Source organism: Nothobranchius furzeri, chromosome 1, assembly GCF_043380555.1.
Source record: "Nothobranchius furzeri strain GRZ-AD chromosome 1, NfurGRZ-RIMD1, whole genome shotgun sequence".
In the NCBI taxonomy this organism is placed as follows: domain Eukaryota; kingdom Metazoa; phylum Chordata; class Actinopteri; order Cyprinodontiformes; family Nothobranchiidae; genus Nothobranchius; species Nothobranchius furzeri.
The window spans coordinates 73,195,698-73,339,876 of NC_091741.1; the positions used below are offsets into that span (position 1 = coordinate 73,195,698).

The 144,179-nt window shown below is 42.4% G+C and overlaps 1 protein-coding gene across 2 annotated transcripts; it reads right to left on the reverse strand.

The window, feature by feature from the left end:
• Positions 1–56,879: 56,879 nt before the first annotated feature.
• Positions 56,880–112,066, reverse strand: adad1 (adenosine deaminase domain containing 1 (testis-specific)). Of its 2 annotated transcripts, XM_015975687.2 has the most exons (13): positions 111,934–112,066; positions 111,138–111,295; positions 110,330–110,470; positions 98,671–98,841; positions 94,004–94,075; positions 81,774–81,899; positions 80,736–80,859; positions 74,620–74,793; positions 72,943–73,018; positions 72,675–72,831; positions 67,764–67,998; positions 64,149–64,281; positions 56,880–57,016 (listed from the first exon to the last, which is right to left on the reverse strand). In XM_015975687.2, exons 2-13 carry the CDS (start codon positions 111,292–111,294, stop codon positions 56,903–56,905), a joined length of 1,680 nt encoding a protein of 559 aa, XP_015831173.1. In that variant the 5' UTR covers position 111,295; positions 111,934–112,066; the 3' UTR covers positions 56,880–56,902. The 2 variants fall into 2 exon arrangements, with proteins under 2 accessions (XP_015831173.1, XP_015831175.1); XM_015975689.2 differs by lacking the exon at positions 98,671–98,841.
• Between the last annotated feature and the right edge of the window lie 32,113 nt (positions 112,067–144,179).

Consider the following 144,179-nt stretch of genomic DNA (forward strand, 5'->3'; position numbering starts at 1 on the left):
CCTATTTTTGTTTTGTTTTGTTGATTGTGAATAATGTGTGAGCAAGTGGGGGTGTTAACAGATTCAGTGACTGATGATGGTGCTCCCAATTATTGTTCATTCCTTACAGGTGTTTGTCATGTGATCATGTCATGTGCTCTCCTATTTAAGCTGCACCTGTACCAATAAACGAGTGATTGAGTGTCCTCATTGCATCCAGACTCCAGTCATGTTTGTTGTCTCCGGACACAAGCAAGTTTATGCCAGTATATTTGGGCTCTGTTTAACAGGCTCAGTGCAGCGAAAAAAGGAAGTGATTACTGGTAGTGATGATGATGTGAAGCCTTTTGAACCAACAAAGCTTTACAATCCAATTGTATTGAAAAAAGGTTCAAGGTTCGATGCTTCAAAACTCTGTGAGGACATCTGCTGGTAAATGTTTGTATTTCATTGTATTGTCAGCCAATTCTACTGAAAATGAATGGTGTATTGAACTTTATGGACAAATAAAGCATTAAAAAGCTTCCTCAGGATCATATAATAAAAGTATCTTGAATTTGAACATTACATTAAATATACTAAAATTGCTTTTCTTGGTGTGAATACTTGAAATGAAACAATGTTTATTTTTATGGAATACGTGATGAAATATATCTAATTTACACATATTAACATTCTCTACATATTCAAATATTTTACTTTTCACATTTCTATTGGATTATTAGGCAGGAATAATTAGCTCAATTTTATGTATCTTTTTTTTAGAAAGAAAGTAACAAAATGAAGATTAGAAAATTCACATAAGGATAAGACATACTAAATTCCATTACACGTACAACCAAACTGAAAAGCTCATCAACTATTATATATATTACCAATAAAAGAAGAAAAATCATCCCAAACTAGATTTTAATTTAATTAAAGGAAAATGACAAACGGTCTAAAAGATATAGCCCTACAATATGCACCAAGTATTACTACTATAAAGGTAATTTACTAGACTAGACCAAAGACATTTTCAAACCTTATTTGGAGAGATTAAATTGAAACATTCCCACATCTCAGAACGCCCTCTTTTTGCTACAGGAACCATTTTTGCGACTCGGTGTTTAATCACTGAATACTGAATCCTGAACCGTCAATCTCAGGTCATACAAACCAGTATGGCAAGCCAAATGAGCATTTATTCTGATATCAGGACATCAGACAGAATTGTCATGAACATGTAAGCCATTTCTGTCCACTAGTTAACTAGTTAGCCATGTTTGTGTCAACTAGTTAAATATCGAGGGTGAAAATGTGCCCACTAGTTAACTAGTGACGGCAGAAATGCGCACTAGTTAACTAGTGAACACATTTAGGCTTCAGTAGTTAACTAGTTGACACAAAAACTGCTCACTAGTTAACTAGTAAAAGCATAAATGCATACCAGTCAGCTACTTAAAGGCATTTGTCTCACTAGTTGTGAGGGTCAAAATGTGCACACTAGTTAACTTGTGGTAGACATAAATGCGCACTAGTTAACTAGTGAACACACTGAGCAATACTAGTTAACTAGTAAGATATGAAACATTTTAACTAGTTAACTAGAGAGAATTTAGGCCGTACTAGTTAACTAGTTGACATTTAGGCTGCCACTATTTAACTAGTTGACACAAACATGGCTAACTAGTTAACTAGTGGACAGAAATGGCTTACATGTTCATGACAATTCTGGCTGACATCCTGATATCAGAATAAATGCTCATTTGGCTTGCCATAAACCTGCGCCTCTCGGTTTGCGTTGCTTTAAATGTTTGAAACAACGTGTGAAGCGGTCACGTGGGTGGAAGGGTGAATCGAAGCGTCATTGCTCATTGGTCATGTGACTTTCAGTAAACAAATCAAGCTCCGACAGTGCTTTGCTCTGCGGTGGTTCTTTTGGTGATACAAGCTTCGAATCCTGCGTGTCACAGGTAACATCACTAATTACTGGTATACTGTATTTTTTTCCAGGTGCAAAGCCCTATATAGAAGACACAACATGAACATATCTCCTAAACCCCATCTACATATCTAAAAGGTATCTAAAAGATATGTAGAAGCTTAATCTGGAAGACATGCGAAAAGCTGAAGGATGGCCTTATCAGAATGTTTTGCTTACACTACTCTGATGGTTTTTGAAAGTTCATAAAGAGTTACAAAAACAGAGTATTACAAATACTTAGTTATCCATTTTCAGTTAAAATGTGTTGCCTTGAGCTGATTACTTATAGGCATGCCAAACACAAGCTAGGCAGCTCTGATCTGTTCCCTTTAGAGATATTGACCATTACTAGAATGTCCTATTTGTTTAAATCTAACTGGTGTTCAAAAAATAATTACTCTAAAGCTTAACAGATTCACAAATAGATTTTACCCAAAACATATTCAAAAAGTACATAATGGATTTCTCTAAATTACAGCAGAAACCACACTGTACATAATGCAGTAAAACCAAGCAGGTTTGATCAGACACAGCAAATCAGAAATTGAGATTTCCATTTAAAGAGGTCCATTACTGAGAAACCATTTTTTTTTTTTACAAATTATTTAAAAAAACTATTGGCCACTATGAATTAAACATGAACTTTAAAATTGTGTCCAACACCTATTTCCTACATTAGACTCTGATAGAAAACAGACGGTGAAACTCTAGGATTTAAAGGTCTGACAGATCTATGTCACACTGCCACTTAACATTCATGGACTCACCCATCGTGACTTGACGAGAAAGGCTGTTGTTGGTATAGCATCCAGGAAACAGCAGAGAACGCCTTGACTAGTAGAAGCTAACTGTTGGCATTTGCAGCGCTGCCACATAGCAGAACTCCTTCAGGTTTGTTTTTTGTGGAGATAAAACATCAATGTTGCAATGCAAACAGAGGTGCTAGAGGTGGTACAGTTGCATTGCTGCCAAAGCAAGATGTCCAAATATCAGGAAATAAGACTAGAAATACTGTCGTCTGAAGCTACTTTCTTCTCAAACTGATTTCTCCATGCATAAACAGGCACGTCAGAGCTTTCCCCCCCAGAGTAAGAATAACAAGTGATTCGTTCCTAATATGTTCTAATAAACTGCCAGTTTATTATAAATTCTGAATGAAAGACCTTTTAACACGAACACAGACAGCCAAAAAAAATTGTTTTACAGTGTTTTAAAACACGACTTATTTAAAGTTTACTGTAAGTTGTGAATACACGTAAAAGGATGAAATGTCAGAAATAAGTTCTAACAAAAGAACAATGCTATTAGACATATTACATACGAAATACGGTGAGTCTTGGTTTACAAGATCCCAGCTATTTGCAAAGATTACATTAATAACCATAAAACAAAAGTCAGACAGTAATAAATGACTTAGATATACACCTGTATAGTATGTTATCATTGCCATCTTCGACTCAAGCTAAAGACTTTGGGTGGAAAGCAGTGTATCTTAGAAATTAGAACACATTGTTTTATCAGATTTCAGCTCAAGACGAAGCTTCTAAAGCCGGGCGTACACTGTGCGACTTTTTCACTTGCAGCGTTCAGCTTCAGCTCAAACTGTACGACTTCCTCGCAGGGCAGATCTCACAAGTCATGCGCTCACACTGCACGACCCAGTTCTCGGATGCGACCTGACTGCTCACACTGTACGTCTGGTAGCAACACGTCGGCCCTAAAAATATGCTAAAAATAGCAGTTTTTACTCAACACGTCAGATTTTTTTTGTCTTGTTTTGCCTGTTGTCCTTCGGGAGTGTTGCAGGAGGACACACAGGGATTTATGGGGATTGGATGAGTAAAACGAAATAAAGAAAGTAAATCTGTGTTTTGTGATCAGTTTAATTTGACATGGACACGACAAACACGCTTTCTTGACAATCTTTGTGAGTAAAAAAAAAACGTGTAGAAATTAAAATGAACAGCGTGTGTTATTAGGGAAATAGCGAGCGAGCGGCGTTGATGCAGGATTGCGCATGCGCCGTGAGCGGTTCTGATACTTTTTGTGTTGCAGCTGCTCGCAGCGCTGCTTCAACAGTGCGATACCCTCACAAGGGACGAGCAAAATTTTAAACATGCCAGAAGTACGTGCGACCTCACGACTGCTGATCGGCAGCTGGACACGTGGTGTTAATCGCCTCTCGTAACCCCCTGTACACTACACGACCGCTCGGCGCAAACTCGCCCCGATGTCGTGGATTCTCGCACGACTGGAAAATCGGCTCAAAAAAGTGAAAAAGTCGCACAGTGTACGCCCGGCTTAAGAGAATCCCTCAGAATGTGAAATGAGTAAATTCAATTCAATTCAATTGAAAAATACTTTATTAATCCCAGAGGGAAATTGATTGCTGTAGTAGCTCAGAATAATAATAATAATAATAATCAATTTGTCAAAGAGTTATTGTATATGACAATGGCTGTTGGCAGGAAGGATCTCCAGTAGCGGTCAGTGTTGCAGCGAAACTGAAGAAGCCTCTGACTGAAGACACTCTTCCGTTGTTGGACATTGTGAAGAGAATGCTCAAGGTTGTCCATAATTTTCTTGATTCTCTGGAGAATCCTTGATAAATGATAATTGACCCGCACTTGTATAGCGCCTCTCAGAGTAAGGACTCCAAAGAGCTTTACACTACAGTGTATCATTCATCCATTCACACACTGGAGGGGATGAGCTATGATGTAGCCACAGCTGCCCTGGGGCGCACTGACAGAGGAACAATATCAGAGATGTCTGGTCAGGGAGGAAGATGACTTCTTTGCATTATCTCCTCCAGTGGTTCCACAGTCGTCCCCAGAACAGAACCAGCCTTTTTTATTAGGCTGCTGAGCCTTTTCAGGTCACTGCTTCTGATGCTACTACCCCAACAGACGATGGCTGAAGAGATTACACTCTCAACAACATACTTGTAGAAGATCTGCAGCATCTTGCGACAGACACTGAAGGGCCTAAGCATCCTCAAGAAGTGCAGTCTGCTGAGTCCCTTCTTGTAAATGCTTCACTGTTCTTTCTCCAGACCAGTCTGTTGTCCAGGTGAACTGTATTCCTCAACCACCTCCACTTCTTCTCCCATGATGGGAACAGTGTTTGACTCCACCTTGTTTCTTCTGAAGTCTAAAATCATCTCCTTTGTTTTGTTCATGTTCATGGTCAGATGATTGTTTCCACACCATGCCACAAAGCGCTCCACCAGCTCTCTGTACTCAGCTTCCTGTCCATCTCTGATACACCCGACAATTGCAGAGTCATCTGAGTATTTCTGTAGATGACAGGTCTCTGATTTGTACTGGAAGTCTGAGGTGTACAGGGTGAAAAGGAATGGTGAGAGTACAGCCCCCTGTGGTGCTACAATGTTACTGATCGCCTGGTTTGATGTGCAGTTCTTCAGCCTCACAAACTGTGGTCTGTTTGTCAGGTAGTCTTTAATCCAGGCAATAGTTGAGGCCCCCACCTGTGTCTTCTGGAGTTTCTGGCAAAGTACATCAGGCTAAATTGTGTTAAATGCACTGGAGAAATCGAAGAGCATGACTCCTCTCAGTGTTGCCTTCTTTGTCCAAATGACAGTGGGTTGGTTGAAGCAGCTGGATGATGGCATCTTCAACTCCAACTCCATGGTGATAAGCAAACTGCAGCGGGTCCTGATACGTCCAAGTTTGCTTATTCAGGTGGACCAACAGGAGTCTCTCCAGAATCTTTATGTGGGATGTCAGGGCAACCAGTCTGTAGTCGTCATTGACTGATGGGCAAGTTTTCTTTGGAACTGGAAAAAGGCAGGATGTCTTCCACAGGACTGAAACCTTCTCCTGGGCCAGGCTGAGGTTGAAGAGGTGCTGCAGAATCCCAGAGCTGCTCTGCACAAGCCTTCAGTACTCTGGGGCTGACACCATCTGGACCTGCAGCCTTGTTCCTGTTCAGTCTCTCCAGCTGCCTCTTCACCCGACTTCTAGAGACAGATAGGTGGCAGGGGGAAGTAAATGGGGCAGCAGCATCTCCTGACTTGGTTGAAGACAGATTTACAGAATCAGAAGTGTCCATGACTGTGTTAGAGGACAAAAGAGCTGGTGTATGATAGGAAAATGTTGGATCAGAGGAGGATGGGATGTCTGATTGGCTGGGGACAGGCGAGGAGGATGCTGGGTTTGTTCCTGAACTGAACCTATTGAAGAACTTGTTCAGTTCATTGGCTGTGTCCAGGCTGCCATCCGTGCAATCCTTCCTCTGCTTGAAGCCTGTGATCTTCTTCATCCCTGACCAGACATCTCTGATATTGTTCCTCTGTAGTTTGTTCTCCAGCTTCTTCCTGCATGCCTCCTTGCCGTCTCTGATCTTGATCTTCCGTTGCTTCTGTATACTCCTCAATAATTCCCTGTCTCCCTCCTTGAAGGCTCTTTTTTTCCAATTTAACAGATTCTTAAGTTCACTGGTGATCCAGGGTATATTAGCGAAGCATCTCACTGTTCTGGTGGATATGATGTTGTCCACACAAAAGTTTATAGAGTCAGTGACACATCCAGTCATTGCATTGATGTCCTCTTTATATCCTTGGCAGAGGGTCATCCAATCTGTGGTCTCAAAACAACCATGCAGGGCTTCTTCAGCGTCCTGTGACCATTTTCTCACAGTTCTTGTCACAGGTTGCCTCTGAACAAGTGGTTTGTATTCTGAGCAGAGAAAATCAAGATTGTGAAAATTATGCCTGCTAGATGTAGGTTAAACAATATTTGCGGTGTACATAACTTTTCAAAAGCGTATTACAAATGTGCAGTGTCCTGGATCCAGCAGTTGAATATTTTTTACATTGCACGCACATATATTTGCATAAAGGTTCTGTCATTGTCTGCTGACAATACTCTTGTAAAAATAACCCAACTGTTGACAGGAATAATCCAATGTTTCCATTAAGTTATGTAAACAGTCTTGTTTACTGCAATAGGAGGCCTCTTTATATAACAAGTTAAGAAGTGGTAGAAGTGGAATTTGTCCAGACTAATAATGGTGGGTGTGTGTTTCTAGACCCCTGAATTCAATTACTCTCTTTTAGCTAAAAAAGTTAAACGTTGGAGGCAGTGTAGCTACAGAAGATGTAAGATCTTCTAATCCTGGCTGCTGTTTTCAGAGACCATCTCCTATGTAGGTTTACAACCTCTGATTGCTTTGCTTCCTTTGAACTGCAGCTGATTAAAGTTGGGCGTAAGGACCCGTTCTACTGTGCTGTGGTCTATCGTCAACCTTGTCCAAACAGTTCTTTTCTTCAGGAGTTTAGTAACTTTGTATCCTCCACTGTGAAACTGTCCAGACTGGTGATCGTTGGTGATTTTAACATTCACATAGATGAGCCCTCAGACCTCTTCAGAATCAGAATCAGAATAGGTTTATTGCCATTGTCAGTGAACAAACCATTCACAAACTAGAAACTTGCTTCGGTACTAATGTGCTACATATAACATGAATAATAAGATTAAAAATAGAATAGAATAGAATAAAATATAATAAAAAAACTAGAATAAAACTTTCAGTGATAAAAAATGGCAGGTAATGGTAACATGGCCGATAACGTGACGTTATGTCGAGTACAGAAGATGAGCATGGTTGTGTGTTTATAATCTATTCAAAAGTCTAACGGCAGATGGAAAGAAGCTGTTCTTATGGCGGGAGGTTCTGGTCCGGATGGACCGTAACCTCCTTCCTGAGGGAAGCGGCTCAAAAAGTCTGTGACCCGGGTGCGAAGGGTCAGCTGCTATCCGACCTGCATGCCCCCGAGTTCTGGAGACGTACAGGTCCTGGAGAGATGGAAGGCTGCAGCCAATCACCTTCTCAGCAGAGCGCACAATGCGCTGCAGTCTATGTTTGTCCCTCATCGTGGCTCCAGAATACCACACAGCGATGGAGGAGGTGAGGATGGACTCAATGATGGTCGTGTAAAACTGCATCATCATCTGGGCCGGCAGCTTGGCCTTTTTCAACTGCCGCAGAAAGTACATCCTCTGCTGGGCCTTTTTGATCAGGGAGCTGATGTATGGCTCCCACCTAAGGTCATGTGTGATGGTGGTTCCGAGGAAGCGGAAGGAGTCCACAGTGGTGATGGGGGTGTCCGTCAGGACGAGGGGGAGAGAAGGGGCTGTGACTTTCCTGAAGTCCACAATCATCTCCACTATCTTCTGAGCATTGAGCTCCAGGTTGTTGCTGCTGCACCAGTACACCAGCCGTTCCACCTCCCTCCTGTAGGCGGACTCATCACCGTCAGAGATGAGCCCGATGAGGGTGGTGTCGTCCGCAAACTTGATCAGTTTAACGGAGTCATGGCTTGAGGTGCAGCAGTTTGTGTACAGGGAGAAGAGCAGAGGAGAAAGTACACAGCCCTGTGGAGATCCTGTGCTAATTGTCTTAGTGGTGGAAACATTCTTCCCCAGCCACACGCACTGCCTACGATCTGTCAGGAAGTCAGTGATCCACCTGCAGGTGGAGTTGGGTATGTTGAGCATGGAGAGCTTGTCCTGGAGCAGAGCAGGGAGGATGGTGTTGAACACAGAGCTGAAGTCCACAAACAGGATCCTAGCGTAGGTTCCCAGGGAGTCCAGGTGCTGCAGGATGAAGTGGAGGGCCAGGTTGATGGCGTCGTCTACAGACCTATTAGCTCTGTATGTGAACTGCAGAGGGTCCAGGAGGGGGGAGGTGAAGGACTTGAGATGAGGGAGGACCAGGCGCTCAAAAGACTTCATGACTACACACGTCAGCGCCACAGGCCTGTAATCATTCAGTCCAGTGATACAGGGTTTCTTAGGGACAGGGACAATGGTGGACAGTTTAAAGCAGGCTGGAACAATGCAGGACTCCAAGGAGATGTTAAAGATGTCCGTGAAGATTGGGCACAATACCTCTGCACAGTGTCTCAGGGTAGCGGGGGAGACACCGTCCGGGCCCGGGGATTTCCGTGGGTTTTGCTTACGGAAAACCCTAAGCACATCCTCTTCTGTCACTGAGAAGGCAGTGGAGGGGGAGGGGTGGTCAGCGGGGACTGTACTATTCACAGTGGTGAAGGTGGTGGGGGAGGCATGTGACACCAGAGTGGCTGAAGAAACCTGTGCAGTAGGGGGTGTGGGGGATGGGTGTTGCATTTCAAACCTTGCATAAAAGGAGTTAAGTTGTTCAGCCAGTTGTAGGTCGTCAGCAGCATGTTGGGCCCTAGGCTTGTAGTTAGTGATTTGCCTGAGCCCTCTCCAGACAGAGGCGGTGTCATTGTCAGAGAACTGCTCCTTTAGACGCATATTGTACCGGGATCTCGCCTTTTTCAACTCTTTTGAGAACTGGTACTTAGCGCCCTTGTAGCTTTCTCTGTCCTTGGCTCTGTGGGCTGCTTCTTTCTCCCTCCTCAGCTGTCTCAGTTTGGGTGTGAACCAGGGCTTATCGTTGTTAAAAGTGACCCTGGTTTTTGTTGGAATAATGCTGTCCTCACAGAATTTTACGTATGACGTCACAGTGTCTGTATATTCATCCAAGTTGTCTGTGGCAGATCCAAACATGTTCCAGTCTGTTGTGTACAGACACATGCGAAGCTCCTCCACAGCCTCGCAGGTCCACTTCTTAGAAGTTCTCACTGCAGGTTTGGAGAGCTTCAGCATCTGCCTATATGAGGGGATGAGGTGAATCATGGCATGGTTTGAGAAGCCGAGAGCAGCTCGCTGCACGGCTCGATAAGCTCCACTGACTGTGGTGTAGCAGTGGTCCAGCGTGTTCTGCTCTCTTGTCGGGCATTTAACAAACTGTATGTACTTAGGCAATTCCTGGCTCAGATTGTTAAAGTCACCGAGGATAAGAACTAGAGTCCGGAAAGGTCTGTTCCACACTTAGGATCTGCTCCGCGAGCGCACGTTGAGCCTCATGCACATCCGTGCCAGGCGGGCTGTAAACAGCGGCCAGAATGAATGAAGCAAACTCACGTGGGGAGTAGAATGGCTTACAGTTTATGAAGAGGAATTTCAGGGCAGGAGAGCAGTACTGGGAGATCGCAGTCACATCCGAACACCAGGAATTGTTGATGTAGAAGCAGACACCTCCACCTTTTGTCTTTCCTCCGGATAAGACCCGCTGTCTGTCTGCGCGGAGGAGCTGGAATCCCTCCAAATGGAGCGCGCAATCCGGGGTCTGCTCGTTGAGCCACGTCTCCGTGAAGCATAAGACAGAAGAGGAAGAAAAGTCTGTTTCGTCTCATCAGCAACGCCAGTTCATCCGTCTTGTTGCTAAGTGAGCGGAAATTGGAGAGGAAGATCCCAGGTAAGGGCGTACGTGAGCCGCGTCTTCGTAGACGCACGAGCACTCCCACACGTTTCCCTCTCCTACGGCGTCTCATTTTCTTAATTAAAAAGTGGACCAAATCCGCCAAACCCACTAAAAAAACTGGAAGTAGGTCCGTCGGCGTTGATGACTTTGCCATGACTTTCCAGCCTCATGGACTCCTTCAGCTTTACCCAGCATTTTTCTGGTCCCCACACACCAGGGGACTCACTCTGGACCTGGTTTTTGCCCTGGGTCTAAATGCTGACAGTTGTAAGGTTATGAAGTTCATGGTTTTCAACTCCATACAGCTGGCCCCTGGGCACAATAACACCGTGTAGAAAAACCAAGGTCGGGTTGTTCCTCAGACTGTTTACATTCCAGGAGAAGAGTCCGAAGGAGAAGAAGAAGCTTTACCTAATCAAAGTACTTTATTTGTGATTAAAATTATTAAGCAAAACAGATGTTGATCAACAATAATCAAGTGAATGATCTGTGAAATAAATATGTCATGAATTATGTTTAATGAAACCAGGACTACGGTGCAGACATACTGATCCTCATCTACATAGAAATGCATGACACATTGTTCCAACCAATCAGAGCTTTCGGCTGCCGCAGGAGAATCTGGTGTTGACTTCAAGTGTCCAATCTACTTTACTGAAACTTATCAACAATTCAGAGATATAAAACAAGGCAACGCCATTTTAAGTCAGTTCCATCTTGACTTCAGTTCTGTTCACCATCATCCTAAAGACAAGCGCAGCCTGGCCGGATGCGTTTTCTTTAAACTAAGAACTGTGAAACGGGAGATTTTCGTCGTTTAACAACCAGACGACGTCCTTTCAAAATAAGAGCACCTGCTGACGCCGCTGAACGGTACCGGGGTCAACCCTCCAGACGGGCTTTGAAACGTTGTGATCGCTGCACCGACAGCTCCACCGTACATCCGAGGTTTCCAGACCTGGCAATTCCTGATCTACTTGGGAGACCCCACTGGGTACGTACACGGCAAAATAGCGGCTCATGTCATCACTTTATAAGCCTCGTGATACCTAGTCATAACAAAGACGACCAGATTCGATTAAGTCATCCTAGAGAATCTGAACCAGACACACGCACTCACACACACGCACCAACACAACATCCGAATCCATTCTCATCCATCACAGAGTAGTCCTGGTAGATTGTTTAGAATTTATAATTCAGAAATTAAAGATTCTCAAACGATCCCATCTCTCTCTCTTTTATTGTCTCAAAGTCAATACAGAGTGTTTAATTAAACTCCCTGATGATAAAAACAGCCTATTCTTCTGTTTATAAAAAGTGAACTACTAACACTGTATTAAAATACAACTTTGGTTAGTTACATCACTTTGATTCCGTTACATATGGCGAGCCTAGCTTGATATCTGCACAGTTTGTTACATTTTGTGCCGACTTTGAGACATTTTGGGATTATCTGTGTCTGTGTGTTAGAGAATAAGAAAAAGGCGAGCGCTTCCTCAGTCAGCTCTTAGAAAGGGGGGTGCACATTCATCACCCTCCAACGGGAGGCGCTGTTTCATCAAAACACCTTAAGTGCTGACGTGTGCTGGTGGCCATTTTGAGGCCTACATCTAAGGGTAAACATTTCTCCTGTTTAATTGCATTGGAACCGTCTGTTTATTGTTTGTCGTGGTGTTTGTGACACTGTGTGCGTCCATTTGTGTAATCGGAGACAGAAGACTCCGTCGGAAATTTATTTCCGTTCGATGAGCGCAGGATTCGCGCTGTTCTTAGTCGGAATTCTCGTTAGCACCTGCCGTTGCTTGACTGCTCGGTAAACGCTGTCAGCCGAGAACACCCGCAGAGCGGTACTGAATCCAGATTGCGTACACTATTAAGACCCTTTCAATCACGGAGCGAGAGGCACGTTGGTTGATCGAGGCAATTTTGAGACCCTGATCGCTACAGGGCGTTTGCTAGCATTAGCCGACGAGCTAACTAGCCACTCTCGGTGTGAAGGCTCGGGAACGCATCCCGCGGAGCTTTCTAGCCGTTCCGACGCAGCGGAACTGCATCCTTTATTCCGCAAAACCTTCCGGTACGGAGTACTTTAAGGTAACCTTAGCGGCGGTTCTGAAACACGCTCCAGTGTTCAGAATCGTGTGATTGCTACGGGGATCCAGGCCGGGTGTCGGACGACGCATGCGCGGCGGTCCGCCATCTTAGGTGCCCGACACGTAGCTCGACCCGCCATCTTGGGCAGGTCAAATGACAATGATATTTTTTGGCATTATTGAACAATTTTGCCCAAAATATTCATTCACCAGCCAAGCTTCCCTGTAACTAATTCTTTAAAAAATCTACAGGTAAGGTTTTTTTTTTCTAAGTAAACATCTATTTAGAAGGGTAAATTAGTAAATAAAACAGGAAAAGACTATTTACTATTTTGGAAAATGGACTCAGAGGTAGCGATGCAATTTCAAGCCCAACTTCAGGCGGCGATTCAAAACACTTTCCTTCCCATGATGACTAACATGATGAACATGATTTGCGCTCTTCAGAAAGACGGCGAGGACGTCAAACAATTCATGCGTGATTCTCAGGCGACACGGGCTGCAGGTCCGGGTTTGCCTGAGAAGCCACAAAATGAGACTGAAATGCTGCAGGTTGATGTTTTCACAGGTTCTGATTCACAGGAAAACAACAACACCTCTAAGGAAAGCGACGACACCTCACCGGTCGTTCCATCCGTGGCGATATTAGGCGATGAACCCGCAGATGCCGACCGCAGTACCACTACTACCACCGCCGTCACTGAGAAAATTTTGCTTGCACCTCTGTTCGTGAGAAAGGGATCTAATAGGCCCGCAGTGGAGGTCACTGTTAATCAGAGACATCGCTGTGTCGCATTATTAGACACAGGAGCGGACATCTCGCTCATCAGCGGAACTCTTTACAGCAGCATGTGCGAACAAAGGGGGGAGGACATCTCACCCCCCACACTCATTTCGGGCCCAAAGGATTTTGACGAGTTCTATGGCGCTCCCTCGCCCGCGGCTGCGACAACTGAGGTCAACATCTCGATAGGAGGCATGTCCTTTAAACACCTCGTGTACATCGCCGAGGAGATGCCGATGCCCATGCTCTTAGGGTTGGACTGTCTTCAACGCCTTGACGCTAGAATCAGCGGTGCGTCCGGACGACTGTTTGCACGTGTGCGGGAGCCAAAGCCGTACAAACCGTGGCCTGACACAGGCGGACGCCCTTCGGTGGCATGTCTTTCGCGGGGGGACGCGATTTCGACCTCACCACCACTCTCGAAGCCACCGGGTAGACCCCCGGAACTTCTGTTACAGATTGAGAAGGTCATAGACCACTTCTACGACCAGAACCTGCGAACTCACCTGCTTGCAGCATTCTCGTTCGCACAGGCATCTCTGGGAAAGTCAGCTGAAGGCAGAAAAACTTATTACGATAAGAAAGCCTCACATTCCGAACTCGATGTAGGTGACCAGGCCTGGTACTACATTTTCGCTCCCGAATCGGGTAACAATAATGCGACCTCGGGGAAGCTGGCTAAGAAACTTTGGCCCAGATTGTCTGGTCCATACCTGGTTACAGATAAGATCTCTCCGGTCGTGTATCAGATCATGATCGCCAACAAAAACATGGCGCCCGTCTACAAATGGGTACACAGGGACCATATCAAACTGCACAAGGGTCCCACAGATTTGGCCGATACCAACAACAACAATCCACCAACTTCAAAAGGGGGGTGATAAATACGTCCCGTTGGTTCCACAGATTTCTATCTCTGATTACACAAATTTGTTTGTTTGTGAGTGTACATGGTTGTCTTTCCTGTTATACGTCACGTGCAGACTTAAGGTGTGTTGGGACGGACATGCTGTGGGCTCCTGGAGTCAGGTAAAAGGCCAGGTAACAGTGAGTGGGTTAGGCCACATAGTACTGTTGTCCAAAATTTTGTTTTTTTTTAATCTTTACTAATCACCATTCCTTAGAGGTACATTAACATGAACATGATTACTAACCACTGATTTACATTTTAGTGCTGATTTACATTTCCGTTTTTTTTATAGTACCTTTGACCAGTTGATTTTAACAGTGAAAATTATGTTTGTGATTATCAATTCTTTAATTTATCCTACTGGGCTGTAACCAATTTTGCCCCTGTCCTGACACGAGTATTTACAGTGAGGATTCACTGATACCGGTTAGGGTTTCTTTCATTTTTCTGCTTCTCGCATCATCCCTTTTTGCATCTTACACAGTCAGGGCTGCATCCATTTCTTCACTTAATGGGTAATTACACTTAAAACTAACACATAGTACAAAAGGCACTCATAGAGTTAGGTTTTTATTATTTTTATTTCTTTGATGACATGAAATGCACTTTTGTCGTGTCTACATTGAAGTGCCTACACTGTGCTCTCTCTCCTCTGTTGAGCTTGTGAGGATCCTGCGTCCTGGGGGTGGATCCGTGACTCGTCATCTGCATCGACTACTCCTGAGGGTGCTCCGGCTCGTTGGCCTTGGACGACTGTGGTTCCGGCGTGGCTGCTGGGACACCTCATTCGTTGGGTTTACTGTCACCCGCTCTTCCCTTTTTGTGGATTACGATAAGTACTCTTACATAATTCAATTTTTATTTGGAATATTGCCCTGCCTGCGGATACAACAATCGATTTTTAATTGGAATACTACCCTGTTCGTGGATACGTTCAAGATTTGCTCCTGCTTTGCTTTATTGCCCGTGAGGATATGACGTTGCTGTTGCTTCGTTTATGACTTCCATGGGGAATAATTAATAACCTACTGACTTGTGTTCTTCCTGAGGAGTGTGCGAGACTGTTCTCCGGCGTGGGGTTCGTGCCTCACCACAGACGGCTGTTCCCTTGGGATCGCATCCGGTTCTGTTGTCGAGATTCTTCATAACTTGGGTTTGTTCAACGACCAAGTGGTCTCTTGAAGGACCACATTGACCTTGAAAAGGGGGGATATGTAAGGTTATGAAGTTCATGGTTTTCAACTCCATACAGCTGGCCCCTGGGCACAATAACACCGTGTAGAAAAACCAAGGTCGGGTTGTTCCTCAGACTGTTTACATTCCAGGAGAAGAGTCCGAAGGAGAAGAAGAAGCTTTACCTAATCAAAGTACTTTATTTGTGATTAAAATTATTAAGCAAAACAGATGTTGATCAACAATAATCAAGTGAATGATCTGTGAAATAAATATGTCATGAATTATGTTTAATGAAACCAGGACTACGGTGCAGACATACTGATCCTCATCTCCATAGAAATGCATGACACATTGTTCCAACCAATCAGAGCTTTCGGCTGCCGCAGGAGAATCTGGTGTTGACTTCAAGTGTCCAATCTACTTTACTGAAACTTATCAACAATTCAGAGATATAAAACAAGGCAACGCCATTTTAAGTCAGTTCCATCTTGACTTCAGTTCTGTTCACCATCATCCTAAAGACAAGCGCAGCCTGGCCGGATGCGTTTTCTTTAAACTAAGAACTGTGAAACGGGAGATTTTCGTCGTTTAACAACCAGACGACGTCCTTTCAAAATAAGAGCACCTGCTGACGCCGCTTAACGGTACCGGGGTCAACCCTCCAGACGGGCTTTGAAACGTTGTGATCGCTGCACCGACAGCTCCACCGTACATCCGAGGTTTCCAGACCTGGCAATTCCTGATCTACTTGGGAGACCCCACTGGGTACGTACACGGCAAAATAGCGGCTCATGTCATCACTTTATAAGCCTCGTGATACCTAGTCATAACAAAGACGACCAGATTCGATTACGTCATCCTAGAGAATCTGAACCAGACACACGCACTCACACACACGCACCAACACAACATCCGAATCCATTCTCATCCATCACAGAGTAGTCCTGGTAGATTGTTTAGAATTTATAATTCAGAAATTAAAGATTCTCAAACGATCCCATCTCTCTCTCTTTTATTGTCTCAAAGTCAATACAGAGTGTTTAATTAAACTCCCTGATGATAAAAACAGCCTATTCTTCTGTTTATAAAAAGTGAACTACTAACACTGTATTAAAATACAACTTTGGTTAGTTACATCACTTTGATTCCGTTACACAGTAATTGTCCTGAGGACGCTTATATTTCTAAACACCATTGCATTTTCTTTAACTTGTCAGTTTCTGTGTCCCCACCTGCTGCGCACTGTCTGGTTAGTTTTCGTTTTCTTAATGAGCACAGCAAGCAAATTTTCTGCTGCTTTTAATCCACCCTGTTCTTCTGAAAATGACCCAGATTCCTTAACTTCTCAGCTTAACGAGCACTGCCTCTACATTCTGGACAACATCTGTCCTGTCAGAACCAGATCAGTTCCTACAGTGAACTCTACTCCCTGGTTTAACGGCAGCATTTGCAGCTTGAAACGCCAATGCAGAAAAGTTGAGCACTTGTGGAAGTAAACCAGTCTCCACGTCCATCAGCTGCATCTAAAGAATCTTCTGACATCCATTAACTCTGCAGTCAGAGATGCGTGGGTTGCCTATTTTTCCAACCTGGTGTCTTAGAGAAAAGGGAATCCTAAGGTGCTGTAACACCATCAGCAGTATTGTTTCTCCTGCCTCTCCTACAGCCTCCATCCACTCTGTTGCACACTGTAAAAACATTGTCTTTCTTTGAGGAAAAAGTCAATCAAGTTGGATCTAGCATCTCTCCCTCAGCCTCATCTCTGCCTCTCCCAACTCCAACCAGGCCTGTAATACTAGATAGCTTTGCTCCTGTTTCTTTGCCAGAGCTAACCAAACTAGTTAACTCTATGAAGACCTCTGCATGCCCCCTCGACATCTTACCCTCATCTTTGTTGAAAACTGCTTTTCAGTCCATCGGTCCCAGTGTCCTCTCTATAATTAATGATTCTCTGGTTTCTGGCCAGGTCCCTGCTTACTTTAATAATGCTGTAATCCACCTGCTTCTTAAAAAAACCAAGTCTTGACCCCTTCTCTCCATAGCAGCTTCAGACTTATCTCTAAACTTCCATTCATCCCCAAGATCTTGGAAAAGGTTCTGGCTAAACAACTCACAGCTGCTCTTGATGAACATAACATCTGTAATAGTTTCCAGTCAGATTTTCGAAGTCAACCTACTGAAACAGCTCTTCTTAGGATCTCTAATGACCTTCCGACTCACAGTGATGCAGGAAACTGTTCTGTTCTGGTCCTGCTGGACCTGACTACAGCCTTTGGCACTGTTGACCAACAACTGCTACTGGAGAGGCTGGGAGACTGGGTTGACCTATCAGGATCTGCTCCGGAGTGGTTCTCCTCTGATCTGTCTGAGCGTTCCTTCTCTGTGGCCATCTCCAAGTTTTGGTCTTCTGCCACGTACCTCTCTTATGGTGTCCGACAAGGCTCAGTGCTGGGGGTCTCTAGTCTTCCTCCTCTATCTGCTTCCTCTTCAGCACATCCTGAGCTCCGTCAAATGAATCTACCATCTTTATGCAGATGACATCCACTGAACATCTCCTTTAAGCCCCATGAGATGTCTAAGCTGCAGCTGTCACACACCACACTCCATTAAAACTTGGATGGCTGGTAACTTTCCACAGCTGAATGAAGATAAGACTGAGATACTCATCTGTACCCCAGACAAGCTGGTTCCCAAAGTCAGAGGCCATCTTGGTAAGCTTGCTTCTCACACCAAACCCTCTGTCAGGAATCTTGGCGTGACCTTTGACCCAGCTCTCACCCTGGATTATCATGTCAGTTCTTTTGTTCACTCTTTCTTCTTCCATCTCAGGAACATTGCTAAGCTGAGCCCCATTCTGTCCCACTCTGAACTGGAGACAGTTATCCACACCTTCATCTCCTCACGCTTAGACTACTGCAACTCACTTTTCACATGTCTGAGCAAAACCTCCCTGAACCGTCTACAGGTGGTTCAGAATGCCTGTGCTCGGATTCTGACCAAGTCCTCCAAACACACCCACATCACCCCGCTTCTCCTCCAGCTTCACTGGCTGCCAGTCAACTAAGGGTTCATTTCAGGATCCTGGTTCTGGATTTTAGGGCCTTACATGGACAAGCACTATTATACATAGGTGATCTTCCCAGTCCTTACACCCCCAGCAGGTCCCTGAGGTCCAGTGACGAATGCCTACTGGTTGTGCAGCGCACCAGGCTAAAGACCAACGGTTACAGACCATTTGCTGCTGTGGTCCCCAGTCTCTGGAACTCTCTCCTCTTGAGCCTGAGATAGGTGGACTCAGTGGTCTCCTTTAAAAAGCAGCTGAAAACTCACTTGTTCAAGCTGGCTTTTGCGTGACCATCATCACCCTCTCCTTATTCCACCTTTCTCAGGATCCATTGATTTCCCTCTTTCCTATTCATTTTCTTTATCTCTTTTCCTTACATTTCTTTCTTTTCTCCTTTTAAACATATTTTTATTTATTTTAGAATTTTTTTTATACTTTAATTTATGTTGTTGTGAAGTGCCTCATGATTTTTGCCTTGCCTGCTGGTGGTGGTCGGAGGGACCGGTGGCGCCTGTGCTCGGCAGCCTCTGTCTCTGTCAGTGCGCCCCAGGGTAGCTGTGGCAACACTGTAGCTCATCACCATCAGCGTGTGAATGTGTGTGTGAATGGATGAATGATACACTGGAGTGTAAAGCGCTTTGGAGTCCTTACTCTGAGAGGCGCTATACAAGTGCGGGTCATTTATCATTTTATCTTGAGAGGCACTATATAAAAGGTAGTTTTCTTTCTGTCTTTCATTGCAGAATTATGGGAACTTGGGGGTACCCCAAGGCTCCGTTTTGGGTCCTCTATTGTTTCTACTGTATGTAAACACACCCTCTCGGACAGATAATTGATTTTCATAATGTCTCCTTTCCCCTATATGTACATGACACTCCTCTGTAACTAAACCTGTATCCTTCAAGGATTCTGAGTTCTACAAACTGAACTACTAGTGTCTATCAGCTATCACCAGTCGGCTAGAAGATAACTTCCTTCAGTTTAACTCTTAAAAGACTGAATGTCTGATCAATGTCCCTGAGATCATGGTTTCCCTGAATAGTCAAAAACTTGGTCATCTTCTGCCGTCAAGTCAAACTCAACTTTGGCTTTTCTTTCAGTCAAGAGCAGATAGAGGTACTTAAGTCTTACTTAGAGAAGTTGTGTATTTTCATCTTCAAAACAGTTTGGCGGACTGTCCCTTTGACAGACGAACAAAAGGGAAACGTGATTGTACAACATGCCTCGGCCACAGTCTTTGATAGCTGCTACCATATTCTGTGACCCTACTGAGATTTTTAGGGTCACAGAAGATGGTAGCAGCTATCAGAGACTGACAGTCACATTTTGTACAATCATTTTTCAACATTAGCACAGATTTCATGTCAAATCCTGTTCCTGTTGAAGCTAGAAGTTCCAAAGACCCGACAAAAAAGTCAAGGTGAACACTCTTTCCAGGCTGTTGCACCTCAACTTTGAAATTAATTTCCTTTATTCTTAAGTAGTATTGACAACCTGGTCACCTTTAAAAAGCAGCTGAAGACCCTTTTATTTAAAGCTACATTTATCTAAATTTTTTGTGATTTCTTAATTTTTAACCAAAATTTATAATCATCTTTCATTTGTTTAATGATATTTATTATCTTTTTACAATTTCATGACTTAGTTTTTCTGATTTTAATTAAATATTTTCTAGTCTCTGCCCAGTTTAATGGGACATGGATGTGTCGTTTGATAAAAGCATAAATTGTTTCCAATTCAAGGGGATTTTTTTTAAGTTTCCTTGTGCTTTAATTTAAGATTAAAATATGTACAATTATGTTTTACAGACTTTCAGTGATTAGAAGTTGCTCACTGAAATGATGAATCTACAGGAAGGCCAAATTGAACAAGTATTTTACCAATTATTCTGGTTGAAAAAGATTTACTGCTGTGCTTATAAACTTGTAAACCCAACACAAGTCTTCAAAGTATATTAAAGGAGCATGGGGCAGGATGAAGAAACGAAACTCATTAGCGACGCACTCGGCGCTGTGAGTAACTGCAGCCCGGCACGAGAGCGCGCACAAACTCTTCACTAGAAAAAAAAAGTTACAGTGATGTACGGCCAGAGCGCGGCTCGAACAAGGCACCGTGTCGAGCGATGAAGTAAGTAACATGGTTACTTTAGTCTAATATTTGTATAATTCCATGACAACATTAGCATTTTAATTTAGCCATGACACTCGTGATGTAAAGCAAGTGCTGCTTCCTATGAAATATTCATAAGCCAGTTTTGTGACTGGTTAGCAAGACAGTAACATGATGCTACTTTATCAGCATAAGGCTTTGTGGCTGCAGGTGATTTCTGATGTTTTTAGACCAATTACAGTTATTATTTTGCACTAAGCTTACTAACAAGCTAATGTTATTGTTTATACATCATGAAAGAACATCCAATTTCAAGTCACTGACATCATTTGTGAAACCAATTTCATTACAGGACAGGCATCACAACAATGTAAATAAGAACATAAATATCAATGTTTAGTTCAAAAATGCATCAAAATAAAATCATAATATCAACAAGACCTACAGGGTAATAGTCATTTTTATCATTACTGTCATTGATTTTCAGGAATTCATATTGGAAGGAGTGATGGAAGACAATTCCGATGGAGTGTGCCCGAGCCTGCCACAGACTTTGATGTGTCGTGGGAAAGTCTGAGACCAGGGGCTAAAGGGGAGAGGAAAAGGTCGCTCCGAGGGTCGGGGAAGGACACGCTCAAGGGGTGAGGGCAGCAGGTTGAGGTCCAGAGCTCCTTCAAGAGGACCAGGGCGCCGGGGTAGGCAGCGAACAGCTTTCAGAGAAGAGGACCGAGACCGGCTTGCACAGCTGAGAGCTGCCAGTATAGCTGAGATGCAGGTTGGTTGTAGCCATTTGTGTAAAAAAATAAAATAATAGAGAGATGCCAAAAACGAAAACATCACTCACTGGTAGGGCTGGGGGTAAACGATTATTTTTAAAACGATTATTCTGACGATTATTTTATCGAATAGTCGACTATTCTAATGACTATTTAGAAAATTAATCTAATGATTATTTTTCTATTGCACAATTAACAAAAACCAGAAAATCTCAAATAAATTCCTCAAAAAAATTGATAAATTCTTACTGTAAGAGAATAAACACTACAGGCCTTCCATTTTGTATAACACTGCTTTTATTGTGTTGTGGTTGGTTATGTTCTGGTGACGTGTAGAACTTGGGAAAGCAGGCTGCTGCCTGAGAGGTGGTAGAAGATGGAGTGTCTCCATGCTGCTTTGTTTTGGTCACTTATGTGCGTGAGGCGAGTGGTCTTACGGGTTAAACCAAACTCAAGGTGATATTTTACACTAAACCGAAAACCCACAACACTCTAAATGTAATAAAAGGGAGATCTACACCACAAAAAAGATGAACTCTAAACCAAAACGTAACAGCTTATCCCAACGCAAGAAGCTGTTAGCGAAGATGCTAACAGTAGCTTTACCAACGTTAAGTTCAAGTTACCAAGTTTAAATAAACCAAAAACACCCAGCAGCAAACAGACCAGCACGGAGGAGAGACTGCTACCACCAAAACAGCTCTCCTAATGTCTGAAAGAAGCTCCTTAATGAAGGGAGAAACGCTCCCGGTGATGTTCTACATCTGCGATAGACACGAAGCAGTGCATCTGACCCCGGAAGTTGTTGTCCGTTGCCGGGAGACGAAGGGGAAAAACAGGAAAATAATCTAGTAGTGGACGGACATTGTTCCGGGTCTTCGGTATTTGGCGGAGATGTTAGTGAAGGCGGAGAAGAGGGCGAACTAGAGGAAAAACGGGCAGATTCCTCCTCTATTTACAAACTCCTGGGGATGCAACAAGTGGGCGCGGTGCGTCGACTTCCGGATCTGACGTCGACAAATTTTTAGAATCGAGCCGTCGACTTCGTCGAGGCTTCGCTACAGCCCTACTCACTAGAGATATGAATCTAGTCATGTAAACATATACTCTTTAATTTCTAGACAGCTTTACAACACCTGAGCCAGGAGGAGAGAGATTATATTCTCGAGAGTGGTGACCGGTCTTCCAGGGGTGATGCTGGATATCCAGGAGTTTCGGCAAGACGCCAGGACACCGTCTTCCTGACTGAGGGCACCCTAACCCAAAAATCCAAACCGTTTATCTACAACTACAGTAGTTCCAAAACAGCACAATACCTCAAAATAACTTTAGCTGAAGACAGCATTTTCACCCAAAAATAAACAGTTTGTGCAATATATTTATTTTTATTTATGTACAAAAAAGTTCTGTTATTTGCATTTGTACATAGTATTTTTTCTTAATTTCTAATAAATCTGTGTGCATGAAAGAAGTCATTCCTGTCTTTTGATGCCTCACGTAGCTGGGGCCTTTATGGAGAGGAGAACAGCAGCATTAGATCATACATAGATTACATGAGAATGCAATTCTGGAAACTCTCCAGTTCTGAAGTTGACCTGTAAAAAAACAAAAGCTACAACTTTATAGATTATCAGGAATCACACTTTTGATTGCCTTTTCACCCACAATTGTCATTTCTATATGTAAATTTTCAGCTTTGATATTGACACTTTAGCTTTTTTGCTTATGAAAATGTTATTAATATACCTAAAGGTCAGATTGGTGACATCCTTCAACCAGCGTCTGTTGAACATGATTCGTTGAAGAGCCTCGTGTGGTGGAGATCCTGGCACCATGCCACGTTGCATCAAGTGGTCCATGGTCACATTTGCCACGGGTCCATTCATGCTTCCCTGTGACATGGTGAAGCACACCCACCCACATGTCCTAACAGAAAAAATAAGTTTTATTTGAAAACTTTACATGTGACAGAAGCGCTCACCAACAGAAACACGAGACCTGGCACTATTATGAAAAGAAAGGTAATTATGTCAATGTGCATTGTTGTCTTGTTGTCCAAAAGATGTCACAATACTTACATTAAACATATCACGATGTTGTGCTTTCTGGCAAATGTACCAAAATTGGTTGAAGATGTCATTCAGCCACACAAGTAGGATGGAAATTCCCTTTAGGATCCCAGCCTGTGAACAAAGATAAAACAACAATTCCATCTTTTAGTTCTTTTTAAAACATAGAAGGGTTTTATTTACCTGCAACGTTTTGTTTGCGGCTGCAAACTTCGTCAGCCTGACAAAGTTTTCATAACAGTTCTATTCTGTTATGAAAACAATAAATAAAAGTAGAATTAATATATTGTTTTAAGACTTTGGAGTTTAAAAAAAAATGTAGATAAGAATAGGGCTGGGCAATATGGCCTCAAATCTATATTGCGATATAATCTGAAGCATGTGCAGTAACAATATATATTGCGATATATTTTTTCATCTGTTTATAGATGTCAAAATGACATGCTTTTGGATATCCTCATGTGGCAAATATATGCCACTTGAGGCATATAGGCCTCCTCCTCTGCCCACTCCATTCTTGCAGTCACCGCCATTCTGTTGTCCCATTGTCAGCAGGGTGCACATCTTAGTGACGTCATGTGTTATCACAATATCGCCGTATTGCGATATAGCCAAAAACTATCATTACCTGTTACAGACGTTGTCTGTTTTGTGGCCACAAGGTGGCCTCAGAGCTCCTACCTGTTCACCTGGCTCTAGCTGAGCCAGGTGTCGCTAATCTTCTCAATCAGGGAGCTTCCTATAAAAGGCAGCTTCCTCTGTCATTCGAGGAGGGAAGCTTAGCAGAGGCCTGGTGTTAAAGCGAGTGTTCCTCTTTTTCCCTCCTAGCAAACCAGACGTTAAAGTCTTCGTTTTGATTACCTGTGTGGTACACTTCCTAGTAGCCAGAGCTCGTTTTTGTCTCCATTAGAATACTCGTTAAAGAGTTCAGCTCACCCTTTTGGTGTAGCCTTTTGTGTTTGTCTCATTCCTTTACTTTCCCGGATTAGTACTGGCGTTTTGTGTCTATTAATAGTATTGTTATTTACCCAGTATTGGATGATCCTTCTGTTTAGTATTGTTAATTCCCCAGTGGGACGTCCTTTTGGTTTTGTATTCATTTTGTCTTAGCCTGCATAAAGCAGTGTTTTTTAGTTAATAAACTCCTCTAAGAGAGTAAATCTTGGTTTTGTCCGGTAATTCACATATCTTTCTTTACACCCCCTTTAACATCATCTCCTAGATGAGCTGGGGGCCGTAAAATTACCCAATTTTATATCATTTCTACCTTATATCGTTTATATTGCCCACCCCTAGATAAGAAGACATTGCAACTCACACACTGTTGAGTAAGTTGTTTGCTTGGTCCTCATCAATTTAGACTGCATCCGTAGCTAGATCCATGGATTTGAAACTACAGACAACACAATAATATTTGTTGTACGTAAAGATAAATACTGGAACTTATCTGAAATGGTACTGATTCTAAAGAGATAAATGTGGAGCCTAATACATCTGTCATTAATTCTTTCTGCAAATAACAACAATCTGCTGTGAATTGACACTTCACAACATAAATAAATATATATAATGACCTATATTTGCTGAACTATTGTTTTTTTATCTTTTTTACACATATTACAGCAGTAATTTCCTGCGTATATGGCAAGACTTCTCATGAACATACCTTTCTTCAAAAGGATCCAAATCTAGGTCATCAGCTAAGGCCTCAACACCAGCCATTAGAAAATCTTCCCTGTAAAGATAATGTCAGAAGTGTTTGGTGGTGTGATGTTAGTTCTGAACCAAGTGTGGATATGCAAGGTGTAATTTAATGTATGAAATATCATAGCACAAAAACGTTAATATTTGTTTTACAGAAAAGATACTAACCCCTCAGACACAGGTTCAGTTGGAGATAATCGATGCGACATTTTAGCTGCTGTTCGCTTACTGGGTGTTGAGGTTGACTGCACATTACCTCCATGAATTGCAGTTTCAGGAGCCTGCTTCTTCCGGTAGCTGGAAAACACATTTTTACGCAAAAATGTCAACAAGTTGGTTGAGACTCTACACCTTCTGTTTACATAGATCAATAATGGCTAAGCTTCTTTACCTGTGGCACAACTAGTAATATGAAAATGCATGTCAGTCATAAAAAAATTTATTTATCATTTTCACAAACATATTTTATTCTGACCTACATTCAACTGGACAAATTTAGAAAAATAAACACAAACTTCTGCACAACTTTACTTTTAGTCAAACGTGTTGTTATGGCTGACTTATTATTTATTGTTATGTAGCACAGCAATAGCGCTAGGAAAATATATTCTGATGGGGTTCTGTTACACAAACCCCACGAATAACATTATCTACTGAAGTAACAGTCCTGCTTAGAGGTTGGACTGTAGATCAAATATGACATAATTCTAAAGACTCATCTTTGGTTTGGAAAATGTCCATTCTCTTCTGTGGTACATACAAACTGAAACGTGATCGCAGCTAACATGCTAACGCACGCTAGCACTCTCCGGCTGAGCGGTATAATCAAATCAAGCTCTGTTTACTTTTCTCGTCAGAATAAACGTAGCATCCATTTATCTCCAAACACATGCGGCGTGTCGTCCACAAAACGTAGAAGTGATCTGATTACACCTTCGTTGCTTTTAGCTTTTTTAAACTGATCAGGAAGCCATATGCTAAACACCGTTAGCTTAGATAAGTTTCTTGTTCATCTGCACAAAGATTTGTTAGATTACCTAAATCAGCATTATCTAAATCCATAAGTTTTATTTTATTTTCTCAAATTGTGCAGATACAGCTCTGATATGTTTACCTACTCGTTACTGAAACCTACAGCAGAAATAAGGAGACCAACACTTACCTGGTCACTAGAAAATGTGCCATGTCCGCATCCTTTTTCAGGCACCAAATCCAGTTGAAGCAGCCTCCATTCTTCCAGAGCGTAACCAATAGATATTCGGGTCCCTGACCGACTTTTATCATATTTTCTTTTTGACTCTCGAGATGCCGCTGATAAAACCTTCTTCTTTGTGCCACTCTTTAGTGGGCTTTGGGTTGCGCTTGGTCGTTTGCTAGTTGTAGAATCCATTTCCAGGGTTCTTCCTCTTCTGTTTGAGGTTTTAACGTGGCTAGTAGTGAAAGACGCATTACCGCCACCTAGCAAGTGTTTTTCCGAGTTTGAACCTTGTCGAGAACGCGCTTGAAGCGTCAATTAACGTCATATCCGTAAAACAGCGTGGGAAATTCGGATCAGGAATGTGTTGCATTTTGCAGCACACAGCATGATTAACAAAATGGAATGATAAACTGGTTTCATCATTCTTTTTAGTTTAAAATGCTTCATCACCCATAAGCTTCACAAGAATGAACATGTACTTTTTGTTTTTGGACAATTCCTGCCCCATGCTCCTTTAAGAGAACACAGTTATGTAAATAAGACCAAGTATTTCCTTTGGACATTTATTTGATAAAATTACTCAGTTTTAGGGCTGCACGATATAGAAAAAAGCATATCAATAAAAAAACATATCATTTTGATCAATAGTGATAAGTAAAATTCTAAAAAAAATAATTAATAGAAATTTTTATTTTAAGTCTAGCCGTGGCCATTTTATGCTATTCTTTAGTTAACTACTTACAATAAAGAACAAACTAAAACTGACTTCAATTCTATATTTTATTTAGCTAAGTAAATTCTATTTATATGGCACTCACAGAAAGCGAATCACAAAGTTCTTCACAGAGACCAACAAAACATATCATAGTCAAAAAATAAAAATGCTTTTAAAACAAAACAGGGTCACCGCAGCCACGGTAATCAACCGAGATAATATATTTTTTGAAAAACAAAACGGTTATTATTATTGTGAACTTTTTTTACCAGGGTTTACCGCTACACCAGTTATGGTGACAACCCTAGCTGTGTGTGACTTTTACTATGATTGTGTGTGGTAACCAAAGTTCCACTGTCTCAATGACATCACTATCCCAGACAACAAAGAATTTGTGAAAAAAATAAATGACATTTAGATTTTAGTAAATCAGGTATATATATATATATATATATATATATATATATATATATACATATACATATATATACATATATATATATATATATATAACAAATTTAATCCGAAAAATATCAACTCTTAAGTCTAGACATTACAGACTACATTTTACACAAAAGAGTACTTAAATAAAGATCAAAGTATGCAAAGTATAAAGAATAAAAACACACGTGCTGACATTCTTTAGTCTGTAGAAAAGTAAACCACTAGAAACATGAAAGGGAAAGTCCCAACATGAACATTGTAAATTACACTTCCTATAAGCAACTTCATGGCAGATTTTAACTATCAATATTATTGGTAGATCATTGTTTTTCATAGTAAATCAAACAATTTTAAGAGGCTAAAAATATTTTGTTCACATTCTGTTCATAACTTTTATGGACAGGATTTCTAGGCACAGCCAAAGTGTTGAGGGGATCGGTTGTGGTGGCCTAAGAATCAGGTCTCTGCTTTTTGCTTATGATGTGGTCCTGTTGGCTTCATCAGAATATGATCTCCAGCTTTCACTGGAGCATTGACAGCCAAGTGTGAAGCCGCTAGGATGAGAAACCGCTTCTCTAAATCAAAGACAATGGTTCTAATTTGGAAAAGAGTAGAATGACTTCTCAGGGTCAAGGAAGAGGTCCTACCTCAAGTAGAGGAGTTTAAGTATCTCGGGGTCTTGTTCATGAGTGAGGGAAAAGTGTATTGGAATATTGACAGGTGGATTGGTGCTGCGTCTGCAGTGATGTGAGCGTTGTACTGGTATGTCGTGGTGAAGAGCGAGCTGAGTCGGAACGCGAAGCTCTCTCGGTTTACCGGTCGATCTACGTTCTTCCTTTTACCTATGGTCATGGTGACTGAAAGAAAGAGATTGTGGATACAAGCGGCAGAAATGAATTTTCTCAACAGTGTGGCTCGGCTCTCCCTTGGAGAAAGGGTGAGAAGCTTGGTTATCCAGGAAGGGCTCGGAGTAGATCCGCTGCTCCACCACAACAAGAGAAGCCAGTTGATGTGGCTCAGGCATCTAGTTGGGATGCCTCCTTAGTGAGGTTTTCCAGGCACGTCCAACAGGGAGGAGACCCAAAGGATGTCCCAGGACATGCTGGAGGGACTATGTTTCTCAGCTGGCCAGGGAATGCCTTGGGAGGAGCTGGCCCAAGTAGCAGGAGAGAAGGAAGTCTGGGCCACCCTACTCCCCTGCGACGCAACACCAGGTAAGCAAAAGAGAATGGATGCATGGACATTTGGGTAAAAAAAATAAGATAAAATAAAAAAAAATCATTAAACTACATCTGATAAGCACAAAAAAGTAACTGCAGTACAACTATAGAGTTTACACATTTCCGGCTGCACTGCCATTTTTTATGATGGCTTTGTTGATGATTTAATAGTTGTAAATTAAAACTCACGCCATGCTATGTGCTTTCCTTTAGTATTACTAGTGACTTAAATTTGAGAATGGACTTAGAAAAGTGTGGAAACTGCAGGGTGACCCCAAAAGCAACAAATTCCATGGATAGAAATTTCCCCACCCTCTTCAATGATGTCAAAATCCTGACACTTTCACAGCAATTCACTGTCCTGAAAACAACCTCAGAACTGAAACTTAACTGGTGAAGCATTTTGAGTAAGTGGGAGAAAAAATGACAATTGCATCCAATCGAACAAGTTAAAATGAATGAGCTTGTTGGCTACACTAACCCGACGTTAGCAGGGATTTCCCACCACACCGTGGGAGTCGAGAGAAGCCCTTCATTCTTTGATGCCAAGTCTCTGACAGAATAAAGTGAATGCATTTTACAAAAATGCAATATTTAAGTAAAAAAATCCTTATTGCTACAATTCTCACCTCGTTATGTTTCAGATCCCCTCATTCAAATTATGAAATTATATATTTAATTTTTTCCCACCATATTATGGAAAAAGTCTCTTTAAAACAGATTTTGAGTAAATTAAAATATCAACTATTATAAAGCTTTCACACAGATAAACAACTTGAACTATTCTCAAATTAGAAAACCAAACTGAGTTGTATTTGTTTGTATCAGTGGCATAATGGTCAATATAAAAAATACCAGTTAAATAAGTGCACAAAATAAAAGCAATAACTGGTATTGATGAAAATTATATATTAAATATGATTAACGTTCTCTGTTGAAATGTGGTTAAGTAAAGTGAAATATTAAATAATCATTATCACACTGACTTATAGTGCCCACTTGATCTTACCTTTAGGTTTTTCCCCATGTAGCTGGTGAGGAAAGAATACATAGTGAATAATAGGAAATTTTCAAATGTTCCTACAAATTATGTCTTTTCCAGCCCACCCATTTTTTTACCCCAGTACCCTATAAATTAGCACTCTGTGTAAGAGGACACCACAAGCCACGAAAATAACTACTACAGACTACTACAGGAAACTTTAAACAAAGTTGCTTGAAAAGATGAACATGAAGAGCTCATTCAGAATGTCTTTCTGCGTGTTTCTTCTGTCAGGATACCTTCTAGCAAACCCGACCATGTTGGACTTTGGCTTTGGTCGACTAAAATCCATAGCAGGATTATGTGTAAGTAAAAAACTGTTGTGAGAAAATATTTAGCAGTAAGAGCAGAACATTTTTGCACCAGGAAACTTTAATAATAAGGCTCTCCTCTTTTGTAATAGGGAAATGAGTCGTTTGTGACACCACAAACCATCTCGGTAAGAGATTTATTGTGCATCTTGTTCAACATGTGACACCTCTGTCAGTGAGCCCCAGGGCAGCTGTGGCTACAGTGTAGCTCATGACATCAGTGTGTGTGTGTGTGTGTGTGTGTGTGTGTGTGTGTGTGAGAGAGAGTGAATGAAGGAATGACTGACTTATGTAAAGCGTTTTGGAGTCCTCTGACTCAAAGGCAAACTGCAGGCCATTTACCATCAAGGTCTGCAATTATATATCTACTATATGAGTTGAATAGTTTTGAGTCTGTTTACTGTATAAAACCTTCATCTACTAATCAATATTTTTTTTCCTCAGAATGGCTGCCTAAATGCATCTCTGGAGACATTTAAGAATGGACTGAACAATGCCAAAAGGCAATGTGGGGTGGGAAAAGTTCGAATTAAGCAGGCCCTGGAAAGTTTGAAACACTTTCATTTGCCTGTGAGTATTGATTTTTATTGCTTTTGATATAACTTGAACCTAAACATTTTCCATTCACTACTAACTCATACTCTCTTCTGACAGATATCTAACTGCACAGAGGAAATAGAGGGGTCTAATAAGAAATTTGCAGAATTTCTGGAAGCCTTTGAAAATACAATTCAGCGAGCCAACAACATTATTGCAGGCTTAAAAAAATCAACCAAGAGTCCTTAACAATGTTACTTCACTTTTACTTACTAATACGCTGCACTATAATGTGACATTTCTTCTGATTTAAAGACTCTAAGAAGTTCTCAAGTTATTTAAATATTTATTTATTATTTAATTGACTTACCAAAACTGTATTTAAAACAATGTACTTTTGTTAATAAAATGTGAATGACTTATTGTGAAATGAATACTTATTTTCAAGAATTACATTAAAATACTACATATGAAAAGGAACAAAAACACTTTCTAAAGTTTAAAAAAAACTTCATAATTGGTTTGGGCATAACACCACATCTCAAACAACTGTCAAAGAGATTAGCCATGCAACTTTTTTTTTTTTTTTTTTACATTCCAAAATAGCCTCTCCCTGGGCTGCCACCTTACCGTGGTGGAGGGGTTTAAGTGTCTCAATGATCCTAGGAGCTAAGTTGTCTGAGGCTTTCTGCCTCTGGTAGGGTCACCCATGGCAAACAGGTCCTAGGTGAGGGATCAGCCCGAAGACCTCTTATGATGAATTATATAAATGGAAACCGTGTTCCCTCGCCCAGACATGGGTCACGTTGGCGAGCGCCTGGTGGCCGGGCTTTCACCCATGGAGCCCGGCCGGGCACAGCCCGAAGAGAAAATGTGGGTCCCCCTTCCCATGGGCTCACCACGTGAGGGAGGGGCCAAAGGGGTTGGGTGCAGTGTGTGATGGGTGTTAGTCGAGGGCGGGGACCTTGGTGGTCTGATCCTCGGCTACAGAAGCTGGCTTTTGGCGCATGGAATGTCACCTCTCTGGTGGGGAAGGAGCCTGAGTTGGTGTGTGAGGTTGAGAGGTTCCGACTCGATATAGTCGGACTCACCTCAACGCATGGCTCTGGCTCTGGAGCCAGTTTCCTTGAGAGGGGCTGGACTTTCTACAACTCTGGAGTTGCTCCCACTAAGAGGCGCCGAGCAGGGGTGGGCATACTAGTTGCCCCCCATCTTGGTACCTGTACGTTGGGGTTTACTCCAGTGAATGAGAGGGTAGCCTACCTCCGCCTACGTGTCGGGGGACGGGTTCTGACTGTGGTCTGTGTTTATGCACCAAACTACAGTTCAGACTACCCACCCATTTTGGAGACCTTGGGGGGAAAGCGCTCCTTCCGGTGACTCCCTCGTTCTGCTGGGGGAATTTAACGCTCACGTGGGCAACGACAGTGAGACCTGGAGAGGTGGGGTTGGGAGGAATGGCCCCCCGATCTGAATTCGAGTAGTGTTTTGTTATTGGACTTCTGTGCCAGTCATGGATTGTCCATAATGAACACCATGTTCAGACATAAAGGTGTCCATATGTGCTCTTGGCACCAGGATACCTTAGGCCACAGCTCGATGATCGACTTTGTTGTTGTTTCATCTGACCTGCGGCCGCATGCCTTGGGCACTCGGGTGAAGAGAGGGGTGGAGCTGTCAACTGGCCACTACCTGGTGGTGAGTTGGCTCAGATGGTGGGGGAGGATGCCGGTCAGACCAGGCAGGGCCAGACATATCGCGAGGGTCTGCTGGGAACATCTGGCAGATTCTCCTGTCAGAAGGAGCTTCAATTCCCACCTCCGACAGAACTTCCAAAATGATCTGGGGGAGGCGGAGGACATTGAGTCTGAATGGACCCTGTTCCGTGCCTCCATTGTTGAGGCCGACCGGAGCTGTGGTCGCAGGATCGTCGGTGCCTGTCGAGGTGGCAACCCCCGAACCCGCTGGTGGACACCGGCAGTTAGGGATACTGTCAAGCTGAAGAAAGAGTCCTATCAGGTCTTTTTGGATTGTGGGACTCCAGAGGCAGCTGACGGGTACCGGCAGTCCAAGCGGAACGCGGCTCAGGTGGTTGCAAGGCAAAAACCCGGGCATGGGAGGAGTTCGGTGAGACCATGGAGCAAGACTTCTGTACGGCTTTGAGGAGATTCTGGTCCACCATCCGGCGCCTCGGGGGGGGGGGGGGGGGGGGGGGGACGACAGTGCACTACAAACACCATCTATAGTGGGGAAGGTGTACTGCTGACCTCTACTCAGGACGTGTGGGCAGAATACTTCGAAGACCTCCTCAATCCCACCGACAGGCCTTCCAGTGAGGAAGCAGAGTCTGGGGACTTTGGGTTGGCCTCTCAAATCTCTGGCGCTGAGGTCACTGAGGTGGTTAAAAAGCTCCTCTGTGGCAAGACTCCAGGGATGGATGAGATCCGCCCAGAGTTCCTTAAGGCTCTGGATGTTGTGGGGCTGTGTTGGCTGATGCGGCTCTGCAATATCGCGTGGACATCGGGGGCAGTCCCGCTGGACTGGCAGACCAGGGTGGTGGTCCTCTTATTTTAAAAGGGGGACTGCATGGTTTGTTCCAACTACAGGGGATCACACGCCTGAGCCTTCCTGGTAAGGTCTATTCAGGGTTCTGGAGAGGAGGGTCCGTCGGATTGTTGAACCTCAGATTCAGGAAGAGCAATGTGGTTTTCATCCTGTCCGTGGAACACTGGACCAGCTCTATACCATTAGGGGGATCCTGGAGGGTGCGTGGGGATTTGCCCAACCAGTCTACATGAGTTTTGTGGATTTGGAGAAGGTGTTTGACCGCGTCCCTCGGGGGGCCCTGTGGGGGGTACTCCGGAAGTATGGGGTACCAGGCCCTCTGATATGGGCTGTTAGGTCCCTGTATGACCGATGTGAGCTTGGTCCGCATTGCCGGCAGTAAGTCGGGCTCGTTCCCAGTGAGAGTTGGACTCCACCAAGGCTGCCCTCTGTCACAGATTCTGTTCATAACCTTTAAGGACAGGATTTCTAGGCGCAGCCAAGGTGTGTAGGGCATCCATTTTGGTGGCCTGAAGATCAAGTCTCTGCTTTTTACAGATGATGTGGTCCTGTTGGCTTCATCAGAACGTGATCTTCAGCATTCGCTGGAGTGGTTCGCAGCCGAGTGTGAAGCAGCTGGGATGAGAATCGGCTCCTCTAAATCCAAGACCATGGTCTTCATTTGGAAAAGGGTAGAATGCCTTCTCTGGGTCAGGGATGAGGTCCTGCCCCAAGTGGAGGAGTTTAAGTATCTCGGGGTCTTGTTCACGAGTGAGGGAAAACTGGAGCGTGAGATCGATAGGTGGATTGGTGCTGCATCTGCAGTGATGCGGGCGTTGTAACAGTCTGTCGTGGTGATGAGAGAGCTGAGTCAGAAGGGGAAGCTCTCGATTTACCGGTCGATCTACGTTCCTACCTTCACCTATGGTCATGAGCTTTGGGTAGTGACTGAAAGAACGAGATCGCGGATACAAGTGGCCGAATTGAGTTTTCTCCGAAGAGTGGCTGGGCTCTCCCTTAGAGATAGGGTGAGAAGCTCGGCCATTCGGGAGGGGCTCGGAGTAGACCTGCTGCTCCTCCACATCGAGAGGAGCCAGTTGAGGTGGCTCGGGCATCTGGTCAGGATGCCTCCTGGACACCTCCCTGGTGAGGTTTTCCGGGCACGTCCAACCGGGAGGAGACCTAAAGGTAGACCCAGGACATGGTGGAGGGACTATGTCTCTCTCCTTGCCAGGGAACGCCTTGGGATTCCCCCGGAGGAACTGGCCCAAGTGGCTGGGGAGAGGGATGTCTGGGCCTCTCGCCTTAGGCTACTGCCTCCGCGACCCAACTCCGGATAAGCGGATGAAAATGGATGGATGGATTTCAAAATAGAAAAATTGCTTTTATACATGATTTTATTACTGCCTTTGTGGTGATAGTGGCAAAGGAGTTAAGTGCTCGCCCCGTAATTGGAAGGTTGCAGGTTCGGGCCCCGCTCAGTCTGTCGCTGTCATTAGCCGTGTTCGAGATGAGCCAGTTCTGCGCAGATTAGATCACCGGTGATCGGCGTGCAGTGTTTGCAGTGATTTGTGTCTGACTTGATGCAGACTTGCTCTGACGTCATACATACGTAGGCAACGATAACCTTGTGAGATCAAGGCGGCCACAGATTTTGGAACAAGGCACTGCAGTTGCTCTCCACCGGCTGCAAAATCTATGGCATGACGGGAAACGCCTGGCTCTCACCTGATCTAAGATATGATTGGTTCACATTCTGATCCAAAAATCTGGTGGTAGAACAAATGTTAGTTGGTCACATGTATTCTGTAAATCATGTTACGTTTATGATGACAACTATATAGGCCATAAAGAGAAATGTGTTTTGTGTTATTTTGCCACATTTCCTATAAGCACTAAAACTACAGCTGATAACCTTTACTTATTATTACAGTCATACCTTCATATACAATATATTTTATCCACAAGCATGTGTTGCTAACAGGCACCAGAATTAAAGTAGAAAATTAAACAAGTATGAACACTAACATGATATCTTAATCCAGCAAGCTACAATTAGGGAAATCTGTCCAACTTAAGTGCCGACTTTCAGCCACTACCCCTGCTGCATCCGTCTGCTCTTGTTCATTTTCCAGGCGAGGCACTGCTCAACTCGAACAAGGCCATTGTGTCCTTGGGCAAGAAACTTAACCCCCTTGCCTGCTGGTGATGGTCAGAGGGACCGAACGCGCCTGTGCTTGGCAGCCTCGCCTCTGTCAGTGCGCCCCAGGGCAGCTGTGGCTACATTGTACCTCATCCCCACCAGGGTGTGAAAGTGTGAATAACTGATTGTGTTGTAAAGTGCCTTGGGGTTCTAGGACTCTAGATGGCGCTATGCAAGAACATCACATTTACCATTTATGGATGAATATAACAGTAGACTGGGCATTGCCCATGTAGTTCAGGAGTGATTTACAGCACACAACTCATTCAGTCATGCACACACATTTACACACTGGTGGTGATGAGCTACAATGAAGCCACAGCTTGCACCAGCCCCTCTGAACCCCACCAGCAGGCAAGGTGAGTTTAGTGTCTTGCCCAAAGACAGTACTGTGACAGACTGAGAGGGTTTGAACCAGCAACCCTCTGGTTACAAGGCAGGCACTCAACTCCTTTGCCACCAATGCTTAGTTCGTCAAAGGATATTTTGCTAAATTTAAAGTGGACATTTGCTGTCTGACAGTTTTTGGTTTTAAGAATTGTGTGTCTAAAACAAGTTTAAAAAATTCAGCATTTGTGATGTCATAAACAAGTTCAATAAAACCACCTATCAAGAGAAAAACAGCTCTGGGCTCAACTCCAAACCACTACCAAGTTTTTGAGGTTTCCAAGCAACATGACGGGGGAAAAAAAGGGAACAAAAGACAATAAACCAAAAAAATTGAAAATAAATAAATGTCTCGCTAACAAAGGGATGTTTGAGTAAAAGACTTAAAAAACTTTCTTATTATCGAACATGTTGTCATTTTTTAATAGCTTTTTCTTGGGAGTGGAGATTGAAGGGTTAAGTGAACTTAACGTATTTGATTATTTGACAACAAGTACAAAGTTGAAGCTGCTATTTAAAGTCCTTTTAACGTTCCTGCAGAAACTGACCAAGCTTTTCAAATGAAATGCATAGTACACATGATTGGAAAAGGTCAATCTAAAGCTTTTAAAACGTTATATTTCATCTTTCAAATGTATACTTCTGCTCTTTTGAAATATATTAATGTGTAAAAGTCTTAAACAATTACTCAACCATCCTCCAGAAGCTCTGGAGTTAGAGCAGGTAGTATAGTAATTAGAGGGTTGCAAGATTTATCCCAGTTCCTGGCATAGAATGCTGCTTTTGTGTCCTTGGGCAAGACACTTAACCCACCTGGTGGTGGTCGGACAGACTGGTGGCGCCAGTCAACAGCAGACCTCACCTCTGTCAGTGCACCCCAGGGCAGCTGTGGCTACATTGTAGTTCATCACCAGCGCGTGAATGTGTGAATGTTGTGAAGCACCTTGGGCAGTTGTACAATCCTAGATGGAGCTATACAAATACGATCAGTCTGAAGAGCTGTTGAAACACAGCCAAACTGGAGGTTTCTTTCAGGTAAAAGGGAGTTTTCCTCTCCACTGTCACTGCATGCTTGCTTAGTATGAGGATTGGTGTAAAGACACTGGCACTAGTCAGTGACTCGATGAAATCTGCAGGTTTCTTTATATAGGAAACTTTTTACTGATTGGCATAATGAACTGACCTGTATTGGGATGTTTACTATGTGTAGTGCCTTGAGACGACTCTTGTCGTGATTTGGCGCTAGAAGAAGACGAAGAAGAAGACGAAGACGACGACGAAGAAGAAGACGATGAAGAAGACGATGAAGAAGAAGAAGAAAAGATCTTTTCTATAGCGCATTTCAAGATAAAAATTACGAGGTGCTTCACAAAAACAAAAAATGTTAAAACAAACAATAATTTAGAAAATGATTAAACATATTTTTAAATAAGCAAAAAATAGACAATTGTGATTAAAAATGTAAAGAAAGAGTGAATAGGAAAGAGGGAAATCAGTGGATCCAGATGAAGGTAAAATAGGTAGTGAGAGCAAACAAGGAAAGGGTGATGAAGGTCACACAAAAGCCAGCCTAACAGGTGAGTTTTCAGCTGCTTTTTATAGGAGGCCACTGAGTCCACTGATCTCAGGCTCAGGGGGAGAGAGTTCCAGAGTCTGGGGGCCACAGCAGCAAATGATCTGTCACCTTTGGTCTTTAGCCTGGTGCGCTGCACAACCAGTAGGTTTAGATCACTGGACCCCAGGGACCTGCTGGGGGTGTAGGGACTGAGAAGATCACCAATGTAAGATGGTGTTTGTCCATGTAAGGCCCTATTGACCAGAACCAGGATCTTGAAATGAACCCTGAAGTTGACAACAGAGGAGCTAGCGTCTCTATTAGAAACTAGGAAGTGTGGCCTTTCTTCTGTCTGAGCAAGGTGTGTGAGTGTGTGTGCATGTGTGTTTATTAGTGATTCTGTCTGAGTGGGTTGTACAAGTGTGTGCATGTTAGTGTCTTCATTGATGCAGGGGCGTGTTTGTTATTGTTAGCGGCTCAGTTGTCTGCCGGGGAATCTCCAAGTGCGAAGGTGGGGAGGGGTTGGTTAGAAGTCTACGTCACTCACTGTCCCCAGCACCGTCCTCTCGGTTTGCCAGGCAATGACTCCTTGTCGACTCCTACCTGGAGTCGGGTCGCAGGGGCAGCAGCCTTGGCAGAGAGGCCCAAACTTCACTCTCCCCAGCCACTTGGGCCAGCTCCCCTGGGGGAATCCCCAAGGCGGTTCCTAGCCAGCTGAGAAACAGTCTCTCCAGCGTGTCCTGGCTCTTCCTTTGGGTCTCTTCCCGGTTGGACGTGCCCGGAAATCCTCCAGGAGACATCCTGGAGGCATCCTGATCAGATGTCTGAACCACCATAAACTGGCTCTTTAAAGTTTGAGTGGCCAAAAATAATTTAAAACTAACCAGTTAGACAAGAAAACAGAAAGAAGCTGGTGAAGGCTCTCAGTCATCCAGGTCATGATAATCCAAAGGTTTCAAATGAAGGCAACTGGACTTTGTAGACCAAATTCCAGTTGCCTTCATTTGAACCCTAAAGAGAACAGAAAATACATTCTAATTGGTACAGATTTTAAAAAATATCTTATGTAAATGCAGTGTTCATGTTTTCTTATCAGAAAATAAGATTATGACTAATGCAACGGATCAGTTGCTAGACGAACATTTTTAATCTCGAGTCGAGAAGATTAACGACTTCCTTGCTGACAGCCCTTACCACAACTCTCACAAAGCTGTAAGCTGTGTTGAATTTTTTTGACTCGTAATTCATTTTACAACAAAACAATCACTACTTCTCCATTATATTTCTAACACGAGGAACATAACCAAACATCAGCTTGTGGCAGAAAAATATTTATTTTGCCTATAAATTGAAACCTATAAGTATGTGCTAAAATTATGATTGGACTTTCTTTTTAATATAATGATCATTTCAGATATCTTATGTAATGCTTCTTAAAGTCAGCAAAGACCCAATCACAAGTCAGATGAGATCAGTGGAGATGGAGGCAAAAGAAGCACACCATCACATCACTAGAAAGTAAAGTGGTAGGAACACACAAACCACTTATAAGTGGAAAGAATAAATGTAAAGATGATGGAAAAAAGTGACTTCATGTAAATATTGAAGAATGCCTAGTAATTACGCTTTGAAATAAAAATACACGTTAGGTAGCACTGCCCATCTGTCAATTAAACTAATCTGTATATTATAATTTGTTAATCAAAAACAACACTGCCACTGCTAAGCATTGAACTCCACATTATGTCAACTAAACCTTTGACCACGTCAAAAAAAAAAAAAAAACTCCAGCTAAAATGGTAAAATTTACTATACAATTTGATATCAACTGTCAGTCACTGACAGAGTTGGTCAACACGAGTTCACAGAGTTTAATAAAAAGAGAAACCAAGAAAAGCTCTATGCAAGACAAGCTAGTTCCAGATGATCTCAAATGTTGAATGCTGTACTTCAACAGGCCACTTGAGGGATTTTACCATGCTGTAGTAGCACAGTGAAAAAAAATTCCAAGAGTCATCTAAAGGAAAAACAATGCCATTTGTGCTCGGTAATATGCAACTAATTCAGCCCACCCTTTCCACCACACAGCTTTATAAATAAAAGGCTCAGGGGACAAACTCAACACTTTCATTGAACAACCTGCTTAACACACAAGCCTGCAAGCTGAACATGGAGCATTTTATTAGAATGGCCTTATGGCTCTTCATCGTCACTGCTACATTTTCTATCGGTTATCCCACCCCTTTAAGTTTTCGCAATTTTCACATTATAAGAATGGAGAAAGAGGTCAAATGTGTAAGTGATTTAAAATCACTTAATCTTTTTGCCATTTTACCAGCTGCTATATTAAAATGTCATTTTATTCTTTCCATACAGCTTGCAGATTCAAAGTTCTACACTCCACGAAATGTAAAGGTAAGATTACAAGTTTTCCTGTGAATTCTAAAAAATAAATGATTTGTTAGGCAAAAACTACTTACGTAAAACATATGATTAACAATGACGATAAGCTAATATGCAAACATTTAGTCAAAAGTTAAGTCATGTTAGGGTACTCCCCTCAACGTAAAAAAGCACAAGCTGCAGGCTGTAGATGAGCCCTTATAAACCACATGTAAAGGTTCTCTAGTACAGGAAATGAGCTTGCAAGGTGTTGATATTTCACACAGCTGTGAATATTTGGTGACTTTAGTGAGTGTAGCCACAAGTCTGAAACAGTCAACGCAGTAAAGTGAGGATTAATTCAATTCAATTCAATTCAAAAATACTTTATTAATCCCAGAGGGAAATTGATTGAATAACTGTCACCTTCACCAACAGGATAAATGCATTAAGGGTGTAATGGAATGCTTTTCAAAAGAACTCAACACCGCCAAATGGGAATGTGAGGACAAGAATAATCGCATCAGCGAAGCAATCTACTCCTTACAAAACCTTCTGGATGTCACAACATCTGGAAATGACTCTGTAAGTATGACTGATTCTGTATTGCCAAACAGAGTGAATCCTGATTAAAAGGTAAGTTTAATTTGTGTAGTAAAATTAACAGACTCATCTCTTCTCTAGGCACCATCAATCCCTGATGAATGCACTTGTGAGAGCTATCCTCAAACTGACTTTAAGGATTTTCTGAATGAATACAAAACGTGGATTCAGCGCCGAAACAATATTTCCAGAAGGTGACAACAATATGCACTACTGCCTTCACGTCGGCTGTACTGAGAAACATTGACGTAGATCTGAAACATCAGTCAAGCAGCAAGTAAACCAGTTTTTATAGGAAATATGACCGTATGAACTCTTAAAACAGGTTTCTGGAGTTTCGTGGATTTTTAGAACATGTAATATGACTTTACTGATTCATAACTTCTAACACTGCTCTTGGATATTTACTTAATTTAACTGAAATAGGAAGGTAATTATTTATGTGAACTAATTTATTAATGTACATAAGTATTTTTTTTTCATTTATCTTTATTGTTAACTGCCAAGTTCTCAATGTAGTAAAAGTATCAGAAAAAATATTGTAAAGCTAACTATTTCTTTATACATATATATTTATTTCCTATTTATGTTGTTTATTTCTTATTTACTTACATAGTAAGTTGGTGCTATACATTTGTAATGAAATAAATATTCTATTGATTTTCTTGCTATTGTTTGTATAAATGTTGCAATTGTTAAATAGTTATATCTGCCCCTATAAAGCGGGATCTGAAAACCTTTAACCAACATCATCAATTTGGAGAAAAATCCTCTAAACCCACAATGTTAAATAGCGTCTGCATCAAAGCTTTTGTCAGAAATAAAAATAAGACATTGTTTACCACTGATGTCTTGACTTTAGACTGTACTTTTGTTATGTTTACCAGTGTACACCTTAAAAGTGGCCCGAAGCTTAACTATCAATAAAACTGGCTGTCACAGGTTAGAGTTAGATAAAAGTTAGTTTGATATTTTCTTAACTCAAAAGTATGAGGTGTGGAGGTTATTAGGGCAAATTCCATTAATTATTTAATGGTGTCATACTTAAGTTTTACACAAAACATACAAGAGTTTAAATTCTGCCTTTAAACTTGGGTTTTACTAAAGTTGATGACACTTTGACAAACTCAGTCAGAAAAAAGATTACACCCAAAAATGTCAGCTTGTCTGAGTGTGTATAACAATCACTCAGATCTCTATAAATGACTGGCTTCAGTTGGAGCTCATTCTCTTGAGCCACTCACTCCTACAGGGCTACATGTCAAACCGATCCGTAACTGAGATTGGAACTTTCCTTTTCCCCTCATCAGCATCAGTAATAGGGGTTAAACCTGACGTTTTGACAGACACAATCAACTCCGTAGTGAAAAAATAGTCTTGAGATCTGTACAGTCAGTGCCAAACCTAGACATGATTAGTAAATGTGAGCCCATATCTAGCTTCATGGTACCCCATTTTAAATCCTAAAGAAAGCTAAATTACTTTAAAGTTAACCATGAAAGCTACCATTGATTTAACCCTTCCACTGTCTTCATGGGTGACCCCGCAAAGAAAGTTGACCATTGAGCAGGATTGATGGTTGTAGTGCGATGAATTGTCCATTTCTGACATAACGGCCCTGCTCTATTTGCTCTGCCCAAGCAAAGCCATAAGTTTCTAACACAAGCCTAATCTACAAGATATGGGCCAAGGCCACTCATGCTCTGTGTTCTTACCTAAACTGTTGCTTCATCGGACAGCACAAGAAAGAAGAACTCGTTCTCTTTAAATAATAATCAAATAACTTTGTTAGCCCAAATAATTATTGTTCAATCAATCTGTGAAATGAGAATATTAATTACTTGATATTATAATCCTATGATGATATATAATAAGTAATATAACTTTAAAATATTTACACTAGACTGATCATACGTAATGCTAAAGTCACATGAGACATTTCCTTTTTCTGATCCAATCAGAACCTTCCGGATCTGACGCGAGGCGAGGTGTTGTTGGTGCTTCTATAATCCCCTTTTGTTGTCAAATTCTGATTCGACAGTAAATCAAAACATCCAAATTATAAAACTATGCCCCACATCATCTTAACTTCAGTTCAAAGCGTTCTAGAGAAGTTATCGGAGGGGCCAATCCGTAACTTTCCTCTTAAAGCCGAAAGAACCTAACGACAAGCTGGATTAAATCTGTAGCATGTTCCACCCGCTGCAACGGTTTCTTCAGAATAAAAGCTGAACCATCACGACTCACTGATGCCAATAAACTGTCGTGACCTGGGAGTAATTCAAGACTGGAAGGGTCAGCAACCGCTGCATATCTACAGGTGTCGGTTCCAAGAGGGTCCAAGCTGGACACAGACATTCCGGATCTAAACGGGGACTTCCATTGGGGTATGTAGACCGACAAATAGCATCTCAATGTGTGTTATAATCTCCAAACCAAAGCTTAGAGCAAAACACCCTTTCACTCCCACTCAGAACTAATAAGTCTCTCCAGATTTGCTGGTTCTGAACATATTCACCCATACACCATTATCAGTCTTACTCCACCTTAGTTCATCATCACATAGTGTTTAAAGTTAGTCTTGTTTAATTTGTTTAAAAATAAATCTTTTAACTTTTAAACCTGACTCTCTCTTTCTTGGAGTTGATACGAAGTGTTGCTCAATTCCTGCAAAAAAAGATCCGATCTTCTGGTTAAATTTACTCAAAGATCCATTAAGGTGATATTTCATATTTCACATTCTATGGTTTCTAATTAAATGTAACGACATGTTCATTACATGGTTTATCCCTTTAGGTCCACGTGGCAGGGGTGAGGTGGTGCTCACTCCTCACCCCTGCCACGTGGACCTCAAGGGATAAACTATCAATCCTGCTCAATGGTCAACTTTCTTTGCGGGGTCACCCATGAAGACAGTGGGAGGGTAAAAAAAATACTGGTGAGAACAAAATGAGACATTAAAAAACTCAGTAGGAAATGCTATTCTCACATTAAGATGTGGAATACACTGTTGGTGTAGGCAGCAATCACATACTTGCTGCTGAATGGCATTGCACTGCATGTAGTACTGGGGGATTCCACTAGGGAGCATGGTAGAGAACCCAGACCAGAGACAGAGCTGGGGTTGTGCGGTACAACCAAAACAAACATGGCCTCAATAAAAGAGATCAGTAACTAGTTAATTTTAAAATCAGGGCAAAAATAAAGACAGCAGGAGTACAATAGAAAGTATGAAAGCCCTCTAAAAAACAAACAAAAACAAAAAAACGGGTCACCATGGTGTGTGTGTGTGTGTGTCTCACTCGTTTTGAAAGCTTTGTCTACTTCAGTGGTACTCAATAGGCGGTCTGTGGGCCCGGTCCGACCGTCGAGCAGGAGGGGTATGAATGGTGCAGGTCTGTTGGTGTTTAACTTCAGGGGAAGCACACAAACAACGCTTATAATCAACGCAAGTGAAACGTGACGGTCATTCTAAACATGCGTATGCATCACTTAACAGCAAGTGTATTCCAGGCTGAAGAGTGATGACCCCCTCGCATGCCAGAGAACTTCTTAAATGCATCTAATATAAAGTATGTAGAGCAAATTTTGTCCAGCACAGCTGAATAAAGCTTCTAAAACCATAGTTCTGAAAAGTCTTCGCTGTGTAACCACATCAGAGTTGCATATCCTGTTTATCTTTAAACCTACTATTATCACCTGTCACTGAGTGAAGGGGAAAAATATCTCTTTTCTGATAGTAACACAATTTAAATAGTTTTAATCACAATCTATTTGAAGAAAGAAAGAAAACAAAATATGAATTTCTGTTACAGCTGTTGCTGATGTCCCAGAAAACTGACTCTGCAGAGGACAATCAGTGCTTTGCCTCCTCGTCCTACCTGCACAGCTGCACTCACTTGGGCTGATCACCTCCTGAGCAGCATAACGCCGGGGACACACCGGCCGCGGAAGCGCCACGAAAATAGGACAGCCTTCATTCGGCGCCCTTGTTAAGCTATTCTATAGACCACATGGGCCGCCGAAGCGCCGCGAATCGCCTCGCGCCGGCGCTCCAGCCCGCGCCGTGCAGCGATCATTTCGGCGTCGGCTCTATTTTTTTCGCGAGCCGCGGGTGAATCGCGTCAATTCTGGCAGGAAGTCAAACCTAGACATAAGAGGCAGGCCGGTAAAGTTAACAAAATAAAGCATTTCAAAATAAAATTCCACAATAATCAAATGTGTTCGTAATCAGACACTGCAGAAAAACCACACGAAGACGCATACACATTCACACACATACACACACATCGAACTTGTGTGCATGTGTGACCACGTGAAGGGGTGTGTGGTTTTGGGTGTCTTTTCACCAGAGCAAACAGGACAGAGAGGCAGAAAGTCCGAGGCAAGCAGTTAAGATGGATGACTTTAAATTAATTATGGAAGTTGAGAAACACAAGGAGCTGTACGACCCCCGAAAACCACGGTTATTTACGTACCCATTTCAGAAGAAACTGCTAGGATACAGCTGCAGAATTGGAGCGGGTTCCAAGAGATTCAAATGGCAGAAACAACTCATAAAAGTTAAAGTCCCAATAGTTGTCACACACAGATGTGTGTGCAAAATTTATTCTCCGCATTTGACCCATCCCCTGGGGGAGCGGTGAGCTGCAGACAAGCCGCGCTCATACTATAGGTTCACACACACACACACACACACACACACACACACACACACACACACACACACACATACTCAAACGTAGAGGAAAAGAGTTGAGAAAAGGCAGAGAGAAAATGGAGGACACCAAGTGTTTAAAAGAAAAACTACAGCTGAGCCGAGGCGCACCTCGACTGGGGCGCGTCTGATCTGAACTGAGGAGCGGCGATCAGCGGCCGAATTTCGTGAGCGATTCGCTTCTCGGCGCTTCCGCGGCCGGTGTGTCCCCGGCGTAAAAGGGAGAGCTGCAGAGAGGGAGACTGGATCTGTGCCAGTTCTCTCATGTGCTCCATTTGTTTGTGTTTTAAGGGCTTTTAAATGGGTATTAGTTGTTTAAGCTTGGTGAAGCTTAACAATTTTTAGAGGTTTTTAACAGACGAGGAACCAGAGTGCTGGTTTCCTCTCAGCTCCCAAACTTGTGTTTAAGTCAGTGGACTTTGTTTTGTGAATGTTTGGGAGCGTTCGGATGTCTGTTTTAAACATAAACTCATGGCCATTTTAAAACTGTTTTAAGTACTTTTAGATTCAGAGAATTTTGTCATTTTAAAATCCTTTAATAAAATCATTGTTTACCATTTTATAGGGCTGTAGCGAAGCCTCGACGACGTCGACGGCCCGATTCTAAAAATTTGTCGACGTCAGATCCGGAAGTCGACGCACCGCGCCCACTTGTTGCATCCCCAGGAGTTTGTAAATAGAGGAGGAATCTGCCCGTTTTTCCTCTAGTTCGCCCTCTTCTCCGCCTTCACTAACATCTCCGCCAAATACCGAAGACCCGGAACAATGTCCGTACACTACTAGATTCTTCTCCTGTTTTGCCCGCCTTCGTCTCCCGGCAACGGACAACAACTTCCGGGGTCAGATGCGCTGCTTCGTCTCTACCGCAGATGTAGAACATCACCGGGAGCATTTCTCCCTTTATAAAGGAGCTTCTTTCAGACATTAGGAGAGCCGTTTTGGTGTTAGTAGTCTCTCCTCCGTGCTGGTCTGTTTGCTGCTGGGTGTTTTTGGTTTATTTAAACTTGGTAACTTGAACTTAACGTTGGTAAAGCTACTGTTAGCATCTTCGCTAACAGCATCTTGCATTTGGATAAGCTGTTACGTTTTGGTTTAGAGTTCATCTTTTTTGTGGTGCAGATCTCCCTTTTATTACATTTAGAGTGTTGTGGGTTTTCGGTTTAGTGTAAATTATCACCTTGAGTTTGGTTTAACCACCCAGTTTAGAGTTTGGACTTTTGGAGATCCTTATTTTGGTCCAGAACCCTGTGATCTTTGCCCAGTGGGACATCCCTACTTATTTGTACTTTGTTTTAATTCCCCACAGGCAGAATTAGTTTTATTATTCCCAACCTGTGGATGGAAAGATTTATGATTTTTTGTAGTTGTAAATAAACCTGATCATCATTTTAACTTTTAAATCCCGTGTTATTGTCCCTTCCTTTTTACACACGAGCCAAACTCCCCAGGAAGAGTCGTAACACCACTCGCCTCACGCACATAAGTGACCAAAACAAAAAAGCATGGAGACACTCCGTCTCCAACCACCTCTCAGGCAGCAGCCTGCACTCCCAAGTTCTACACGTCACCAGAACATAACCAACCAACACAATAAAAGCAATGTTATACAAAATGGAAGGCCTGTAGAGTTTATTCTCTTACAGTAAGAATTTATCAATATTTTGAGGAATTTGAGATTATCTGGTTTTTGTTAATTGTGCAATAGAAAAATAATCATTAGATTAATTTTCTAAATAGTCATTAGAATAGTCGACTATTCAATAAAATAATCGTCAGAATAATCGTTTTAAAAATAATCGTTTACCCCCAGCCCTACCATTTTAACACCATGCCTCTGTGTTACTCCCTGTCCTTCTCCTTTTCCACCAACAGAGGACGTAACAATTTCAAATGCGACAATAAGACCATAGTTTGTTTCTTCTTCACAAAACTTCAAACAAAGGCATATCTTCAACATTTCTGACACAATAACACATATCACAGTAGATTCCAATCTGGCATCAGTCAGCAATTAAAGAGAAACTAATGTGAGGTTTTTCCAAAAACATTGATCTAGTCTCAGCTGCTTCATGTTTCTCAATTAAACTTAATTTCATTTAACTAAATGATTAACAAGGGATATTCTGTAATTACTGGTTAGTGACAAGGAATATATCAATTCATTTAAATAATTCAATTTGATCCGTAAAGAAAAAAAAACTACAATGTGAAGTATCTAGAAGCGGCACTGACTGGAACTTACATGCACATGTTTATAAAGCATGGTTTAAAGTGCATTTGAAATAAACAGTTTTTTGGTCTGGTAGCGTTTTGAATATGTTGCCTGTTTTATGCTTCAAATGACTATTAGATGGTGAACAAAACTGCCTGTGCTACAGAAACTATGACAGATATGATTCTGCATCAGTATTTGACAACACAAAACAACCACACTGATACACATAAACTTATTTTCAACAAATATGTCTTCTCAAGGCCCAATAATTTCAGAGCAAAGGAAATAGTATGTATATTAAAAAGTATGCAAGCTATACATACTAAGATCTGATCCTGGAACACAAATTTTCTGGAATCCAGGGTAATTTCTTCTCCTGGACAAAAGAGTAAAAATGCATAATAATCCATTCACAAGGCTGCAGAAAAACGCTAAGAGTAAATGATGAGCTGCACTGCAGACACAGGAAACCAACCATTTCCTGTATATGTATTTAAAAAACTGAGGCAAATAACCAGTTTCTGTCAACAAGAAGGGGGAGGTAACATATATTTTTAATTTAGAGACAAACCTTGCATATTTTTGTCATTCTTTCATTTCTTTTGTTTTTGATTTTTTTTTTGTTCCCGAGTTAAGTTTTTATTAATCGCAAGTAATATCGTCATCGCAATATTAACTCAAACTGCCAGCCATTTACTGATCAGAAAAGCCCTTTGCTGCCAGCATTTTTCAGCGTTTTCACCGTTTTAAGAGTCACAGAACGTTGCACTCTACGATGACGTCAATGCTAGGGATTGGCGATATGGTCCAAAATTTTTATCACGATAATTTTAGGTATTTATGATGATAATTATAAATGATATATATACATATACATATATATAAAGACACACATCTTCCTAGACTCCTCCTTGAACCGTCACCTTATCGTGGTGGAGGAGTTTAAGTGCCCTAATGATCCTAGGAGCTATATTGTCTGGGGCACTTTGTGCCCCTGGTAGGGTCTCCCATGACAAATTGGTCTTAGGAGAAGGGTGAGACAAAGAACGGTTCAGAGGATTTTTCATGGACATACAATCAAAGAGTCGGAGTACCCGGCCCGGAGGGTTACCTGGGTCCCACCCTGGAGTCAGGCCTGGGGTTGGGGCCCGTGAGCGAGCGCCTGGTGGCCGGGCTATCACCCATGGGGCCCGACCGGGCCCAGCCTGCACCTGATACAAAGGCTCATCCAACCGTGGACCCACCACCCCCAGGAGGGACATGAAGGGTCTGGTGCAGTGTGGATCGGGTGGCAGACCGAGGCGGGAGCCTTGCGGTCCGATCCAAGGACAACAAAACTGGTTTTTGGGACATGGAACGTCACCTCGCTGGCGGGGAAGGAGCAGTAGCTTGTGGCAGAGGTTGAGCGGTACCAGCTAGATACAGTCAGACTCATCTTGACACACAGCATTGGCTCTGGAACCCAAGTCCTTGAGAGGGGTTGGACAATCTCCTTTGCTGGAGTTGCTCCGGGTGGGAGGTGGAGGGCTGGGGTTGGCTTTTTGTTAGCCCCAAGACTCTCTGCCTGTGTGTTGGGGTTTACCCCGTCGGACGAGAGGGTAGCATCCCTGCGCCTTCGGGTCGGGGAACGGGTCCTGACTGTTGTTTGTGCCTATGGGCCAAATATCAGTTCAGAGTACCGACCCATTTTGGAGTCCCTGGGACGAGTGCTAGATAGTGCTCCATCAAGGGGACTCAATTGTCCTGCTGGGGGACTTCAATGCTCACGTGGGCAATGACAGCATGACCTGGAGAGGTGTGATTGGGAGGAATGGCCCGCCTGATCTGAAATCGAGTGGTGTTTTGTTATTGGACTTCTGTGCAAGCCACAGTTTGGCCATAACACCACGTTCGAACATAAGGATGCCCATCGGTACACTTGGTACCAGGGCAGCCTAGGTCGCAGGTCGATGATACTGTCGTCGGATCATCTGACCTGCGGCTATGTGTTTTGGACACCCGAGTGAAGAGAGGAGCGGAGCTGTCAACTGATCACCACCTGGTGGTGAGTTGGATCAGATGGCAGGGGAAGAAGCCGCGTAAACCTGGCAGACCCAAACGCATAGTGAGGGTCTCCTGGGAACGCCTGGCAGAAGAACCTGTCAAGACGGTCTTCAACTCCTACCTCCGGCAGAGCTTTGACCTCGTCCCGAGAGCAGTGGGGGACATTGACTCAGAGTGGGCCTTGTTCCACTCTGCGATTGTTGAGGCGGTTGTTGCTAGCTGTGGTCACAAGGTGGCCGGTGCCAGTCGTGGTGGCAACCCCTGTACCCGCTGGTGGACACCAGAGGTTCGAGGAGCCGTCAGGCTGAAAAAGGAGGCCTACAGGGCGTGGCTGGTCTGTGGGTCTCCGGAGGTAGCAGACAGGTACCGGATAGCCAAGTGGGGTGCAGCAGTGGCAGTTGCGGGGGCAAAATCTCGGGCGTGGGAGGAGTTTGGTGAGGCCATGGAGAAAGACTGTCGATCGGTTCTGTTCATTAACTTTATGGACAGAATTTCAAGGCGCAGCCGTGGTGTGGAGTGTGTCGAGTTTGGTGGCAGGAGAATCTCCTCTCTGCTTTTTGCGGATGATGTGGTCCTCCTAGCTTCATCCAGCTCCGACCTTCAGCTCTTGCTGGGTAGGTTCGCGGCCAAGTGTGAAGCGGCTGGGATGAGGATCAGCACCTCCAAACATGAGACCATGGTTGTCGACCGGAAAAGGTGGCTTGCCAACTCTGGGTCGGGGGAGAGGTCCTACCTCAAGTGGAGGAGTCTAAGTATCCCGGGGTCTTGTTCACGAGTGAGGGTAGGAGGGATCATGAGATCGACAGGCAGATTGGTTCAGCGTCTGCAGTGATGCGGACGCTGAGCCGATCTGTCGTGGTGAAGAGGGAGCTGAGCCAGAAAGCCAGGCTCTTGATTTACCGACGTCCCAATCCTCACCTATGGTCATGAGCTGTGGGTAATGACCGAAAGAACGAGATCGTGGATACAAGCGGCCGATATGAATTTCCTCCGTAGGGTGGCCGGGCTCAGCCTTAGAGATAGGGTGAGGAGCTCGGACATTAGAACCGCTGCTCCTCCCGATCGAAAGGAGTCAGTTGAGGTGGTTTGGGCATCTGGTCAGGATGCCTCCTGGACGCCTCCCTGGGGAGGTGTTTCGGGCATGTCCTGCCGGCAGGAGGCCCCCAGGCTCGACCCAGGACACGTTGGAGAGGTTACATCTCCAATCTGGTCCGGGAACACCTTGGGGTCCTGCCGGAGGAGCTGGTGGAGGTGGCTGGGGAGAGGACGGTCTGGAGCTCCCTAGTTGGGATGCTACCCCCGGGACCCGGACAAGCGGAGGAAGACGACGACAACATCTTCCTAGATTTGTTGTATACATATATATACACACATACATCTCCTATATTTATTGTATATATATATATATATATATATATATATATATATATATATATATACATATACATACAGTGATGATTACACAATGGTTCAAATAATGACAAGTATAAAATGTAATCAGCTTCTGTATTTATTTGTACTTTCACTGTGCATAAACAGTAGCAAAAATAGTACAAAAAGCAAAAACAAAGCATTTCTCCAACCTTGCCTTCAGTTGTTTCAAAATTAAAACAGAGTACCACTGTAAGTGAAACTTGATAACATAATGTCCTTGTTAATGTTACCTGATATAAACTTTAGTGTGAAGCAATGTTAATGACATACTGTTAGAATGCAAATATAATATTTAGGTAGCTAAATTGTCAACACCTTTCCTCATGGAACAATACATAAAGATAGTGCAAACACTGTATTGAAAAGTAAATATCCCAGCTGTCTTCAGACAGTTTACAAAATAAGGCAATAAATAGTAACAAATCAATAAATAAATAAAAATAACAATGTATTAAACTGTAAACACTGATACACTCTTGTAAAATGTAGTAATGAGGCTGACACGAACATGTCTGAAGTGCAACTTGTATAACACACATACTAGTGTGATTTGGTAGCGTTTAAGAGAGAACAGGGCTCACACCTTAAGATTTCTGGTCAAGAAGACCAGCATATTCACAGTAACTGGGTTCAGAAGAGACCTTTGGCATTTTACTACATTTCCAGCAGCGCTGAACACCCTTTCTGAGGGTGTACTAGTGGCAGGGATGCACAAGTACTTTTTGGCTAAACGACCGATGTTAGGGAAGTTCACCTCATGTACCTTCCTCCACGCAAGGGGATTGCTTTCACCATCTGCAAGTGGCCCATGCAGGTAGCTGTTTAATTCAGCCTCAGTTTTCTCTGCTTCAGAAAGCGTATTCAGCTCTGCAGCTGGTTTCTTGAAAAAACCTCCAAGACTCATCTTCTGTCTTTTACATGCATTCTCAGCTTCTTTTGATGATTCAGGTGACATTACCTGGGTGGCAGGGCCAGCTTCTCTTGACATGACAGAAGGGGATTCCACCTCTCTGACCATTCTAGCTTTGATGACCAGGATCTCTTCTTGGCTCATATACTGAGTGCAGAAGCGTGGATCAACAATCGTTGCCATGTTGATAAGTTCCTGAACTTCTTGGTAAACCATACTTGGTGTTCATGTAGTCCAATGTTGATCTTTTTATTGTCTTTGTGAGATCTGTCTTCTTCTTTCCCTTGCAGCAGCTCACTGTTGGAACAGGTGAAGGCTATGCTTCAAGCATGACACCGTGACAAAGTTTTCAGAAGAAAGGGCATCTGTAAATTCAAGAAAAGAGGCCCAAGGGCTTTGCTGACAGAATCTAAAATGTCAATATCCTGCCAAGTTGCCAACCTGCAGCCTGGTTGACCTGTCAGCGGCCAGGATTTGCGAAATGGCTTCTTCTTGCTCAAGGATCTGCTGGATCATTTTTTGCCTTGATCCCCATTGTGTTGGCAATTCAGTCACAAGTTTGTGTGGTGGAAGACCAAGTTCTGCTTGAGCATTTTTGAGTGCTCGCTGCTTTTTCCAGCTGTGCGAAAAACACACGATCTTCTTACAGATTCCCACAGCTTTGTCAATCCTGGTTTCCCTCGTGCTTCTCTCTATAAAACAAAGAAACAAACAAAACAATAGTTAAGAAAAAGTTAAGGTTAGTTTAAATTAAAATAGATGTAACAAAAAATGTTAAAAATTGCATTTAATATTCAATCTTAATGCACATAATATGAAGTTTATATGTGCATTTAATATTAAAGGTTAATTTATTTAAGCCTTCACACCAGTAGTTGATTTGGATTCAACAGTCAGCTGAGCTGAGACAAGGTTCTTCAAATAGTAAATGTGGATATTAATTTAAAAAAAAAAACCTCTCCATTTGCAAAAAATGTTTCATTTGACTATTGAATAGATTTACTCTGATAATCATAGCATTATACATGAAAAAGGTCAAATGGCATAGTTTGGCAGTGGCACTGCCATTTTAGAGACTTGGCCTGAACTTTATATATAAAAACCTGATACTGTCTCTGAAATTGTTGATCCTCCATTTATTAGAATTGAAATTTGTAAGTCAAGATGAGCATGCCTCCTAAAAAGAAGCTCAGGGAAATTGCATTATATATTTACATTAGCTTCTGTCTACTATAAGCATTAGCTAAAATAATTACTGTTCAAAACACTGCCTATTGCCTTGTCACATTATTAATCCAGAATACAATTCATAAACACAGTTAATATTAAGCTCATGTTTGCTTAGTGTGCATACATTAAATATAGAATAAACTTACCAATGGCAATGTGTAGACATTGACCAAAGCAGGAAAGTCTTGTCCACTTGTTTAGAGAGACTGCTTTTACTATATTGGCCCCACTGTCCATTGTTAGGCACACTTGGTTCCCATCATTTAAATTCCATTCTTGAAGAAACTGGTTCAAGCCACTTGCGATGGTTTCCCCAGTGTGATCCTCTGGAAAGAAACTTGTCTGGAGGCAACAGCTGTTCAAACTCGAGTCACTTGCAATGAAGTGGGCCGTAAGGCTGATGTACAGCTCAGTCGCTCTGCTACTCCACATATCTGCAGTTGAAGCATAACAATCCACTGTAGACAGCAATGTTTTTATACTACCGCGGCACTCCATACAACGCTGGCAGGGCTGTTTTGGAAAAGTATTTACGCAAGGGCATGTTGTATCTTGGGTCCAGTTTATGAATCATTCGCTTGAATCCTTTTTCCACCATTTGGAATGGCAACATATCTTTCGCCAAACAAAACGCCACTGCATCCGTCAGTTCGTTCCATTGTTTACTTTTCTTATCGTAAGGGACGGCATTAGCAAAAGTGCTGGTAATTTCCATCTGCGTGGGGGTTGTCTTACTCCGCCTCGGTCCACTCGTAGTTGATGCCTCCTTTGCCTCACATATCTTGAGACTTTCTCTGGTTTGTGTTTGAGGTGGTGGAACAAGTTGGATGTGTTTCCATGCTTCATAGCCACAGTTTTTCTGCAAACTTTGCATAACACCGTAGTCTGCTCCTCATCTGCTTTTAGGTAACCAAAAAAGTTCCAAATTGCTGAGGAAGCTCCTCGCTTTTTAACAAGCTCATCCTCAGCACCGCTTCCGCCTTGCTTGTTTTCACTCGTGAACCAGGCGCGCGCTAAACTACGTCATCAATGGGACCTACCGTTATTATCGCGAGAAGTCAAAATTTTATTGTGAGGAGAATTTTCAAGTCTATCGCAAACAATAAGATATCGCCCATCCCTAGTCAACGCCAAAACTAGTAATATCATCATCGCACTATTAATCACTGTTATCGCATATCGCAAGTTTTCCTAATATCGTGCAGCCCTACCCCAAAGCAACTTTTATTTAGTAATAAACTATATACACGAGTGTCTGACGCCTGGAATACACCAGCTGCGAAGCGGATTGCTCATGAAGTTTGCACCCTGCCCATTGCTACTCTGTTCACATCAGGCAAGAATTTTCGACGAGCGCTTCTGCTTACGCCTACCGCTTTCCAAACCCTCAGCCCCACCCCACCCCCGTGCACTTGAAGTGTGTGTTTGTGTGTGTAACTAGTTTTCCCTGCTTGTTGATACCAGAAACTGAGCTGATCCTGCTGTTTTGTAGGCCAGTTCCTACTAAATGGTTAAGTAAATAACTAGTGTTTGTGGTAGTGTACAATACTATTGTATATTACGTTTGAATTAAACATATTTGTTTGTATTCACATTTATTAAATCCATCTTTTGCTGTACAAACTGCATTTAAAATTACTGAAACGCTATGTTTCTCCACAGGTGTGTGTGTGTCATTATTTTCATCTCTCTAGTCTGTTTAGACACACAGAAATTATTACATTTATCAATCATGGCGTTTTATTTTAAAAAAGTCTTTATTTTGTTAAATTTACCAGCCTGCCTATTTGTTTTGGTTTGACTTCCTGCCAGAATTTACACGGTTCGTGAAAAAATTTGAGCTGACGTCGAAACGATCGCTGCATGGCGCGAGCCTTCATGGGGGCTTCACAGAGAATGTAGGTTAACAAAGGTGCCGATTAGAAGCACTCGTCTGGTTGGGGTCTGGGGTGGTGGGTTGCTGTGCTCAGCGTTGGCGGGGGAGCCTGCTCATCAGCACCCCAGCAGAAAGGGCCAAACTCCGGTAATCGGTGATGGTTGTACCCAATGTGAAGCAGTACCGGGACCAGAGTTAATAGGGTGTGTATGGGGAGCATGAGTGGGTGTCCGGCGTGCATTTTTGTAAGTCTTTGGTTGTATGTGCATGTGTGAGCATGAGGGAGGGAGTGTGTGACTGTTTGTGTATGACTGTATATGTCAGGTGGGGCCTTTGACTCCTCCCCTCTCCTGGGACTTCTTTTGATGATATAGATCTTTTTCTCCCCTCCCCCTGCCACACCTGGTGTGGGGTGTGGTGCCTTGGTCTGCCTGAGTGTTCGTGACTCCCAGGTCAGGGGGTTTAAGATTTTTGGCGTCTGCCTGATCAATCCCGTTGGCTGCCTGGTGGGGTCTGGGTCCCTGGGCTCTGCTGGGTCCCCGGCTGGGGTGGTCGCCCCTGGGTCCCGGGTCGCTGGGTCCCGGGCTCAGCCGGCTAGGGGGTGGGAGGCTGCGGGCGGGCCTGTGGGCTTGCCGCTGATATCTCCCGGGACTCTGCCGGCTGCTGGTTGTGGCCCCCCGGGGCGATCCTCTGTGCCTCTCGAGGGGGGCGGGGGCCTTTCTGGTTGCAGTCTCCTTGGGGTTCCTGTGTTCTGGGGCAGCGCCTGGATCTCTGGGACTTGGAGCTCCCCCTGTCTCCAACACATCTTTGGGGGGCAGGTCTGTAGTCCCTCTCACTCTCTATTGGACGCTCCTATAGAGAAACCTTACATAAACAAGCGCGTGTACACACACAGGTGCTCACAAAAGTATGGGCTTGGGCACGTTCAACACATGTCTTAAGGCTGTCGTTGCCACTAAATGCACTATGATTTATTATCATGTGATTGTTCAGTTAAACAATGTTGATTTTATATTTCATCATCAGGCTGACACAGTGATAGCTTGCTCCTGATGTATTGTTGTGTGTCCCATTTTTTCTGTTCTTTCTCTTTCTGCAGGTCTAGAAGCAGACTCTTGTTCATTATTGTTTATTTTTGTTGAACCCCCCCCCCTCCTTCCCCCCTCTCTTCCCACCTTTTGTCTTTTCCTTTCTCTTTCACCTCTGACTCCATGTCTGGTCGGAATTACAAAGCATTCAAGAACAATAACAATAAAGTTTTAAGTATCAGGCGTGACATTAAAAGCAGACGCCTTGATGCTCCACCTGAGAGTAAATCTTTAAGGCGTGTTACCAGCATTCAGACATCAATTCTGTTTGCTTCACAACCAGACAGGACATGGTAAAAAAAAATAATAATTTAAAAAGAAGCGCTCATCATTCCATAGCACTTTGCGGCGCATCGTCACGCTTCGTTTGGTGTGTTCTAGGCGTAACTTTGCTGTAGACACGTGTAGTCAATAATTTGGCACTTGAGTAAATTTTAGTTACAATTTTAATATTCTGCTTAAAACTGTCAATGTTGCGCCCTCCCCAGGTAAAAACTGCACGGTTTGTGAATATAAATTTGCTGTATCTATTGGCGAAGAGGTCCACTATGACGTCAGCTGGTACATTATGATGTAACAATGTTGTTGTGAGCCTGTGTGTGTGTGTATTTGTTAGCGGCTCCACCTTCTCGGTCTGCAAGGCAACAGCACTTGTTGCATTTTTAAAGAGGAAGTGGGAGTGGAGTAAGACTTCATCAAACAGACCGTTTCATTTCCAGAAAAAAAAAAGAAATCACAGGGTTCCCCCCAAAACATTATAAGCCTGACAGGACACTAGGCTTTGCTTGCAGGATAAGCACACGCTAGTGATAAACAATTTTGACACACATTTTATTAATTTTTTGGTAGTAACTCAAGTAACTCAAGTAACTTAAGTAACGACTTGAGTAATTCTATTTTTTGTTTTTTATATTTGATCCTTCTGCCCTGGAAAAACGCATCTTAAGTGTCATTGTACGATGTCTCCCAGATACAATGACAATAAAGACTGTGAATCTTTGTTCAAAACTTTTTATTGTTCTGCTAACAACTCTAAATGTGTAACATGTTTACATTGTCTAGAAAAAGTAAAATAGAAAAACTTGCCACTTACACAAACGCATAGTATAATTATCGATGATTGTACTAATATCTAGTAAAACAATGTTTTAAAATCTTTAACTATTTTAACCCCTTTAGGAACCACTAGAAAACTTAGGATTGGCAAATAAGCACTGCAACAAAAATCTCTCCAAACAAAATGTAAAACTTAATATTCATCAAAACTGACTTCAAGTGTGTTCTGTGATGTGGCTTTATTTACATACTGAAGTTTTCACTAACTGAGACCTTTTTCAGCCATGAACCATACCCTTTCTTACACAAGTGGTCACGCAGCACATTCTTGGCCTCCTGGTAAGGTTTTGCCACCATCTTCAGAGACACACACAAATGGTAGTATAAGTACAAAGAGTCCTTACACAATACTAGAGCTGGGTGATGTGGGGGAAAAAACTATATAAATATATTTCTTATCAGTTGATAACCGGATATAAAACAAATTCCTGTTCTTGTCAATCTTTAAAAATGTGGTTAACTCATTTAATCAGTACATTTGCAGTGGTCTCTAGTAGAATCAATGCGTTGTAAGTTGTACTCTGAGTACAAAAAGCCCTGGTGCGCCTGTTTCAGGATCTAGAAGATTGCCAGATGAGTGGAGAGCTTCAGACAGCAAGATTTGGAGTATTTTTTCCTGATATTTGGACATCTCAATGAGAAGCAGGAGATCTGGAGCACTCCAATGACTATACATATTTTAATGGTGCAAATAAGAAAAACTAACATTTGGATACCTTTTATGGGTTTTATCTCCTCAAATAACACAGGCCTGGAGGAGTTTTGCCATGTGGTGGAGTTGATAATGCCATCAGTTAGCTTCAACTAAGCCAAGACATTCTCTGCAGTTTCCTGGACGCTAAACAGCCTTCCCCGTCATGAGCCAAGATCTGTCAGGCTTTTAAAATCCTTAAATTTCACCGTCTATTTTCTATCAGATGCTAATGCAGGAGATAGGTGTAGGAGACTGTATTCATGTTCAGACTGCATAAAAACTCAAAGTGACTGATTATAATCATAAATATCAATAAAAAATGGTTGGTCTTTCAAATCAAATATAACCTGGTATCGTCAAACTTGACCAAGGGACATTAAAGGTGTGGTTCAGTGGGGAAAAAAAAATCCTTTTAAATCATTTCTGATTTTAATTGGCCACTGAGCTGAAAATGAAAACAGTCTCCAACACCTATGTCCTGCATTAGGTTCTGACAGAAAATAGACTGTGAAACTCAATGACTTAAAAAACCTGACATATCTACGTCACACTGCCGCTATGTTCACACTGCAGGCAAAAGTGCATAAAATCCGCTTTTTTCCCCCACATGCGAGCCATATCTGATTTTTTAACAACAGTCTGAACGCACAGATCCAATTTTTTTAAATGCTATCCGTGTCACTTGAATATGTGGTACCGATTTCGACACATATCTGATGTTTTTGAAAGCGACTGCATTCTGAACAGTCATGTCGCATTAAATCCCTCTACTACGTCACTGAGTCAGCAGAGGTGAGTGTCTCCTGAGGAGAAGTGCTGACAGAAGGGTTCAGGAGTCTGTCTGGACATCCTGCTTTAAGTTTAGGAATTAAAAATATAAGAAATAATGTGAACGGGAGGTGGAGATGCTGTTGGAGCGAAGCGTCTCACCGGTCTCCGTGAAGGAAGGAAAGGGGCGGGTTCTCCGTGAATGAATACATACTGGAACATTTTCGGTGAATAATAATTCAGGGAAACGGCAGGAGCAAGGAGTAAAATAGTTTTAAGTTTATAAAAACAGTTTCCAGCGCAAAACGGTAGAATTAACAGGTGTGAAAAGTTTCACTGATTAACCACAGGATCAGAATTACGTCACAACTCCGCCGCTCCTGGTTTCGGCTCCACGAAGTGTGACTTCTGTGCATGTGGGCCGCTTTGATGCCACGGAGCGTTCACACTGGAGAGTTTGATGTCGCTTTTCAGTCATAGTGTGAACGGCCACACACACACACAAAAAAATCAGATTTACTCAAAAATCGGAACTGAGCATCAAGGCCTGCTGTGTGAACGTAGCCTTAGGAATTATCCCCTCTTGGCTCACAATGAGGAAGGCTGTTGTTGGTTTAGCATCCAGAAAACAGCAGAGAATGTCTCGACTAATGGAAGCTAACTGATAGCATTAACAACTCCACCACATAGCAGAATTTCTTCAGGTTAGTGTTATTATTGGAGATAAAACATCAATATTGCGGAGCAAACAGAGTAGGGTTGCAGGGAGTAACCAGTATCACTATTAACACTTGTTAACCCTTTAAGCGCCAACGTCGCAGAATTGCGACAAGCAGCAATGTTGGATTTAATAAGCCACAGCAGCAGAAATGAGCCCTCATGCAGTAATACGTTACACAGCGGGGTGGCAGACACCTGTAACTTCAATCCAAGCAGCATTTGTAGGTGTGTTACTATTCAAACTTTGAGTAATTAGAACTTGAACCCCGCCCACCAGTCGCAGAATCGCGGGGCTTGTCAGTGCAGTCAGATCGAGTGAGAGCGAGCGAGTGGTAGAGGAAAAAAAAAAACACAATGCCAAGAGGAATGCTCAATGCTGACGAAGCTCTTCGTGTAGTACTGGCAGATTCAGATTCGGAGGAAGAATATTTCCTTTCCAAGGATGATCTGCGGTCTTCTAGCGAGACGGAAAGCGTGGCTTCAGCGCACAGCAACAGGGAGTCTGACGACGCGGTTACACAAGCAGCCCATCCAGCCCTTACCTTGTCTGATGTTCCGCGTCATCGTGTCTGTGGTCGGGGAAAGAGACGTGGTGGAGGCGGGGGGCTCGAGCAGCTCGTACCGGGTCTGATCCTTCGCGCCACCGTGGTGTGATGTGGGTGACCGGGCCGGTGAAAACTCCACTGGTGATTGATTCAGCCCTGGGGGTGTAATCCGCGGGAATTGGGAGCCGGAAGGGGAGAAACCGCTGGTTCGGGGAAAGACAGGTGGTGGGGGGCCTACCAGTCCGTGCCGGGGGGATGTGGTGGCGGTGATGGGCCGGCGAAAACTCCGCTGGTGATCGGTTCAACCCCGGGGTATAAACCGCGGGAATTGCAGCAGGAGGGGGAAGAACCGCAGGAACAAATAATCACTGCTAGCAGGGGGTGGCCCAACACAGCCTCAGTCACAATAATAATGATGATGGCTGGGTTAGTTTGGGAGAAGAGGAACAGTATTCCAAGTGGATCAGGCATTTTGATGAGCCAGTTGGATACTGTGGAGACGGGCATCTGTCAAATTCAGAACACATTGATTTTCTGTCAGTTTTTTTGGATGAGGAAGTCTGGACCCTCATCACAACTGAAACTAACAGATATGCTCTCCAGTATGTAGAGAGGGAGGAACTGAAATCTAGCTCCAGATATAATGACTGGTACGATGCAACTGTCCCAGAAATGAAAGCGTTCATTGCCATTCAGTTCTGCATGGGGCTTGTGGAAAAGCCTGAGATTGAGGATTATATATATATATATATTATAAACAAAATAAACCAAAGAAGGGATGAGTGAAATGTGTTCATGACACTGAAGCACCAAAAAGTGTTCTTGATTGATATGCAGTAAACATAACAAAATACCAATAAAGTAATAAATATTATATATATATATATATATATATATATATATATATACATACATAGTTATATATGTCTACATAGGAATATGTATATATGTATCATAAACAATAACAACACTAAGAAAATAAGACAAAAACATAAAAAAACAAAAATCTGCAAATGTGATGCAATCCAATATGGCTGCCACATGATGACATCACAATATGCAAATTATGTGAGTGAATTTGTTCCCATCACAAAATTTGGCTCATACTGAAGATTTTTCTAATTTACAATATTCCTCTATCTCTAACCAGATTTAAGCTACAAGCTCTTTAAATAGTGATATAAAAAATTAATATTTTACTGAAATAAACTATGGCACCTAAAGGGTTAACTCCTGTAAAGACATCAACACCGCCAATAAAAAAAACTAAAGACAATAGCATGAATAGCAGAAGCAGAGAAAACAATCATCGGGACTGCTCCATTTCCACATAGGAAGCGGTTGAAGTCTCCTGTGTGAGAATATTTTTGACTTCAACCACTTCCTGTGTGGAAATGGAGCAGTCCTGATGGTTGTTGTCAGTCTGTGCAGTTACGTGCACACTGACTGACTAAGGTGATCCAGGTCGATCTTATTATAATAAGCTGGGAGTCTTTATCCTAGTTTGCATGTGCATTAGAAAACCGGCATCTCAAAGAAAGTTTGTTCCACTCCGGTGGTGACATTCCCCTTTTCATGTCAGCAATCTTCTGGTTAGCACAACACAAGCAGTAAACAGAGGCTGGCGGGAGTGAAGCAGGCAGAATTGAAACAGGATATGCACAATGGCTGAATGAATCCAAAACAACTATGCTGCAGTACAGCTTATTTGGTACGAACTGAACTGTTTTATGGTGTTTTGCATGTTGCTTTGTGATGATGGTCTTGTCAGAATACCGTTTTCGTGGTGTCGTCACTTGCGGAACAAAAGTGTCTAATCCAGGGCTATTCAATCCTGGTTCTCAAGGGCCGGTATCCAGCACGTTTTGGTTTTAACTTTAATTCAACACATCTGATTTCAATCAGCAGGTGATTAACAGGCTTCTGCAGAGTTTGATGAGCTGCTGCAAAGGTGGTTAAACCACTGAATCTAGTGTGTTGGAGCAGAGAAACCACTAAAACGTGCTGGATACCGGCCCTCGAGGCCCGGAACTAAATAGCCCAGGTCTAACCTGTTCACTTTGGCTAACCTGTTTACATGCAGAATCTATTTGAATTTCTACCACATTATCTGGGTGCTTCAGCTCAATTAGAACCAGTTTGCCTTCAGCCAGACCAACACGTTTATGTGCAATAAAAAAAATGACCCAAGTCTTTTAGGGCAATACCTCAGTTTTCTGATGTGCATGTAAACGCACTGACTGGTTCTGTTTCAGCTGCGAGCGCCCGTTCAGTTAAACTTTTGTCTTTGTCCGTGCAGGTTGCGCCATTGTTTTTTATATTGGTCGTGTTGGAGACGGCTTTAGGGGGGTTAACCAGGGTTAATAGTCAAACAGATTAATTCCTGCACACCCTAAACAGAGTCAGTGGTAGAGTCCCATTGCTGTTAGCCAATCTGAAAGGCCCAAATATCAGGAAATAACACTCCACTCGTCTGAAGATCAGCTCTGATGTGGCTCACTTCTAGTTCCTGGAACTGGTGCATTGGACTTTTGTTTCCACAGAGTACAATTTACAAGGCATTTATTCCTAGTAGAGACCAATGCAACTTTATTAATTGAATGTGTGAACCACATCCTTAACTGTGTCAATCTTTTTTTTTTCTTTTGGGGCCTTCTTGTTTTCCAAAGATGTCCTACCCATGGCCTGCAGTAAGAGGCTTACTTATGCATGTGTCCAAACATTAGCACATCTGACTTCACCGTGCATTTGTGTGACTCTGTTCCAGCCACATGATAGGGATGCACCGATGGATCGGCATTTGATCCCAATCGGCCGAAAGTGCCCCTATCGGTTTTGATCGGAGTTTTCAAAATAGATCAAAGCAGACCGATCAGGTAGGGTTGTCACGGTAACCAGTGTAGCGATAAACCCCGGTACAAAAAAGACAATAATAATAACTGTCTTGTTTTAAAAAAAAAAAACTATATTATCTCGGTGGGTTACCGTGGCTGCGGTGTAGGCGCAGTGACCCTTACCAGCCACCGTATCATCTGCTGAAGTTGCCGGCGGCACATGCACGCTTTGTTGTTTACAACCAAAACTTTCTTGAAGCTAAAGCTGAAATAATGGCCAAAGGAGGAGACGGCAGCGCTCAGGACATTTACTATCCCTCAAAGAAGACAAAGTCGGAAGTACGGGCATCTTTTGGATATTTGAAGAATGCAGAGGGACAGCTGATAGAAGACGGCTATCCTGTTTGCAGCACGTGCAGAAAAAGTGTCTGTGAAAGGCAGCAACGCTTCAAATCTCATGACACATCTGCATGACCATCACCCACAACTCTACAGTCAACTTAAGGCAAGCTAACGTTAGCATTTTAGCTAAAATGCGTGAAACGAGGATTTGGGTTGAGAGAGAATGCAACGTGTCGCTATATAAAGCAGCCGCAGCGCCGCTACCTGCATATAAACCGTGTCGCGGACACCGCCATGTTGAAATGACGCTATGCATTACGGGGCTCCCAGGGGCAGATAAGAGTTGGTCTCTCTCCGAGAATAATTATGAATTTAACAATGATTACTGCCTGATGACATTTTCCCACATCTGCAAAGCTCACTGGAAGGACACAAACCGAGGACAATATTTTCCTGATATAGGGTTTATTACTCAAGTAAGGGTAAAAAAGTATCTGATTAGAAAGCTACTTGAGTACTGAATATCATCTGGTCTAATATTTTTAAAATGATGACATCAAACAGACAAAAAATAAGAAGTTATGGGCAAATATTGGTATTTTAAAGACTAAAGGGAAAAATGTAAACAAATAACATAATTACAAAATAACACATTTTAGGCAAAATTTAGACACAAACTGAGGACAATATTTCCTGACATACAGGGTTTATTTAATTGTGTGAAAATGTAGCACGTTTAAAAAAATACCACGATAATACCGAAAACCGTGGTAATTTTGGTCACAATAACCGTGAGGTTAAATTTTCACACTGTGACAACCCTAATACAGACCATTTTAGTTTAGGTTACATTTCCTTTATTCCCAGATTATGTAGTTTGTAGCACTCATTATAATGTTGTAGAAAATTTCTGGCCAATCCACGTGATCGGTATCGGTGATCAGCATTCTTTGATATCGGTATCAGTGATCGGCAGCAAAAAACCTGATCGGTGCATCCCTACCACATGACTGGTCCAGCGCAAAATAACAGTTATTCTGATTGGCCATTTATCCGTTCTTTATTTCAAAGGTTCACATTGGCTCGTTGTCATAGGTATCGGGGGAAAGTTATTTAGAAATATATGTTTGCTTAGTTTCACCACCCAGCTCTAGAGTACTAAGCAAATATCAGAGCATAATAATTTAAAATTGCATGAATATACAGTGTGAATTAGCAAAACTAACTAAATACTTGTACTGCTTTCCCATGTTTACATCTTTGATCCAAAACAACATAAAAATCTTATCAAACTCACAATGGAGCCATTATTAATTTAGTTATTTTCCACACCAGCTCTGCTCATGTTACCATTGCATTTAAAGCTATTTTTAAGCCATCATTAACTTAATGTGTCCAATGATAACTAAATAGCTCAAAAATTTCTACTGCAGCTACCAGCGAATTTTCAAACTAGACTCTTTTGGCCCTGTGACCGTTCAGGCAATTGCAAATATAGAGGTAAAGCTGAGGTGTAAACGAGTTACCTTTGCTTCTCTGTAGGATCTTGTGGTGCGCAGGTCCTGCCTCTCAGCCTCCTTGGCCGCCAACTTGAAGCGGTGGAGCATCGCTGCTTTACACAGTCGGCTTGCAAGGGCAGGGCCACTCTTAAACGGAGAACTAAAGACACGAAGTGACAAAATATTCAGTCTATAAGCATCACTAAGGACAAGAACAAGCAGAAGATCAAAGAGCCTAGGGAACAAACTAGAAGACAGGTCAATCCAACAAATCATAACACTGTAATCAATAATTTTCCACCTTCCTTTGTACCTCGTTTAACTCGTAATGTCCCATGTGTATGTTTGGTACAAGTCCTGACCTAGCTATGAATGCAGATCTAAGTCACCTAAATTAGCAAGAACAAGTGTTTGGCAAAAACTCCAAATATCTGAATAAGAGTGTTTTTTAACGTCATACAGAAATTTACATTTAAAATAAGACATGATAACTCTGATAGTTTTAATTGATCTTCCCTTTTTTTGTAAAATGATTGACCTTTTCAAAATGATCAGATTTTATGATGTTACATGATGGAATAATTTCTTAAAATGACTAACACTCTGTTTATATATTAAATGATATTACAAAGTATATGCAGTAATTTCCTAGTAAAATATGAAAAAAATCCTCACACAAACAATAACTGCAACACTGATTATAGAGAACTGGGTGAAACATTCTGTAAAAGTGTTGATACATCTGCTCTCATCATAAACAAAACAGCAAATGGCCTGCATTTGATATAGCGCCCTCTAGAGACCTAGAACTACATGAAGTGCTTGAGAACACAACCAGTCATTCATCCACACACACAAACACACATTCAAACACTGATGGTGATGAGCTACAATGTAGTCACAGCTGCCCTGGGACGCAAAGACAGAGGCGAGGCTGCTGTACAAAGGCACCTCTGATTCCTCCGACCACAACCAGCAGGGAAATAGGGTGAAGTTTCTTGTGTAAAAAGACAAGAACAGCAACAGGCAAAGTGGGACTTGAACCTGCAACATTCTGATTACGAGGTAAGCTCACTCCTTTGCTATCGTCAAAGTTTAGGCTCTAGTTTTTTTTAACACCATCATAATTAAGGATACTGAAAACTCAGCTGTTTACAAGAAAGTTTCAAACTTTTAGGTTTAAAATGACATCTAAAAATGTTTCAGGTTATTGCTTCTATAAGATGATCAATGCATCATGGGACTGTGTGGCAAAAAACACGATCACCGCTTTCTGTTAAGTTGGAAATCTTGCCATCTTTCCTTGAAACATAATATTCACAGGGCTTCAGACTTTTGAAAGCCTTTAATTGTTCATGAGTGTCCAGGACTTTCTATTAAATAGGAATAAATGTCTCTCAAGCAGATTTGTGGCCAACACACTGGCGAATCGGACCAACATTTTTGTCATCCCAGAACTCAAATAGGTTTTCAACACCTTCAATGCTCTTGTCAATACAGCTTTTAAAAGTGCAGTGTTTAAGAATAAAGTAAACTGTTTACAGTGAAATAATCCCAAACCAGTCTAATGTCTCAATCATGTTGGAAGGAAGGCTATACCAGTGTTTACCTTACATAGGCTCAGGTGTGGCATTGCACCTATGCTGCGACTTCTTTCAACTTAAGCCTGGTTCATGCTTCTCCGTCAGCTCCGCAAGGGACAGACACGCACGGATTGACGGAAGCGTTTTGCTCTCTTACTTCTCCGTCTCCTGGAGAGTGTTGCAAAGCAATTGCCCGGCAGGACAACAGAGGGCGTAGCGCTGTTCTGTGGTATCCTGTCATGTATCCGGTCCAAAATAGTGTGTTTATATTATGTTTTTTTGTATATAAGATACTTTTTAACTGACAAATTTATCTCATTCTCCTCCACGTCTTCATGCGCTCACCACCTCTAAACCCATGTTTCCTGTCATTTCCGTCCACAAATAAAACACTTGCTGCGCATCTTTTCACTCCTCCAGTCACGGGGGAATTAAACGTTCATATTTTTAGAGTTTTTTCGCGAGGTATTCTTCAAGCTGCTCCGTGTCTGCCGCTAGTTATCCTCGGCTCTCCTTATGTTTGTGAGGGCGCAACGGTGGCGCTGTAAACAACAGCGGCGTTCTGACCAATCACAAGCTTGCGTAATCCATCTCGTTCGACGGATGTTTAAAAAAGTGGGCTCGACTCCGTACGTACTTGCGTGCCTGCCGGAGCCCTACACAGCGACGGATAATGGCGCTGCGTGTCTCTGCACTGACGCAGACGGAGAAGCATGAATCAGCCTTTACTTTGTATGACTTGTCTTTCCCTGTCATCTAGAATCTTCTGGTGCTAATCTGTAACTGGCAACAACTATGAAACTCTCAAAACAGAAGAGTGACTGCAGTAACCAGATTTGACCACAGGATGGCATCTTACTTTATTCTTACAACAGGGTTCCTTCCCCCAGTGCTTTAAGACTGGCGGACTGCTAGGCTTTTCATGGTACCCCGCCATGCTAAATGTCACTCACTTTAAATTGTATTTTAATGCACCAAATTAACATTTAAAATGTTAAAAAGAAAGGGGGCTCTTAACCTGCAAGTCCGAACTGTATCTGCAATAGAAACATCTTACATTCAATGCGTGAACAAAGTGAGAGGTCAGGTAGGACAGAGTGCACCTCTGGTGTGTCGTCAGAGCAGCCACCTGTAGGCCTAAGCTGCAATAAACATCGAACCAGCAGATTTAATCCAAAATGGTTAGGTGATCGTAAATTTAGCAGATTGTTCTATAAGAATGCGTATGGCAAGCATGTCTTGTATTTATATTAAAATTATTATGGCAGCAGATCCAATATCTGGGTAATTCCAGAAGCAGTTTTGGACCCAAGCAAAACTGTGAATAAAAAAAAAAAACTTTAGAAAACAGATACAAGAAAAAATGAACTCCTCTTAACATTTTAGTTGGTTTTCCTTAATTTCAACAAAAAACAAAGGAAAACACGTTAAAAAAATACATTGATCTGTGCTTCTGTACTCCATCTAGAATCTTCGTCTTTCTTTCAGCATAAACATAACAGCTTAATCGAAAGTACTACAAATATTAACAGTATTATGGCCGCCAACTTGTTTTGGTTCAGCAAAGTTTGCTATTCAATTCAGCAAAATTAATCAATAAATACTCTAAATACAGTAAACTGATTAAAATTAGATAAGTGTTATGAAATAACTGAGGTTTCACAATATTCATGTTGTAGGCTTGTCAGTCACACAAGCTGAAACTTCTAGACCTTTTTTATACAAAAAGACAGTGTGCCACCCGGGGGCTTCTCTACAACTAGGCGTTACACGTTTTCTGGGGGAAACCCTACACACTGCACCTTTAAGCTTCTCTATACCCTCCTGTCTTCAGACGTCATTTATATATTGGAGATTTTGCCTGCAAACTCTTGAAAGTATACATCACATATTGACAGGCCATTTTTGGGTGTTTTTGCCATCTAATCACTCGCAAATGCGCACAAAGTTTTCAGTCAATCCGCCTATAGTCTCAAAGCAGATGATGAAATAAGAGCTAGTTGCCAAGACTAGCAAGAAAGTGCTACCCTTCTTTTGCTATACATGAGATGACCCTTACTCTTCTGTGGTCTTTCCCTCGAGTCCATCCACCACTTCCACTGAGCAGTCTCCTTCACTCCAGTTGAAGCCAAAGGTCAGCTGACTGCTGCCTGAGCTACAGGTGACGGCAGAAGGCACCAGGCTGATATGGGGCCGTATCATGCAGTAGAACATGGGGAGCTCAGGGGTGATTCCATCCACACGCTGGCTCACAGACATCTTCATTCTGGAGATGTCACTACAGTGCGAATCACCTGCAAGAATAAGTTAAAATTATCAAAACTGTTTTCATTTTAACTTCTAAGAATGTTTGTCCTCCCAAAACATTCAAAGTGTTTCATGTAAGAAAACAAAAAACCTGCTACTCTATTTATCGCTACTCCACTGCTAAGTGTAATAATGGCACATTAGGCCTATTTCACGATGGATATCGTTACTTGAAGAGTAGGGAAATTACAGTGCAAACATGAAAACGGGTCAAGGGTCAAAAAGGTGAGACTGCATGCTTTCAACGTGTCCCTGCTCAGACACACCTGATTCTATATCAATCAATCAATCAATCAAAGCTTTATTTATAAAGCGCCTTCCGCAACACTGTCAGGAAGCCCAAAGCGCTGAACATGGTACAGTTGTAAGTAATTATACTGAATAAATCAACAATAAAAGAAATTCAAATTACAAAATACAAATTACAAAATACAAAATGGAAATTACAAGATAGATGAAACATTCCGGTAAAATACAAATGTGTGAAACACAATTGGATTGAGTGGATGGATTGAGTGTACCAATGAAAACTGGAATGGATTCAACATAATAGAGGGCCATAATCAAACATGTTCTGGAAACGTCAAGCGGAGGAGGTGTGTTTTTAGGTGATTCTTAAAGACTGGCAGAAAAGGGGACAGCCTAACTGAGGGTGGCAACTGGTTCCAGAGTAACGGTGCTAGGACTGAGAAAGCCCGGTCCCCACGGGTACGACACCTAGACCGAGGGACAGCGAGCAGGCCTTGGTCAGAGGAGCGCAGAGCGCGTGATGGGGAATGTCTGTTCAGGAGTGTGGCCAGATAGGTGGGACCACCACCCTGGAAGAAATGATAAACAAAGACGAGTATTTTGAATTGTGAGCGATAGGAAATCGGAAGCCAGTGCAGGGAGGCCATATCAAGTTTAGATTCTTGTTTTAACTCAGAGTAGCAAAGCCATTGTTTACCTTTTGCTAACAAGTTTCTGCTCCTCTGAGAAGCTAAGACTGAGACATGTTTAGCCACATGTCTCAGCTTTGTCCTCAGCTCTGAGGACGGAGACGAGCAGAGAGGATACCAGGTGATGGGGGTGTTTGTCTTGGGGTCTCCCACAGAAGGATTATAGTAAGTAATGTAATTTCCTACATTCTAGTGCTAACAATGTATTTAATTATATTTACATGATTATTTTTAAATTAACAACTTAAAATTGAACTTTAAAAACTAAATCAATTATCAATGAAATAAGATAAATATCAACAAATAACATGTTTGGCCTGGTTTGTTATTTTGTTTGAACCCAATGGTGTCAGTTCAGAAATGTGAAGAAGCACGAGCCAAGCTCTGCAGCTGAAAACACAAACAATAAAGAATCCTAAACTTGCAATAGAAACGTTGGATGTTTAATTTTATATTTGCTGACAATAATGATGATACAATTTTAATAATAATAATAATAATAATAATAATAATAATAATAATAATACCAGCAGGAGGCTGTGGGCTGGATTATGATTTAATGGTAGCTACCTCCCCTTAACTAACCAGCTAACTAACCCTTCCACTACTTGTCCTTTGGGGACATTTGACTTTTATTATATCCTTATGTTCATTGCGTCTTGATAGGAAACAAGAAAAAACAACTCAAATGGTAGACTTCAAGGCATCCAAACTGCAGCAGCCAGACTCCTAACCAAATCCAGCAGACGAGCTCACATCGCTCCAGTTTTACAGTCCCTCCACTGGCTCCCGGTAGAATATAGAATTCAGTTTAAAGTTTTAGTCCTGACTAGGGCTGAAACGATTCCTCGAGTACCTCGAATAATTCGAGTACAAAAAATCCTCGAGTCAAATTCTCTGCCTCGAGGATTCGTTTAATTCATATTTAATTAATTCGTGGCTTTGCAGTCGCCCGTGGTCATGTTTCACCCGGACTGAAATAAGTGACGCACATGCCCACTGGACTGCACACGCGAGTAGCGAATGTAACTTAACTTTCTCTTAAGCCATGGCGGACAACGTGGACCCCGGTGGAGTGCGAAAAAGACAGAAAATGTCAAGATGTGGGACCATTTTTCACGTCGTTAGGCGGAAAACGTACTCCAGTGTAAATAGTGTAAAATGGATTTAGCCTAGCACAACACCACATCCTCCATGCTGCTGCAGCGCCTGTAAATGTCACTTCTGCAAGCGGACTCGGAGCCTCTACAAGATAATGCATTTTAGCCTGTATTTCCATATATTCTGCGGACACTGTGCGACTTTTTCGTTTGTAGCACTTAGTTTCAGCTCACACCGTACGTCTGGTAGCAACACGTCGGACTTAAAATGTGCTAAAAAATAGCATTTTTACACAAAACGTCGGACTTTTTATTGTGTTATTGATGTTTGTTGTCCCTCGGGATTGCTGCAGGAGGACATGGGTATTTATGAGAGGAAAACGAAAGAAAGTAAATAAATGTTTTGTGATCAGTATAATTTGACAAAACCACAGCAAACATGCTTTCTCGACAATCCTTGTTATTGTGTGAGTAAAAACGTGTTGAAATTAAAACGGACGTGTGTTAATAGGGAAACAGCCGGCGAGCTGTTTGCGCATGCACCGTGAGCGGTTCTGGTTCTGTTTGGGCCGCAGCCGCTCGCAGCGCTACTTCCAACAGTTATCCTCCTAGTTTCTGTCTGGCTTGCAGGCTAGCAGATTCTCGCACGAGGGGAAAATCGGCTCAGGTTGTGTACTTATTTTTTGCACAGCCATTTGTTTACTGTGAAGTAAAGTTGAAGTGCTGAAGTTTTGAAAACTAATTTTGAATAAAACTTGAAGAATAACTGGCAATTGCTTGCTCATTTTAACAGGTCTTTCATAATTATAACATGCTATTTGATATAATGGTTTACAAATACAAAAGGGTAATTTATTAGAGTACTCGATTAATCGAAAAAAATATTCGATAGAGTACTCGATTACAAAAATATTCGATAGCTGCAGCCCTAGTCCTGACCTATAGAGCTCTTAACAACCAGGCTCCAAGCTACCTATCTGAGCTTTTATCCCCACACACCACCTCTCGGAACCTTAGATCCAGATCTGAAAACCTCCTGGCTGTTCCTCGAACCAGACTGAAAACCAAAGGGTACAGGGCCTTTCAGACTATTGCACCCAGACTTTGGAACAGTCCACCTTCAAATCTCCATCTCTCTAACACTGTAGAGGTCTTTAAAAATCATCTAAAAACTCACCTTTTCATCCAGGCGTTCCCTCCCTAAATGTTTCTAAAAGATGGCTTTGTTCGGGTTCACACCTTCACTTTGTTTATACTCATGATTTTATTTTCAATTTTATCACTGCAATTGTTTTTCTGATGTTTTTATTGGTTAGAGGTATTTGCCCTGATCTTTATCATGTTGTACAGCACTTTGTGATTTATATCTGTGAAAGGCACTATATAAATAAACTTTTACTTACTTACTTACTAAAGTTTCCTCCCAGTTTTCAAGCTTAATTTAAAGTGGATAAAGAATCTAAACCAACATTTTCTTGTTGTTTGTGAATAAAGATCTTGGGTGGTCAAAAGTAGCATGCCAAAAAGTCTAAGCCTTGTGTGACCTATTTTTATGTAAATTAGAAAGTTTAAGAATTCCAGAAAAAAATTATTTTCTCAAAAACCTCTCATAAAACTTCACAATGTGGTGCCCTTCCTCCTCTAATCAGCCGTCTCCAGTGTCTGAGGTCTTCTGGTTTAAACCAACCAATCAGCAAGCAGGTCATTAGCATATTCATGCTCTGAACAAGTGGGAGGGGTAACCAGCTCTTTTAGGGGGGGTTAGAATCGCCTGTATCAGGGCTCCTGGGACAGATGAAAGCCAAAAGAAAGTTTCTTATGCCTCTCACATATTCAAAGCAGTGTTTTCGATTGCTGATAAACTGCATTCTTTGTCCCCTTTAACGTGAAGTCAAGTCACGCTGGTTCATAACAGAATAAAGTTTGGCAAGACCTTCTACAGGCTGACAGCGAAACAATATTGTTTATAAGTCTCTGACTGTTCATAGCTCTCATCTCCTCAGCCCCCCCCCCCCCCCCCCCCGAGGTATACTGATATGAAGCACACTGCTTCCTAAGGTCCCACTGAGACTGCTGTTTACTCTTCACAGCAGTCTGTCCTTGCGCTACTGCAGCTGGAGCGGAAGGTCCAAGCTGCAGTCAGAGAAGATGTTTACCTCACTGCATCCAAGCTGATAATATATCGCATATGCTGGAAGTAGCTGCTGATTCTACCCGCCAATCAGGGATTCCCTCTTGTAGGTAGGCGCTAACTTCTCCAGCCAATGAGTCGGTAGTGGGTGTATTGGGTCTGAGCAGGTTTGAAAAATCTGCTTGCCTACGCACAGATTACCCAGATGTGAACACAATTAACCTGCCAGGGCTAGGCTGGGTCGACTCAGATGTGAAACCCCTAATTTCTTTTTCAACAAAACCCACTTGAAAGAACTTAAGACTTTACTGCAAATGACCTCCAAATTAAATTGGCCTTATTTATACTACTCAAAACACAAGACCAGTAGCCTGAAGTATTTCAATTATTGATTTTTGTGAAATTTTGATTCTACACAGTGAGGAAATGCTCTTTAAACAAGTTAAAACAAGAACTTGTCTGGTTTATGGTCCAAAAAGCAAAACTTGACTTGCCTACAAGGATGCTTTGAACATAGATGGGTTCAATAAAGTGGCTGAGCAACGCTCCTTGGTACCCCAGAACCTGCCACTGGGTGATCTTGTCTGTGGTGGACATGCTGACCATGTTGCAGGCAGAGTGATGAAGTCCAGATAACAAAACAGAGAAGACCTATGAAAGAAGGTCAAGAGTGAATTGTAATAACAGCTACGATTACATTGATATTATCAACAAAATATTTTGTACAACGCGTAACAACACAGAATAAGGTATAAAAGCTACCTTCCCCTCAACTGCCTGGTGTAGGCTGATCTCGTTGCGGACTTGCCATGCCGAAATAGACTTAGGGTTCAGACGTCTGAGAACAAGGAAAAGAACAGAAACAAAGGCCGCTGACATTTCTATAACAAGAAATATGCTGCTAGGCCTGCTGCTAACAAAAAAAAAAAACGCTTTGAGTTGACATAGATTTTTTAAATGTTTTGAAATTTCTTGGTTGGAAATAGTTCCAACTACACTATGATGCATGATTTCTGAAAGGGTATTAGGGTTGTCACGGTGTGAAAATTTAACCTCACGGTTATTGTGACCTAAATTACCACGGTTTTCGGTATTATCGCGGTATTTTTTTTAAACGTGCTACATTTTCACACAATTAAATAAACCCTGTATGTAAGGAAATATTGTCCTCAGTTTGTGTCTAAATTTAGCCTAAAATGTGTTATTTTGTAATTATGTTGTTTATTTGTTTATATTTTTTCCCTTTAGTCTTTAAAATACCAATATTTGCCCATAACTTCTTATTTTTTGTCTGTTTGATGTCATCATTTAAAAACTATTAGATCAGATGATACTCAGTACTCAAGTAGCCTTCTAATCAGATACTTTTTTACCCTTACTTGAGTAATAAACTCTATATAAGGAAAATATTGTCCTCGGTTTGTTTCCTTCCAGTGAGCTTTGCAGATTTGGGAAAATGTCATCAGGCAGTAATCATTGTTAAATTCATAATTATTCTCGGAGAGAGACCAACTCTTATCTGCCCCTGGGAGCCCCGTAATGCATAGCGTCATTTCAACATGGCGGTGTCCGCGACACGGTTTATATGCAGGTAGCGGCGCTGCGGCTGCTTTATATAGCGACATGTTGCATTCTCCCTCAACCCAAATCCTCGGATCACGCATTTTAGCTAAAACGCTAACGTTAGCTTGCCTTACGTTGACTGTAGAGTTTTGGGTGATGGTCACGCAGATGTGTCATGAGATTTGAAACGTTGCTGCCTTTCACAGACACTTTTTCTGCACGTGCTGCAAACAGGATAGCCGTCTTCTATCAACTGTCCCTCGGCATTCTTCAAATATCCAAAAGATGCCCGTACTTCCAACTTTGTCTTCTTTGAGGGATAATACATGTCCTCCTGAGCGCTGCCGTCTCCTCCTTTGGCCATTATTTCAGCTTTAGCTTCAAGAAAGTTTTGGTGGTAAACAACAAAGCGCGCATGTGCTTACGGCAACTTCAGCAGATGATACGGTGGCTGGTAAGGGTCACCATGTCTACACCGCAGCCACGGTAAACCCACAGAGATGATATAGTTTTTAAAAAACAAGACGGTAATTATTATTGTCAACTTTTTTACCGGAGTTTGCCGCTACACCGGTTACCGTGACAACCCTAAAAGGTATCAATCTTTTTATTTGTTCTGTCTCTACTGTTTATGACTTCAAGTGTGGAATACAAGAACAAAGACAACATAGTCTTGCATCAAAGAATTAAAGACTAAAACTGTCTGAAACTCCAAAAAATGCACTAAAATTAAATGCAGCAATGAGAAAACACAAGAAGAATGTAGATACAATATAGAAAGTAACAACAAAAAGAAAGTATCAAAACTGTATACCACCCAAACTTATTTGGTTTTGAGAAAGCAACAGTGAGCAAATTCAAATAACTGAAACTTACGTCTTTGAGGGAATCTGAGCAGCTCCTTTTGGCAACTGGTTCACATAAAGGTGAAGAGCAACCCCACTTTTCAGACTGAGGAGGTTACTGCTGCTGCTGCTATGCTGAAATACAGACTTCTCTTTCAGGCTGGCATTTTTGCTGTAAAACAGCAGCAGGTGTCGGTACAGATACCTGGAAGCACAGTACAAGAAGGGAATATACATTAGAGATCAAAGGTGTAGTGATGTTTAAAGTTTAGCAGTGAAAAAGGTCTTTGTGCATAAATAATCAAGTATGGTGCAAAGTATTGATATTTATTGGGATTGTTTCCACTTATTTTGTTCCACACTATAATAATAATAATTTATCACTTTACTGCCTCTCATTGGGGAAATTCTGGTGCACCAGCAGCAAAGTTACAGGTAAGTTAAGAAAAAAACAGATTCACACAAATATATATCTATTTATATGTATATTAATGGAAAGAAAAATATAGAGAATGCAACATTAAGGAACTGCACTAAATAACCAGTAAAATAAATAAAGTCATCATGCGAGATCCGCCTTTCTCTGTGGTGGACCACGACGGGTTCTGCCCAATAGGAGCCAATTCGTATAATAAATAAATACATATAATAAAAAATCTCACAACATGAAAAGTTGCGAGACTTTATTATTTTTTTTAACTATTTGCGAGACTCGTCCTCTGTTTAATACTGCACAGAGAAAGAGTCTGGTAACCAACAGGTAGAGAGGAACTTGAGGGGCGGGACTAGGCAGCTCAAAAATAACCAATCAGAAAAAAGACAGAATTGTCGACTGTACTGCGCGAAGCTGTAGTTTTTTGGCTGTACTCAAAAAAGGCGTCTGGCAACGGCAAAAACATTTAATTTTTTTTAAGAAGAAATGCTTTTAGCGCTTCTACTTGTGGTTTTCAAGACATTTGAGTCATTTAGAACAGAGGAAAGAACTCCGCCGCCGTCTTCGTTGATTATGAGAAACTGAGTGTCGTGTGTGACGTCCGCGACACTGTAGTTTTTTTAGCTGTAGTAAAAAAATGGCATCTGGCGACAGCACAAACATCTTTCTTTAGAAGAAAAGCTTTTAGCGCTTCTACTTGTTGTGGTTTTAAAGACGTGGCCAGGTCAATTAGAACAGAGAAAAGAGCCGCAGTGAACTCCGCTTCAGTCGCCATGTTTATGACAAACTCTGCGTTATGGTGTGTGACCAGGGGTGGACTGACTCTCTGGAGCACCAGGAGCCGTTCCGGTGGGCCGACAATGTGGGCGGGGCCGCCGGGCCGGTCTGACATTTATTAATTATTTCATTCATTCATCCACTCGTTTCGTTCGTCTTTCTCTCTCGCCCTCAGATTTCTTACAAATTGGGCCGGCCAATAGGTTACTGAGGCTAGCAGTGTGTTGCCCACATCAAGATGTATTATTGGTCTGTTTCTCATTGTCATGGGCTGACTGGTTCAGGGCGCTGCGACAGGGCTGTCAATCACAGGCAGCACAAACCAGGATGGGCGGGGCCTCATCGCTGGTCGGCGGGAGTGGTTGGACAGTGCCGTGCCTCGGACTGTTGATGTAAAAATGGAGAAGCCGAAGAAACGTTTGGGTGGCGCAGAAAAGTTGCGGCGAAAAAGTTTGAAGTCTCTAGAGGTGGGAGCTGCTAAGTGTTCACAGTTGGCAGACCTATTTGGTACTGGGCCGGCCTTAGTCACCACCCCAGCAGGTGCTGCTGTTGCACCAGGAGAAGGGGCGACACTACAGTAAGTAGCATTAGCACGGGGCTGGCTAGGTTACATTTTAAAACATATGTGTTCAATAAGAAGTAGAACACGTTTCATATTTATAGCTGTCATCATGTAGTATGAGCTAAAAAGGCCGTGAGTGTTGGTATTTGGGTTAATTAAGTTTAATTATATATGCTGAAGGTTGGTTTCACGTGACATAAAGAGCCCATAGTTGAACAGTGAGTGACCCCCTTTCCATCGGACTGGACCAGCAGCGCCAGCATTTTACTGGGCAGCACATTCTCATGTATTCTGCTGCTTGTCCCTTCCTATCGGCCGCTTATGAGAGGCGCATCGGCCGCAAATGCAGCGCGACAGCGCCCATGGTAGATCAGAAAATATAATTTTAATGCTCTGCACAGATTATTATCAAAACTTATTTTACTTAACGCATGGCGATCAGACACATGTATTCACTGCTGTATGAAGCAGATGTGTGGTAACAGCCCCTGCTAATCTCCGCTCTGCTCCTTTACCTAGTTTTTCACAGCTCCTCCGTGGACGTGGTGGAGCGACTTAACGTTCAAACTCCGTGGATTATCATCAGAACTCATTCTAGGCAATGCAGGACGATCCAACTGATTTATTATTTGTTGCATCATGGAGAAGTGTGTCGAACTGTCCCGCTGCCCGTCACTTTCTCCCTTCTGTCACAGTTTCTCCTTCTCCTGCCACCCAAGGCTGGAGGAGAAACTTGAAGGGGGGGGGATCACGACCCTGATGTTTTTAATGCAGGTGTCCCGTTCCCAACACATATGATAATCACAGGCTAACGTGAAGCAGAAAAAGTAAAAGAAATGTTTTTATTTAACTCCCCATCCATTTAGAAAACTGCAGATATTTCCATCCATTTCATCTCCATTCTCATTATTTTCCCTCCGGCTCTGGTGGAAAGCAGGGCTGACTGAGGGCAACTCAATTAATTTTCCCTTAAAGATGTACAAGTGTATTCAAAACATGTGTGATGTTGACCAGTAGAAAGGACTTTCAGCAACATAGGAATGACTAATATGGCAGGTTTGTGAATCCAATCACTGTAAAATAATGTTCAGGGAAAACATTTGGACAGTTTCTTTTTGGAAATTTCTTCCAAAAACAGTTTTTCTCCCATTGAGTTGTACTGCCTGGACCTAGCCTCTAACTGCAATCTGTGGTTGATAGACTAGCAGAGAAGAGTGAGCTGCTTAAAAAGCTGCTCCACTGATAAGGTAGGAAATATTTAATAAAGTTATCATCACACATTATAGATATTGTAATTCCTTATTTGTTGTTTTAATGATCCTTTACAGATTTATTGTGCATGGGTATTAATCCTTAATTTTGTGTGATCATGTACACCAAATCACTTTTTCACTATTACAGGCTGTTCTCATATATTTGAGGAGTCGTTCTCCCTCTGTTGATTGTGGACTTGTTCGAAGACCTGCTTTCTATGTATCTACTTCCACTCTACCAAAGTTTGGCTGTTGAGTCTCTTTTCAAATGGTAAGTTTAAAATGTTTTATGAAATCATACTTAATTGTGGATTATTGGAGACTAATGTTTCCCATGTCCCTCACAGTTTGGCCTCTTGACAAGTGTTCCCGCTGTCCATGTTTGAGGACCTGCTTTCTCTCTGCTTCCACTGTACCAGAGGTTGGCTGTTGAATGGTAAGCTTATAATGTTCTATAAAATCCTACTTAATTTGGGAAGATTAGAGACCTAATGATGCATCCCATGTTCCTTTCAGTTCTCTATTGATGGTTTCTGAGTCACCGCTAAATCAAAGAAGTTTCAGGTCTAATGCTGCCATTTATTAAGATCATTTATCAGGATATTTAGGGTTTTTTTTCTCATTATTTGTTTCATTCAAAGTATATATATATATATATATATATATATATATATATATATATATTTATATAGAGAAGTTATTGTAGTTTTGAAATACACTTGATTTGACACATTTTTTAAATATATTTAGTGACTTTGATTCTTTGCTAAGGTTGTTCCATATTCTCACGCCATTAACAGAGATAGTCATCTCCTTTATTCTGGTTCTAAACTTCGTTTTTTTAGCCCTTTGATGCATAATGGTCACTACAGTGGACAGGTATTCAGAATTGTTATTTATTTGTTTTTGCTATTAAGCACAGCTGTTGAAGACTTTATTGCATTTGAGCCCCTCCATTTGGACTTCAGTAAGCCAAGCCAACATATTTCATACTCAGAATGCACGCTGTCCACTGAGGTGGACATGTAATAAATTATTTGTAAATTATAAAATATTTGTTGAAATTTGTTTCATTCACACCTAAAGAGGAATGAAAAAAATTGTTAAAAAAATCATGGTTGAAGATTTCATAATTCATGCATCAAAGGGTTAAATACTTCAGTTCCTTTTAAGAAATAATTACTGACTCTTTTTTCAAACATTTTCTGAATGTTGGTGGGTAACGTATTGGTTTTAGCTTTATACATTGTTAGCAATATTTTCATATTCACTAGATCATAAAATTTCAGTAGTTTATATGTGATGAATAATGGATTGGATGAATCTTTATAGCGATTGTTATTAATGATTCTCAATGCTCTTTTCTGTAGAATAAACAGTGGTTGTGTATGAGTTTTACATGTGGATCCCCATATTTCTACACAGTAAGTCAAGTACGGAGCAATTAGTGACTTATACAATGTCAGCAATCCAGAACTATTCAGTAAAAACCTAACTTTATGTAGTACTGCAATGGCTTTGGCAATTTTACCTCTGATATAACCTATGTGTGACTTCCAGGTGATAGCTTCATCAAACTGACTCCTAAAAATTCCATTTCTTTCACCCTTTGAATGTCCATTCCATTTATTTTTATTGTTACATCTTTGTTGTCTCTGTCATTAAACCACATAAAATTTGTTTTATTAAGATTCAGTGAAAGTCTGTTTATGCCAAACCAGTTGATAACTTTTATCAGTTCGTCATTTATCGCTCTAGTTACTAGATTAATATCTGACCCTGAATAGAACAATGTTGTGTCATCAGCAAATAAAACAGTACCAAGTAGCTTAGATACATTTACATGATTAATAAATTGTATGAACAGTTTAGGTCCAAGGACCAACCCTTGTGGCACACCATAATAAATCTCCCGCAGTTCTGATTTAGTGTTTTTTAATTGGACAAATTGTTTTCTATTCTTTAAATAACTTCTAACCCATTTGTGTGCTCTTATTCCATACTGATGTAATTTCTGAAGTAACCTCGAGTGATCGATAACATCAAAAGCTTTCTTCAAGTCAACAGTTTTAATTGTCCGGGTCTGTTTTTAACAAACACTGGGTGTACACTACAAGATTTTTACAGTCACAGACTAAAAACTTGAAAGGTAGCACCAGGACGCTTCCCATTAGTCTTGCTGCCCCACCCTTAGTCATGACACAACCTCTGTTGTTATTTGACAGTATAATGAATACAAACTGATTGCTTGATTGATTGATATAGCTGTCAATTTTGGTCCTTGAGTTAATTTACATTCTTTATTTGTTAACTATCACAGAATATGACTATCCTTTGTAGTATACAGAGAGGAGACGCTGAAAAATTTGCCGACTTCTACGAAGTGTCCGCGGCTAATGTAATGGGCTGGTCTGAAGAGAAAACTCCAGAGCAGAATTTTGATTCCAGTCCACCCCTGTGTGTGACGTACGCTGCTCCGCACTGATTGGCTCTGTAAGAATTCTCACGGGGTGGGGTTAGTTGAATAGGAGTTTCCAGACCCTTTCTCTGTGCAGAATTAAACAGAGGAGTCTGGCAGGCCAGGCTCAATGACAGCAGGTACATTAAAGTTTCAGTTTCCCTTCTGACTTAATTGTTACTGCAGCACATAGGTGTGGGTTCTCAGTCATCCTGGACATGATCATCCTGATAGCTTCAGGTGAAATCAGCTAGACTTTTTTAGTTATGCTGAAGACTTTTGCCTCTCATCCTAGAGGCCTTTAGTTCTCATAGTTTGGTTGAGTTGTGGTCAGAAACAAATGTACAGATTGTGCTGCAAGTCTTTTCATCTTCTTGAAAATTTGTTTTTGTCTAAATTAAGTTGAGGTTATTGTTCATAGAAAAAAAAATCATGTTTAAGTTCAGAGTATTTCATCAAGTAAGACCTGCGGTTAGCTGGCTAATTTTAAAAAATTTAATGTTTTTGGATCCTGCCACTTGAAACAATTGGAATCGTGAATTGATAGGAACTGGAATCAAAACGAGGAATTGGAATCATTCAAATTCAAACAATGCCAACTCTTGTTATGCAACAATGTAAACTATGCTAATGAATAAAACATAAGTAAAAATGAGAACCTAACCTCATCAGAGACCTCCTTGCAGTGACAACAGCATGTGAATCGTTGACAATCCGTCCATTTTCTGACAAACATTCTTTAGCATTGAAGTCCCCAGTGCCAAGAGCAACCACCTCACACTGACTGGCTGGAAGGAGGAAAAACTCGTCACATAGGGCACATTTAGAGCCCGATAAGTGAATCATTTAGTCTTTTTTATCTGAACAGACATGGTTCAACTTAAAGATATGTCTATTTTAATAAAACAAAAGTTAAAACAGAGTTATAAAAAAAGTGCTGAATAAAACAATGACAGGATATACACAATTACACTTTTAAAAAAAGGACACCAAGGCAACTGAAGATTAAAGTTCCTACCTTGGCTTTATTACCAATAGTTGTAAGTGATCAGAGTCTAATTTCAGGCCAGATTATTGATAGTGATGATTTTGCTAGAATGTGTGTGAATGGTACTGTTGCAACATTTCATAGTTTAAAGTGTATTATGTTACTGAATAAAACAGCATGAACAGAAAATTAGGACATGCAAAATAGTTGATCAAAAATGTGAGAGTAAACAGATTTTTTTATGGCGCGCATCCAATTAGCAAAAAGCCATTCCACTGCTTAATATCTGTAAACATTTGTTTTTCGTTCATAGAGTTAAACATTTGTTGAGCATTATTTTTTTAATTCACATATTCAGTATCTCATATTGTTTCACACAATAAACAGGATAGTGGGGAAAATAGATATGTGTATAAAATTAGCAGTATGATCTTTTTTAACAAAACTGTCATGTGTGTTCTTGCAGGATCACAGATTTCGTATAAAGATTCACCCAAAATTCACTGAGTAACTTCAGAGTCACAGATGAAGCTACAAGTTGCCCATCTCAGAAATCATACAACTATAGAGGTTGATCCAGTGTAGCAGAGTGGGTGGGGTTGAGGGGTTTTGTTCTTTAGTTTGATTATAAATGTATGTAAAAACATGAATAAATAAACCTTGTTCAAAAAATAAATCATACAACTAAACTATTTTTAACATGAGTTTACTTACAAGTCTGAATGATGAAAGCAGCTGTTGTGCTTGTACAGCTAGAGAACTTCAGGTGGTTGCTCGTCAGTTTAGTGAGCTGATTGCTGACAGCTTGTAGAATCTGAAGGTTGACTGGATTCTTTCTTTCTGAACCACAAAGAGAAAACATTTAAACAGGATTTTTTTATTTTTATTTATTTTTTTACCAATGAAGCTTTCAAGAAAGCTGTACAACATATGTAGAGATTTCTTTAGTCTTTGTTACGGAAAAATCACAACAATTTACTGAGGACAAAGATGACGATGGTTGGTTTTAAACTGTATATGAGCTTTTGCATGTGTGCACGACTCTAAAGGAGAGAGGAAGAGGAGGGGAGAGGCAGAAAGGATGTCACAAGGAAAAATCAGGTTTCCTGCACTCATATTTACCACTCAGTGCACACTTACAAGAATATCCAAGTTGCTCTACAGTGGTCCCTCACTATAATGCGGTTCGACTTTCGCTGCCTCACAGTGTTGCGGACTCATTTTTGTGCAAATGTGCATGCTTTATTTTTATTTATTATTTTTTTAACAGTCAATTGTGTTTTGCATCTTTAACTTTGAGAATGTTTAACCAAGAGAAAAAAGTGTGAAAATGTTTGTGGAGGTGTGCTGGGATGAACACATTTATAGGGGAAAGGAGAACAGGTGTGTCAGCGGGAGCGAGCTTCAGCGTAGCCAGAGCGCGTTAAGTGATCAGCGCTCCTGCTTCCTCTATGGGAGGAAGAGTAGGTGACGCAAGTCTCCGACTGGAAGAGCAGGAACCACAGACACTGGAGCAAGCTGGCAGTCACAGCTGAAAGGACAAGCTTGTGTGTGTCATCATGTGTGTGACCCCTGGAAGTAGCTGTTTGTGCAACATTCTTAATGCCTGTCTGAGAAAAGTGTATAAAGTAAGTAGTGAAGGATTTTACATCCTTAAAACATATATAACAATTATAAATTTTAATAATGCTGAATACTTAGCGTATTTTGCCTATAGAGCTCCGGGAGTTGACGTCACTTCTCCCGGCATGCAACAGTTCAAATCAAAATGGCGCCATCTTGGCTGGCAGAAGCCCGCAGCTGGACTATTTGTTATTGACAGAAAACACAAACTGGAAATATGGTAGATTCCTGTTGTGCCCCAGAATGCTAGAACAGACGGGGACGACATAAGGAATGAGCCATCTACAGGATTCCCCAAGATCCGGAACGCCTCAAACGTTGGATGATTGCAGAAAAAGGCAATAGTGACCGGGCTAAAATGAAACTGTGGGATCCAGAGAGTAAAGGTTTTCGCTTATGCAGCGACCACTTCATATCAGGTACTTAAAACGTTTCAACTGTATGCGGTATTAATTTTAAATGCTTTAATTATGATTCTTAGTGGGCTTCCTAAACTTATTTTGGCGTGGCTTTTTCTGTCTTATTACTCATAGCAACATGTAAATATCACGTAAAATGGTGCCTCGTGATTTCTGCGTGCTGACGTTAACGTGTCTTATGATCACAGCAATTATCTGGCTAAGCTGTATTTAATTTTTAAGCAATGGTTGATCAATTGTCAGATCACACATAAAAAGCCCTTTGGATTGCTATTATCCGTCTCACCGAGACAGATCTCAAGACAGATCCTGAGACGCTCCCCGCCTGACATATTTATTTTATTCACGGAAAAAAATCAGACAAGTGATTTCTCTTGGCGTTCAGTTTATACATTCAAACAGCACAGCACTCTCAACTTCTTACATGTAAATCAATGTTATTTGTCCATCCATCCATCCATTTTCATCCGCTTATCTGGAGTCGGATTGCGGGGGCAGTAGCCTAAGTCGAGAGGCCCAGACTTCCCTCTGCCCAGCTACTTGGACCAGCTCCTCCGGGAAATCCCAAGGCGTTCCCTGAACAGGTCTACTTCGACAGCTTCTGGCGTTTTTAAAAAGTATCCCATGGGCACGGTAAGGGTCGGAGATGTTTAGTCTATTTAATTTCTGACTATATAAAACGATTTCTTCAGTTTAAGTGTGAAGTAAACTCAGACGAAGTAAAATCCAAGCTGATCCCGTCCATTATGTTTACCTTTGTTGCCTGCCAACATGGCGTCTACTCTGAGAGTCACGTGACGTCCAGAGCTCTACTGTGGGTTATTTTCAAACCGTAACCTACACAATTAATGAGGGACCACTGTACAGCATGAAACGGGGAAACTTTAACCTAGTTTACATCTAACAGTTAGCCTTTAGGAACACAAATATTGAACAAACAATGGAAGGAGTGAAGCAGACCAAGTAGAAACAGGACATTCACAATAGCCACATTTACATGCGCACAATAAATCAGATTGAACGCCCAATCAGATCAAATATTCATGTCAATCGGAAGGTTCTGATCCGAGTCGGCCCAATTGGAATGAAATTTCTATCCAATTGAGAAAGGTGGTTTTGTCCTATCAGCATTCCAATTGATGTGCATTCTGATTGTTGGAGTAAAATAATGCCCACTGCGCATGTGTGCAACAGCTAGCGAGCCTCCCCGCCATTATTTAGACTACCTGACAGAAAAATGACGACCTAATTAACGAGCGCCGGCTTTTAAATATGATGGCAGGCCGTCTCCATTTCTGTAATATCTAATCCAGAATGTGCATTTTGTGGAAGTAAAATAAAAATCTGATTATTGCACAAATCGTTTGAGAAACGTGTTCCAAGTCTGTACTGGAAATACGCATATTCTGGGTTTGCAGCATGGATCCCCGTTTCTGTGAATGCAGCAGCTGTTTCTGCAGCAGGTGGAGACGCTCTCATAAAGACGACGGGGTAACATCAGTTAACCAGACCTGGTTGGAGTTTAAAGAGAATGATGAGTATAAAAACATCCTTAGATAAATATTCTGGGCAACTAGCTGTCTTTCTGAACATTTCCTGTTATTTCGTTTGAAACAATTTTTTTTAACAGTTTCAGCTGATTGTCACATTTTATTAATAATAAACCACAACAGAGCTCAGTAATGAAACATGAGTCTGAACCGCAGAGCTGCGCAGCTCCCAGGCGTTACATCAGACCTACGGACCAGCTGATCAAGAGCAGAGACAAGAGACGTACTGCACTGTTTGATGATATTTAAAGTGTTGCATTGTAGCAATATAATCTGAAGACCCCTTCCATGGTTTCGTCCCTTCCGGAAGGTGAGTTTCCAACTGGTAACAGTTCAATGGAACCATTTACACGCAGATAATGCCAGTTTCCAACCACAATATCTGGGAAGTTTGGCAAGATATGATATTCTGCGATATAAAAAGCCAGACAATATTTCTGATTCTTTATAAGTTTTGATATTATAAGTATAATTGAAAAACTCAAACCAGACGCTTCCAGAAAAATCCTGAGTTATCGCGAAATCTCTTTCTGTCACAATGAAAGCGATGAAAACTGCTGCTAGATAGTGACCAAAATTGGAATTGCACCACACGAAAGAATAACAGTAAATACTTGCATTCACATTCTCTATTTAAAAAAAGTTGATAATATTCTAATAAATATTGATTCAGTATCATAACACAAAACATTGCAACAATCATTGTATAGATTTTTTTCTTACATCTCAAGTGTCCCCTGGTTTGTGCCCAGTGACTGCTCTGGAATAGGTGGAACAACAAGGACTCATAATGACTCTGGATGTGTCTTTAGCTGTTTTTACAAAACAATGCCGTCAATTAGCCATATACGCCGTGGCGGCATCAGGGAGCCTTAGGAAATTTATGAGTGGTCAGACTGTGGCTGTAATGTAGTGCAATCATGTCCTTTTTACAAAAGATTAGGCGATGGCAGCATAAAGGGGGCATGGGGGCAGTTTCTGCGCTGCCACAGGCTTCCGTGTACCTTGGACATAACTTGCTTTTCATTGTGATACAAGACACGCTCATTATGTTTTTTTAACAGGCCACTCCTAAAGGTGTCTGTCCTCAACATTCCTCTTGCAGTTTCTGGTTATCTGACCTCCATCTTTAAAGGGACAATTTGCAACATGCAGTTATGTTAATAACATGCAGTTATTGAACCTATTCTTAAAAAACCAAGTTTGGACTCAACTCAGCCTAAAAATTACAAACCCATTTCTAAATAACCCTTTATCTCTAAAATATTGGAAAGGTTGTGGCAGATCAGCTGATTACTTAACTGGAATTACACAACACCTTTGATAGATTCCAGTCTGGTTTATGTTAAAAGCATTCAACAGAAACTGCTTTACTTAGTTTCCAGTGACATCATGATGGTTGCAGACAACAGGGAATTCACAGTGTAATGGGCCATTCCCATCTGTACCGGGTCGGCCCGGGCCGGGTAGCGTAGGTTGTTTACATATCTGGGTGGCCCGATATTTTTCCAGGCCAACCAAGGCTCATTCCCAGCCCTCTTCTCGAGGGGGTCTGCTTCAGGCCGACCAGGGCCAACACACCCACTGCTGACAGCAAATTCACACCTTCCATTAGAGCAAGCCTCTGATTGGTGAGTAGAATCAGCCCACATGGGCTTAAGACAAGGATGTGTGGAATCAACCAGGCCAGGCTGGGGCTGACTGGGGCTACCCGGCCCGACCCGGTACAGATGGGAATGACCCATTAGTATCGTTAGATCTTTCTACCCGCTTTTGACACTGTTGATCACAGCACCTTAATTGCCAGATTTTGTGACTTGGTGGGGATCTCTGGAACTGTTGTACACTCGTTGAGATCGTACCTTTCTAACAGAAGTTAATGTCTGTTTAAACCCAATTATGTCAGATTCTACTGATCTGTTTTGTGGTTCCCAGATTATCTCAAAATTGGATGGGAGGCAGATCTTTTACCTCTCTTGTGGAACCAGCTCCCAGCTTTAGTCCTTGAAGCAGACACCTTGTCTACTTTTAAGACTAGGCTTAAAACTTTATTTGATAGGGCCTATGGTTAAAATCTGATGTTAGCCCAGATCTGAACAAGTATGGGAAAGGAGACAGATGGAGTGTACAGTGGAGAATACATGGAGTGTACAGTGGAGAATACAGTCGGCTCTCCCTTGCCCTGCCTCCAACATGCCTCCATCTAAAAGGCTAGGTTATCCAGAATTATCTCTGTAGTTTATGTTTATGTTTATGTGCTTAGCAGACACTTTTACCCAAAGCGACTTACAATTTATTTATTTATTTTAACCTATAGGGCATGTTGTGATCTGTGGGGGAAACCGGAGTACCCGGAGAAAACCCACGCATGCATGGGGAGAACACGCAACTCCACGCAGAAAGGCCGCAGCCGAGTTTCGAACCTGCGACCTTCGTGTTGCGAGGCAACAGTGCTAACCACTGCGCCACCATGCAGTAATGCTGCTATAGGCTTAGACTGCTGGAGGACATACTGACCACTTTCCACACTACTACTATCTTCTACGATGTGCTCTTTAACTGCATTTTCTCTTGCCATTTAAGCTGTTAACTTTATTTTTTCTCCAAGTGTATTTCTCCCCAGAAGAAGCTACAATGGTGTTCCATCAGCATGAACACTGCTGCTAACCACTTAAACATTCACCCTCTCCTGATAACAATTTACTCTCTTTGACATTGAATGTGCTACTACTAGTTTACCTGTTGAATTAATTACAGATTCACTAAGATAAAAACAATGAAGTTCATCTGTTACAAAATAGAATATTTACTAAGAAATCACTAGCCATAGAAACACTACTTGGTATATGTTTGTGTGTGTGTGGTCAAAGTCTTGATCATACAGCATTGTATTTAGATCGAAATAAAAAACTAAAATAAAAACACAAAAAAGTTGAAAATAATGGAAAAAAAGACACACGGGGTAGGTGGTTATGAAACAGCTGGAACTAATTAAGGTCAGTGCGCGTGTCGCTCCACGTTTCAGAACGTCATCACGCATTTCCTGAAATGTTTTATGTAGGACATGTCAGGAGAGAAAACTGGTTGTGAAAGTTCCTAGAGGAAGCACCAACGTGGTGATCCACCGAAGCGGTGCTAATGACACTCATCTGAAGACTGGAGAGGCAGCCGGTAAGACGCCGATTTGTAACGCGTGTGCATGCCGATCAGCTGATGGGTGATTGATTGTTAAGCGCAGCTCGGAGCTGACACTGTGGACTCCGGTGCGCATCATAAATTATTGTGTTGGGTGTTTAGAAATCAGCTTGGTGTTTGATTGTTAATAAGCTACTTCAAATCTGCTCATTATTTAATGTTGTGATGTAAAATTGAAACAAATACAGTGGGGAAAAAAAGTATTTAGTCAGCCACCGATTGTGCAAGTTCTCCCACTTAAAATGATGACAGAGGTCAGTAATTTTCATCATAGGTACACTTCAACTGTGAGAGGCAGAATGTGAAAAAAAATCCATGAATTCACATGGCAGGATTTTTAAAGAATTTATTTGTAAATCAGGGTGGAAAATAAGTATTTGGTCACTTCAAACAAGGAAAATCTCTGGCTCTCACAGATCTGTAACGTCTTCTTTAAGAAGCTTTTCTGTCCTCCAATCGTTACCTGTATTAATGGCACCTGTTTGAACTCATTATCTGTATAAAAGACACCTGTCCACAGCCTCAAACAGTCAGACTCCAAACTCCACTATGGCCAAGACCAAGGAGCTCTCGAAGGACACCAGGAAAAGAATTGTAGACCTGCACCAGACTGGGAAGAGTGAATCTACAATAGGCAAGCAGCTTGGTGTGAAAAATCAACTGTGGGAGCAATTATCAGGAAATGGAAGACATACAAGACCACTGATAATCTCCCTCGATCCGGGGCTCCACGCAAGATCTCATCCCGTGGGGTCGAAATGATCATGAGAACGGTGAGCAAGAATCCCAGAACCACACGGGGGGACCTGGTGAATGACCTGCAGAGAGCTGGGACCACAGTAACAAAGGTCACCATCAGTAACACACTACAACGGCGGGGAATTAAATCCTGCAGTGCCAGACGTGTTCCGCTGCTGAAGCCAGTGCATGTCCAGGCCCGTCTGAAGTTTGCCAGAGAGCACATGGATGATACAGCAGAGGATTGGGAGAATGTCATGTGGTCAGATGAAACCAAAGTAGAACTTTTTGGTATAAACTCAACTCGTTGTGTTTGGAGGAAGAAGAATACTGAGTTGCATCCCAAGAACACCATACCTACTGTGAAGCATGGGAGTGGGAACATCATGCTTTGGGGCTGTTTTTCTGCTAAGGGGACAGGACGACTGATCCGTGTTAAGGACAGAATGAATGGGGCCATGTATCGTGAGATTCTGAGCCAAAATCTCCTTCCATCAGTGAGAGCTTTGAAGATGAAACGTGGCTGGGTCTTCCAACACGACAATGATCCCAAACACACCGCCCGGGCAACAAAGGAGTGGCTCCGTAAGAAGCATTTGAAAGTCCTGGAGTGGCCTAGCCAGTCTCCAGACCTCAACCCCATAGAAAATCTGTGGAGGGAGTTGAAAGTCCGTGTTGCTCGGCGACAGCCCCAAAACATCACTGCTCTCGAGAAGATCTGCATGGAGGAATGGGCCAAAATACCAGCTACTGTGTGTGCGAACCTGGTAAAGACCTATAGTAATCGTTTGACCTCTGTTATTGCCAACAAAGGTTATGTTACAAAGTATTGAGTTGAATTTTTGTTATTGACCAAATACTTATTTTCCACCCTGATTTATAAATAAATTCTTTAAAAATCCTGCCATGTGAATTCATGGATTTTTTTTTCACATTCTGTCTCTCACAGTTGAAGTGTACCTATGATGAAAATTACTGACCTCTGTCATCATTTTAAGTGGGAGAACTTGCACAATCGGTGGCTGACTAAATACTTTTTTGCCCCACTGTAGCTGAAGTGATGAATTTAAGTGAGTTTGGGTCCGAATGAATTAATCATGTATTTATTTTATAAAATTTATTTTATAAATGTTAGCTAAAAAAATATATATCATGTTGAAATCACGCATTTACCTATTTTATGAATAGTAGTTTATATAGAGATAATGAAATTTTACACAATTACACGGTTTCTTAGCACACACACTGTTTTTGTTTAAGGTTTTTCACCTGCTCGTAGGCTTAGCCTTGCTTCGTGCTTCGTCATCTCCTATTTCCATCTTGGATAATATGAAATGGAAATGAAATAAAGGAAAATTAAAAGTGAAGCCATGAAGTCCTGAGTGGAATCCTGCGTATATTTCTCCAGCTAGATGATCCCTGTCAAGTGGGGATTGTGTATCACACAAGAACTTGACTCTGTATGTGTGTGTGTGTGTGTGTGTGTGTGTGTGTGTGTGTGTGTGTGTGTGTGTGTGTTGGTGTGTGTTGGTGTGTGTTGGTGTGTGTTGGTTGGTGTGTGTTGGTGTGTGTGTCTGCTCTGTCCACTCGATCCCCATTGAGTCGTGGCGGATGGCTGCTTATACTAAGCCAGGATCCTCTGGAGGTTTCTTCCTGCTAAAAGGGAGTTTTCCTCTCCACTGTCGCTAAATGCTTGCTTTGTATGAGGATTGCTGTTAAGTCACTGACGCTAGTCAGTGACTCGATGCAATTTACTGGGTTCCTTATTTAGGAAACTTTTCTGAATGGCTTAATGACCTGAACTGTATTGGAATGTTTACTGTGCCTTGAGACGACTCGTCATGATTTGACGCTATATAAATAAACTTGAATTGAATTTCTACAGACATAAGGGGGTGCTAAAACCAAGCAAAACTGCCTAGTATCCTGTACTGAAGAGAAGCTCCAGATGCACTACATTGCTACAGTTTGCAATCTCAGCTGATTCTGATTGCAAAAGCAAAACTTACGGCCTGCGTTTCTTTTCATTTTCAATGTAGTTGCTTGCCATGACGTGATAATGACACCTCTCTCTGTTGCGCCAAGGCACAATAGCCATTTGTAAGACAATTACCGCAACATTACTACCAAGCGAGGCAGAACAAATCTTGCATAGCAATGTCAGCATGGTGAGTTTATAAGACACATAGTAGAGGTAATTTTACGCTGATTTGCTGGTGCTGTGTCTTGCAGAAAGAGCTTTGGATGCATCTGGCCTGAGCTTTCCATTTAAAATCTTAAAAATTTTAATTCTTAAAAATTGCAAAAATTATGTTTTTTATTATCGCAATATATTGCTTTGTCTGTTCTGTATTGTTATTTTGTTATATGCGGGAGACAGTGGCACAGGAGTTAAGTGCTCGCCCCATAATCGGCAGGTTGCAAGTTCGAGCCTCGCTCAGTCTGGCGCTTTGTCCTTGGGCAAGACACTTAACCCACGCTGCCTGCTGGTGGTGGTCAGAGGGGCCGGTGGCGCCAGTGCTCGGCAGCCTCGCCTCTGTCAGTGTGCCCCAGGGCAGCTGTGGCTATATCGTAACTCATCCTCAGTGTGTGAATGACTGTGTTGTAAAGCGCCTTGGGGAGGTTTCCAGGACTCTATTAGGCGCTACATCAATTACAGGCCATTTACCATTTATCCCCAAAAAATTCCCAGTAAACACCCCCAGGGGTTATTAGAATAATTTTATGTCTCTTTATTTTTACAGAAGCGCAGTGCAAATGTTTGCTGGAAGAGAGTTAGATTTTTCTTTTTGTTTCATTTTGTATTTGTAGTTTGGTAGAGTGACGTATAAACGACTCGTATTAAACACAGTTAAATTGTTGAAAAGAAGTCTCGTCTTGTTTCCCTGTGAGCACAAGCTACTGGGTTTCTTTCTTTTATGACTCTGAGAAATGAAATGAATCGCTGAAGAATTTAGACTCACTCTGAGGAGGGAGCATTTGCTCGCAGTCAGAGGTCACCCCCAAATTCCACTACCTCCGCTCCGCTCCGCCCCCGCCTTCCGCAGCCGCTCGCTTCCAAACTCAAATTTTACTATACCCGTTCTACAACGGCTCCGCTCCGGTGCGGAGACCTGAGGGGCGCAAACAAGCATGAGCGGGATTTTCGAGATCTTGCGATACAGTCCGAGCAATAAACGCGGAAGTTAGATCCAAACACCTGTTGTGTGGGAGAAGCATCGAAATGAACTGTTCAATCTGCCCATCATTTGTGTTGAGAGATCAGCAGTGTTTGGATCAACAAAGTGTGACTACTTTGACAGTAGAAACTGTATTTATGGCTTACTTTTGTGCATTTAAAGTTCAGCCGCCATTGATAGTTGTTAAAAGTTGTTAAACCTGGGCATATGAAACGAAAAAACTGCCTTTTGTTTATCGATTTATTGTGAAAAACGGAAGTTGTGCTTGCTCCTTTTCCTGTTGGGCGGTTGTGATTCCTGCCCATTGACTGCGGAGGTAATCCGGCGTCCGGCAAAAACAGAATCAATCCTATTTTTGCCAGACGCCGGAACAGAGGGCTGCTGATTGACTACAAAGGAACCGATTTTGCTCCGGAGTTCGTGCCGGAGCAGAGCGGAGGTAGTGGAATTTGGGGGTCACATGACCCATTTATCCCTGTCACTTTCGTTTTTAAAATAATTATTCAATTCCCATTCATTTTTAATTAATATTTAGTCCAAACAAGCTGATCAGTGTGCCCCATATAAACAATGTAATTTATCGATTTCGCTTAAATTAGGAACAGTTCACCTGTTGCGGCCCAAGCGCACATTCCTTCTGCTCTGCGTAAACCTCAACGGGTCACACGCAGCTTGTTTGTAATCAAATTACTCTAGGGAACTTGCTGAAGAGGTCATGAAGTGCTGGACTTTTTCCTCAGACACACTGGTGGCTGTTTAACCCTCCTGTCGTGTTCGCCTCCCACTCCTCACTCCTTACTTTAGTGTTCTCAGTCAAAATTGATCGGTCTGTTTTAACTGCTCTTAAATAAGCATAAAAAACATTTTTCACCACCAATATTTTATTTAACAATCCTTAGCTATGAAAAATGTCTTAAAGTAGTGTTTAACAAATTTATAGAATTAGAAGAAAATTATTGCAGTGAAAATACAATTAGGCCCTGAAAATGTATTACAAATAGTTTTCTTAATAAAATTTTTACATGATATGTTCAAAGACCAAACTCAACATGAAGTTGTTTGTGTGTGTGTCAGTTTGTCATTTCGCCAGCGGACGGGTCGTGTATCTGTTATTAAATTGAATTACTTTTGAAAGGAAATGAAAGTGTTGAATATAAGCCTGCCAGACTCTGCATCCCACAGATTTCCGTAGCCTCATTGTTTGAGCAATTTACTCCTGCTAAAATCAGCAGACCTATATAGGCTTGGAGGTCTACCAGGTCAATCGCTCTCCAGGTGTCCCTAAAGACATGCTCCCCCTTTAGGTTTATCTCCAGTATAATTCTCTCAATGGTCTCTGGCAAAAAAGAGTTGGAAGCTGGACTTGATGTCATCCACACGAGGTGTTGCATACCACGTTGGCCCTGGCGTCACCTTTATGATGTTTCCCACTCTCGCTCTACTTCCTCTGTCCTGGGTGGAGGAACACTAGAGCAAGCGTTTATCTTTGACTGGAATGTCTCCTCAGGTGACTGTTCTTCACGTGACTTTCACTCTCCATCTGTTGACTGGTCAGTCTCTTCAAAGTATGGAACAGAATCTGTATAGTATTCCACTTTAGAGACCTCCTACGCTATCTCTGGTTTAATGCCAGTGCCCTCTTCATCACGTCAAAAAACCTGGACCAGAACCTCTAACAGATAATCGCTTGGTCAGTTTCCTACTCATTGTGCTCAGAGTAAAAGAAGTGCAAGGGTAAACATCAAGTATATATATATATATATATATATATATATATGTATATATATATATATATGGGGTCTGTGTGAAGATGGTACATTGATTAGTCTGGAAGGTGTGGTTCACGTGGAGAATAGGCACAAAAGCGTGGGAAAGAGACAGGTTCACATAACAGACACCTCTCTAGTTGTGTGAAGATATTATGCATCGTTTCATCAGAAAGTTAGTTCATGTGGGAGGATCGGCACATAACTGCAGGAAAAAAATGTTTAACTGGAAAAAACATTGTTCAGTCTGAAATTTGTGAGTGAGTGAATGAGTGACAAATAAAAAACAAACAAATAAAAAAACAGCCTCTTGTAAAAACAATTGTAACGGCTCAGTCCACCACCAATGGTCGAATTATTTGTCCCATTGTCCAACCCTAATAGTCTAGCAGTGAAAGATGCTTTAATTTTGTTACTCCTTGTGACAAATATGTGCAAGCAAACATTTGCAATCATATGGAGACCAAGACTTACCATAAATGGCTGGAGAAGGATGGGTGTCATTGACGGAGGGTTTTTCTTCAACTGGCAGGAGTGGGGGGACGTCTAATAACAAGAAGTATCATAAAATCAAATAAATGGAAAGTCTTCAATAGGCTTTTGTTTAAATACATTTATAAAAAAAAGCTGCCATCTGCATCGGCCAGCTCTGCTAATATTAATATAGAACTATAGAAGCATTGTGATAATAGGCTTGCAAGCTAGCAAGTGTTCATGCTAATACAAAATAATAAATATCCAATGAGGAGCAAAAAAACAGGATAATTCTAACTGGGAATTCAGCTTCTGGTAAAGAAAAAAATCCAACCACAAACACCTCCAACAAGATTATTCTGGGTGTTAAAATAAAAAGAACCTGAATTTATTTTCTTCAATTCAATTCAAATTCAATAATACTTTATTAATCCCAGAGGGAAATTAAGAGTTTCAGTACACACAATTCTGAGATCAGACATACATACATAGACACATGACAAGAACTGGTTACTGTGGTCATTCGCAACCCGAGTCGCGCTACCGTAATAGATCAAGAGGGTTCATATGAGGATGGAGTCAAGGGGAGGGGAAAAAAGGCACTTCAGAGTTACCCTCACCAGAGAGGGTAGCTTTGCTATGCAAAAAAACACCTCAGACAGAAATACTCACAGACTTCAGACATTACACAACATAAGTGTCCACTAGGTGGGGAGGTAGGGTTGGGACCCTCCTCACTTCGGTGCGTGCAGCCGCAGAGCAGCGAGTTACATCTCTGTTTGGACAGGGGAGGGAGATAATGGATTAGAGAACACAGTGACTCCTAGATACGGTTCCACGGCCTTCACCGGTCACAGTCCCACCCAGGCTAGGATAGGGAGAAGAGTTACCATAGCAACAGCCGCATTACACATTTCTTCTGAGGGGGGAGTTTTGACTTCAGCCTCACAGGCTCCAAGGGCACCAGATTCAGATAAGGATTGTTTTGGGACAGACAGAGAGTTTCCTCTCTGCCTTAGAGTTCTGTTGGTCATCAACCGCTCTAGATCCAATAACGGCGTAATTAATCTATCCCAATCCATGCTGATCTGTCCACAACTCTGTCCTTGATGGAATCCACCTTCTGGGTCAAAGTTCCAAGCTTACGATTCATCTCGACAATTATATGAGTTTGTACGTTTACAGCACGATGCATTCCATCTCTGAGCTCCGGGATTGAGCCAATATTCCTCGAAAGCTTATTAATTTTCCGGTAGGCCAGGTAACCGCTCAGGCCAAACAGCAGGAATCCCGACACCAAAACCACGAATATCTAGACATCTTCAGAATCCTCTACAGATAGTTGAGAGGCATAACAGGTTCCACTGTTTCCAGGAGTCCATGACATACCCAGCTGGCTCTGTCCCAGAGGGGCATCCGGGAGCCCCTTCTCCTGTTCTTATCGTTGAAAAAATTTCGTCAATCGCCTTGAGAGACCAACTGACCAGATCTACTTTAATAATTTCCAGTTTCCAGGAAAAATGCAGAAAGCGCCGTGCACAAGACAGGACAAAGAGCCTTGGGATAAGAGAGGGAGGGAGAGGAGAAAAAAGCGTCTGTACTCTCCAAGAGCCTCAAGTAAGTTTGGTTTCCTTCACGCAAGCATTTAGGATTCTTATGATATAGATGCTAGAATGTTTCCAGCAGCATTTCAATGTTTGAACAACTTTATTGCTGAATAGATGAATGACTATCATACAGCTAAAAATACTTATTTTTTACATTTTGGTGCAAAAAATCCTTTATGAAATAAAAAATATAAGTGTTTAGGGGGTGTGGAGGAGACAACAAAGAGAAATAACAGCAATCCAAATATATACAATCTGAAATGTTTATGTCAGGGCTTTGCAACTGCGTTCCCTGAGGACCGTTATTCAGAATGTGTTAATGTTTTCCCTGCATCAACAGACCTGATTTTAATCAACAGGTGATTAACAAGCATCTGCTGAGCTTGATGTGCTGCTGAACTGGTGAATCAATTGTGTTGGAGTAGGGAAACAACTCAAACATGATGAATACTAGCCCTTAGGGAAGAACGTTCCCAACCCCTGGTTTATGTACAGAATAGCAAATTCTATTGTAATTAGAGCATTGAGACATCAGTCGCTAGATTAATTAAGTCACTAGTCAAAACCCAAGCACTTAACAGGGGGGGGGGGGCTCCGTTGACGAGTCCAGTAACGGATGGCAAAAAGCTGTCTCTGTGTCATGAGTTGCTGGTTCTGATTGACCTGAATCTCCTGCCAGAGGGTAGCAACTTTAACATATTAACTCTGGGACGACAGCTTTGTGCCTCTAGTAGCGTCATCCGTGTCTAACAGGTCCTAGGTGAAGGATCAGACAAAGTGCAGCATAAAGATCCCTTATGATGGTAACTATCAATGGTAACAATGTTCCCTTTACCAGACATGAGTGAGCAGCAGTATGCAGTACCAGTTCAGTGGCCTAGTGGTAGATTGTCCGCCCTGGGACTGGGAGATCAGAGGTCTAATCCCGGTTGGGTCAAACCAAAGACTATAAAAAATAAATGGGACCCAATGCCTCCCTGCTTGAGACTCCGCTTCAAGGGGTTGGGTTGGAGGGTTAAACCACCAAATAGTTCCTGAGCATGACCATGCCTGCAGCTCACTGCTACCCACAGGGATGGGTCAGTTGTGAAGGACAAATTTTCACCACACCACACCAGTATGTGTGACAACTATGGGATTGTAATCTTTAACAGGGTACCCCTCTGAAGTCAGGTCTGGAGGTGAGGCACGTTGGTGAGTGCCTGATGGACAGGCTTTTAGCCATGGAGCCAGGCACAGCCCGAATAGGAGATATGGAGATCCTCTTCCCCATGGGCTCATCAGTTGTGAGAGAGGCCAAATGGGTCACGTGCAGTGTGAGATAGATGGTAGACAAATGCAGGGACCTTGACAGTCTGATCCTTGGCCACAGAACCTAGCTCTTGATACATGGAATGTCACCTCTCTGGTAGGGAAAGAGCCTGAGTTAGTGTGTGAGGCTGAGAGGTTCATGCTAGATCTAGTCGGACTGTCCAGAGCATGGCTCTGGATCTGGAATTAATTTCCTTAAGAGAGGTTGGATACTCTACCACTCTGGAGATTCCCCCACTGAGAGTTGTTGAGCAAGGGTAGGCAATAGGCATACTTGTTGCCCCCCATATTGATGCTTTTACAATTGGGTTCACCCTGGTGAATGAGAGGGTAGACTCCTTCCACCTATGTCTGGGGGTACAGGTCCTGACTGTCGTTTGTGCCTATGCACCAAACTGCAGGTGAGACTACCCACCATTTTTTGAGTACTTGGATGAGTCTCAGGTATCTCAGGAGAGGAAAGCAGAGCACTACAAAAACTGTTTATAGTGGGGAAGGCTGACCTTGACATGGGACATTGAGGATTGATAGGCACAGTAATTTGAAGACTGCCTCAATCACACCAGCACGTCTTCCAGTGAGGAAGTGGAGTCAGCGGACTATGAGTCAGGAGGTCTTCTGGTGCAGAGGTCACTGACCTGGTGAGAAAGCTATTTAGTGGCAGGACCTAGTCGATCTACGTTCCAATCCTCATCTATGGTCACGAGCTTTGGGTAGTGACCAAGAGAATGAGGTTGCGGATTCAAGCTGCTAAAATGAGTTTTCTCTGCAGGGCTCTTCCTTAGAGATAGGGTGAGAAGCTCAATCATCTGGGAGGGGCCCAGAGAAGATCTGCTGGTGAGGTTTATTGGGCACGTCCAAACAGAAGAAGGCTTAATGAAAGATCCAGGACACAATGGACAAGTGGCTGGGGAGAGGGAGGTCTGAGCCTTTCTGCCTGGGGCGTTTCATATTTGCTTTAATCTGGGAATATAAATGTTTCAAGTCCTGCTGCTGCAGCAGGTGACACTGGTTCAGGAGCAACCATACCTGCAAGAAGTGCAAAGTGAGACAACCAAACCCCCACATTTATTCTTTAAATCAAAGTGCTATCAATCTGTTCTCATGTCTATTGAGGGAAAGTAATTTTTAAATTTAGAAGACAGAAGGAAGGGGCTGAAGCACTTGGGTAAATAAAAAATATTTTATTAGTGCAAAATAGGTAAACAAACGTTTCAACATAGGTGTCAGAGCTACCCGTGACAAAGCCACCAATGTCAAAACATTAGTTTACCTACTTCAATATAAAATATTAAATATTTTATATTGACCCAAGTGCTCCAACCCCCTTGCTTCTGTCTTTCATATAACTGTTGATCCTGGCTGTTGAGTACCAGTGCTTAATTGGATCTAGTGCAGGGTGCCTGACATTAATTTCAAAATACATATTGCTATTGTTTCATCACCCAGCCCATGTAAAAAAAAAAAAAAAAAAAAAAAAAAAAAAAAAAAAGTTTAACTTGCTATACTAATATTTATTTTGTATTTCTTTGGAAGAAAAAAAAACTACATCTATATGGTCCCACATAATTGATTATTTACCAATAACTTCTTATTAAATACAAGTAAAATGGAAAATTGATGTATAGATATTTGTTTTACATTCATCAAAATCAGCTACTCTAATTGATAAAACATAATCTCTAAGAGGCATTTTTGAGGTAATATTTGGATGAAAAGTTTGCAGAAAAGTATTACTTTAATTCTTACCCAACGCTTCAGAAAGAACAGACTCCTGGTTTTCGAAAGAAGGCAACAAGTCCTCCAGAGCAAGCGTTGCCGCATTAAAACGAGCTTCTTTCTTGGTTATTCCCAGGCCAGTTTTGTACTCAAAGCCATCAATCACCACACAAAAGGCAAAATAAGTCCCTGGTAAGTTTCCTGAGGAAATAAATTAATACAATATTAAATATGATCATTTCTGCTTGAATTCAGTCGATTAAACAGCATCTGGTAATACCACACTTCTCTTTGTTTTAACTCTACTGGTACGTTTTGGTAGACTTGATACAAATTTGAACTTTTTCCACCATCAAAGAAACAAAACGAGAGTTACCGTATCTTCACGACCATAAGGCGCACCTAAAAGTCTTAAATTTTCTCCAAAATGTACGCCACGCCCTATAGTGCGGTGCACCTATTGTGTTGTTGTGAGACGTAAACGTAGTAGAAGACAAGGGGCGTGGTGAGAACGGCAAGGGGCGTGGCGTGAACGTGCGGACGTGAGCGAAGACAGACCCTGAATAGTTTAAAAGGGCAGGTACGCGCGGTATGCTGAACATTGTTCTGACAACCCTGAGAATGGCACCTGCTAAGAGATACGCCTATGAAGCACAGTTTAAACTGCAAACGATCAGCTACGCGGAGAAACATGGGAATAGAGCAGTGGCGAGAGAATTCAGCATTAATGAGTCCATGACTCGCAAGTGGAGGAAGTTGGAAAATAAACTCCAACAAGTAAAGAAGACGCAGCTGTGTTTCCGCGGGCAAAAAGCCAGGTGGCCTGAGCTGGAAGACCGCCTCGAGCAATGGGCAGCTCTTATTTTACTTAATACGGTGAGTGCGTAAACAAACACTAGCGTCAATAGCTATTCTTCCAAGCACAACCAATATACGTAATCGCCCCAGAGTGCATTGCGTGCGGAAAACATGGCGTCCTACGTATGTCCAAAAAAGTACTATTATAGATGTATAAATAAACAGCAAAATTTTGTTTCTAACAACAGTTTGGTACAACAAAAAAGTGTGGCTTATTAGGGCATACACGTCCTTATAGCCAGAGTTGCTTTTACAGTTGTTTTTTTTCAGTTGCTAACAAGAATTTGTCCAACCAGTTGTCACATTTTCAAAACTCTAAATACAAGTAGCACAGCATCGGTGTTTTGTGGCCATACAATTCACACATTCCATGTCGTTCTCACACAATATACAGTCAGTCAACAGATTTCCATAATGCTTACATTGTCTTAACAGAGAAGCTATTCCTTCCAACAAAACTATGGATTGTTTTTGTAGTATTGCGAATGTTAACACAACAACCCACAATAGCAAAAACAATATTCCTAACCTTAAATTAGGGATGCACCGATGGATCGGCATTTAATCCCAATCGGCCGATAGCGCCCCTATCGGTTTTGATCGGAGTTTTCAAAAAAGTTGACAATAATAATAACAGTCTTGTTTTTAAAAAAAACTATATTATCTCGGTGGGTTTACCGTGGCTGCGGTGTAGGCGGGGTGAACCTTACCAGCCACCGTATCATCTGTTGAAGCTGTCGGCGGCACATGCGCACTTTGTTGTTTACAACCAAAACTTTCTTTATCAGGAGGACATTTTTTATCCCTCAAAGAAGACAAAGTGGGAAGTACAGGCATTTTTTGGATATTTGAAGAATACCGAGAGACAGTTTATAGAAGACGGCTATCCTGTTTGCAGCACGTGCAGAAAAAGTGTCTGTGAAAGGCAGCAACGCTTCAAATCTCATGACACATCTGCGTGACCATCACCCACAACTCTACAGTCAACGCAAGGCAAGCTAACGTTAGCGTTTTACCTAAAATGTGGGATCCGAGGATTTGGGTTGAGGGAGAATGCAACGAGTCGCTATATAAAGCAGCCGCAGCGCCGTTACCTGCATATAAACCGTGTCGTGGACCCCCCCATGTTCAAATGTCGCTATGCATTACGGGGCTCCCAGGGGCAGATAAGAGTTGGTCTCTCACCGAGAATAATTATGAATTTAACAATGATTACTGCCTGATGACATTTTCCCACATCTGCAAAGCTCACTGGAAGGACACAAACCGAGGACAACATTTTCCTGATATAGGGTTTATTACTCAAGTAAGGGTAAAAAAGTATCTGAATAGAAGGCTACTTGAGTACTGAGTATCATCTGATCTAATATTTTTTAAATGATGACAAACAGACAAAAAATAAGAAGTTATGGGCAAATATTGATATTTTAAAGACTAAAGGGAAAAAATGTAAACAAATAAAAAACAAAATTACAAAATAACACATTTTAGGCTAAATTTAGACACAAACTGAGGACAACATTTCTTGACATACAGGGTTTATTTAATTGTGTGAATATGTAGCACGTTTAAAAAAAATACCGCGATAATACCGAAAACCGTGGTAATTTTGGTCACAATAACCGTGAGGTTTAATTTTCACACCGTGACAACCCTAATACAGACCATTTTAGATTAGGTTACATTTCCTTTATTCCCAGATTATGTAGTTTGTAGCACTCATTATAATGTTGTAGAAAATTTGTGGCCAATCCACATGATCGGTATCGGCGATCTGTATCGGTGATCAGCATTCTTTGATATCGTATCAGTGATCGGCAGCAAAAAACCCGATCGGTGCATCCCTACCTTAAATGCAGTATAAAAACCTCTGCTTCTGCAATGATTTGTTCAAAAACAATATATCTCAGTTGATAATAAACAAACAATTGAATAATTTACACACAGCTGATGTATGTTGAGTATATTTGGCTTACCAAAGCTGATTACATTCAGGTTTAGACTAAGTGGCAGGTGATATTTATTTATATTACATTGACACTAAAATAAGAGGACTTTCAGGTGTCAAGTATTTGGAAACAGAAACAGAAAGGACAAACACTGTAATGTCTGGACAAGAACGAGGAAGGGGCCCAGGGAGAAGAGCAGGCCCAGTAAGAGGAGCAGGCCCAAGAAGAGGGCATGGTAGAGGCGTAAGAATGCGTGGTGGCCCTTGGGATTCCAACGGCCGGAGGAGCTGGGGAGAAGGTCTGGGATTCTCGACTCTACTGTCTGCTCCGACGCCAGAAGCTGTCGTAGCGGACTTCTTACCAGCACAACACCGGACCTGACCGGGGAACCCCTTGGGATTTACCCGGAGAAGCTGGCTCCGGCGGCTGGGGAGAGGGAAGTCACGCTACTGCCCCCGCAACCCGACTCCGGATACGCGGATGAAAATGGATGGATGGACGGACAAATAACAGATTTACACGCAAGTAGTCTCAGTGAGACAGATAATAGCAATCCAAAGTGCTTTTTATGTGTGATCTGACAATTGATCGACCATTGCTTAAAAATTAAATACAGCTTAGCCGGTTAATTGCTGTCATCATAAAACACGGAAACGGCAGCACGCGGAACTCACGAGGCAACGTTTTACGTGATGTTTACTTGCTGCTATGAGTAATAAGACAGAAAAAGCCACGCCAAAATAAGTTTAGGAAGCCCACTAAGAATCATAATAAAAGCATTTAAAATAAATACCATACACAGTTGAGGAAACGTTGGTTTAAGTACCTGATATGAAGTGGTCGCTGCATAAGCGAAAACCTTTACTCTCGGGATCCCACAGCTTCATTTTCGCCCGGTCACTAGTGCGTTTTATTACAATGATTCAACGTTTGCGGCGCTCCGGATCTTGGGGAATCCTGTAGATGGCTCATCCCTTATGTCGTCCGCGTCTGTTCTGTATCCTGGGGCACAACAGGAATCTACCATATTTCCCGTTTGATTGAGTTTTCTGACAATAACAAATAGTCCAGCTGCCGGCTTCTGCATGCCAATATGGCGCCGTTTCGATTTGAACTGTTGCATGCCGGGAGAAGTGACGTCAACTCCCGGAGCTCTATTGGAACCTCAGCAGCTCCTACCAGGACTCTGGCTAGCCAATCACAGCTTTCTAGAGGGGTTTCAAACACATAAAGAGCTGTGATTGGTCCATAATGGTGGGCCAATCATAGTGCTCTATCTGCTTAGTGAACAAATCACAGAGCTTTATCCGCTTTGTGGGCCAATTAGGGCACTCTATATGCCTGGTGGGTGGGATGATGCAACAGAGTGAAACAAGATTATGTCACATTCATTGTCCAGTGGAATGCGGAGATCATTTGAAAAGCAACGGTAGAACCCGCCCCACAACCGAGAGCCGTCAATGGAGCGTGGCCAGACTAAATAATACATTTATTTAGTCTGGCTTGCCAGGCTACTTCTAGATTCCCAGAGCAGCAACACCTTCATAGAACAAGGGGTGTGTGAAGGATGGGTGTGGAGTTTGAGTCAGTTAAATAAAGGATCACCACCTTAATGGGGAAAGACTCCATTGCTCATAGTAAAAAGTAGGGCTGCACAATGTATCGAAAAATCGCGATAACAGGACGTGCGATAGGCCCATTGCAAAACACGGCAAAAACAGCGATAAATGTTTGGTTCAAACATTTCCATCCGTGTCATACATCAGCTTTTTGTAAACCAGCTCTGTTTTTTACGCGGAAGTATTATTTGACCAATCAAATGTAGTCCTTCTGATATGCGGCCAGATGGTTCCGTTCACGTAATACGCCCGCCCCCTACATAGACCCTTTAGGAAAGCAACACCCGAACAGAGTTTGAGGCGCTGTTCCCTTGTTCGTCATGCTGGCTAAGAGCAACTTACGCACTTTGTACTGATGTTTCTGTATTCAGCGCCGCTTTCAAACGTGAATGTGACTCCGCTCTGTGTCGTTAATCATTTTTACCGGGCTGACTCCAACACGTGCTGGTGAACCAACCCACCTTTATGTCGCTAGTGTTCCACCGGGTGGTGATGTTAGCTAGAGCCCTGCACGGGCCTAAAATCTGAGCCCGTGTCCGGCCCGGCCCGAGGGGGTGGAGCCCCAGCCCGACCCGGCCCGAAAAGGTTTTCAGGATTCTCTGGCCCGACCCGAGCCTGACTTTTTTTTTAACCAACTAAATGAAAACAAAGTGCGTCAATCCTGACCAATGTGTTAAAAGATGTGCAGGATCTGATCAATTTGTTTTTCCCTCATTTACCGTCACAGAGATAACGGCGCAGTGGCTCTGGTGGTAATCAGGTTAAATTTTATCTCTTTCCAACAATTTTCACAAGAAAACAGAACAGTTAAAAGCAGGGTTTGTGTTGTGTTGACCGGATAGTTCCTGTATTTGACCGTTTATTTTGACGGAGAAAGAATAGAAAGAATTACCCCAACGCATGCAGACGAACTGACATTTTATTCGTTACGCACATTGCAGATGTAGCTAAAAGATTCCCATCTTAACATCTGAGCTGCTCAGCGCAGCTCGCTGTCAGCGCATATGTGCACAGCGAGCTGAAGTTGTGGAGATTGGCTTGGAGCGCATCGCAGAACAAGAGCGCATGCGGGAAGGTTCCTCCCACTGAAGCGAGTGTTTTCCAAACCCTGTCCCTCAGAGAGACATGTCACATAGAAAATGTTCCCTGATTATAAAACTTTGGCTGAAAAGTGCTTGTTCCTGTCTCCAATTTGGCGACGCATCCATGAGCCGTCTGAGGAGAAGCCCAGAATCTGACATCATCAGCTCAGAAAGCACCGATATGATTACGCAAAAGCGTGACGCGTCAACCCGGACTCACAGTAAGACTGGGTTGGACCTGTTCAGGTTTAAGCAGACAATCTTTACATAGAATTGACTTACAGATATCAAATTAATTCAGTAAAATATGAAGCATTTTATTTAAATATCCATTCATTATTTTACAAGCACAGAGAGCCGCATCAGATGGATGGAAGAGCCGCGGGTTGTGACATGTTTTCTCCAGGACCAGAGAGGACGCAAACTCGATACATCTCTTTTATTGTGAGGTAATAATTTCTCTGAGTTTTGTGGTTGCAGGCGGGAGTGTAACACACACGTTGCGGTTGCAGGCGGTAATGGTCAGAAATTCAGCGGGAGCGGGCAGGAGTGGGATGAAAAAAACAGTCCCGCGCAGGGCTCTACTGCTGCGTTTGTGTTTCAATTTTTTTAATGAATTCGATTAAAAATAAAGGCGTCGTTGGCCCAAAGCCCGGCCCGAGGACCTAGGGCTTCAGTGCAGGGCTCTAATGTTAGCCCCGTGCTCCGGTTAGCTTCCAGCTAAAAGGCTACAGCACTCTCCTCCCAGTCCCACCCTGCTAAAGAGGGCCTGGAAAAGTTCCCCCACACATCAATGTGATTTTTCCTTTATAACCTTGTTAATCAGGATAGTTGATTTGCTGCTGCACATAAACTGTCAGTCAGAAGCTCTGCTAGCCAGTTATCTTAAGAGGAGCTAGTTAAATTTGTTAGCATGTTATCAGAATCATAGTTGCAGTTTCATCATCTGAGCTGATTTTTAAGATCCAGGTAAACTTGTTCAATTTGGGGTTAAAAACAAACGTTTTCACATATTTTCCATGTAGTTTTTTTTGCCAGTTCCTCTTCTGAAAGGTAGACAATTGTTTTTCTCTTTCCCTCAGAAAATCTTAATATTCTCCTAGTTTGGCCCAGCACAGTTCACTTCCCAATTACAGCAACAGCCTTATATCATAACCACATAAGTGGAGAAAATGTTCAGTAGCAATGAGAGAATTTGCTGTTGCATTTAAGTGATGTTAACTATTATTTAACATTTAAACTTATTTTCAGATTTTATTTATTCAAAAAAACCTGGTAAGGGATGTTTTTCTGTATTTGGAGCATCAGAAAAAGTTTTATGGTGGAGGTGATGTTTTAAAGTCACTGAGAAACTGCATGCATGCAGTTTGTTGTTTTGCTGCTAATACAGTAGCAGCTGCAGCTGCATATTTTTTCAATAAAAATGTTATGTTGTAATGGAATTCATGCATTAGTTTTTGTTTGCTTTGAACCCAGAGCAGACGTCACACGCCAGAGGACATCAACACTGCATACTTTAGTATTTGTTCATTTATCTTGAGTAATATCGATATCGCAATATTAAGCACAAGGCCTGATCAGCCTTCCACCTGTTTACACCAGAGACTTTATTCCACTGGAACGTTCTCACATTCCTACCCCTGTGACAGCCCAAAGGTGGTGCATCTCAACAGCATAGCAAAGAGAATACCAGATCATGGACTGTGAAGTGGGACTGCTACTAGTATACTACTGCTCTAGAGCTCTAGTGCCACAACAGGTGGTTACAGGAGGAGATGATGAGCCATATGCTATCAAAACAGATCTGGGCTGGAGTATTGTTGGAGGTTCATCTTGTACTGCTAGGTCTAAAGAGGTCACAGGTTTTTGTCATTGTACACACGTAAAGGAAATACCATCACTGAAACCTGCCACAGTCATCAGAGCTTTAGAAGCAGACTTTAGGGACACAGACTCCGGAGAAAAGAGCATATAACAAGATGACATACATTTCACACACTTTCCCAGCAAAGGAATACATGAAAATGACACAAGACACCTGAAAATGCCATGTCCCTTTAAAACTCGCCCTCAAATGCCTGAAAATCGGCAACTGGCTCTAGCAAAAATAATGCGCCATGGAAATTTGACAAAATTCCCAAGTTCAAAGGTGATTACACAAAATTTATGGACGGTGTCTTCCAGGATAGTGATGCTGAGACAGTAAAAAGTCAACCAAACCAGGGAGATCTGTGGTATCTTCCTCATCAAGGGGTTTATCATCCAAGGAGGCCAGATAAGATTAGAGTTGTGTTTGACTGCTCTGCCCAATATGATGGCACTGCTCTAAATGATCACTTGTTAACTGGTCCTGATCTTACAAATGGGCTGACTGGAATACTCTGCAGGTTTGGCAAAAATAAAATTGCAGTCACCTGTGATGTAGAAAAAATGTTTCACAGGTTTCATGTGAATAAAGAAGACAGAGACTACTTACGTTTTTTGCGGTGGAAAAAAAGGTGATACAAACACAGAGCCAGTAAATGACCGCATTACAGTCCATCTTTTTGGAGCAGCATCATCCCCTGGCTGTGCAAATTATGGATTAATGTACCTTGCTGCTCAGAATGAAAATGAATTTCCAGAAGCAGCCCGGTTCATAAATAGAGATTTCTATGTGGACGACGGGCTTATCAGCGTAGAATCTGTAGATGAGGCCATGAAACTGGTCAAGGAAGCACAAACTGTGTGCGACAGAGGGAGATTGCATTTATACAAATTAATCTCCAACAGTAGAGAAGTTTTAGAATCCATCCCTGAGAAAGAGCAAGTTGTGGGAGTCCAACGTGTGGATTCAAGTTTGATGAACTGCCAGGCCAGACTGTTCTAGGAGTTAAGTGGAATGTCAACACTGACACTCTCTCCTTTACGTCTATCTTGGACAGGAGACCACTGACACGTCATGGAATTCTATCCACTGTCACCTCTGTATTTGATCCCTTAGGCTTTCTAGCCCCTTATCTTCTTGTGGGAAAGAAGATACTCCAGGAAACGTGTCGCAAAAGGTGTTGGATGGGACGAACCATTGCCAGAAAAGTTGAAACCACAATGGGAGGATTGGGTTAAAGATTTTCAAAACTTACAAAAATTCTAATCCCAAGATACTTTGTTCCAGAAGACCTGGGAAGGATTCTGAAAATCGAGCTGCATCACTTTTCAGATGCATGTTGCCATGGTTATGGCAAGTGCACATATCTCCGCCTAGTAGGTGAAAATAGACTGCACTGTACATTAGTCACAGGTAAAGCCAGGGTCGCACCCACTAAAGTGGTGACTAAACCCAGGTTGGAGTTGACAGCTGCAGTTGTTTCCTCAGCAGTCAGCAGGATGCTTATAAATGAGTTGGAGCTTATAATCGATCAAGAATACTTTTGGACAGATTCACAGGTGGTTTTAGGGTACATCAACAATGAAGCCCGCAGATTTCATACCTTTGTGGCCAACAGAGTTCAAAGAATTAGGGAAATGACTTGTCTGACGATGTGGCATTACACTGATAGTGCACAAAATTCAGCAGACCATGCTTCCAGAGGTCTCAAAATCTCAGATCTGATTAGCTCAAATTGGTTTACAGGACCAGCCTTTCTGTGGAAAAGAGAAATTGCCACACCAAAATCAACTCCAGAACTGGTGCTTGGTGATCCAGAAACTAAGACAACACAAGTATTTCACACAGAAACAGTTAAAGAAGACACTTTGAAAGATTTAAAGGATTTACAAAATGGCATACAGCAATCAATGTTGTTGCACGAATTCAGCATCAAAAGATCCCAAAAGGGCAATAAATGCAGAAGACAGGCAGCGGGCAAGACTTACAATAATAAAAGTGGCACAAAATGATGCCATCAAGGAAGAAATACAGATGTTGAGTTTCCCCTTTACCATCCCTTGACCCAACTTGATCCAATAATAAAGGATGGTGTTCTCCGGGTGGGAGGGAGATTGTTCCTCTAGATTTGAAACATCCAGCGATGGTGTGATCACACGCCTGGTTCTAAGTCACTGTCACGAAAAACTCAGCATCAAGGTAGAGGACAGACTCTAAATGAACTAAGAGCAAATGGATACTGGGTCATAGGTGGGAGTAAAGATGTAGCAACCTAAACAATCCATTTCCTGCCATAGAATGCGTAGACCAACTGAAACTCAAAGGATGGCAGAGTTACCAACGAGCCGTGTGGAGCCTTCCCCACCATTTTCTTACTGTGGGATGGATTGCTTTGGGCCATTTTATACCAAACATCACCATCAGACAACGCTGGCTCTCACCAAAGCGAAATGTACAGACTGGTGATATCGTCATTGTGAAAGAGGAAGGGATTCCTCGTAATGAATGGAAAATAGAAAAAGTTATTCACGCCTTTAAAGATGAGGATGGACTGGTGCAAAAGGTCACAATTCAGTTAGGAAATCGAAAGGTGGGGCTGAAAGACAAACTACTCAGTAATCCATCCATTATTGAATGCCCTATTCACAAGTTAGTTGTACTTGTGGAAAACAATTGAAACGCTAAAACGCTAATGTTAGCTTGCCTTGCGTTGACTGTAGAGTTGTGGGTGATGGTCACGCAGATGTGTCATGAGATTTGAAGCGTTGCTGCCTTTCACAGACACTTTTTCTGCACGTGCTGCAAACAGGATAGCCGTCTTCTATCAGCTGTCCCTCTGTATTCTTCAAATATCCAAAAGATGCCTGTACTTCCGGCTTTGAGAGATTAAAAATGTCCTCCTGAGCACTGCCGTCTCCTCCTTTGGCCATTATTTCAGCTTTAGCTTCAAGAAAGTTTTGGTTGTAAACAACAAAGCGCGCATGTGCCGCCGGCAACTTCAGCAGATGATACGGTGGCTGGTAAGGGTCACCGCGCCTACACCGCAGCCACGGTAAACCCACCGAGATAGATTTTTTTTTAAACAAGACGGTTATTATTGTCAACTTTTTTTTACCGGGGTTTACCGCGACACCGGTTACCGTGACAACCCTACCTGATCGGTCTGCTTAGATCTATTTTGAAAACTCCGATCAAAACCGATAGGGGCGCTATCGGCCGATTGGGATCAAATGCCGATCCATCGGTGCATCCCTACCCGCGACCCGCCGGAGGAAGATGACAACGAAATCTTAGTAATTTGGTGGGAGTGTAACGGTCTAAGAACAATTTGTTTGAGACTTACTACTGTGAAGTTAAAGAATACAGGGTTCATAGGATATTGGAATTAAAGTGTTGAAGGTTGATAAGTGTAATTGTGTGTAAAATAGTAATTTCCCATCGTTTACAGTGCACATGAATGCATCACAGTTATATTGTAAATTCTTTACCCGAGGTGCTCATCATAAAGATTTATGATCACTGAAGAAAGGTTATTCTGCATGTGGTTATAAAGGCGCACCCGGTAACTAATTTAAAGATCCTGTTTAATTTATTTAAGATGTAAATATTACCAATTGTGGTGATGTTTATTTCTTTACTTGTGTTACTGTATGGAATTTGAGACCTTTCAGGCTCTAAAAGAGAACTGTAATTACAAGATCTGAGCCAAATGTACTTTATTTATAGTTTTCACGGTGTTGATGGAGAAGAGAAAGATAAAGGCAAGAATTAATCCTCAAAGACACCCGTATGATTCATGGCCATTATTTCGTCTGACATGTGCAGCTAAAACTGGTTTATCTCATTATGGAGGACAACGCAGTTTTTCCCGCACCTATTAAACGTCCCCCGCGGGCTCGGGAATTTCCGCATTCCTGAGAAGTCCCTTGGTTATGTGAACACTACACCACTCGTACTTGACCGAACTAGTAAAATCCAGCCCCATCTAACCCCAACCGTACTGACGCTAATGTGTAAGCGCCATAAGTGTTTTGACCAATTACCGAAAATGCTCTTTTGAGTAATTTTTGGCCAAAGATTTTCGGTTGGAGAATTTTCAGTTCATCCCTAATTGACACACATGAAAGCATTCAATAAATATCATTTTGCTAATGTATCACCATCAAAACATGGTCAGAAATGTCTATGTGCAGAAATAATGACCATTAGGTTATGCTGTTGACAATTTGTCTAGATTAAGCTTTTTTTTTTCCATCTGTGAAAAAGTGAAAATAATTTCTGGAAACATTTTCACCCATGTGGGGTAAGACTTACCTGTGGCAACAGTTTCTTTCATTTCCAGGTGGAACTCATAAATCTGGGCAAGCTGGTGGATCAGCGAGACAGGATTTGTTTCACCATTCCTGTATCTTTTAATCAGCGTTTGGGGTGGCACTCCAGACTTAACAGGAGCACCTTAGTTGGTAAAATTAAGGGGAAACAAAATTAACATTTTAATGAAAAATGACCCACACTTGTATACAGCCTTTCAGAGTCAGACGACTCCAAAGCACTCCAAAACACTACAATGCATCATTCATCCTTTCATACAATGGTGGTGATGAGTTACAACGTAAACACAACTGCCCTGTGGCACACCGACAGAGGCAAGGTTGCTGAGCACAGGTGCCACCAGTCCTTTCGACCACAAGGACACAACAGCAGCTGCATTCTCTGCCAGGAGTCGGGATTGATCCTACCTGTTCCTTTTCATTTTCTTTCCTCCTTCTCGTTTTGTTTAATTCAAATTTTCCAGTTTCCCCGTTTTTTTACAATGATACATTTTTTATCATTTTACAAACGCATTAATATTATATACAATTTACATATAATTTGTTATCGTTTTACTTTTTTGTCCTCGTAAAGTGGCTTTTGACTTTTATCCTCAGAGGTGCGATAAAAAATTGTTTCTTCTACAACCTTCAGTTTACTGGACAATCCACTCGCCTTCCAGATCTAATACTGCATCAAACTAAACTGAATAGATTCAGCAGTAACCTCGGTAAAAATGGGAATTAAAGTGTTAATAAATGTTAGAAATACTGTATGGCAGAATTGCTGCTAATTATAGTGGCCGACTTACCAGGTTTCAGTGCCGGCTTCTCTTTGATACCATGTTTGAAAGGACTGTTCAAGGCAGCTGGTGGTTTGAATGTTTCAGTCAATTCTGCTGTCAAAGGCCCATTTTTCATGAGCACTTTGGAGTAACTGATTCCTCTAGAACCACGACCTGTAAACATCCTAAAACAGAAGGCCACATTTAATATGAAACCAAAACATTTTTAAAGCATTCTAACAGCCATTTACAAGTTGCTTCCAGTAAGAAGACCAGAATGGAAATATTTATATCAAATACCTCATGTAAAACTAACAACTCAAAAAATAGATTCCATAAAAAAATAGGTTAGATCATGAAGTTTTACATTTCCAAATTGTTTTTCCACACATTTTTCGACTAAATGTTTAGGATGGTTGTGCAGCTACAGCTTTTCTGGCTTTTTATAAGTTCAGGATTTAAAAATTTTGTAAAAAGTGTCACTTAAACGAAAAGAAACATTTTAAAACAGGAATTAGCTTCTATGTCGAGCCACTAAGCAAGCTGGGACTTGCTGCAAACACCTATAATTTCTTAGTTTCTAGAAATTGTATCAAAACAAATATTGAAATTTGCAATAGTTTTGTTATGATATTCTTTTTTTTTCCATTACGTTAACACAAACCACTGATTTTTTAGCATCGTCTGATGTTGTTTAGCTTCGGTTCAAAAGCTAAATTAGCCGAACAAAAAAAAATCCAAGTTTGCCCCACTCCCGCGACGCTACTTCGAATACAACGATTGCATTGCCAAAAAGAAACACCATAGATAAAGACTTCATTACCTGTTTTAGTTATGAAAATTATTTGAGAGCTCAAATTAGTGTCCAGTGGTCTGGAGGAGCACACGAGCCGACTCAGGTGTAGCAGTTAACGAACAAAGAGGAAAGACGCCGTTGGGAAATGTACGGAGCACCTTAAGGGCCAATTTTTTAAATAAAATCAAAGGTAAAAATTTGTTTTCAAGGTTGTGGAGTGGTCGTACGATAACATAAATAGCGAGCATACCGGTAGTCTAATAACCATTCCTCAGATAGTGTATGAGTGTTTTATTCTTTGGACATTTTAATTATTTATTTATTTATTTGCCAAACGATTTTATTTGTTTTAGAATTAACAGAGGTATATTGTTTGGAGATTAATTTCAGTTTTTCCACAAATCCCAGCAACAAATAATATAGCAATATTTTTGAACAAGTAATTCGTGTTCTCTGTGTTTAGTTCTTCCATTCAGTCCTGGATGGAAAGTGACCTGATGGATTTAAAATATCTAAAGTCAAGAATAAATAAAAAATAGACCGTTTTCCTTTGGAGCCATCTTAAAGAGCAAGTAACGTCTAAATTAACTTTTTTTTGCTGATGAACTGTATAATTAGTGTCTCATAATGTTTTAAATGTGTGTATTCATTATTTTAGCATTTTGGTGCATTTTCTTTAAAAATTAAAAAATTCTGCCTAAATACCACAGTATAGCGCCACCTTCAGCTTAAAACATAGAATTTGAGTCATTTTGAATAAATTTTAGCCAATAGCTAAAGAGTAAGATACTACGTAAACCAGTAGAGTACTACGTAGCAGCTCTGTGTCAAAGTTATATAAAAGCAACGAGCGTCTCGGCCACGCCTTGTGGCGAGTTGGGAGTTGGATTTGCATGTGAGTGTAGGAGGTTAGCCGTAGTTCAGCATTAGCATATAGCATTAGCAATTCCTAGTCTTTAGCATAGCTTTTAGTGTTATACATACTTATTTGGTGTTGGTTTTGCTGTTGGATTTTGTAGTTTAGTTAGTGTTTGGCTGTTAGTGTAATTAAGAAAGTAGTTCGGGTTTAGTGCTCCATATCGTGTTAGTATGGTGAGAAGGTGTAGTGTAGTGTGGTTGCAGTGGCTCTGTGGGGTTGCACGTTGCACTCCTTTCCGCTGGACTTAGAAATTAGGCGCCAGTGGTTGCGCGCAATTGGTGTCTGGAAAACATTCAGCTCCCGCCTGGTGCTGTAGTTTGCGACCAGCATTTTACCGCGATTCTGCACGTCTCTGTTTGAAGAGGAAGGCTGTGCCCACTGTTGTCATGCTGTGGGTAAGAGCTTTCACCCAGGACATGAAGAATCACATGAGAGGGACGGTGAGTAAAAAGTAAAATGGTTTATTTACAATGAGAAAAATAACAGGAGAGGCAAAACTAACTAAAGGCGCTGCTTCAGATCAGGATCAGGAGGAGACCAGAATCTATGGGGATATAAGCAGAAGGTGAGCGAGACCAGAACCAGAGAACCAGGAGATAAGAGTCTGTGACTGAGAGAGTTCTTACGGTCAGGAATCGGAACGAGAGCAGAGGCGAACTGAGGAAGGTCGGACCAGATGAGGAGTTCAGAGCGTGAGGCAGGCGGGCAGACGCGAAGAGAGGAGTCCAGAGGATCTTTAAGCGGCGAGACGTGGGAACAACTCCAGGCAAGGTAGGTGATGCACGAACAGGATACTGGAACGGAGTTCAAGGTTATAAACATGGAATCACAAAGAGAGCAGGCAGGTTCAGAGGCTAGAGACTACCCATGTGAGAGTATCAACCGGCACTGGAGTTGAGTCACACCGCTCCTTAAATCCTCTGTCCCTCAATTAGTAAAACTCCAAACAGGTGTGCCATCTGCCGCGCCTACCTGCAACACAAAACAGAGAAAATCCACCAGTAGGTGGAGGCAAACCGTGACAGTGCCCCCCCAAGGGACGCCACCCGGCGGCCCAGCAGAGGAGGGGGAGGCGGAGGAGGAGGAAGCACGGGAGGCCTCGAAGTCATCAATGAGGGAGACATCATCGATCCAGGTACCCACTGCCGGTGTTCGGGTCCGTAGCCCTCCCAGTCCACCAGGAATTGCCTGCCACCGACCCCGCGGTCGGACATCCAGGATGCGATGCACACGGTAACCGACACTCCCGTTGGCGAGGCGGACTGGCGGAGGTGGAGCGTCAGGAGGGCACAGAGGGCTGGACACCACCGGCTTGAGGAGGGAGACATGGAAGACTGGATGCACCCGCATGGAAGGAGGCAACTCCAGGCGGACAGAGACCGGGCCCAGGACTTCGGCCACAGGGAAAGGACCCAGGAAGCGAGGAGAGAGCTTCCGGCAGGACCCACGAACCTTGACGTCCCGGGAGGAGAGCCAGACCAACTGACCCGGAGTGTAAGTGGGTGCAGGCCGCCTGTGGCGGTCAGCGATCCGGCGATTGCGCTCCGCAGTACGTTGGAGCGCGGCACGGGTCTGAGTCCATGTGCGGCGGGCTCGGCACAGGAACTGAGGGACTGAGGTGGAGGAAGCAGAGTCGGAGGGAAACAGAGGGGGTTGGTACCCAAGCGAGACCTCGAAGGGAGACTGACCTGTGGATGACGAGGTGTGGGAGTTAAGGGCGTATTCCACCCATGGAAATTGCGCACTCCATCCGGCAGTTGGAGGAACAGATGCAGCGCAGCATAGCCTCCAGTTCCTGGTTCATGCGCTCCACCTGCCCGTTAGTCTGTGGGTGAAAACCGGAGGTGAGACTAACCTTGGCTCCCAGGTGTTTAGCGAAGTCTGTCCATACTCGAGCAACGAACTGGGGTCCACGATCAGAGAGGATCTCGCTGGGTAATCCATGCAGGCGGAAAAGATGTTTGACGAGCAGGTTGGCTGTCTCGGTAGAAGAAGGAAGGGATTTCAGGGGAACCAGATGACAGGCTTTTGAGAAATGGTCGACAATGGTGAGTATGACAGTGAAACCCTTAGACAAAGGGAGGCCAGTGACGAAGTCCAGAGCAATATGAGACCATGGTCGATGGGGCACGGGCAGAGGTTGGAGAAGACCCTGAGGAGGCTGATTACTCGACTTGTGTCTGGCACATACCTGACAGGCACTGATATACTCCTTAACATCCTGGTACATGGAGGGCCACCAAAAAGTCCTTCTGATTAAAGAGATGGTTCTCCCCAGACCTGGATGAATGGAAAACTTGGCGGTGTGGGCCTAGTGAATGAGTGGACCACGAGTGCTGGTGGGAACAAAAATCTTATTTGGGGGACCGGTACCTGGATCAGGTTCCTGCTGCTGGGCCTCCAGGACCTTGTTGGTAATGTCCCATGCAATAGAGCCGACTATGCAGGAGGCAGGAAGGATGGTGGAAGGCTCTACTTCTCTGTCGGAGGCATATTGTTGAGACAGGGCGTCTGGTTTAATGTTCTTTGAACCGGGTCTGTAAGAAATGGTAAAGTTGAATCTGGAGAAAAACAATGACCAACGAGATTGACGGGGATTAAGTCTTTTAGCCTCCTTCAGGTATGACAGGTTTTTATGATCTGTCCAGATGGTAATCGGGTGCTCTGCTCCTTCCAACCAGTGACGCCACTCCTCCAAAGCCAGCTTAACTGCCAACAATTCCCGTCACCAACGTCATAGTTCTGCTCGGCTGGGGAAAGGCGGCGGGAATAGAAGCGCAGGGATGGAGAAGCTGATCTGAGGAGGAAACTTGGGACAGGACAGCCCCAACCCCGGTGTCAGAGGCGTCAACCTCCAAGGTAAATGGAGCAGATGGATCCGGGCGAGTGAGTATGGGTGCGTGAGCAAATCTCTCCTTTAGAGCAAGAAAAGCTTGGTTAGTCTCCTCGGTCCATAGAAATGGTCTTTTGATGGAGGTGAGCTGGGTTAATGGAAGTGCTGTCCGGCTGTAGTCTCGAATGAATCTGCGATAAAAGTTGCCAAAACCTAAGAACCTCTGGAGCTGCTTACGGGTAGTCGGAGTGGGCCAGGACGCGACAGCAGCGATCTTATCAGGATCAGTTCTTAGTTTCCCATTTTCTAGCACAAAACCCAGAAATTTTACAGAAGGAACGTGAAACTCACATTTCTCCGCCTTAACGTACAGCCGGTTCTCCAGGAGGCGCTGGAGCACCGCGCGGACATGTTGGCGGTGTTCAGTTAAGTTCTTGGAAAAAATGAGGATGTCGTCCAGGTAAACTGTCACAAACTGGTTAATGTAATCGCCCACTACGGAGTTGACTAGGGACTGGAACACAGCAGGAGCGTTGGTGAGGCCAAACGGCATTACTAAATATTCGAAGTGGCCCAAAGGTGTCTTAAATGCCGTTTTCCATTCGTCACCCTCACGAATTCTGACCAGATGGTAGGCGTTGCGCAGATCTAATTTTGTAAAGATTGAAGCATCATTAACGGTGTGGCGTTAGGAAGTATAATGGTCTGCCCTTAACAGCTGCCCCTTCACACAGTAACACCGCCAAGGTCGGATGCTTGGTTCAGTATGTTTACATTCCAGGAGAAGAGACAGAAGAACAGAAGAACGCTTTTCATGGGTTAATCAAAGTACTTCATTTGTGATAAGCTAATCAAAGCATTTGTTGATCATTAATAATCAAGTGAATGATCTGTGAAATAAAGATGTCATGAGTTATGTGTTTAAATGAATAAACAGGGCTGCCCCAGACACACTGATATGCATTACCATGGAAACGCATGACACATTGTTTTCAACCAATCGGAACTTTCGCCTGTGGTAGGGCAGAATCTGGTTTGTTTATGAAAGTAGTCCAATCCGGTTTACTAAGATTCTTAAACAAATGGGAGATATAAAAAGAAGGCAACGCCATTTTAAGTCGGTTCCACGTTACGTTCGACTTTCAGCAGTTACGTATTAAACTCAGCTCCAGGACATCCGAGTTCCTAAGGATTTCCATCGTCATCATTAAGAAGTTCAGACTGGCCAGCTGGACTTCCTACTTTGAGCTGAAATCTGTCAAGCTTGAGATTTTCTGTCGTTTATGCCAACGAGACGACGGTCCTTCAAAATAAGAGTGAACTTGTTGACGCCTGCCTATACTACCTGAGTCGACCCTTCAGACAGGCGTTGTGTGCTGTGACCGCTGTTTCAACCAGCTCCAGTATCGCTGAAGGTCCGAGACCTGGCAATTCCTTATCTAACACGGGAGGCTCTTCCTGGGTACGTAAATACGGCAAATGGCGGCTCATGTCATCAGCTTCTGAAGCCTCGTGGTAGCCTAGTCAAAACAACCAGATTCGCTTCTCAGCCTAGAGATTCTGAACAAAACACACACACACACACCAAACCGAACCATCTACATCCATCTGCATCCATCACTGAGATAGTCCTGGTAGATTGTAAGAATTTATAATTATAGAAATTAAAGATTCTTAAACGATCCCAACTTTCTCTCTTTCTTGTCTCTCAGTCATTACAAAGTGTTGAAGTAAACTCCCTGATGATAAAAACGACCACTTCTGATTGATTATTTAGATTGTATAAATATACAGGATCAGGTAATTAAATTATTTAATTACAGTATATAAATATACAAACTTCAAATCATTACAATGGGTTCGAACGTGGAAGATAGGAGAGGTAGTGGATATTTATTCTTAACGGTAATCAGATTCAATCCACGGTAGTCAATGCAGGGGCGGAGCGAACCATCCTTCTTGGAAACAAAAAAAAATCCAGCACCCAGGGGAGAAGTGGATGGTCGTATGATTCCGGACGCTAGGGATTCAGAAATGTAATCAGACATGCAGGTTTGTTCGGGTTTAGACAGGTTGTATAGCTTACTGTTAGGTAGGATGGCATCCGGGATGAGGTCAATACCACAATCATACGGGCGATGAGGAGGTAGAGAGGAGGCTCGATCCTTACTGAAGACTTGTTGTAGGTTGTGATATTCAGTGGGCTCCCCAGTAAGATCAGGTGGTTCAGAGGGAGTGTTATTGGTGATCTGTGCTGGAAGAGGAGCTGAAAGGAGACACTGAGAGAGGCAGTAGGGACTCCATACAGAAACCAACCCAGTTTTCCAGTCTATCTATGGGTTGTGTACAACTAACCACTCATGACCCAAAACCACTGGTGACTGGGGAGAAGGAAAAATATAGAAGCTCAAGGTCTCGTGATGGTTACCAGAAATCTGCATAGTAACTGGGACCGTGCGATGAGTTATGGTTGTAAGGGAACAACCATCCAATGAGGAAGCGCGTATGGGGGTAGAGAGAGGAATGGTGGGAATGTTGAGCTGTTGAACCACAGTTATGTCCAGAACACTCCTCTCACATCCAGAGTCCACCAACGCCTGGGTTGAAATTGTCTGTTGGTTATAGGAGACAGAGCATGTTAAGTTGCACAGGGATTTCAGATTTCCAGGAAGTCCACCCATCAGTAACCCAGGTCCTACTGATGGGCCCTGGCTTTTGGTCGAACCGGACAATCCTGCAGCATGTGACCCGGCTGCCCACAGTAAATGCATAGACCCAAAAAGCGATGTCTAGCCTTCTCCTCAGGGGTTAAACTCGCTCGACCTATCTGCATCGGTTCCTCGGGATGAGCCAGAGAGGGATGAGGGTGATGTGGTCGTTGAGGGGCGGAATCAGGGATCGGTCTGAGGTTCTGTGTCCTGTGTCTCTCCTTGAGGCGTCTCTCGATATTGGCAGCTAACTGGACTAGGGACTCTAGGTTCTCTGGTTCCTGGCAAAAAGCCAATTGGTCCTTAATCCTATCGTTAAGCGCGTGAGAGAATGCGGCTCTAAGTGAAGGTTCATCTAGTGAGGACAGGGAGGCAAGAGTACGAAAATCAATGGCAAAATCTACTACAGATTGTCGGCCCTGCTGGAGACTCCAGATCTGTTTGGCGATTTCGGCTGGGGATTCTGATTTATCAAAAATTTGTTTGAATTCAGCTAAGAAAGCTGCAAACGGTCCCTGCAGAAAGGTTGATTGCCGACTCCTGGCCTCGGCCCACTGTAGGGCTTTACCACGCAACAGACTGACAATATACGAAATTTTAACAGCATCGTTTACAAACGTCTCAGGTGATCTGTTGAAAGCTAAATCACAAAGTAATAAAAAACAACGGCACTTTTCAGGTTCACCGGCAAATGTTTCTGGTTGCGGGGATTGCGCAACTCGGAACCCAACCCCGTGATGCAGAACAGGAAGTGGAGCCAGGAGAGAAGCTACAGAGACAGCAGCAGAGGGTGGTGTAAGTTTCTCGTTAATCTGGTGGAGGGCGGAATCGAGCTGGAACAAGCGCTGGTTAACAAGTGACAACTGATCGAGGGTGGAACGAATGGATCCTTCATGCTGTGTTAATGTGTTTGCTAAGGAAGTGATTCTTCAATGGGGGTGTTCTTTTGGCCGGTTGATTCTGTCATGCTGTGGGTAAGAGCTTTCACCCAGGACATGAATAATCACATGAGAGGGACGGTGAGTAAAAACTAAAATGGTTTATTTACAATGAGAAAAATAACAGGAGAGGCAAAACTAACTGAAGGCGCTGCTTCAGGTCAGGATCAGGAGGAGACCGGAATCTACGGGGATATAAGCAGAAGGTGAGTGAGACCAGAACCAGAGAACCAGGAGATAAGAGTCTGTGACTGAGAGAGTTCTTACAGTCAGGAATCGGAACCAGAGCGGAGGCAAACTGAGGAAGGTCGGACCAGATGAGGAGTTCAGAGCGTGAGGCAGGCGGGCAGACGCGGAGAGAGGAGTCCAGAGGATCTTTAGCGGCGAGACGTTGGAACAACTCCAGGCAAGGTAGGTGATGCACGAACAGGATACTGGAACGGAGTTCAAGGTTATAAACATGGAATCACAAAGAGAGCAGGCAGGTTCAGAGGCTAGAGACTACCCATGTGAGTGTATCAACCGGCACTGGAGTTGAGTCACACCGCTCCTTAAATCCTCTGTCCCTCAATTAGTAAAACTCCAAACAGGTGTGCCGTCTGCCGCGCCTACCTGCAACACAAAACAGAGAAAATCCACCAGTAGGTGGAGGCAAACCACTCTGTGGCTCTTCCGCGATTTAGATGCAGCCCACCAACTCTGCTCCCCCACCATGGCGGGCTCCAGTCTGAGGTGAGTAAGCTAAATAAAAGTTTTAACATCTTCTAAAGACAATTCCCTACCTAAATGCAAAGTTTGAGAGACGTGGTTCACTTCCTTTAGCTAATATCAGCCTACACTGCCTTCGGGCTGATTTGTCAAGTTCACAAAACGTGGAACGGGATGGTTAGAATCAGCGGCGAATCGGAACATGTCTCGAAGCCCTGGCCGACAAAATGGTCCACATGACTGTCAGGCTCAGAGAAAATTCGGGTTGTTTTTGTGTCAGTCGGTAATTCTGCAACAGTGGCTCTAACTAACAGCACAAGTTGACAGACAGCATTACAGCGTGAAATCCAGCTTGTGACCTGGTTCCGTGAGGAATTCTGTTCAGGAGGTCGCATTTCAGGCTCTCCACATCATATGTAACTGACTTTTACGTTATAATAACATCACACACTAGGAATGTTATAAAGCGCCTATATGGGACAGTTTCTTTTGTATATTATCTGACTTTATAAACTCCAACAACAATGTGCTTCAATTTTTTGTCAGGCTAAATCTGCCCAAGACACTGGCTGTCAGACTGATTTTGTAGTCTGCAAGAATGCACTTGTCCAGCCTGACGTGAAGCCATACCCGTAGCAAAGGTGAATTATTTTTAATAATCTTCTATGTAAACATTTTATTATTACCTTCTAGTTTTAATTTGTTTTACAGATTATTGTTACACGTGATTTTATGCTCTTTTAAACATTTATAAATGTGCTGTTTCTTTGTTTTTTACATAGCCAGCCAGAATAGAGCTCAGAGCCTCAGTGTGTCTTGTGACACAGGGACCACGACGGAAATTCATCTTCCAGATAGTCCCAGAGCAGCGTCCACACCCCTGAAAAGACCAAGATGTAAGGTGTCTGCTGTTGATTCCAGCTTCCACCTCAGTGACAGTGCAAGCTCAGTGAACTGTTCAAGGTAAAAAAAAATTAAAACATTTTAGAATTTTTAAGATATTAACAATTAAATAAGTATGTGATTACATCATGAAGGAGGCTACTGATTCTGGCCCGGTGACACTTGGTGGTGACGTGTGAGCTGATTCACCTGGTAAATAACTTTTACATAAAATATTTTGTTTTTGCTATCAAAAGTAAATTAACTAATAACCTGCATTATTGCAGGACACTCAGCAAAATATGGACTACACCATGAGGCAGGCACATGTTAATACTCTATAAGAGCACATAAGGTGAGCAACACCACAGATTATTGTTATTACTGTACACTGTCCTGGATTTGTTTTCTTTCTGCAGCTCAGCATTAGCCTGGCTGATCACCTGATAACTCATGTCATCTGGTTGTGACAGCATGAGGATGTCCTCACACACCTGTAACCTATCAGCTCATCTGGCAGAATAGAGAGAGAAGAGACAACACCACATCTCCTGTTCCTGGAAAGCCTTCAGCCATCCTTCGATGACTGAGAACCTCCATCAGCTGTCTCTCCTGTCTGCCTACAATTATTATAATAAATATTGTGTTTGACAAGTTTTTTGTGCTGCCAAATATCTCATTTTGATTCCAGTTTGGATATTTTAATGGATATTTATAAATTACATTAATTATCACATTGTTGCATGTTTAACTAGCTCTATTGTGATGAATTAAACTAGCACGTCTCCGTTAAAAGCTCGTTTTAATTTCAAGCATGTTTAAGTTTTTATGGACATGAACAAAAACAGGAAATATATAAATTGAGATTTATTTAATTAATATAACAAATAAGGGGGAAAGAGTCATTGAAAGGCACATTCTTCTGGAAGCTCCTGATCCTGATGACACCAGCAGACCAGCTGCAGACACCAGAGGACCTACAACCGAGAAAGCAGCTAGTATCAGTAAATAAATAATGAAATCAGGGCAGTTTTGGTGGGCTGAACACATTACAGAATAATTTTCTCATGGGGTAGTTTCATAACTTTCTATGCAGCAGACTAACTTGAGCCCAGGGCTCCTGGAGAGCTGCTATCCAGCACGCTTCAGTGGTTTTCCTGCTTTAAAAGGTTAGATTAGCTGTTAAGCAGCTCAGCTATTTGTTGCTGATTAAAACCAGGTGTGTTGAAGCAGATAAACCTCTAAAACATGCTGAATACTAGCTCTCTAGGGCCGTGGAGCCAAACCCTGCAGCTAATCGGATGCTATGGCTAACGGCTACTTACCATTCAGAGCTGGTTCTGTTGGGTCGGTTCCGCTAGTTTCAGGCAACTCACAAGCTCAAAACAATAAGGCTCAGGTCCGCTTGTCTCCTCCAAATAGACTTGGTCCCTTTCTTCTCTAGTGTCTGGGTAAGGAGGGGGAGAAACGTCCTCCACTTCTAATAACTGCTCAGAGTGAAGGGAGCTAGCATCGTCTCGTTAGCCATCGTCTTTGTCACTGCCGCGGCTCCGCCCTCTCGGTCCTCCAGGCAACGCCTACTAATGTTGCAGTTTTTAAAATTGATACGTGGGTGGAGTAAGACTCTGAGGGGGGCATTACCACTTCTTTAAGGTATCTGACCTTGTTCACTAAATCTGGCAGTGGTTCCCAAAGTTGGGGTCATGACCCCACTGGGTCACCAAGAAGTTCACAGGGGTCTTGAGAAGATTTTCAGAAATAAAAATAAATTGAAAAACAATTGTTGAAGCTGTATGTCTGACATAATTGTTACCAATAATGCCACAAAATTGTCATACATTTACATAAATTAATATGAGCTGAAGAAGTTATCTTTGTGCCCTGAATCATTTAGCGTTTTAAGCATTTTTAGATTGTCAAATCAGAGCTATCTGGGCTCACATTTGCCATTTTATGGGACTGAAGCTGAAAAAATTCGGAACCATTGCGTCAAACAATTTCCATCCACCCATCTAACCATCATTAGTCCATCTAACATCCATCCATCATGTGTCCATCAGTCCAACTATCTGTCCATCTTGGTTCCTGTAATTCTCACAATTAATTGAGAAATATACAAATTAAATAAAACTTAAAAAGATAATAAGAAATAAAACTTTGCTGAATGTTTCTAAACATTTTTGTTTCTGTGTTTTCTAGTTGAACATTCCCCAAGAAAACTTAATGCAGCCAATGCTGATATATATTAGAATAATGTTGAAAGAGGGGGATAGTCTTTGTGCTCTATCCTAAATTCAGATTTACCAGTTACATCAAACTGTCATTGTCTTCAACCTGATCAGTTTGATCCATTTGTATCCATTTGGTATGTTTCGATTCACTTAGCCTATGTGGTGAAGAGGTGGAATGTAATCAAAAGGGGGCCTCCTCTGTCACTTTTTATATGACATTTGTGACATCAGCACACAGCATCCTCCTCCACACAAATGCAAAATGACCCTGCATCAGTACTGAGAGATCAAATAGTGAAGGGACTTTCCTCTTGTTCAGCTAGCTGAAAATAGTTGCCTATGTCACCTTTGCACTGATACCTCGGCTTTTTGATGCACATCACTAAGTTGCTTTTAAAGTTTTCTTTGTTGCTGAACCAATGAAAAACTGGCCTTGCCATTCTTTTAGGTTGGTCTTTGTAAATGAACCATATAACTGGTTTTAGTATTTAGAATTAACCTATGGTAACATTTTAATAGAAGTGTCTAAACATTTTTTGCATAAATGTTTCTTAAAAAACTTTTTAAGAACAAACTCAAAAAGGAAATGTTGACCTATTTTTCGTATGTACATAGTTCATGCAACAGAATTGCTATAGATAGTCGCCCAAGAGGAAATGACTACTTGTGGTTGTGGAAGAGGGGGTGGGGAGAACTGCACTGCAGGCAATTGGCACAACATTTTCTGTGAGAAAGGGTCTCTTCTTTTTTATTCAATCAGAAACTATGGAATATCCTCGGTGGGGGATTAGTGATTATGAGAATGTAAAAGTGAAATGGAACAAGCAGCCCACAGGCAGAGAGCAGCGAAGGTCACCACAGGAACAAATATGGTTTGCCACCCCCGTAAACTTCAGGCATAAAGTTTGAATTTTCAGATTAGATCAGTCAAACGTTAAAAGGGAAAGGGCGCTGTCTGAAATGACTCTTTGCATGCCTTGTCCGCTCTGTTCCCATAAGCAGCAAAGGTGAAGGAAAAAGTTGAGTCATTGTGCTGAGTACAACATCAACCACAACAGAAGGTTGCCCATTAATAAATTTGGAGAAGCAGTAAATCACACTTAGTTTTATTTAGTCCTTTAGTTGGCCTTTACTTGTGGGTTGTAACTGAAAAAGAAAAGAAAAAAAAACCAAAGCAACCTGATAAGTTTATTCATTTGTTTCACATAAATAAATAGGTTACGAAGGCCCGGAAGTTCGACGAAGGCGAATGAAAAGGTTAAGTTTGGTTATTGTTGGCTGTTTGTGCAGCACGGAAAAATCGCAACAGCTTTGATAGGAAGTGAAACACTCCCCAATGGAAATATTTGTCGTTATTAACAACTTTATCTGCAACCTGTCACTAATTTTGGAAAAGCTAACCCCAACAGAAAGCCATTAGTGGCATAGGAATTCCCCGTAGCAAGTGAGATTATCAGGATGCAACTAACAAACTCAGATAGAAAGTACTTTTTTTGTTTTTGGAAAAAAGCAACTAAGCAAAATAACAAAGATGCGCCGTGCTGGAGCATGCCACAAGGCTGCAAGAAGTAATAACAAGCAGAATCTGATGCAATTTGAGACACGACAAAAACTTTTTCCCATGACTGGGGCCTTATTTAGACTTCCACCCACAGTCGTAAGCAATAAAGCATTTTCAGCTTTTAAAACAAATTTCAAGAAACCTCACATTTTTGTAACAAATCCACATCCTGCATGGGGCAAGCGAGTGTTGCCCCCCGCTTTCTGTGCTGAGATGGTCTAAGACAGTTTAAAACAGAAATCCAACAAATATTTTTACTCCTTGACAGCAGAGGGCAGTGTAAGAATGCTTTATATTCTGAAGTGCTTTGTGCAAAACTGAAGGTTACACATTTCACATGATAAAATGCAATGGAAATCACTTATCGAATTATTCACCACAGCCACTCATTACAGCACAGATTATTTGGTTAGATTTTTGTTTTCACTGCAACAAAGATTATTGGTGGCTTAATCTGGAAAACATGACCACATTCAAATAAAGCAGATACAAAACAAAGGATAAAGAAAAAAGTTTACCTTATTATCATCAATGATAGTGATTTTATTTTAAATATTTGAATATAAAACAATAATAATTTGGAATATTGAGCACATTACATCAGATATTTTTTTTCACACATTTCAATGACTAAAAAAATACTTTTCACAATTTCCAGATTTATGAGAATTGCTGAGAAATAAAATATCCAGAGAAGGAACCCTTGATGCACACATGAGTGCATGTCTGGGCAATGGACATGTAATAATGGACTACAGACACAAACTGTTACACTGAACAGAGAGCCCTCAGAGCATCACAAACCAGAGCAGTGCCCTATGGCTAACGCATGTTTGCTCTGACAGCACTCCTCCATTGATAAATAACAGCCGCTCTTCTTAAGCCTGCTGGTGCAGTCGCGTTCAGCTGCAGCCCTCCAATGCGTCTCCACAGCCAAGATTGAATCTTCCCCATTCATTAGACTAAGTGGATGAGGCTCTCTAATAGGGGCTCCCTTCCCCTCAATAATTGCCGTTGATTGGCGTAAATTAGACCCTAGTTGCCAGACGAGTGATTCTCGACGACGATAATCCGATTCCCAACTCAAACTAATAGGATTTTAACTCTGGCTTTGGCCTAATGTCCGTCTGCAAACCCTGGCTATGGCCCTATGCCCCATTCAGCCGACGTCCTCTGGATCATATCTAGACCAGGCCACGCTGAAGCAGAAGCAGAAGCAGTGTGTGGACTCTGTGGGCTCAGGGGTCAGGTTGTTTCTGTGCTGTGCCCCATGCTCTGGGCAATTCATCCCCTGAATAACATTCTTGGCATCAATTGGTCATTCATGTGTGTCACTTACATCATCAGGGGAGCATGCTGTGAATGAGACTGGAGTCTGTGAGAGCACAAAGCAGATGCTGGATGTCTTGGGTTTATTTAGCTCCAGGAGTGGATTACTGTCTTTGCTGAGAAATGTGTGTTCCAATCCACTTTTGGGCTTCTAAGAAGAAAAAGAATGAACGTGATTTACAAATTATGGCTATACGTAAAGTTACTGTAACTTTGTGTTCACAAATAACTTTAGTCAAACTGGATTTAAAATCTTTCAGCCATTAGGAACTGGCAGATAGAGCTTTGTATGTCTTTTCTTATTCATTTATTTTTTTGCATTAAGCTTCAGATGCTTGCAGCTTGTTTACATGCGCTCCATACAGCACACCTACAAGCAGAGCATGCTAAAAGTTCTTTTGTCATTTAGCTGATAAGGGGACGTAGCTACTATAAGGCCTGAGGACTAATGAATCTCCACTCCATTACAGCTGAATCGGACAGATTGCTCTCCCGGAGAAATGAATTGAGTTTTTTGTATTTGTGAGATCATTCTCCCTCCATTAACTGCTCTTTATCCCGTCTCTTCATCACAGGAAAATCAGGTTAGGCAGCCATGATTAGCTGGGGTGGCCTCCCTTTTTAAAAGGTAATTGGGTTTGGCGGCTCAGCTGATAGTGCCATTAGGACCAATAAAGGCTGGGCTTGGCTCATCGAGTGAAACAGATTCTTCAGCAGCAGATGGCAGATGGAGGGAGAGGGCTCTGATGCATTGAGGCCAAAAACAAAGTTTGTGTAACCAAAGTAGTTTGGGGGCATCCTCTCTTTACACATGCTCCCACCACCCCAACGAACATCAACCATTTGAGATTTCTGCCTGTGATAGTGGTGACGATCTTTTCCAATGAGGAGATGACAGATTTAAGGATGCCCCAGCCCTGATTTTAAAACAATCAATATTTTAAAATAAACAGATCATGATGTGTTTTTATCTTACTAAAATAAATCATAGTACCAAACTTGAGAAGATCACTGTGGGCCAAGAAAATGTAAAACTAAATCACATTATCCCACACTGGTATTTGGTAAGGATATTACTGGCTGAAATTGGTGTTAAAATGTTACGTTGGAAGATATTGGTGTTGGTTTTCAATCTTTCGATGACAACATTTTTACATAATGGTGCAAATATAATACAAAAAATTCTTCAGCTACTTCTCGTCTCACTCAAAATGTCAATGACAGATCTGAGGTTCAGTTTTTGAGATATTTTTATTTTCTTGGCCTAAGTTAAATTTAAGCGACTGTCACATTCTGCACAGTTTAAGTATGCATGATAGGAGATATGCGATGTTAGTCACCTACAATAATTTAGTTTACCTTTTTTATGAGGGAGGACCCTGGAAATATTGGTATTGTTTTTTTTATCAGTATCGTAAATTAAGAGTTTGACTGTATTGGTATATCAGGCATTGGAAAACCCAACATTGAACAACCCTAGTATCTAAATAACACTTTCTCTATTTAATTTAATCTATTTATTTGTTGGACATGCAAATGATTACGTGTGTTGTTTATTTGAACTACTTACAACAAAGTTTAAAGCTTTAATCTGCCCGAACTTGTTGATGGGTCAAAATATTATACAGAATATCCAACCTATCAGACGCTGAATAAAAACATGCTGTGAAACCAGGAATCGATCTCCTCCGACTATATCTTCTCCTGTCATCTGGACTAAAGGAAAGGTGAACTTGCCAATTCCGAGAATTCCTGTAAAGCTCCAGATAACCTTACTGCGTCTGGGGCTTTGTCCTGTAGGAAAAGGTGCATTAGTGGTGACAGGAGGGCCGGTGGGGACTGGTGCTGATGGGAGATTTAGACGGCTGGAGGTGGGCTTGTGTATTGTGTGGCTGGCCATTGCTGTGACTGTCTCCCTCTTATCTCTTTTGTTGAGGGGTTCAATCCCCAGCTCTCCTCTTATCTGTGGGTTAGGCTTTGTTTTTTCCCCCTTTCCTTCCCGGAATCTCAACCAACTGCAAAGTTCGTGTAAAGAGGCCATCTTGTTTTGTATCATCTTTACGCCGTGTGCGGGATTTGATTTCATCACATGCCACATTCATGGTATAATAAGCCATGTCCTCTCTGACTGCATTAACCTTGAGAAGAGTCACAAAAAGTAAAATCAAGCAGGCCGTGGCGTTTATTTTATATAAAACATGTTACTAGTGAGGTAGCAGAGTGGGAGTGCAAATATAGTTAGAATGCAATGTCTCTCTTCTGTAGGTCTGATATTGTGCCTGCACACACCCTGTGATGTATTGCTGAGGCATAACCGGAGGATTGTGGCACATTTTCACCTGAGAGCTGCACATTTCCAGCCCTCCTAAATAAAACATTGTGTCGCCAGGCGCCGCTAAGTGTCCCTCAAAGAGCAGAGGGAGGAAGGGTGAGGGTAAAAAGCGTCCAGGTTAAGTTGTTTGAAAGGCTCTGGGTATTAAGAGGCATTTTACACTTAAGAAGTTGGTTTCGCTGGGTTTTCTGTTTCCCCTCTTATTGATTGATGCTCAACTATCAATGCATAATAGAAAAGCACTCAGAGCAAATGCAGGGTTATGGCCTTGGGAGGGAGTCGGCTGACGAGACTGCAGTACCCCCCCACTCCAATGCCATTATTGGCCCATAAAGGATCCCAGGGGAAGGCCACGGTGTTCAGAACAGCACACACCAAATACCCAATTAAAAAAGGCTTTAAATTCCCCCCCTCTTTCCTGGGCAAAAATCAATCTGAATTCAATCTATTCGGCTAGGATTCCGACAGAGCAGGTAATTGCCCATAATCGGTCAGCTAGGTGACAACAGCTTAAAGGGGAGACACTAATACAATCAGGTATTTGCTTTCAATACCCGTCCTGGGTGCAGACCTTGGCTGTCAAAAAAAAACAAAAAACAGGTGGAGTGCAGTTTATGTAGCCATCAGACAGAAGCGTATATAAAGTTACAAAAGTCTTCTATTGTGGGGCGCTCAGCAGCTGATAAAGAGATCCTGTAAAGTACTGCAGCCTAAATGACCCATTATAAAACTGCAATGAATGTACTCAGCAATCATCTTCAAAAATAGATTGTCAAAGAGCTGCAAATGATACAGGCCTTCTATTCTTCCATGAAGGGTTCACACTACCAACACATATCGTTAGCATCATTTACGCACAATTCCCGTTGTCACGTCAAGAGGATTTTAGAGAAATTCTATGCTCCTTGTAAAGACAAACTAAATGGTAGCATTAGATAAGCAGGATCCTTAATGGTTGTATATTACTGTACATAACTCCACCCCAAAGGCGAAATGTTTACATTTCCTAATGCATTGGCTTGAGTGCCTAGCCTTTAATGTTTTTTTTAAGCTCTCAGGCAGCTCTTTGGAAAAAAAGATTTGTCATCTTTTAGTTGGCAGCCACTTTCTAGATGTTAAATTAAACACAAGCAAACACGATTTGCAATTGCATGTTCAAATAATTCAATATGGGATTGTGTCTGAAAAATAAAAGCAAACAATACAGATACTTGAATTAATAAAATACTTAAAGGGTGGGGAAGTATTTAGATTTCTTCCTGTGGTTGGTGTGAGAAATTCGTTGAACGTAAACCTAAGTAAACAAGCACAACAAGATTTCTATGCCAAGCTAAGTATTATTTGTGTCCAAACAATAACAGCAATAACACAACTGATCAACCAGCTTTTAGTGTCGTTTGACTGGCCAGTAATATGATGTCTTGGGGTCAGCGGGGGTCAAAGGGTCAGCTGCAGGAGGCTACAATTAATGGATCTCTCAATAAAACGGGAGCTAATATTACCGATGCTCTCTTCCTCGGCCTGACGGCAGAGAAGTGAGGAGGGAATTCCTTGTAGTAGACTGAGCGGGGCAAACAGCTTGGCTCTTCAAATTGCTTTCTGTAATGGGTCCAGTCTTCTAAAGTGGAGGCACACTTTTAATTGACCGATCAAAAGGAAACAAAGCAGCCGATCTTCAGACGCAAAGTAGAAAGCCAATCGAATTTGTTTCATTTCCTGCCAAATCTATCACAGTTTAAAACTGTTAGGCAGTACATCAGCACAGTTGATTATGAATATATCATATTGCTATAGCCTCTCTGAGAGCTTTTGATTTTTATGAGCACACTGGATATATACTTTTTTTTTATTGCAACATGAAACCTTCTTCTTGGATCACATATACATTTTTATTCGTGCATCACCTGTTCTAACTATCCCCTTAAAATCAATTTTCAGTATTAAAAGTAAGAATTTAATGAATCATAATTGCTGTTTTAGATAAATTAATCATGCTTTGATACATTTTATATCATTTATTACCTTTGCATATAGAGCAAAAAGCATTATTTAGGAATTTGAGTAATAAAACATTCTAAGAGATAAAGAAAGAGCGACAAAAGTAAAAGAAAAATGTAGTCCCTGTTTCCTGTCAGTCATCATGATCCCGTACAGCCTGCCATGCTCAACAAACACAGTGAACAGGAGTGAATGAGACTGGCTTCACTGAAAGTGCTCAGCATCATTTGTCCATGAGGTGGCGTCTAAGACTCTCAGTTGCCAAACCACACTGACATTCCTGAAAGACTGTGAAGATGGTAGTCAGCGTGATTGGCTGCTACTTTATTTTGTGTCAGACAAGACAGGAAAAACATTGGTGGGTGGGGAGATTCAATGAGCCACTGATGGAAGAATCTGGATCGTTCATAGGACACAGCAGCAGTGGAGTGTGTCAACCTAAAATCTATATTTATACAGCTCTACATTATGTTTTACTTTTAAAATGGGGCTAATGAGCAAAAAATCACGACACATTTTGTATCTATAAAGTATTAAGATTACTGAATCGCAATGACTATTCCATGTAACATCCCATATGGATTTAATGTAAATGGATTTAACAACTCATGAAAACAAAGAAATGCATCTGTAATAAGGAGTAATAAGTAATAAGTCACTTATTCGAAATGTTTTTAACTATAAAATAAAAAGAGAAACCCCTAAATAATTTAAATTGGGCAGTAACAGAGTTTGATCTTGGTTCTCACTCAAGCAAAGCCGTTAGCAAAAGAGAGCATTATAAACTGTAAAACCATCAGGCAAGTAGACATTATTTAGAATGTAATTTTGATCATTTTTTAAAAAGAAAATGAAGGTGGAAAGTTTGAAGTGTGTATTCTAGGTGGAAAATAGAAGGCAAGAACAGTCACACTTATTATTACAACTGTGATGACGTACAAATAATATCCACAAAAAGGTAACAGAAAATTTATTTTAATTATTGCAGCAATCAACAATTTATTTAATTGCATAATGAATATCATCAGTACTAAAACGAATTTTGCTTAAGAATATTTTTCTAAAGCAATTTTAATCAGAAGGTAAATGTGTCACATTGGCACAGCAAATAGAAAAGCATTCCAACCATTTTTATATCCAAAATTAAACTTGTGTGCTTCTTTTTAAGAATTATATTTTCTCGAGAATTTTAAATTGCTTTCTGATGTTTTTTTATTATCTCATTATTTTATTGTTAATCCATGTATATATTGCTCTATTTAGCAATGGTCTGGCTAAGGCAAGTACAGTGGTGCTGTGTAACTCCCCCTGTCTAAAACCAAGAGTCTCCCAAGGGAGACAGATAAAGAACTTTGACTTGACTACCGAAGTACAACTGAAATGTAAAAAAATAAAACACACACACACACACACACACACACACACACACACACACACACACACACACACACACACACACACACACACACACACACACACACACACACATTTCAATAAATAAAATGTGCTGCTCTGTTATCCAGTCAAATCCACTTTTAAACGTTGCTGCTTGCTTCCTACATCAGAACACTCGTGGAAAACAGATTATGGTGGTATTCAGAAGGCACACTTCCGCAGTGCATCAGGGCGACTTTGAAGGTGTGAATGACTCAATCTGCTGTTTTCACACAGTCGAGCGCAGCTTGTATTTGATTTCACAAAGAGGTGGTAAACATGCCGTTTTTTTCCACGTCTCTGTTGTTCTGACACGCTCAGCTGAGACATAGCAGCTCTAAAGTGTCAGCTTGAGGATGTGGGCACTGCAGGTCATCTTTCACAGACACAAACTTACACTTCTCACGTTTCAACCCACAATATGGGTGGATGCTACTGCATGCGTCCCGTTGCGCACCCTGACTACATATATTTTAAAATATTAGTGCAGCTTCTTATAACGTGCTGCTCTAATGTAATTATTATCAGACAAAACAACAGTGACAGAGACTTGTGATGACACCTTTGCTACTGTAACTTAAAGCTACTAGAGTGAAATCCTTGTGGTTCTTAATTAAATGCCACAAACTAATAGCCTAGAAGTCTAGACAGACAGCAGCAAAAACTGAATCATTTTGCTCTGCAGGTCTGTCATGCTCCATTGAAGACCCAGCAGGTCTGACCAGTTTTGTGTCTTGGAAATCACATAGCTCTATTAGCTTGGTTGGCCAATCACAGTGCATTATAGCTCATTTCCATCGACCATTTTGATATGGAATGGGAAGGATTGGGTCGATAATTTTTCTGTTGTAAAACCGGTTCAGACAACCTACTTGGACCACGCCAGTTACGGGACTTTTTGGGCTCCCTTCTGTTGTAGGTCCAGAAATTTCTGGAGCGGTATGGTTAGGGCGGAGCAACAACAAAGTCCATTGATGTTGATGTTGATGGTCGAAAGAAATACGTCACTACTTGCAACAAGCAAAACAAATGGAGTTCCATTGTTTGTGCTTTGGTTAGCTGTACATGAATGTGAAAAAAGGCCAGTAGCAGCAAGTATTGGTCACCTTCAAAGTTCCATACATTTCTCACCATCATCGTGAGAGTCCACAGGAGGAACTAGATTTATCGGTAAGAAAGTTTTTTTCTCAGCGGATGGCAGCCGAAGGATCAGAGTAGACGTCAGCACAGTGCCAGGCCAAGAAGAAGTGATTAAAGCCCAATATAGTTAATAGTTAAGGACAGAAATAGCCGGAGTAATTTTTTTTTCATATGGGAGAAATACACGAGTTGCTACGATGCGCTGGATGCTATTTATAACCGAGGCAGACTTATGGACTTAGTGACTGCACTCTGAAGTCACATGTAGAGGCTGTGGTAAGCATTTTGTTTTTGCCTTTAGCTCTGTAGACCATTTATTGCAGCACAGAAATACACAGAGTAGTTGCGCAACTTATAAAATTGTGCATGACAGTTCGTTTAACCCCACCTGCTGATGTGATGGCCCAAACTGTGATTGGAACGCTCGCCTGAAAATTCCAGATTCATACTGGAACATACCGGTCCAAAAAAAAAACAGGCCCGACCGTACCAGACCCGGTGATGGAAAAGAGCTATTAATAATAATAATAATGCATTGAACTTATATAGCGCTTTTCTAGACACCCAAAGACGCTTTCACACACTCTCACATTCACACACTGCTAGTGATGGTAAGCTACTTGTAGCCACAGCCACCCTGGGGAGGTCTGACTGAGGCGAGGCTGCCATTTGGCGCCGTCGGCCCCTCTGACCACCACTAACACAGGCAAGTTGGGTGAAGTGTCTTGCCCAAGGACACAACAGCAGGATACCCCTGGCGGGAGCTGGAATCGAACCCATGACCCTCCGATCATGAGGCAACCCGCTCTACCACCTGAGCTACTGCTGCCCCTATTACTGGTTTAGTGGGTGGAATCTTACTATGACTGAGTGACAAAACAAAGATGGTGATGGTTTGTTTAAAACAGCTTTAGCATCACCTTTGGACTATTTAGATTTGGGCTTTGGCTCAAATCTTTGATTTAGAAAAATTATATGTTTGTGTCTTCTTCAACAGTGTGGACTGCCATGTTGACTGACATCTGTAGAGATGAGTACATCACATTGTTCATTGTCCCAAAAAAAAAACAACCACAACTGAGGTCTGTCTATGGGTCGAGGCCAGACTAAATATTCACATATGTAGAATGGCTTACCAGGCTAACAAACTAAAGATTTTCTAAATACTTTTATTCACAATTCAGCACAATTCTGCTCCTAGACAGCTGTTTTCATTCTTTTGAAAAACAGAGTGGCAGACTGTGTTGCCACATTATTGACGCAAAAACTAGACAAAATAAACATAGAAAAACAATTATTTGAACTTTTCACTTGTTTTCTGAACTGCCTATTCCTCATTAGAGTCATTTGGATCTGGTGCCCACTCTAGTAATGAAATGTTGAATTTACTCAGCCAAGTCATGTCAACTGGATTTAGTTGCTTAAATGTAAAGAGTAATATACTTTTACTTTTAATGTAAAACATTGTTGGCTATATTCCTTTTCAAGTTTAAGCAATAAGGTTTAGTGGAACCAGTTGACATAACTTGGTTAAGTTAATTCAACATTTCATTTCTTAGAGTGTAACTCAAGCAGTCCTCAAGCAAGGGAGAAACCCTGGACAGGTTGCCAGTTCATCGCAGGGACACACAGAGACAAACAACCATTTACTTACATCCAGGGACATTTTAAGTTTGCCTATTAACCCTACGAACATGTTTTTGGTCTTTGGGAGGAAACCGGACAAACCGGAGAAAACTCACATATACGGAGAGCATGCTAACTCACAAACGTTCACTGTTAAATAAATGCAACGTTTTTTTGGTCCACATTTTTTCTCCAATTCGCCCGTTCCAGCCAACAGGTGATGTCAGTTATAACTCAGTGACATATTTTGTGGATTTATACTCTCCTGAAACAATTTTCTTGGTCTTTAAACCCCTGAATCCACCAAAAGGGTCTGCAAACATGATGTCATCTGAGTATGTAATGAGAAAGTGAGAGGACAATGGCCACTCTCTCAGGGCTTATCATTCAAAAAGATCCGTTCTTTGTCTGACGAAATAATATACGGCTGTTAGAGCTGATGAATCCCCGGAGATGGATTTTATTAACTCCATCTCATTTTGATAAGTGTGATGGCACTGGTGTTTTCAGAGAGGGACGCTGCAGCTGCAGAGGCACCAGGGGCTTCTGTGTCCTCACACAGGGGAGTTAAAAACATGCCCTGAGGATGTGAGTGGGATGCAGACTCCACCCCCTCACTCTCATACATGGTCCTGTCAAGCCCAAAGGCCACCCTGTTGTCACGGAATGAATGGGCGTTTTCGCCCCGCAGTCTGACATCCCCCCACCCCCGCCTCTTACCCATCAAGAGGAGTTGTCCACACATCGATATCCCCCGCCCGTCCTCTACCGGTCTTTATTGTTTTAATTAATCAGAATCGCTGCACCTGACTGTCAACTCTGCCAGTTGCCACTGCGAACAGAAAGGAAAAGTAATTAAAGAGGTTGGCAAGGCATGCTGGGGGCTTAGTTTTGGGGCAAAGATGGTACTGCAATGTCGACAAGATGAATTGAATCCAGATGCCAGAGCTTTCATTAAATCCTCTCCTCTTCTCTCTCTCTGTGAACACCTGAAGCCTCCTTTATGTTTGATTGAGAGTAGCCAGGTAAAGAAAGAGTTAATAAAGCAGCCGCTGTGTTGTTTCTAATTGTATGGAAGAATAATTGATAGCTTGAGGACAGCATGAATACTCATGCGATAGAGGCCTGGATAATTGTATCCTCCAGTATCTGGTATTTTCCAGATAACTTTCATAACAATTCAACATGTTACTTAGGGATACCAGACAGTCAAAGAATCTGTTTACATGTTATAACCACTTTAATTTAAAGGGATGATGCAACCCTTTCACAGGGGTTTCTAACCCCCGTAGATAATTTTCTGACTGAATGGAGAAAAAGAGGTTTTGTCAAACAGGACTGATGAACTAAAGCCCATTAACACGGCAGGAAGACCATTCAGATTTTTCACCAGTGCTTCCCTTCAGACAGTCTTAAAGTTACACATGATTACTGTACTGGCTCTAAAGATAATCTTATCAGATAATCCTACCATGTGTGGTGGGTACTTTGGTCCGTTTGGACAGCAGTTAGGACATCGTCGTCGTCTTCCTCCGCTTATCCGGGTCCGGGTCGCAGGGGCAGCATCCCAACAAGGGAGCTCCAGACCGTCCTCTCCCCAGCCATCTCCACCAGCTCCTCCGGCAGGAAACCAAGGCGTTCCCGGACCAGATTGGAGATGTAACCTCTTCAACGTGTCCTGGGTCAACCTGGGGGACTCTTGCCGGCAGGACATGCCTGAAACACCTCCCCAGGGAGGCGTCCAGGAGGCATTCTGACCAGATGCCCAAACCACCTCAACTGACTCCTTTCGATCCGGAGGAGCAGAGGTTCAACTCCGAGACCCTCCCGAATGTCCAAGCTCCTCACCCTATCTCTAAGGCTGAGCCCGGCCACCCTACGGAGGAAACTAATTTTGGCCGCTTGTATCCGCGATCTTGTTCTTTCGGTCACTACCCAAACCTCATGACCATAGGTGAGGATTGGGACGTATCGACCGGTAAATCAAGAGCTTGGCTTTCTGGCTCAGCTCCCTCTTCACCACGACAGATCGGCTCATCGTCCGCATCACTGCAGATGCTGAACCAATCCGCCTGTCGATCTCCCGATCCCTCCTACCCTCACTCGTGAACAAGACCCTGAGATACTTAAACTCCTCCACTTGAGGCAGGACCTCTCTCCCGACCCGGAATTGGCAGGGCCACCCTTTTCCGGTCGAGAACCATGGTCTCAGATTTGGAGGTGCTGATCCTCAACCCAGCTGCGTCGCACTCGGCCGCAATCCTACACAGCAAGAGGTGAAGGTCAGAGCTGGATGAAGATAGGAGGACCACATCAAAAAAGCAGAGACGAGATTCTCCTGCCACCAAACTCGACACACTCTACACCACGGCTGCGCCTAGAAATTCTGTCCATAAAGGTTATGAACAGAACCGGTGACAAAGGGCAGCCCTGGTGGAGTCCAACCCTCACCGGGAAAAGGTCCGACTTACTACCGGCCATGCAGACCAAACTCATGCTCCTCTGGTAAAAGGTCTGAATGGCCCTTAACAGAAAGCCACCCACCCCATACTCCTGGAGCGTCCCCCACAGGGTGCCTCTGGGGACACAGTCATAAGCCTTCTCCAAAGCCACAAAACACATGTGGATTGGTTGGGCAAACTCCCATGCCCCCCCCCCCCCCCATCACCCTTGCAAGGGTATAGAGCTGGTCCACAGTTCCATGGCCAGGGTGAAAACCACATTGCTCCTCCTCAATCTGAGATTCAACTATCGATCGGACCCTCCTCTCCAGTACCTTGGAGTAGACCTTTCCAGGGAGGCTGAGGAGTGTGATCCCCCTATAGTTGGAACACGCCCTCAGGTCACCCTTCTTAAAGATGGGGACCACCACCCCGGTCTAACACTCCACAGGAACTGCCCCCGATAACCACGCAATGTTGCAGAGATGTGTCAACCACGACAGCCCTACAACATCCATAGCCTTGAGATACCCAGGACGAATCTCATCCACCCCTGTGCTCCGCCGCTGTGTAGTTGTTTGACTACCTCAGCAACTTCTGCCCCTGAGATTGGACAGTCCATCCCCAGCCCTCCCGGCTCTGGTTCCTCCTCAGAATGTGCGTAGGAGGGATTGAGGAGCTCCTCAAAGTATTCCTTCCATCGTCCGACTATAGCCCCAGTTGACGTCAGCAGCTCCCCATCCCCACTGTAAACAGTGTGAGTGAATTGCTGCCTCCCTCTCCTGAGGCGCCGGACAGTTTGCCAGAACCTCTTTGGAGCTGATCGATAATCTTTCTCCATGGCCTCACCAAACTCCTCCCACGCCCGAGATTTTGCCTCGGCAACTGCCACTGCTGCACCCTGCTTGGCTATCCGGTACCTGTCTGCTGCCTCCGGAGACCCACAGACCAGCAACGTCCTGTAGGCCTCCTTCTTCAGCCTGATGGCTCCCCGAACCTCTGGTGTCCACCAGCGGGTACAGGGGTTGCCACCACGACTGGCACCGGCCACCTTGCGACCATAGCTAGCAACAGCCGCCTCAACAATCGCAGAGTGGAACAAGGCCCACTCGGAGTCAATGTCCCCCACTGCTCTCGGGATGCGGTCAAAGCTCTGCTGGAGGTGGGAGCTGAAGACCGTCTTGATAGGTTCTTCTGCCAGGCGTTCCCAGCAGACCCTCACTATGCGTTTGGGTCTGCCAGGTCTATGCAGCATCTTCCCCTGCCATCTGATCCAACTCACCACCAGGTGGTGATCAGTTGACAGCTCTGGTCCTCTCTTCACTCAGGTGTCCAAAACATACAGCCGCAGGTCAGATGATACGACTACAAAGTCTATCATCGACCTGCGTCCAAGGCTGCCCTGGTACCAAGTGTACCAATGGGCATCCTTATGTTCGAACATGGTGTTCGTTATGGCCAAACTGCGGCTTGCACAGAAGTCCAATAAGAAAAAAAACACTCGAGTTCAGATCAGGTGGGCCGTTCCTCCCAAGCACACCCCTCCAGGTCATGCTGTCATTGCCCATGTGAGCATTGAAGTCCCCCAGCAGGACAATGGAGTACTCGATGGAGCACCGTCTAGCACTCGTCCCAGGGACTCCAAAAAGGGTGGGTACTCTGAATTGATATTTGGTCCATAAACACAAACAACAGTCAGGACCCATTACCCGACCCGAAGGCACAGGGAAGCTACCCTCTCGTCCCCCGGGTCAAACCCCAACACACAGGCAGAGAGTCTTGGGGCTAACAAAAAGCCAACCCCAGCCCTCCGCCTCTCACCTGTTGTGAGCTGGGAGGTGAGCACTCTCCACACACACCATGACATCACCTGTTTTGTTGAGCTTCCCTGATTTCAGGAGAGAGAGCAGCAGCTGCAAACCATCAGCTGATCAGCGGGCTGCATTCATAAGGAGGACGGAGGACACCGCTGGCCGCCGGATGATTACGCCTTACTGGTAGAGTTCCAGCCACAGTGATACTTCAATTTTGAAACTTAGACTATAGAAACGTGTATTTTGCAAGCGACCTTTGGCCCTGATTATTGTTCTCGTTTTGTCTCGTGTTTTAGGCTCAGTCATCTTTTCCATACTCCACAACCTCGTTGTGATTTTTTGGATTTACAACTACCTGACCATACGACCTCTGGACTTCACTCTTGGTTCCCGTCCTCCTAACGGCACGAACTGCTCTCAGCACAACTTGCTCTCTCTCTCTCCTCTCCTCCGGTTGGAAACCCCGCCGCTCAGCTTCATCCCGGAACACTCATTCGCTCTCCCAGCTCACCCCTCCCTGGACATACTCCACCATGCTTCGTCTGTAAGTCCTCCTACCAAGCTCATGCTCTACCATACTATATTATCAAGGACTCCTCTCCCCTCAGACGCTGCTCCCATTTACCCATTTCGCTGGATTTCCAGTTCACCCTGTGTTCTAGTTCTCTAATAAATCTTATTTTTTTTTACATCCTGCTCCAGTGTATTGATTCTGCATGTCTTGGGTTAAATCATTACCTCAGAACATGACATCACCCGGAGCAACTCCAGCAAAGGAGAGTGTCCAACCTCTCTCAAGGACTTGGGTTCCAGAGCGAATGCTATGTGTCGAGGTGAGTCCGACTATATCTAGCCGGTACCGCTCAACCTCTGTCACAATCTCCTGCTCCTTCCCCACCAGCAAGGTGACGTTCCATGTCCCAAAGACCAGTTTCCTTGTCCGGGTATCGGACCGCCAAGGCTCCTGCCTTGGTCTGCCGCCCGATCCACACTGCACCGGACCCTTCATGTTCCTCCCGTGGGTGGTGGGTCCACAGCTGGATGAGCCCATGTATCCGGTTCGGGCTGGGCCCGGCCGGGCCCCATGGGCGAAGGCCCGGCCACCAGGTGCTCGCTCACAGGCCCCAACCCCAGGCCTGGCTCCAGGGTGGGACCCCGGTAACCCTCCGGGCCAGGTACTCCAACTCCTTGATAGTTCATCCATAAAACATCCTCTGAACCGTTCTTTTTCTCGCCGTTCACCTAAGACCAATTTGTCATGGGAGACCTTACCAGGGGCACAAAGTGCCATAGACAACATAGCTCCTAGGATCATTAGGGCACTCAAACTCCTCCACCACGATAAAGTGACGGTTCAAGGACGAGTTAGGACATTTCAGTCATTAATATGGACTTTCAAACATGCTGGATTGTCTTGGTCTGATTTTCGTGCTGCCTGTTGAACGTGACGTCTAGCCAATCAAAGAACGAGGTGATGGAAGTGCACAGCACGCTTCTCCTCTGTCTGTTTACTTCAAAGTCACATTTAATCATGCAAGACTTCTGATTGGGAAATGTTGCGAGCTAGATCACGTGCAGTGTGTAGCATTTGTCAAGTTGCTGCACATCACACACTGTAAGACCAAAATTTGTATATCTGTGATTTTTTAATCACCTCATGTGTCTCATGCATTAAAAATCACATGACATTTTCAAACCCAGGAATCTGTATCAAAACAAACAAGCAAGCAAACAAACATACCTTACAGACGTACTCACAAACTAATCATAGTTAAAGAGAACAATGACAGCCTGCTGCATTAATACAAACAGATGTAAACACATCTTTTAAATCATGTAATAAATAAATGTTGTTATTAAATTGTAAACTGGTCTCGGCAAATCTGTCTGAATATTATGTAAATGTTTTTCAAACTGACCAATTGACTTTTTTATCTTAATCTTTTGATGCATGAATTATGAAATCTTCAACCATGATTTTTTTAACAATTTTTTTCATTCATCTTTAGTTGTGAATGAAACTAATTTCAACAATTATCTTTTGTAACATTTATTAATTTACAAATAATTTATTACATGTCCACCTCAGTGGACAGCGTGCATTCTGAACATGAAATATGTTGGCTTGACTTAATGAAGTCCAAATGGAGGGGCTCAAATGCAATAAAGTCTTCAACAGCTGTGCTGAATAGCAAAAAAACAACAACATAAATAATAAAAATAAAACAATTTTGAGTACCTGTCCACTATAGTGACCATTATGCATCAAAGGGTTAACCAGACATTTGCGTTGGATGTTACATCAGAGTGCTGCGTGTTGATATTACCCCTTTTGATCGTAACAACTAGTATTAAAGGCTTTCATATAAAAGGAAAACACACCTTTTAACTAATGACACAAGCAGTGAATGAAGATGAAGTAAAAGACCAAGAAAAGATCCATCAGAAAACCGTTTAATGGATCAGAGTAAAACCTTTGGCTGTATGCTGCTGAGTCTGCAGTGACCTTAGTCTGGATCAGCCTCATCGGGCTCTGGCGTCCCCGTCTGCTTCATATCCCTGGTTCTCATTTTGAAACCACAGCACCCATGCATCAGTCACCATGGTGCAATCACATCTTGAGTCATATCTCTGTTAGCTTTATAGCTTTGTGTTTCAATAACCTGTTTTGAAAGCCCCTTTATGTTGACACAGAGGAAAAGAAACATCTTTGTCGTCTGCATTAACATCGCCTTGTGGGGGCAACTCTGTGTCAATAAACTGTGCTGCAGGCAAGGCGACAGCAGGCAGTATTGGACAATCAGAGCGTCTGCATGAGATCTGCAGGGAGACATAACATGGCGGGGGCTCAGAGAGGCTCTGGATCTAAGTGGGGACTTGGGGTCTTCCACAGCTTTCTGGGTAATGATCTGCATTATGAACCATCAGAGCACTTTACGAGAGTCCCTGAGAGGGCATAGCAGGGCTGTTCGCTAGCTCAGTCAGAAAGAGACGCGACGCCATGCAACCTGCAGGATGAGGACCCAGCTAAAGCGTTCCACTTGAAACCGCTAGACAAATGCCCACTGCACCCCCACCCCCCCTTTTCCTCACTCAGCTTTAGTGTCATCTTCACTCAAAAAGGAGAAAAGTGCTTTAAAAGGGGAGATGGGAATAGACCAAGGGGAGGGTTCGGGGAAAATGCGATTATCATCAGAAAAATGCAATGAGGCCAAGAGCGTTTAATGCACAAATGCACAAAAAGTGATATTTTATTACAGCTTGAAGGCTTTCAAAAATTACTGGAAAAAGCAGGAAAATGTGTCTGAGATGGAGACTTTGAAAGGCCTGTTTAACAGGACCTAATCGGTTTAACCCTGGTGTGTCCCGTCCTTTTCACGCCAAGATATGTTTCTCTGACCACTGATTTGATTAAGTAAAACTTCATTTTGGGGGAAAAAACCACTTTGTTGCTATTACTGGTGCATTTTCAAGATAGATGAACGCAAAAAAACAAAAAAGGTGGTCTGCAAAAGACGTCATTTTTTGATGTCACTCTCTGTTGGTTTACTTGAATAGTGGCGTGTGTGTGTGTGTGTGTGTGTGTGTGTGTGCGTGCGTGCGTGCGTGTGTGTGTGTGTGTGTGTGTGTGTGTGTGTGTGTGTGTGTGTGTGTGTGTGTGAGACATTTATGGGGAAAGTCTCAAATTGCTGCAATCTAAGATTAAAGTGTTTAGGATGACTGTCAGTTACATTGACCATAACAGAGAACATTTCCTGATTTCATTTTACTCTCATCCAATTCCAAGTTTGTGGTTAAAAACACTACTGATGATCTTTATGCCACACATGCTACTTATGACATGAATTTACACGAGTTTATTAAATAAATAATGACTTTTTTTATTCTAACATCATTAATTTGATACAAACAGACAAGATGTTTGGAATAATTTTATTTTTAAATGTTTAAGGCCTCAAAAAGGAACATTTATATGCTAGAAGTTGTCCTATTTGGATTTGTTGATTTAAAATATGCCTTGAATTTCATTTGTTGTTAACTGAGCAGAAAACTCTACAAGATATTAAAATTTAATTGACATTTTTATCTTCCCAAAATCGTTTTAGCACATCACCACAGTTCCACATTTGCAGAATACTTTGGTAATTGATTTTTTTAATTTGTCAAATTGCAGAATTAGATGTTTTCCTTTGGGTTAAGGAAATAATGTGTAACCATTTAAATCTCATTATCTGAAGAAACAAAGATCTGAGCATTATAATGTGTACAAATGGGACTGATTGATAGCTCATGAGTAAAATGTATCTTTTACTTGAAAATAAAGACTTACTTTTGTTTTTTTGTGTCTACATTTTTTCAGATCCCTCCTTAAAACCAAACAAACCACCAATTGCAGTGACACTCCTTTGATTGATGTATAAATTATAATAAGTCAGTTGTTGTGGCATCAAGGAGCCTGTAGTTCCAAGTAAATGCCATCCAAAGTGAAACTGAATTATCCGAACAAATATTTAATAATAAATCTAAAATAAAACATTCACCTTTTAAAATCATATCAGTTGTAGCAGACAATAAATATTCAGTTTTCAAATGAAATCCCGCTGACAAAGACTCTGACTAACTTAATCACAAAGTGGCTGATGTTTGTTCCAAAGCCTCAACAAACAAGTGTCAGAGAATATGATCAAATGGTAAATTTGAAAAGCTCAGTGAACATCATTTACTCCAGAATGCATACAGCCCAGATCACCCTAAAAACCCTTCACACTGTGATCCATCTGACAAATCTCCATCTCCCCTTTCGCTTTTGTTACTCTAATAGGTAACATTAGCCCGTATTAATGGTGCTGGTGGCTATATGCTGCTACTAGCCGAGCAAACGGGTGACTACAGATCAGCGGGGTGAGGCGGGCAGATCATTAACCATAATTACCTCCAGCTAATCCACTTCCAAGCAGTACAAAATAAACAGCCAGGCCCATTAGAGGAGCTGACTGTCAGCCTGCAAGTGGCCTGTGGCTCCTTTGGCAATGATCTGAACACACGGGGGGATAAGAGAAGAGGGGGAGGGTCTGGATGACTGATGGTGGGTCTCTCTACTCCTCTTCCACCTGATGAGGTAGGGGGAGGTGGGGCTGCAACATGGATGGTGGTGTTGTTAGTTACATGCTGGCACCACTGGTGCTTTTGTTTTGTTTCACCCTAGTACCTCCATCACCCGCCTCCCTTTCATGTACCCAGATGGTGTTCATTTTGACCTGCTCTAATGCCTCTCCCCCTTGCACACAAATACACACACACACACACACACACACACACACACACACACACACACACACACACACACACACACACACACACACACACACACACACACAC

Bases quoted from the DNA above. Each gene is read 5' to 3' on its own strand.
- adad1 (XM_015975687.2), bottom strand. From the start codon at position 111,294: ATGTTTACAGGTCGTGGTTCTAGAGGAATCAGTTACTCCAAAGTGCTC. The intron at 67,999-72,674 runs GCAAGTCAAGTT...TTATTCTTGCAG, and splicing joins TGTTCAAAGCATCCTTGTAG to GTGATTCGCACTGTAGTGAC. The intron at 64,282-67,763 runs GTAAGGGTCATC...TCGTGTCTTTAG, and splicing joins GAGGGAAAGACCACAGAAGA to TTCTCCGTTTAAGAGTGGCC.